Source organism: Diospyros lotus, chromosome 3 (assembly GCF_014633365.1).
Source record: "Diospyros lotus cultivar Yz01 chromosome 3, ASM1463336v1, whole genome shotgun sequence".
Taxonomy (NCBI): domain Eukaryota; kingdom Viridiplantae; phylum Streptophyta; class Magnoliopsida; order Ericales; family Ebenaceae; genus Diospyros; species Diospyros lotus.
The window spans coordinates 22,933,220-23,055,666 of record NC_068340.1 but is presented as its reverse complement, the minus strand read 5'-3'; the positions used below and the strand labels follow the sequence as shown (position 1 = coordinate 23,055,666).

The 122,447-nt window shown below is 37.1% G+C and overlaps 5 protein-coding genes across 13 annotated transcripts; 4 read left to right on the top strand and 1 right to left on the bottom strand.

Moving 5' to 3' along the window:
• The first annotated feature begins 22,323 nt into the window (after positions 1-22,323).
• LOC127796882 (uncharacterized) lies at positions 22,324-22,788 on the top strand. Its single transcript, XM_052329286.1, has one exon. It carries the CDS (start codon positions 22,324-22,326, stop codon positions 22,786-22,788), a length of 465 nt encoding a protein of 154 aa, XP_052185246.1.
• Positions 22,789-34,196: 11,408 nt separating this feature from the next.
• LOC127798092 (uncharacterized protein At1g26090, chloroplastic) lies at positions 34,197-54,072 on the top strand. 5 transcript variants are annotated; one of them, XM_052331404.1, is made up of 8 exons: positions 34,416-34,564; positions 35,182-35,590; positions 38,954-39,097; positions 39,197-39,271; positions 39,381-39,574; positions 39,657-39,828; positions 39,906-40,325; positions 53,693-54,071. In XM_052331404.1, the coding sequence occupies exons 3-8, from the start codon at positions 38,963-38,965 to the stop codon at positions 53,822-53,824; spliced, it is 1,128 nt and encodes a 375-aa protein (XP_052187364.1). In that variant the 5' UTR covers positions 34,416-34,564; positions 35,182-35,590; positions 38,954-38,962; the 3' UTR covers positions 53,825-54,071. The 5 variants fall into 5 exon arrangements, with proteins under 5 accessions (XP_052187360.1, XP_052187361.1, XP_052187362.1 ...); XM_052331400.1 differs by lacking the exon at positions 35,182-35,590 and having other exon boundaries at positions 34,197-34,564; positions 53,693-54,072; XM_052331405.1 differs by lacking the exons at positions 34,416-34,564; positions 35,182-35,590 and adding an exon at positions 37,590-38,041.
• A 2,355-nt stretch (positions 54,073-56,427) lies between these two features.
• On the top strand, positions 56,428-58,024 carry LOC127797971 (clavaminate synthase-like protein At3g21360). Its single transcript, XM_052331219.1, has 3 exons — positions 56,428-56,968; positions 57,057-57,310; positions 57,461-58,024. Exons 1-3 carry the CDS (start codon positions 56,603-56,605, stop codon positions 57,804-57,806), a joined length of 966 nt encoding a protein of 321 aa, XP_052187179.1. The 5' UTR covers positions 56,428-56,602; the 3' UTR covers positions 57,807-58,024.
• Positions 58,025-58,562: 538 nt separating this feature from the next.
• On the bottom strand, positions 58,563-87,034 carry LOC127796680 (protein decapping 5). Of its 4 annotated transcripts, none has more exons than XM_052328951.1 (8): positions 86,680-87,034; positions 65,536-65,636; positions 63,757-63,828; positions 62,673-63,644; positions 62,282-62,344; positions 59,167-59,367; positions 58,938-59,048; positions 58,563-58,843 (listed from the first exon to the last, which is right to left on the bottom strand). In XM_052328951.1, exons 1-8 carry the CDS (start codon positions 86,822-86,824, stop codon positions 58,691-58,693), a joined length of 1,818 nt encoding a protein of 605 aa, XP_052184911.1. In that variant the 5' UTR covers positions 86,825-87,034; the 3' UTR covers positions 58,563-58,690. The 4 variants fall into 4 exon arrangements, with proteins under 4 accessions (XP_052184911.1, XP_052184910.1, XP_052184913.1 ...); XM_052328950.1 differs by lacking the exon at positions 86,680-87,034 and adding an exon at positions 70,372-70,667; XM_052328952.1 differs by lacking the exons at positions 58,563-58,843; positions 58,938-59,048; positions 59,167-59,367; ... (2 more) ...; positions 63,757-63,828; positions 65,536-65,636 and adding exons at positions 75,280-75,577; positions 75,670-75,780; positions 75,898-76,083; ... (2 more) ...; positions 79,493-79,564; positions 84,699-84,799 and having other exon boundaries at positions 86,680-87,033.
• Positions 87,035-89,050: 2,016 nt separating this feature from the next.
• On the top strand, positions 89,051-122,240 carry LOC127797248 (nuclear matrix constituent protein 1). Of its 2 annotated transcripts, XM_052329968.1 has the most exons (9): positions 89,051-89,532; positions 91,365-91,574; positions 104,956-105,209; positions 105,312-105,582; positions 105,664-105,747; positions 106,615-108,743; positions 121,428-121,656; positions 121,738-122,015; positions 122,126-122,240. In XM_052329968.1, exons 1-8 carry the CDS (start codon positions 89,209-89,211, stop codon positions 121,999-122,001), a joined length of 3,765 nt encoding a protein of 1,254 aa, XP_052185928.1. In that variant the 5' UTR covers positions 89,051-89,208; the 3' UTR covers positions 122,002-122,015; positions 122,126-122,240. The 2 variants fall into 2 exon arrangements, with proteins under 2 accessions (XP_052185928.1, XP_052185927.1); XM_052329967.1 differs by having other exon boundaries at positions 121,738-122,240.
• The last annotated feature ends 207 nt before the right edge of the window (positions 122,241-122,447 follow it).

The window sequence follows — 122,447 nt, the reverse complement described above, 5'->3', positions numbered from 1 at the left end:
AGCTCGATCTCTTTCCCAGAAGGCACTTCGGCAGGGGTATTATTGGCTAACAATGATGAGCGACGCTGTGCAGTTGGTCCGGACCTATGAGAGATGCCAAAAAACTTTCAACCTAGTTCATACCCCGGCAGCTGAACTCACCCACCTAGCTTTGCCTTGTCCATTTTCCAGGTGGGGAATAAATATCCTCGGGCCCTTCCCGCTAGCGGTTGGACAGAATAAGTACCTGATAGCAGCCATCGACTACTTTACTAAGTGGGTGGAGGCTGAGCCTTTGGTGACTATTATAGGCCGGAGAGTAAAACAATTCCTCTAGAAATCCATCATCTATCGGTTTGGTATTCCAAGGGTGATAATAACGGATAATGACACCCAATTTGAGGACCAATCAGTGTAAGAATGGTGTCGCGAGTTGGGGATTACCTTAAACATCCTAAAGAAGAGTTGGGCAGTAGACTCAATGTCTTGAGCTCAACAATAGAGAACGAACGTAGCTAGGCACCTCTAGCCATTGGGAGTCAGCTAAGAGGGACATAACCCCACGACAAAGAACACCTCAACTACAAGGGTCGCGAGGGGAAACCTAAGGCTGGCAACGAGGGATTACTCGTATACGGTGATACAACCATGGGGGGCCTGGTGAGCTTTTAGACCTCGGGGTTCACTGTACCAGTACTCATCATGGATGATGTGGTATTTTCTGAGGAGGGGAAACAACTCTCTCTCGGTTATGGTGGAGTGATCCATGGTCAGAGCCTCGGATAAGTTTTCTAGGTCAGGATCACTACTTACATGAGACTCCAATGAGGGATGAGGTAAAACTCTTTCGAGCCTCCTAAGTTTTTCTATGAAAAGGGCCATGGGAAGGACTGGATAACTCGATGTTCGATTCCTCACTACTTGAGCTAGTTTTGGAGGCTTCTGAATCAGAGGAACAAGAGGAAGAAGACATGCTAAAAAACGAATAGAAATAGCCAAGAAGAGATCACTGATCAAGAGAATAAAGACAGAGATCAGGGAAGGAAAACTACAACTGGGCTCGAGCCAAATGGAGCTTAGCAAGCACGGTTTAGCTTGGGAAATCTCAAACTACGCTTGCAACAAAGAAAAGCCAAAGAAACGAGTCAGTCAAGTTAAATCTTATTTTGAAGCCTATTTTGTTATTATTAACAAAAGATATATACATATATATTTATATTAAAAAATAATAAAATAATAATAATAATAATAATAATAATAATAATAATAATAATAATAATAATAATAATAATAATAATAATAAGATGGGGGAAAAGCCCCAAGGGTCGACCATGGCTGACCTAATGCACCCTGTATATATTATATATATATATATAAAAGAGAGAGAGCAAGTAGAACGGGGCCTCCCCAAAAGAGGTCGGCCATGGCCGACCTCGGCCAGGGCTGAGTTCCCCAGCCCTGGCCAACCCCGGGGGCCTCCCCAAATGAGGTCAGCCATGGCCAACCTCGGCCAGGGTTGAGCTCCCCGGCCTTAGCCAAGCGCTCTACCATGGCCGAGGAACTCGACCTCACCAAAGTCTGGCGAGGCCGACCTCGGTCAGGCCAAGCTCTGGCTCGGCCATGGCCAAGGAAGCTCGGCCCCGCCAGATCTTGGCGGGGCCGACCTCGGCCACGGTCGAGATCTGGCCATGGCTAAGGTCTGGCTCGGCCATGGCCAAGCGAGTGGCTGACCTCGGCCATAGCCGAGGTTGCTCGGCTAAGCAGGGAGAAGATGATTTAAAAAAAACAAAAGCAAAAATAAAAGGAAAAAAAAGACAAATAGTAAAAGTAAGGCAAAAATAAAAGCATAGAAGGGAGGGAAAAACTAACCTCGAAAAATTGGGAGCTTGTCTTGAAGTGATGAGTGTGGGGTGGGGCCTTAGAGCTTACCCCTTAAAAATTCAAAATAACAAATGTTTCCCTCCAACCAAAAATCTCTTGTAATTTCAAGGTAATAAATGAGGTTGTTAGGCATTAATTTCATACTTAAAAACACCCTTGTGCGTCTTGGGAAGAATTTACAGTCAAATAACCTCAGAAATTAAGTTACTCCCCGACCCAGCATGATTTTCAGCTCGGCTCAAGGAGTGGGGGGCAAGTGATGTGGCAACACCTAAAATTACCAGAATACCCTTACGCGCTAATAGTCCTACTTGCCACGTGGATCGCTTGTGAGGCTGACACGTGACAAGTCAACAATCCGGAGCAGAGCCCGAAAAATTTGAGCTGGGCCGCAAGACCCGTTCCAACTTGACCGAGATCCTCGGGAGTCGTGCCCGCTCCTCACGGGTTTTATCTCGGGTACCCCATAATGGGTCCGCCTATAAAAGACAAGAGTTCTCACTAGGTATGACCAAACTCTACAGCTCTTACATTTATTACGATTTACATTTATCCTACTGATTTGAGCATCGGAGTCCACCCCGAGAGATCCTAGTCTCGTCACTCCATTGTCTTACAAGTTCTATCACCGAGGTCCGACGTCACTAAGTCCGAGATTCTATTCCCGAGGTCCAGCTGTGGAGGTGGGACGTGGTGGTCGGTCCCAAAAACCATCATCAGTTTTTTTAAAAAATTGTAAATAAATAAAAAATTAAAAAATATGTTTAAACAAAAGTATCTTTATATAAAAATTTAAAAATTACTTCTATGGTTTTTTAAATCTAAAATTATTTTTAGGATAATTTTTACTATTTTTTGTAGACATAGAGAATTTTTCCCTTATTTTTTTTAAATAAAAGACATAAGATTTTAGTATAACCAAAATCAATATTAATTTTATTTATATTAATATCAATAAAATATTTAAAAATTTCTAATAATAATGTTACAATATAAAAATATAAAATATAATTGTTATTTCGCTCTTTAATTTTGTCTTGATGGTGAAAACTCCATTTGATTAATTAAATTTTATGCATCCTTATTTTATTTTCTATAGATGCAATTAAATTATTTTAACCTTTATAATTAACCACCATACTAAAAATTATTTGATGCCAAAATAAGTTTTCAATAGCTTTGATGGCATTTGAAAAACCAAGTTCTTATTGTCAAAAGAAATTTTTGTATTTGATCCATCATATTATTTTGCTCTTTATTTTGATTTTGATGATGAAAAACGATATTCTTTTAATAATGAAGATTTTGTCTAATTGATTTGTTTTTTGGTGTACCCTAATGGTTTTATAAACACCTAAATGAAAATCAATTTTATCATGAAATAAATTTCATCCAATGCCAAAATCTTGTTCTCAAAATTCTTGATGGCATTTGAGAAAATCAACCTTTTACGTTAACTCGTTTAAACTTGTTTTATCAAAATTGGTTTTTGAAGCACTTGAAAATCGAAGCAATTTTTTTAAATACAAAAACCAAGTTGTTAACCACATATGAGGAACGATCGATCACTTGAGACCCTATTGTCTACCAACTGCCTAAGCCAATTGACAGGTCAAATTTTAGCTCTCAGTCAAGTGCAATTGACAACTATTACATAAAAATCAGTTGATCGTTTTGAGCCCAGTTAATCGTTTCCTTAAGGTTTGCCCTAACCAGTCAACCAATTTTAACTCTATTGACTATTTTTCTCGCAGATGTCTTTAATAATTAGTTTTGCTGATCATTTATAGCAACCAACAGCTCAATTAACGATTATTAAATTCAAAGGGTTGGTGAATTATAAATACTAGACTAATGGTGCATTTAATGGGTTAAAGAAACTACTACAAACTTCAAATTTTATAATATCATTCAAGTGCTCAAGTGTTTTCAAATTTTCTCTCAAAATGATTTGTATTAATTGTTTAAATCTCTGTTTTTATTTTTGAGAGACAATTGTAACTAAAAGATTCATCTTTTAGATTTTTTCTTATTGCAAATCCATTAAACATTGCCTAGCAAAATTACTAGGTGGCCGACTTTGATAAGTATGAGGTTATATACCTAGTTGTAACACTAGAGGGTCTACTTAGAATTAAGTAAGGGGTTTTAATAGAATTTTTAAAATACTTAATAAAAACCTAAAGTAGCGGATTAGGCTAATTCGGTTGAACCACTATAAATCAGTTGTGTGATTTTCATATTCATTTTTTATTTCATTGTTATTCTTAAGCATCATTCACAATCACCAACGTTTTTACACTAAAACCTTATCGTTTGTTTAAAATTCTTTAAGTTTAATCAAATTTTTAAAATCACTCACTTTCTCAAGTGCGTGATGCCATTACATACACAAATCTAACACATCAAAATTGGGCATATAGCTTTTGAATCTCAAATACATATTTTCAAATCTGAAGACCAAATTATTGACCATTTTTCTCAAATCGAGCGATCGTTTGCCCTTGAGGTGTCAATTGGTTTTCTAAGCTTGTCGATCGATCTTATGTAGGCTCTCGGTCAATTCTAGTCCACTACTACATAAAAACCTGTCGATCGTTTTTGTCCTAGTCGACCATTTATCTCTCTTACATTGATTGTTTCTTGAGATTTTACACTAACTAGTCGACCATTTCTATGAGCATGTTGATTGTTTTCATTGCAAATTACTTTAACGGCTAGTTTTGCAGGCTCCAACGGTTAATAATGGTTAATTTTTTTTTTCAAACTCTGAAATGCCTATAAATACAACCCAATGAAGTACTAGAGAAGATTAATGAATGAAAATAAAATGTCAAGAGCTTACCATTATATTCATTCTTCACATTAGTGCTTAAGCTTTCATTTTCTCTATCAAAAGGCTACATATATCAACGGTATTATCTTGTTTTAACATTTGTATATTTTGTTTGAGAGATAATGCAATCGAGTGTGTCAACTCTCAAATCCTCTTAATTATTTTTTAGCTTGGTAATTACTAGTCTGTGTGCTAGATGGCTTACTGGATTTGGTTCAGAGATTTGTATTCTTAACATATATTTTATGTCAGAAGGGTCTACTTGGTGAAGTAAGAGGTTTTAGTGGATTTGAAAATCATTAATGGGGAGCCAAGGTAATGGAGTACATTGGGTTTAATTGAATCAGTATAAATCTTTTGTATCATTTATCATTCTTGCTTTATATTTTTCAAACATTGCATTTAACATTTCATATTTTATGTTTTTACTCACTAAAACTTTAATTTAAGCAAATATTTTAAAATTTCAAGAAATTTTTAAAACATCCAATTCACCCGTCATGATTGTGTGGTGCCATACTTTATGCCAACCCAACTTAAATAATACCAATAAATAAAAAAATCAATTAGTGATTATAATACTATGATTTTAAAATTAATTAATAATCCATAATAATAATATTATAATAGTAAAAATATTAATAAACAATAAAATTGACAAGAAATGTTTAAAATACTAATAACAACAATAGCGATATTATAATAAAATTTAAAGAGATAAAAAATGTAATTAATATCAATAATGATTGTCATAAGTTAACATTGCAATATTAATAATATTGATAATATATATCATCAACCATTAAAGTTATAGTTTAGTACGTAGTTCTTGTGACACGTACGAGATCTCAAGTTGAGATCTTATGAATTTTAATTAATTGCATGGATCTCCACTAGCTAGGTCCGAGTATTCATCATTTTTTTAATATAATAAAATTATTATTAAGTGGTCAACTAATTAAAAAAAATAATTTTATAGCAATACCATGAATATTATATTATACGATAGTATTAATTAATTAATTTTAGAGAAATAATAATATAATTATTAAGACAATGATAACAATTAGTAAGAATATATTGCAATACACTTAAAAACAGTTGTAAATAGGCACAGTGATGATGGTGGGGGTGGATCCTAATTAATTAAGGTGGTCATGTCTGGGTGTCGTTAGTGAATTTTAATTTAATTTGTTAAATTGTCGTTTTTGACCACATAGCTAACTAGCTAGCTGGTGGATCAATTTTGGTTTAATTTGTTGGCTGGGTACATGATCAATTTGTTCAAGCTGCCAATTCCTCATCAAGATAGAGATCTCATTTCTGCACTCTCTGCAACACACAGTCGCATACAATATATATATATATATATATAGTTATTAACTTATATTTAATAATAAAGCTTGCTAATTAATTAAGGTCATGTAGGCAAGGTCTACCCCCCCCCCCCCCCTCTCTCTCTCTCTCTCTCATGTATTATGCAATCAAAGCACACTGATATATATATATATATATATATATCCTCAATTTGACTGTTATCTCACAAGTTTCACAGATTGAACCCCACGTCCCTTCAAGTTCAACGCTTCGTTCGATTCAAGCTCTCTCTCTCTCTCTCTCTCTCTCTCTAGTTTGCTGCTTAATTTCTCCATGTTTCATCATCTTCTCTCTCTCTTTCTGTTTCTCCTCCTCCTCCTCCTTATCCACCATGATCAGGCCCAGCTGGAAAACTTCTCGTGAACTTCTGGTCATTCTCTGTTGGCTAATTTCTTTCTTCATACTAATCTTGTTCTACGTTTCCAACTCCAATACAGCAACCCATTCAACATCACTCTCCCACCGGCGCCACCGCCCTCTGTCGACTCTGATTATCGCCAGAAAAGCTCTTCTTGCCACCACCACCACCAGCAGCTTCGACTTCACCCCATTTCTGAACAGCAGCCGCAGCCGCCGCCAGCCGGAGGAGCTTCCTGCTGGAACTGATGAAATTGATCCCCGCTACGGCGTCCAAAAGCGCCTCGTCCCAACCGGTCCAAACCCACTGCACCATTAATTAACGCTATATATCTAGAGAGAGATAGCTACCCTCCGATCCACATAAATATTCATATATTTGTATTTGTATGATTAATTGAATCCATTTCTCTGATCATGGACGGCTTAATTTGTTTACATTGATATATATCATGATCCATACGATCCAATGATTTTCAGTTAATTTGTCGATCGATGTATATTGAGTTCATGTGCAGCGAACACTAAATATTTGTTCACATATTTTTTCTTTCAACTTTCATGAACAATTCTAGCTATATCGAGTTAAAAAAAAGATATTTAAGACTAATATTTTGTAATTTATTTTATTTTATTTTTTATAGATATAATTAACAACATTTTGTTTTTATTTTTTTATTTTTATGTCATCATAATGTGGTTGATGAGATTTCAAAAGAAATAAGAGTAGCTGTGACGACACGGCATTGCTTGCAAAATTATGGTATATATTGAGCCAACACCAAGATCAAAATATGATTCATTATTATTCATTTATCAATTTATAGTAAAAGAGAAATGGGATTTTGTGGAGGATGAAATAGAGCTTTTAGTTTGAGGGTTTTTGGAACTTTAGAGGCTATATATGTGGCTTCTACCTAATAATAAATTTATTTGTTGAAAAAAATTGTATTTTGATTAAAGAATTCTACAAAATATATAGAAATGATTAGAGAATATATATATAGAGTATTTTTTATATAAATATTTTAATACTTAAATTAGATTTTTAGTTGAAATTACAAATTTTTTGAATAAGTCTCGAAATGTCTTATTTTGATCGAATGAGTTTTTCTTTATTTGTAACTGAGATTTTGAGAGAGAAAGAGAATGATAAAGATTTTTAATTTTTTAAAATTAGTAAGAAACTCAATAATTTTAATCTCTTTTATAATTTTAAAAAAAAATCTCACGAGTTGGTTTGCATATCTCTATCATGAGAATGTCCTATGAGAAGTCTTTTGGAGAAATCTTTAGGACTCTAGAGCTTATTGGTTCTCTCCCATGAGTGAGTGTCTTTTAAGGGGATCTCCCAACTCCTGAGAGGGTTTTAAGGCTAATATTATATGATTTTTTATTTTTTTATTTTATATATTTAATTTTTAGTTTTTAAACTTAACTTATACGTGAGTTTTGCAGGTGGGCCTTTGTCCACTAAGAGAGTTTTCAAAATTTCAAGTCTTTATATTTTCTTAATTTTTTTTTTGTTTTAACTTATTATTTACTTGTATTTACATTTATTATTTATGAATTGTAATAAAAGTCATATATATATATATATAAAAAGAGAAGTATACTGCAAGTGATGGGTTGCCACGTGGATATCAGGGTCCCACGAACCACCTGAAAGTTGAACTTTACTCCAGGCTTAATTGATTGGGCTCATGGGCCTGTAGGCCCGCCACTTGTTTCTTTTTATTTTATATATGTGTTTTATTTTTTTTGGAAATAAAAAAATTTAAATATAAATTTAAAATTCAACATTCAGTCAATGAAAATATAATTAACTCAATCCATCGTCCTTCTGTATATATTTAAGTCTATAATTATGCTCTTAGACTTAAATACTATTATAACAAAAAAAATTAATTATTCAAATAAATTTCATTTAGACCCGCTTTTTGTTGTTTTAAGTCATTTTTATTGACATTTCTTTATAGTTTGTTTTTACTATTTTGGATTTCTCTACTCTATTTTTTAAAATATATTTGTCAAAATAAACACCTCTTTATGTACTCCAGGGGTTGTTTTAAAATATATATATATAAATTAATCCAAAAAATTAAAATAAAACATAGAGACAGTATAAAAAAATGACCCAAAATACAAGGGATTAAATGGAATTTTATCCTTAATTATCTCAAGAGTTGAAAGCTAAGCTTGAATTTTCCTTGTTTATTATCTTAATTATCTTTTAATTATAAAAAAGAGCTCCTGCGATAATGATTCACTGGGGACATGGTAATTTGACAACTTTGGTTCCCAAGTTACTATTTAACCAACCCTATCTCTGATCATATGTAAAGCAACCTAACCTCTTTTTCTGTTTATTTTTTCTTTCTTTTATTTTTTGGTATAGAGTTTGACCGAGAACCAACCTGAGTTAACCTTAAGCTTAATGGGTTTTCTGGAAGACACTTAATAAGCAGATAATTTGGTAATTAATCTCGACTGATTTATTATGAGTATAATTGTGTGAAATTTTGTGACCCTTTAATAGAAATAGTACTTTTATAATCTAACTGTGTGGTGGAAAGGTACAAAAAAATATATTTTTTCTTAATGAGATCACTTTTATGAGTTATCTGCCCTACGTATTTAGGTAAAATTTAAAAAGCTTGCATTTTCTGCTAACAACAAAAGCTATTTTTTGTTGTAAAGTGTGAATAAAAGTACAATTTTGAATTTAGTAGCCAAACACCATTTAATAACAATAAAAACATTTTTATTGGCTTCATAAAGAAGCATATTATATAGTTTATTGTTAAAATTCTCTCCATATATATATATATATATTCATATGCTTATAAATAATTAGTAATCGCTTTCTGACGATGTTGAATGGTTGAAGCATGGATGCATGCTGATGCTGCTATGGTTTCTTATTATTGTTGTCATTTCAAAGTGTCAACTTAAAGGATCAACAATTCGCAGTTCACTTGTCTTTAACAACAGAATTGAAGGTCACCTAATAATAGAAACAAAACACATCCACAAATGTCAAACTCATCATGGGGTCTACAGATTAAGCCCTAACAATCTACCACCATGTCAAGTCAGATTGTTCGAGTTTTGTGTGTGGTGTCGATTCAATTTTTGAGGTTTTGAGTGACTGTGGATGATGCAATTATTTCGAATTTAAAAGTGAGAGAGGAGGATTGTTAGGTGCAGTAATTTAATAATACATGCAACCACCTCTTTTATTCTCTACACTTGTATTTTGAGAAAAAAATATTTTTATACTTACTTGCAGTCACCTATCATCACAGGTGGCTGCCCATCATCGCCAGTGGCCCAAGCTCCCGAGCCCCTGGGTTCGGGTGCAATGACGGCTGTTGCAAGGAATGCCGGCAAGAGAAAGAGATAGAAGAGGAAAATGTGTTCAGTGGGAGCGACGCCAACAAGAGAGAAAGAGAGAAAAAAAAAAATAGGTGTGATGATGAGTGGGAGCTGGGAGCTGATGGCGGCTGTTGATGAGAGCTTGGGTCGTCGGCGATGATGGGTGATGATGGTCGGGTGGGATGATTGCCGGCAATGATGGTGATGCAAGTGGAATGGCCGTGTACAATGGTATTTTTAAAAAATAATTATGCAATTGTAAAAGAACTATGGAGAGTAAAAAATGTAGTTATAAATAGAATTTTGCTATGTATTATCATCAAGCTGAAGATGATCTTATTTTTTAGGTACCTCTCAAAAAAATTATGTAACATTCAATGTATAAAAAAATTAATATATATTTTGAGATTATCGTCCTTACGCGGTCTCTCACCGTTCGTGTCCTCGATTTTAACAAAAGAGATAAATCGCAAGTGGAAACTTTGCTTCACTTTGCGCAGTGAATCGAACCCATGACCTACTTGATGCAAATTCCAGTTTATCATGATCTAATCACTTGGCTTGTGCCTGGGAACAATTAATATATATTTTGTATCATACAAACAATGGAGACTATCTTTATTTTTTTATTTATATTATTTGTAAGATAATAAACCAAAGCAATAATAACACATGAATATATGTATACATGTTAGAACACATGTAATTAAAGCATAATCATGTAGTTAAATTAATTATTGTCATTGATTGTCAATAGTGAAATAATTAGTATAATATTGCAAAGAAAATATACTTTGAGAAACTGTATTTAGTTTGTTTGCATTGATTTTAGCTTGTATTCAGTTAGTTCGTAAGAGACAGTTAATCCAGTTGGTTGATTTCGGAGGTTTCTTTTGATATCTGAAGCCTATAAACCTCTATTTTCTTCTTAATTTCGTCATATGATCTGTTCAAATATTAATATGAGTAGCCAATAATAATAATAATAATAATAATAATGTTATAATTAGGTCCACTAACAAATTAAAGCTGCTCATGCATGCCACAAAGAAGCTCTGCAGGTCTGTTTCTCTTTTCATCCTCCCTAGTTGCTTTAGCTTAGCTTGTATTCATGTTCCTTCAGTTACTCGTGGTTAGCAAAATGAAAAATAAAACAAATAAACAGTTCATGCATGCACTTAAAGAATGTCAAGCAATAAGGAAAGGTCTCGTTAACATCCACTACTCAACAAGATGTGATTTACCTTAGGAGGGTTTCTATAGGGTTCCTCACGCCCACGGATTATCTCCACCCCCTCCTTCCTAAGGTCTATATATAGGGTATGATATTTCCTTGCCACAGTGGCTACTTCTCCCTCTTTGCCCCAACCCCATCACTATTGCTCCTGTCCCCGCTTTGCCTTGCTTCTCCTGTCGGATCTCGCTAGAACTCTCCTCTATCACCGCGCGCCCTACTGCAGCCTTGTTTTGCAAAACCTTTGCTCTTTATGAAGCCAAACAGATTTGAACAGAGAGGTCTCATGTCGCCTCGTGCTTCAACTCATCGTCGATCTTGTCATTCTCCAACCGCACGTCCCTGGTTCTCCACTCAAAGCTGAGCAAACCTAAACGAAAGAGATCTTATAGCAGTACTTGCCACTTCCCCTGCCAGAGATCTCCTCTCACTTGGGGCTTCCATTTGTAAGACATTTGAAGTATATATTTTTAAAATCAAACCAAAAATTTAAATAACTTTTTAGTGACTTCTTTATATATATATATGCAAAGCGGTTATATAAGGAATATTTAAACTATAAAGTTTTAAAGCCTAGTTAATTAAGATGCAAAATCATTTCAAATATTCATTTTCAGTTACAATAATCTTCTTAATTATTAAATCTGATTTATAAAGTGATTGAACGTGGTCTATTATATATGTGTCTAGAATCATTTGTCATGTGTTGTAATTTTTGTAACAGTACCTATATATATATATATATATTTCATTGCTTTGTCGTCTAGCATTTGCACCGATCTATATATAACTACTAAGCCTTTGAATTGGAAGAGACACCATTATATATATCCCTTCCTTTGATTCATAATAACATTCTAATTAAGCATCGATCCAGCCCAGCTTGTGCATTGTGGGTCCATATATGCACTTGCACTCTACACTAGAGTAAATTGTCATAAACTTGTTGCATCGAGTTTCATACTCCAAGAGGTCTAATTTACTCTTAGCGGTTGTGATTACACACCTCTACCGATCGATAAGAATTTTTTACTCTTTAATTATTTAATTCTCATATTTTTATTCCATTTTTTAACACCCCCTTGGCATCTCGCAACCCTTGCGAATGTACGTAGAACTAGGTAATATGCCATGGGGTCCCACTATAGATCCACAAGATCCAGGTGCTTGAGTCCAAAATCAGGCATCAACATGTAGGGATGAGCATGGTTAGATTTGGCCGATTTTTGACATTTTTAATATGTTGAACTGTACATGTAATTTTTCTTTAAAATTAAATCGCACGACTTAATTTGATGAGCGAAAACTGTCCGGTTTTCACAGGTTGTTGAATGCTTGTTTTTCGCAACTTGGTGTAGTTTGGTTTTTGCGGTTTGGCACAGTTCGATGCGGTTTGGCGCTGTTTGGATAATAACATCCAAACATTGAATGTCTTACACCCTTTTTTGGCAACTCACATTCACCTTACCTTATGCCTGGCATTTACTGTGACACATTTCAAACTAAAAACTCTACTAATTCTAGCTTCTTTGACAATAAACTGTTCAACAATAACTATTCAACCACCAATTATAACCAATTATTTAAAGTCCAAAACATTAACATGCCATAACTATCCAAACACCAATCATAACTAATTATTTAAAATAACAGAGTTTAAAGTAAAATAAATTACAATCCAAATGAAATACAAACTTAAAAGTTCAAAGTTTACAACACAACCACTTATCCAAAACATAAAAATAGCATTAAAAGTCCACCATATAATTTATGGTCAAGCAAGCATGCTCCAGCTTCAATTTCATCACTAATCAAGGTTTGCAATATCGTTGTCATAATGACCTATCTGCAATATTAGGGAAACAATAAACTTAGAAAATTAAAATATTACAATTAATACAAATAAAATAATAACTATGTTTGATGAGTAAATAAAAAATTATCAGATTCAACTAATTCATAAGTATCATGCTCTTCTAATACTAAGATCATATCTAATGGTAAAGACGTGGCTCTCAACCAATTTTGACAACAAATCAACATTTCTATCATAGATGGACTCAATGAACTTCGAAAGCAATCAAGTACCCTATCTCCAGTGCTAAAAGCTGACTCATAAGCCACTATTGACACTTGGATGGCAAGAACATCTCGAGCAATCTCTGATAAGATATGGTACTTTGATGAAGTTACCTTCCACCATACTAATATATCAAAAGTCTTATCTCATATATCCTCGTTAGGCTCAGCTAGGTACCTTTCAAGCTCATTTTTCATTTCAAAAGCATTATCTTCAAAACATTTTTTTTCTCAAAATCAGATCCAAACATGTTAACATCATCATCATCATAATCCACAATTGGAAACTTTTGTTCAAAAGTTGTCCCACCATGTTTATCTTCTAGCGATTGTCTAGTTGAGTCATTTGCTGCATAAAAGTTCATCAACTTTCCTAGAGTTCTCTTTATAGAATCTATTATGGTTTTAACTTCATCTTCAAAATAGAGTTTGCACAGATAAAATGCCACATATTTCATCTTATACCTATGATCAAGCACAACTGCCACATAAAAAAACATATTATGTTTTTCAATGTTACCCTAATACTTGTCAAATTTTATCTTCATGCTAGAAGCCATATCTTTCGAGATTGATTCGTAAGATGAACTCTATTTTATTAGTCTCTCAAGCACATTACAAATTTCATGAAAATAATTATTTGCAGTAACATTCAAAGAAGCACTAAACTTGATGGTAGTATCATAAAAAGTCTTCAAAAACTTACGGAATGCTGCACAATTTTCACAGTCTTTAGAATTTAATGGCCCAATAAGCCTTTTCCCATTTTTATCATCTTCGCAAAAATATTGTGAATAGAGCAAATCCTCATCTTCTAACAATTTAAAAGCATTAATAAATCTCAGTACATGCTTTAACATTAAATAAGTGAAGTTCCACCTTGTTAGCATATTCAAGCACACAAAAGTCTTTTCTTCTTTACAAGTATTCTTCACACAACTTTTGAATCTTATCAATCTTGAAGGAGAAGCTCTAACATATCTAACTGCATTACGTACAACCATAATAGAGAAGTCCAATTCCTTTAAGCCATCACCCACTACCAAATTTAAAATATGTGCTGAACACCTCACGTGGAAGAATTCTCCATCACAAACAACACTTTTCCAAATCTACAATCTTTTCTTAATGCGTGATAGCCCCATTGTTAGAAGCAGCATTATCAACTATGATTGTGAAAATCTTCTCAATACCCCATTGTTTCAAACATGTCTCAATTGTTTTACCAATTGTCTCTTCCTTATTATTTGAAATTTGACAAAAGTTCAAGATTCTTTTTTGCATTTTCCATCCAAAATCTAAAAAATGAGCTATAAGCACCATATAATTGACATTTTGAATTAAAATCCATGTATCAGTGGTAAGGGAGACTCTTTGTAGATTCTTTAAAAAATATGAGTTTAACTTTTTCTTCTCATCATTGTAAAGACTAATTATATCTCTAGCAATTGTAGTGCGTGAAAGAAGATCAAACTTAGGGCATGCAGTACCACAAAATAATTTAAAACCTTCTTACTCCACAAACTTAAATGACAATTCATCAATGACAATCATTTTGGCGCATGCAATCCTACAAGTTGTCTGACTAAATCCCACAGCTAGAAGATTATTACTTGCAACACTTTCATCTTATTGCCACTATTCTTTTGAAAACGTAAAATCTTCTGCTTCTTATCTTTTAATCTATAAGGATTCTTTTTACATTGATTGTTTACATGGTTCCAAAGAGTACTTGTCCCATTTTTCCTACTATCACTTGCATATTATTTACCATAATAGTTGCACACAGCTCTAGGGTTAGAAGGGTCATCCTTATTTTTTGTAAAATAATCCCACACTTCAGATAGTTGCCTAAGTTTTCTTTTTCACAACTTTAGTCTTAGACTTTGGAGGCAATGGATGTTTAGAACCACTACTTGAATCATGGGTACCATTTCATTGAGATTCCTTACACATGAAGGATTGGTGCTACTATCTTCTTCCATCTAACAATCAAAACATTGAAAACATATTCACATACCACACTAAGACAACAACACTAATACAAAAAAGAGACATTAAAATATTGACAAGATACCAAAACAAAACAAAAAATGATATCAATATACTTGATAGTATAGGAAATTCAGCATACTTAGATAGGAGACAACAACTATCAGAACATTAACTACCCAGATTGGAGAATATTAATAAGATTTTACACCCAAACTCTGCAAACCCCATTTTCGCTGATCCAGAATCTACTTGAGTTTACCCATAAATTGTGAATATAAATCACAATACTTAGCCAGGGATACTATTGAGCAAAAGAATATTAAAAATATTAATAACATCAACAGCAACAAGAAATTAAAAAAGTAAAAGAAAAGTGAAACAGAAAACCAAAAGGCAAGTAAAGCTTATTTTGCAATATTGTCGATACAACTTCTAAGAAAATAATAAAAAAGAAAAAGGAAAGAACATAACAAGCAATGCAAGATGTGGAAGTATATCACTTCCAGCTCAAAGATGCAGCCACATAAATGAAAATTGAACTCGTTTGAGAAAAGAAAATCAAAGGGAAAAAGCACTCAGAATATTAAGATACTCACCCAAGCAAGAGCTCTCTCTCTCTTCTCTCTCTCACACACACTTGGTCACTTTAGTAGTCTCAAGTGAAGCGATGAAACAACCTGCATAAAACAAATGAACAAATAAATAAATAATACATATTAACCATTCATGGCTACACACACATAGCTAAGCCTAAGCATTGAAGAAAGAAATCAATTGCAAAATCCAAACCGAGAGCGATGCCTTTTGTAATACTCCGAGAGCCCAAGGCAGGTCCAAGAAAGGATACTAGAGAAACTAATATATATATCGAGGATAGTACTGAAGGAAAACAACACTAGCTGAATACCTTTTGAGTTGAATATGGATAAAGAACTCCTCGGTTAAGCGTGCTTAAACTATGGTAGCTTAAGGATGGGTGACCCTTGGGAAGTTCGCGTAAGCCCATCAGGGTAAGTTAATCCGGTTCTTCATATCGCTTGATGCGGGATGTTATAGGTGGTATCAAAATCGACCCTTGGAAAAGGCGATCCAATGAGGGTCGGGAGTGGCGTCGGGGCGCGAGGGCCTAAACAAGGAGCGACTCCTGGAAAACTTCTATGATGGAAACCCCAAATTGGGAGAAAATCTTAGACTAGTTGTAAGGTCACATGACGAGGATGGCATGTGCTCAAGGGAGAAGGAGAATGTAATACCCTAAGAGCCAAATGTCAAGTCTAAGAAGGGACACTAGAGAAGCTAATATATATATCGAGGATAGTACAGAAGGAAACAACACTAGCTGAATACTTTTTGGGCTGAATGTGGATAAAAAACTCTCGAGTTAAGCATGCTTGTGTTAAAGTAGGTCAAGGATGGGTGACCCTTGAGAAGTTCACTTAGGCCTATCAGGCTAAGTTGATCCAATCATTCCTATCGCTCGATGCGGGATGTTACACATTTGAGATAGAAAATCATATCATAGCAAATCAAAAGCGGAGATGTTTGCCTGCATTGATCCAAGAAAAGAACCTATCGTACCTAAAATTCTTTCAAATTACATTCCAACTAATCAGACATTCATTGAATGTAGGTCAGTGGGTTGATTTGCTTGAAATATGCATGAGGGATAGGGGAAAAGATACTGCTCGAAGTGGTCGAGTCCACAAAGCGAAGGGAAAAGGTAATGAGAGAGAGAGAGAGCTTGAGAGTGAGAGTAAGAGAGAAAGTAGTTAGGGTTAGAACTTTATAAAGGCGCTAAACAAAGGAGTGCAGATGAAGGAATTACCAGAGTGAGAGAGATAGAGAGATGAATTGTACCTTAGTTCACTAGCATTCTTCCGAAAGCAAGAGTTTTGCTAGGGGGAGAGAGAGACTAAGGGCGAGCAGATAGAAGCAGGAGATTTCGTTGTACGTTAGTTTCTCTGTGGTAAGCACCGGCTACGCTACTAGTAGTGAGAACTCAGAGAAGAAGAATGCTTGAAATAGAATGAAAGATATTAGGGTTACATGCCTTTTATATTTTATATTTTATTTATTTTATTAATACAACATTTCTCGGGCAGTTTGGTTCAAAATCGAATTGCTAAATTTTCAAACCACAAACTATGCAATTTGCAGTTTTCTTAAACCGTGTCGAACTGCTCACCCAAAAAATTGCGTGATGCGGTGCGGTGCGGTGCGGTGCGGTTTAGCTGATTTTCATGGTAAGTCGATTTTTTTAACACCCCTATCAACACAACCATATTTGTAATCACAACACTATCGAGGGTCTTCCATTTAGCAATGAGGCCGATAAAGCATACAATGGTTTCTGGCCTTATCTAGCTTACTTTGTGCAACGTTTAGGGTTGTGTTGTTTTTCTTTTAGTTTGGCTTATCTTGCTTTTGTTAGATTCTTCAATTTGTAGTCCCATGAATCTCGTTCTTATAAACCTTTTACTAGATTGTTTTATTAATGTTTCCCTAGCAACAACAATAATAATAATAATAATAATAATAATAATAATAATAATAATAATGTTACATAGTGAGAGTGACGAGTGGACCTTGTATTCATATATACTAGCCATGTATGTAACTAAATCTCAAATCACTACAAAAAAAACTTACTTTAGAGAACAAAAAATTCATCTCTGCAAAATTTAGTCTCTAAATGGTTAGAGACTGAAAATGGGTCATATCATGAGAAGGGGTCATTGCTAACACGTTAGAGATGAAAATAATTTTATCTTTGACCTATAATAATCCATTTTTAAGTCCCTCTTATAATTGATTTCCAATTCTGTCATAATTTTTAGTTAGAGATGTAATTTTATTTGTCTCTAAATCATTTTTGAATTTAGAGATGAAATATTTTTTTGTCTCTAAAGATTGAAGTGGTCGTTAGAGATGAAAAAAAGAAAAAAAATCCATCTCTAAACCATCTTCACCTTTAAAGATGGTATTTTTCTATCTCTATATGGCAGAAAACTACCATGGCCAAATTTGTTTTGTTTATTTCTCGAACTTCACAAAAATAAGACTTACTTTGAAATGAGAAAAATTTTACTGTAAATATCCTATAATATCTCCAATTTTAATAATAATTACAATAGTAATCCATAATCCCAAAATCAAGAATCAAAGTTTCCAAATGATTATTTAAAACAATCATTCAAAATCCTCCAAACGCAAACAAAAAATTAATTACAAATTTCAAAAAGGTTATGGTATGGTTCCTTATCAATTAAATACGCAAAAATATTATGGTTATCATCATACACATGAGTGTCAGTTGGGTCATGATGAGTATTAGAGTTAGACTCATTGTTTAAGCTAGATCGACTAGAGCAGTTATCTAAGGTGGAGCAGCTAACTAATTAAGGTGAACAAGGTAAGGCTTGTAGAGGCAGAGGCAACGGCAACGATGAAGGCAATTAATGGAAGCATCGACATCAATTGCAAGGGAGACGAATAGTAGCGGTAATAAAGGCAAAGATGACAAAGGGGACAACGATGAAAAAAGGAAGCTTTTATGGACTATTCCTCTTTGTTGAATCCTTGATTTTGAAGCTTGGTTCAAAACATATGCTCTTAACTAAAATTAGGTTGTTAATCGAATACGTGATAATGTTTATTAATCAATTAACATGTCTTTTACTCAAGTAAAACTCATCATTAATCAAGTACATATGCTTGGGAGAGTCAATTGTAATTAACTTTTAATCATTACTCGAGTGATTGCATATTTGTAATCTAGTAAGATATGCTAGGACTTGAAGTTTAATTAACTAACATTTGAGTTAATTGAGTAATATTCTTTTAATCAAGTAAGGAAATATTTTAGTTAAGTAACAATTGTTGTATTCGGCTAATTATCCTTTTAATAAAATAAACCTGAATACTCAAATGGATTAATCGATAATACACTTGTATTACTCAAGTATATGATGGAATAGTATTAATCAAGTAATCATAGAGTTAATCTACTAAGGGGTATATTAGTCGAGTAATTATATTCTTTAATCGAGTAATAAATTTGAAACAAAATAACAAGTCTTTGTACTTATATTCTTAATTGACTAAGAAAAGACTTTAATCGAGTAACATATACTTTAGTCAAGTAACTAAAAAATTTACCCAAGTAATAATTCTTGAATAAGATGTTAAATCTCTGTGCTTAAATATTTAGTCGACTAAGAAGTTGATATGAATCGAGTAACTTTGTACTTAGTCAAGCAATTAAAAGATTTAGTTGAGTAAGAATTGTTGGATAGAGTATGAATCTTTGTACTCAAATTATTAATCAACTAAGAGTAATTTGTAATCGAGTAATATTATACCTTAATCGAGGACCAAAAGTGGTTAATTAAGTAATAATTTCAAATTGACAAGTGGATGAAATATTGATTGACTAAGATATTCTTTTAATCAAATATTATCATTCTATAGTTCACGAGAAACAAATATTTTAGTTGAGTAATTACTAAAGTAGCTAAGCTTAATCAAGTAATATTATTCAACAATCGAGTAACCTCTAAGCTTAATTGAGCAACATCATCTTTACTCGACTAATGTTGTACTAAATTTTAAAAATATAGCCGTTACAAACATGTAAATGCCCACGGTCTTCACTTTTCAGATAATCTCAACTTCATTTAATGCACTTTGATTATTCTTTTCTACATGTGGCATGTAATTTGAGTTCAAATTTATTACTAACCATTACTTTGTGCAAGAAGAAAGAATGTTTGCTACAGAATTTCAAGTGTAGGCTTTTACCTATTGGACAAAAACTCAACTTTAAAGAGGGAAAGCTATATAAAGTAGAAGAGACTCAAGACAAAGTAAAATGCTGAACTAATACTCTTCAACAAAAAGTCTCAAACCAAAAGCTTTCAAAGCCATATATCTTTTATTCACGGTTATTAGAGAGAGTGTTCTTGTAATTGTTATATTATTTCAAATCTCTAATCTTTTGTGAGAAACCTTTTCTTAGTTGAGTGCTAAATTATATTATTTTTTCTAAGTGTTTATGTATATTATTCTTTAGCTTGTTTAAGCTATAAAGGTTAGTGCTTGAACCATTAAAAAACACATTGTAAAGGTTCCAACTATGCTTACGAAAAGCTATGTAAGAGATTTTAACTAAGTCTACTAAAAGCTATATAATAAGTGATTGAAAAATTCTTAATGAAGAGTTAAGGTAATAGATGGAGGTAGTTGGGATCGAACCACTATATATATTGTGTACTGCATTATTTATTTTGATTTTATTTCAACAATTTTTTTTAATTTAAAGGTTAATTCCCCCCTCTCTTAAGCTAACTATTCTTTGACTGGTATCAGAGCAAGTCCCCTAAAGTATAGGTTTAATAGCCAATCTTGCAACAAGCGACCATTTTTTTATGGCAACAACTACGTCTACTAGAAAGACATAATGAAGACATTTATTCTGTCAAGAGAAGTAAAAGCCTAGAGGATCATTATAACCAGCTTTAGCATACCTAAAGTCTCCATCGACAACGAAGTCATGCCAAAGCCAAAAAAAGATTGGAGTGAGCAAGAAATAAGAATTAAAGATCAAGTTGAATGCAACAGCAATGAATATGTTGCAGTGCACACTGAATGTAAAAGAATACAATCGGATTTCAGGGTGTGAAACAACCAAAGAAATTTGGCACAAATTAGAGGTAGCTCATGAAGGAACCTCAAAGGTAAATAGGTCTGAAATTCGTAGGCTTAAACATGACTATGAATTATTTTTAATGCAATTGGGTGAATCAATAAAAGAAATGTACACAGGTTGAACGTTCTCTACATTAGAAAATTTTGGAAGACCTATATCCTACAAGGATATAGTAGAAAAAGTTTTGCAATACCTTTCACCGGAATGGCATCCTATAGTCTCAACTATTCAAGAAGCATAGGATCTTGAAAAGCTATCTTTTGATGAACTGCTCAGATCACTAATGACATACGAACTAAACATGAGAAGACAAGAAGAAATTGCTCACAACAAATCTAAAGGCATTGGTTTGAAAGCATTTAAATGTGAGGAGTCTGAAATTGAGTCTAGTGATATAAAGGATGTAGCATTATTAGCTAAGAAATTTTTAAAAATATTTAAAAATAAATCTTCTAGACATTTTCACAAAGGTAGGTTTGAAAAGACAAAAACCAACGAAAATGAGGACGTGAAGTGTTTTGGCTGTGTCTAGCTTGACCGTATCAAAATTGAATGTCCTGAGCTAAAAGGAGAAGACAAAAGCTAGGACAGGAGAAAGAAGAAAAAGGTAATTTTATGGCAAATATGCATATGCCTTATGGCAAAGGAAGAATCAGAGGTAAGTGACTCATCTTCTAATTTTTCTGTGTAATTTGTCTCTAATTTTATCTCTAAATACCCTCCTTTTTTATATATATATATAGTATAAACGTGGTCTCAATTAACCCAATACTCATGTTTCACTGAACTTGGACGTATAGTGTCTCCCAGATTTTATGTTAAATTAGAAATAAATTAAATTTCTAAAGTATAAAGAGATGTAGGAATGGGAATGTATATCCTTAATTATTATTATATATTCCTTATATAGTTGACCTAGAAAAGCAACCAATTGCATTGAACAGGTCTTAGTAACTAGAGGTTGAGGGGTTGATGGACTACTTTTTAGTTAAGAAATAGATGGGCCCAAGAGAAAGTTGTGAACAATTCATACAAAATGACTTGTTGGCATTTTCCTGATTCAGTATATATATGTTAATTCTCTTTGCCAAAATTAATTAATTAATTAATTAGAATGATCTGGATCGATGATCACAATTGTAGATGATGGTCACTGTCAACCAAATTAATTTGATTCCATCTTAATTACGAATGGACCCTCACATTCCTAATTTTAAGCTATGTATGGCTCCTAACCCACCACCAAAGTCATCAATTTAATTAGTTGACACGCCACTAAATAATAAACGGCTAAAGTCATCTCCTTCACACGTACCATCCAACTGCTACCAGCAAAGCCTAAACCGATTGAAGTGACAACACAACTGTATATATATATATATATATATATATTAAGTACTATATCAGGCCTTAAATCTATTCATAAGAATCATAACCCTTCTATGATCTGATCAACCAGGAGCCATAGTTCAACTTCAACATATGGTGCGGCTAACCCCAATGCGCGATGGTATTGATGATCATCTGGGATCCATTCCTTTGGCAGTTGTTGGCCTGTTTGTCTCAGCATCAGCTCTCGTTTCCTTATGTGCAAAAACAGCAAGAAGAGTTTCGAGAAAGTACGAGAATGATCGCTTGAACAACGATTCGAAACTTGAGCCGCCGCCTGGTTCCCCTTTACGGTTGCCCGGGCAGCTCATTAAGGAGACAATCAGTAACAAGGACATTAATTCTTTCATCCACCGTGGAAAAGCAGCCGATGAAGGTGGTGGTGATGATGATCAGAGTGGTGGGCTGTGGCAGAAGAGCATTTTAATGGGCGAGAAATGCCAGCCGCCGGAGTTTTCAGGGGTGATATTTTACGATCGTTGTGGGAATCGGATTTCGGAGTTGCCATCGAGGTCGCCGAGGGCTAGCCCCATGCCGGCGCCTTTTTCTTTTCCGGTTACCAAAGATGTTCACTAGCTGCCTGCTTTTTCAGCCTTACATACATACATATATATATATATGGAATAGTAATGGTTTCATAATATATGAAGGTTGTACATGTAAAATAAAGGCAGAAAAATAAAATTTACTCACCGGTTTTTCAGTGAAAGCGAATAGAATTTGAAATTATTGATCACAAACGAAATCACATGATGATAAATGTATAAATTCCACAGCCTCTCATAACTTAGAGAAAAATGAGTAATAACTGCCTACCAATTACTTTGAACCATGAGCCCTTTATAGGCGAATACGATTCGAATCTATGATCTGGATTTAGATGTATATTTCTTAATTACATCTTCAGCTCGCACATATAATGAGCTTATTATAGTGCCCGTATACCCATTATTATATACTCTTGTAGGTTTCATACAATACTATAAAAAAACTCATATTTAGAGATGAATTTTCTGTCTCTAATGTTTTAGAGATAGAATTAGAGACGAATTTTGATCCGTCTCTAATCAATTCATCACTAAACAATTAGTAATGTATATTTACTCTTACAGATAGAAAAAATTCCGTCTCTAACTTTAGAGACGGATTCTTTTTTGTCTCAAATTTTTTTTTTGTCTCTAATTTAGTTGTATGATCGATTTATATTTAGAGATGAATTTTTTAACTCTCTAACATTAGAGACGGACTTTAAAAAAAATACCAATCGCCAGCCATCGTTTATGGAAAATTCTGACAACCAAAACCGATCATTGTAATCACCTTGGTTTGGTGACTTACCAAAAAATCAAAACGATCCAACGATTGGATCTCAATAGATTTGAATATTAATTTTTTGAAAAAAAAAATATACTCATTTTTGGAAGGGCAACACTAGTCACCATCTATGGCAAGTTCTGATGATTGGAACTGATCATCGAAATCTCTATGGTCTAGTGACCAACATATCTGAAAATCAAATTGATCCAACGGTCAAAGCTCAATAGATTTGAAATTATTATTTTTTTTTTAAAAGCTTACCCTTTTCAGGGATCTGAAAATTATTATTTTCTTTAAAAAAAAAAAAAAAGCCTACCCATTTCAGGAAGGGCATCACTAGCCATTGTCCATGGTAGATTCTAACGATCAAAACCTATCATCAGAATTTTCTTAGTCTGATTACCAACATACCCAAAAATCAAAATGATTCAATAGTCGAATCTCAATAGATTTAAAAATTAATTTTTTGAAAAATGTTACTTGTTTCTAGAAAGGCATCATCGGGCACCATCCATGGTAATGATCGGAACCAATCATTGAAATCACCTTGGTCTGATGACTAATATACCCAAAAATAAAAACGATCCAACGGTTGGATCTTAATAGTTAAAAATTAATATTTTGAAAAAATATTACCCATTTCTAGAAAGGCATTACCAGCCACCATCTATAGTAGATTTTGACAATCAGAATTGATCATTGAAATGGCATCGATATGGAGACCAACATACTCAAAAATCAAAATGATGCAACGATTGGATCTCACTAGGTTTGAAAACTAAAATTGAAGTTGAAGAACATTAAGATGGATCTTACCTTAAATCAGAGAAACTCTGGTTGTCAGTGTCTAAGACGACAATCAGTGGCCAAAGAAGGAGCCAATGGTGAGCGGTTGTTGGCCAAGGAGACACAACCACACAGGCGAGAAGGAGAGGAATAGGCAAAGGCGAAGGAGAAGAGAAAGAGAAAGTAATGAAGGGGATAGATTTATATAGAGATTTAGAAACGAAAATTAATTATAAACAAAATTTTCATCTCTGTTTAAATTAGAGATGAAATTTTTCATCTCTGATTTAAAAAAAAAAAAAATCAGAGACATAAATTTTTGTCACTAATATCAGGCAAAATTTAGAGATGAATTTTTTCTTGTCCCTAATTCTAAAAACCTATCAGAGATCAAAATTTTTTCATCTTTAATATTAGGCAAAATTTAGAAATGAAAATTTTTCGTCTCTAATTTCGAAAAAACTTCAGACACAAATTTTTTTCCGTCTCTGATATCAAGCAAAATTCATAAGCGAAGAAATTTCCATCTCTGATTCTAGAAAAACTTGAGAGATGAAATTTTTTTGTTTCTATCTGAAAAAATATTAGGGACATAATTTTTTTGTCTTTGATTCCGTCTCCAAAACCATCTCTGAAAAATCTGTCTCAAAATCTATCTCTATTAGAGATGGAAATAAATTCAAACTCTAAAATTTGTTATTAATTTTGTTTTATTTTATTTTTTTTGTAGTGCAAGCAAATAAGTCGTGCGACCAGTGTACTTATTTTTTTCAAGAGCTCATTACTATATAACTGTTAGGTATTTATAGCAACTCCAACATTTAAGTAAACCCTATATGCTATACCCTTGATCCATATTAAATCATATTTAACTACAATAACATCTCTATTTATTTAATTATTTGTTTAATATACTTTATGTTCACAATTATAATTTAATACATAAAATATAATTGGCCAATCTTGAATATACAATCAAATGTGACACTCAATTGATCTTCCCTTTCTTCTAGAATCTTTCCGTCATATAATTCAATTGATTTTCTAGATATATCCCATTTATTCAAATCATACATGATTTTAGGTAGCATTTTAAGATAGTACCATTGAATTATAACTTTAAGAAATAGTTAAAGGTTTAAAGATATTATTACGAGATTTTTGTGACCTCAGGGGTCTTATACAGCTGAAACAAGAGATCCATATGATCTTTTGTTACCCTATTTTTGTAGAATATTGCACACATATGGTATGAAACATGTGCTATAGTATTTTGCTCATTTTCCCATGGAGCATACGTATGTCTTCTATAAAACAAATACCATTCATGTGATAGGTCAGATACATTTAGGATAACTTGAGTGCTCAACTCTACTTTTCACATAAATTCATAAATAGGACTTCCATTTAGCACTATAAGATAGATAAGGAGAGAAGTGAAATCTACATATTTCAACTATTTAGATATTATTATTGTAATACTCAAAAAAAAATTGTACTTAGGTGTAATTTTTATTGGGACAAAAGTGTAATTTTTTTAAAGTTATTGGGGGTAAAAGTATAATTTTTCAAAGTTATGGGGACTAAGTATATTTTTTTTAAAATTAAGAATTTGAGGGCAAGGGGCCAAAGTAAAAGAAGGCAAAATCTGAGAGACCAAATAACAATATGTAGTGTGAACACTACAAGCAAGTCGATGACCGCATTATGGTCGTCGACAAACTTTTAATCGACGTTCGAGGATGGAATTTAGGGTCATTATGGCCTAAGGTAAGGTCACTGGTGCAAGGGGTAACCTAATTGGCCGATGGGTCGGCCGAAATCGGCTATAAATAAGGGGTTCTTGGCCAAGGTTTTTATCAAGTTTTCAACCAAAAATCTGAGCATTCGAGGAAAAATTAGGGAAAATGGATAAAGGGCTTTTGTTCTCTATTTGAGGGAGAAGATTTATAGAGAATTTAAAGGGTTTTGGTGATGATTTGAAGTGGTTTTGAAGTCTCGCCGAAAAATTATATATTACCAAGAGCGAAGGCTAATCGACCAAAATGAGGGTGTTTTGGTCGATTTTTTGAGTCACAAGTGATTCTATTGTATTCAGAAGAAAGAATACAGCAAGACTAAAGAAGAAAACAAGAGTTTTGAAGCAAAAACTAGTGCCTGGCGACAAAAGGGCAATTGGAAAAGACGACCGGAGAAGGCGCATGAGGTAAGAGAAAAATAGAAAAAAAAAAGGGAAAATGGAAAAATTATGAAAAAAATTAGGGAATTTAATTTTATTACTTTTATAAAATTTGGCAAGGAAAATTTTAAAGAACATGTTTCGAGATAGGATACTAGTTTCGAGAAAGCTTAAACAATTAGATCAAGATGAGTGGTTTATCTAAAAAGTTTATATGTGAAATAATTTACCTAAATTGAAGACGAATTTCACAAAGGTTGCCAAAATATATGTGATTTATGTGCATCTTGTCATATATGTGCAAGTTATATTGCCTCAGTAATTGTAATATTGCATTTAACATGAAATTATTGGCATATCGATAAATTGTGTTATCAATATTGACTATGGTGGGATGGGGTGTTGCCCTAAGTAGTGTGACTTGCATTTTCCCAAGTGAGTTTTGACGGAATGGCCTTAGAAGTATCTCGTGTTGTGAGTGATTGTCAAGATGACTATCGAGAATTTCATGTTGGGGCTAGAATTCTACCTTAGGGCATCGGTTGATTCGTGTTCATGTATCATACATTCATAAAAAATTATTTAAACCCTCATTTAAAATATTTATCTTCTAATTTGGACTGTCTCTAGAATATTCAACTTTTCAAGTGAGACGAGCAGTGGGAAAAGAAAAAAGATTGTCGAGATGCGATTGTATTGATAGTCATGTAATGGTCTTACACTCGTGCTAGAACAAGTTGAGAGAATCTTGATAGTAGGTGGCATATTATAGCTATTTATATGTTATTTTTTTTGCCGGATATTATAATTTTTATGGTTACTAAAAACAATATTGTACGGTTGATTTCATTTACAATTACAATATCTCATCAGGTTTCGATTCTGCTTCTGCAAGTATTTAGTTTACCATTTCTTATCTTATCATTTGGAATGCTAAATATTTATGTTTAAGAATTTTTTTATATGGTATTTTGGGATTTCGAAATAGTATTATAAGAAAATATATATATTAAAAAATTCTTGAAAGAGGGATATGCCTTGGGAAGGCAGATTGTTACAATTGTAGTCTCAAATTGATATTTTATATTTCATTTTAAGCTTGAGCTCTTTTTAGGTTTCTTTTACAGTATATTTAAAACTATCTTTTGTCTATGTATCACTCATCAACATAAATGTAATTGTCAATGTGAGAAGGTCAATTAATAATAGAACATACTTTTAATTCTTACACTCAACATTTTTGTATTGATTTGATTTTGAGATGATTTTAATGATGAGTTCTCTTACACAAAACTTTAATAAGTATTTTTTAAATATTTTGGTCTTCAAGATGTTAAACTTAAACACTACTTTGAATATGTCTTGAAAATGTTCTAAACTTGTATTTTAAGTTTTGATCCAAAATGAAAGTTGCAAAATGAAAGTGTTATCATCAAGCTTCTTTAAGCTAGCTATATCATTTGTAATCATTAAGTCTTTAAGAAATTGTTTTTTGCATGTTTCAGTTTTTAATTTTGTGTTTTGACTGTTTATATTAAGATTACTGAAAATACATTTTTTTTGTCTGTAGCATTTTTCTCGTTTTAAAAATTTTGATCGTGTTTGTGATGAAAACAACAAAAACGACTTTTTGTTATTTTGAGTGTTTTTTATAATTTTTTATTTTTAAAAATACGTTTTTAAAAATATAAAAATAAACACGCTTTCACTGTTTTGAAAAATTAAAAATTAAAAATAACTTAAAAACAATAAAGAGAATAAAGCCTAAGGTTTTGGGCATAACAAACAAAGTGTTTAGGTCCGTATTTTTATTTTTCTAAAGTTAAATTAAAGGAAAAAAATAACATATTATGAATTTAATTGAAAAATTCCTTAAAACAACACTGTTTAATAAAGAAGTCATATTTATTAAATAATAATAATGATGATGATAGTTCACATAATTGTTTTTATCAAATTTGAAATTTTTTTATGGAAATATTTAGTAAATAACAACTTATATTGGGAATTCATGTATATTACGAGTTCAAACACATGTGATTAACTAATAATGTCAAAATTCTATTGCAATGTGTATTTTAGTCACATAGACTTTCTCTTATTTTGTTAATTATGTTAATCAAAAATAATTCAGACTAAATATTTTTTTTGTATCTAAAAAATTAATTTTAAATATTCAAAAATATTAGACTGCGTTCTCTTTACTTTTCAATTTTCAGTTTTGAGTTTTGAATTCATTTTCAATTTTCTGTTTTAGTAGTCTATTTTTAAAAAATTAAAAACGCGTTCTCTTTATTATTTTGAAAAATTATTTCTCAAAACAGAAAATTAGAAAATGCGTTCTCTTTGAAATTTTAAAAATATTTTTTTAATGATATTTTATCCAATAAATTTGATTATTCAGTAAATTAGAAATATTTAATGTTAATATATTATTAAAAATATATACATATTTTAAAGTTAATGACTTTTGTAATATTTTTTTCATTATAATAATAAAATACGAATAAATAAATATGTTTTAAGTTTAGAGTTTGTTTTGGATGAAAACACTCAAAATAACTTTTTGTTATTTTGAGTTTTCTTTACAATTTTTTTTTTGTTTTAAAAATATATTTTTAAAAACAGTAAAGAGAACGTGTTTTTATTATTTTAGAAAATCGAAAACTAAAAATGACTTAAAAACAGCAAAGAGAACGCAATCTTAATTTTTTTAGACTATCTTGATGGTAGTGTCAACAGCTAAAAAATGATGGTTGGAAAGTTTTGCACACGTCACACATGCGTTATGTTGGTGGTTGCTGAAATTTTTGCTAGCCAAACAAGCCTTCAGTGACTGTTGGCCAAACGCCTTCAGTGACTGTTGGCCAAACAAACCTTTTGGTCCTTTAACGATCCACTCACTACCCTAGGTTACTTTTGAAGCACAGAAACAGTTCAAAGATGTCGTTTCATTGTTTTCGAATCATTTCCCATTTTGGAAAACAAAAAATGATTTGAAAAGTTTTTCGAGCCATTTCTGTAATTTGCAAAACGTTTTAAGATTGTTTCACAAATTATATAAAATGGAAAAAAATGCATTTCCGATGACTGAGAAGAAGGATACAACAACAAAGAGAAAGGTGTGCAGTGGTAGCGAGAGGCGGCAAAGATGGAGGATGTAGCAGCATTCATCAACAATAGAAAAGACGATAAGAGAAGGGGCAGTGAAAGGCGAGGTGGTGGCAATAGAGGAAATGGTGTGCAACGACGGCGAGTAGCCACAAAGATAGAGGATGTAGGAGCGGTCAGCAATAAGAGACGAGGGTTGGCGCAACAACGAGAAATGAGGCGATTGCTGAAGAAGAAAAGGAACAGATAGGTGACAATAAGGAAAGAGGAAGGGGAGAGAGAGAGAAAATGGTTTGTTGAAAAAACAAATCAGATAAATGATATAATATGTATATATATGTATAGATTGTTGAAAAATAAAAGGAATACGATGTATGTATATATATATTATCTAATTATAAAATAATATATTTATAAAATTATATTTACAAAAAAAATCATATATTTTTTTTATTTTACACTTTAGCTTAGGTTTTTATTTTTTATTAAAAATATTATTTTTTTCATTTTCGTTTCATATCAAAAATATTTTCCATATTCATTTTCGTGTAACCTAGTAGATTACTCCTAAGCACATTGGTGGCTTTAAGAGCTAGAAATAAGCTTTATTGCTAGGCGCCCTATGCAGGTGGAGAAGGGGCAAAGACCAAGATTGTCTTCTTCAACCTCTATCTTAAGAAAAAAATTTCAGATTCAACTTGGATCCTTCACAACTCCTAACTTATTTCTTAACCATTTTATATATATACTTTCTAAAAACAAAAAAAAAGCACTAAAAATGGGACAATTGTACGGAGAGATAATTGCTCAAAGTAAGCCCAAAAATCATCTTTTATGTAACAGCCCGCCTTCTCGGGCGTGTTATGCCTTAAGAAATTTGGTTCATTTATTTATTTTTTTTAAATTATTTCTGAAATTTTCTAAGACCTTATCTAGTGTTAGACGAGATGTTTACACTAGAAATTAAATACAAAGCGGAAGTTGAATCGAACCTGCTCATGACAAAACATACATGTATAACTGGACATAGCATTTATTACAAAATTATTACATAAGTTACTAAAATACAACAAATGTACATAATGCTTAAACTATTTAATATCATGGCACATTTCCTTGTTTCCTAACGTCTCGTGTCACTACACATCTCCAACCTCGGTATCATCACTGCAAGTCCCGACTGGGACGTTGAATGTTCCAGGGGCAAACCTAGGTTAAATGATGAACCATCTAAATAAGGGTACCAAATGCAATGCCATGAGTGTATGCAATGTCTTTCATCGTAAGTGTCAACTGCACCCCTCCTGTTGCCTATCATTTTAGCGACCACCTCTTTCGAAGCCGGGGTGTATGGGTGCACCCTTGATAAGGCAGCGGTGCTAGTTCGTACTCCCTACGACCTCATATGCGTGTGATCAACAGTATCAACGTGTAATTATGTATTTCATAATCATGTCATTGATGCACTCTACGTGATGATTTCGTATCATTACATGCCAATATGATAAAGCATTCACAAAATTTATGACTGTACTAAGTTAAGTAGTAAACTTATAGCTAAATTGTCTTGAAAGGCGTGGCGGTCTCGAAAATCGTGTCGGCGGCTATTTCTTAATCTTCTCGTCCTTGAGAATTCCTAAAAATATTAAACTTATTTTTAGAATATCATTCATAATTTCTTCCATTTTTTTCTTTTATTTCTAAATCCTATTTTCTCAAAAATTGCATAAAAATTATCTAAACTTTCAAAAATATAATTTCTCTTTACTAATATTCCTCAACCCATATTTCTAGTATTCTGAAATTTTCATGGAATTTTCCAACTTAAATTCCTATTTTTCCCTTATTTCCTAATAGCTAAATATATAATTATTACATAATAATTATCTAATCTTTCATTTTATTCAATTTCTTTTCACTAATATTTCTTAAATAATACTTCTAACACTCTAAAATTTTCTTGAAATTTTTTTGAATTAAAATCCTATTTTTTCTTTATTTCCATAATAGAAAAATCTACTTAATTAATTAATAAATTTAGCATTTCAAGAAAATTCTACACTAAATAAATCATAACAACATTTCGGATTTACTAAAATTTTTTCAAAATTTTAATTCTTTTATTTACATTTTTCTTTTTATTTCTTTTCTTTTCTTTTCTTTTTTCTTTTCTATTTACTAACGGGCGCGTGGGCTGCACGCTCCGTCTTCCTACTCGCGGGCGCGTGCAACCCACGCGCTCGTGCTGGTTTCTTCTCCGGTGACCCTTTGGCCGCCGACGACCTCTCCGGGCTTCAAAGCTTCAAACGAAGCTTCCCTTTCCCTTCATTTTGACCTCCCGAACCCAAATATAACATCAAATTTTTGAAAAAAATGACCGGACATACCTCGATTTGTCAGTCAAAGCCTCGGCTCCGGCGAGCTGTGTGTTTTCCGGCGAAGCTTGATTCGCCTCTTCCTCTACTCTGTTGGCCACCAAAATGACCAGAAATGATGCCCAGGACTCAAAGACCAAGAACCCACTCACAAATCCCTCAAACCCTTCCCCAAACACTTGATCTAAGATTCAAGTTTTCGGATGCATTGGCTTGTTCGAACTTGGCTATTTATAGCCAAAAACCTCGTCGAAAACATCAAATCAAAACCCCCACGTGGCTGGGAAAGCCATACCACCGGTCACTCGGCCATTAATGCCCCCCTCCCCATCTGAAATCCGATCGCAAGCACGGCCATGCTCTAGCCATGCACTGCTCTGCAAAATCCAGATTTTCCAGATTTTTTTTTTATATATATATGGATATACCTACATGATTACCATCATACATACATACGTACATACCATACATACATATATATACAACAAGTTATATGTATCTATTTTCATATATACCTATGTTTGCATATTTTATTTGCTTAATTCTATACTTATATTTACTTATACACACTTATATAAATTAATTATATATTACAGATATATATATATATATGCATATTATATAGCTATATTCATACATACATACCTACCGAGTTATACAGCAGCTATATACATTTTTTATATGCTTATATACTTATGTATTTAACTAACCGTCTATACATACTAATTTTTATACATACATATGTACATACATATATACTTAAATATACACACTTGTTATACCAAATTATGTACATACATATATACTTAATGTACCAAATCCCATTATTTACCTTAACACTCCATAATTTCTTTAGGGTCGTATACTTATTTTTATTTAATAATTTAACCAATTATTTATAAAGACTTAAGACATTACATTTTCGGACAACAAATCTCATCAATATCTTTCTAATCCTTCATCTAATTTTCACCAAATTGCAAACACAACTTCTATCATAAGCAACATATGGTGAAAGTTCGTGGTCTAATTCCAACGAAAGATGCAAGTGGAAACAAACATAAGTAGTCATAAAAAAACATGTTCTTCCTATATAAATGTCATCATACATCAAAATAATTCCGTCAAATACATATTTTAGTCTCTGTACTTGTAGATTTTTTTCCATTTAAACACTTAAGGCTGCGTTCTCTTTGCTTTTCAATTTTCAGTTTTGAGTTTTGAATTCATTTTCAGTTTTCTATTTTGGTAGTCTGTTTTTAGAAAATTAAAAACGCGTTCTCTTTGTTATTTTGAAAAATTATTTCTCAAAACAGAAAATCAGAAAACGGGTTCTCTTTAAAATTTTGAAAATAATTTTTTAATGATATTTTATTCAATAAATTTGATTATTCAGTAAATTAAAAACATTTAATGTTTATAAATTATTAAAAAAATATCTACATTTTAAAGTTAATGAATTTTGTAATATTTTTTTATTATAATAATAAAATATGAATAAATAAATAAATAAATGTATTTTGAGTTTTGAGTTTGTTTTAAATGAAAACACTCAAAACAACTTTTTGTTGTTTTGAGTTTTCTTTACAATCTTTTTTTTTTTTTGTTTTCAAAAATGTATTTTTAAAAACAGTGAAGAAAACGCGTTTTCATTATTTTAGAAAATTGAAAACTAAAAATGATTTGAAAACGGGAAAGAGAACGCAACCTAAATTTTTTGTTATTTCAAAGATACATTTAAACTATACAATTTTGAGTCAATAATATTCCTGAATCTTTTATTGTTTTTAGATTCATTGTTCTCAATAAACTTATCAAGGTATGCAATTGACTCAAAATTATACAAGTTAGGAATGTAATTAAAATAATAAAAATATAATTGACTTGAAATTACAAGTTGAGCGGTAAAATGTGTGTTTTACACGTTATGGTATGGTAGTAGGTAGGAGCAATTGCAATGATTTAATTCTTTTTCCCTCTCCATGGTTTCAGTTTTTCATAAAATAGTAAAACTTATATCATATGCTTTGGTTGCGTTCCCTGTTTTCACTTTATTATTTGTATATAGAATTTGTTGGACTTCCATGAGATGTTAGTTGTTGTTAGTGGATCTTTGGGAGTAAAGTGGACAAAATTGATCCTGTAGTCAATCTCAAGCATACTCACTTATTTAAATTACAACAATGATCAGGTTTTCCCTAATATTTTACCCTAATTTTTTGGGGGAGGAATTATTGAATTTATATATGTGAATAAAGCAAGGGATAGCCTGTGTCGAAACACCAAAATTCAGGGCGCATTTAACCAATATTCACTCTCCACTCGCCGCTGAGGAAGTTTGAAGATCCACAGTGCAAAAATGGCTTACACAACTCCACTCCTCTTCCCTTCATCTCCATCTTATTCTTCACTGTCCATTGCCAGCAACAACTCTCTGAAGCTTGCCAGGAGAGCCGCTCGAGTTTTGATCATGGCGGCCGCTTCTTCGGACGCTGATGTCCCTCCCAATAAAACTACCAAATTGGTCACTTTTCTGGGTAAAGGGGGCTCCGGCAAGACCACCTCCGCCGTCTTCGCAGCTCAGGTACTTCCAATTATATTATTTCTACCCCATCCTTTGTTGTTTTTCTTTTTTTTGGTTTGATTTATTGAATGAATTGGGCTTGGCTTGTAAGATTGTTTGCTTGGCACCTGAGAAATTTCTCTTTGTAATTTTCTGGAATTTTTTCTGCTCTCCATGAACTTGCCGATCCTAACGGAAAAACATGCCTTCATTTCGTGAAACAATTTGATCACTGATAGGTTATAAGAAAATGGCAAAATTGTTCGATTGATTGGGAAGGGTAAAAGGGTAGGGGAAATAAGAAACGATGAGTTGTTTTGCAGAGGGTAATCGTGACCGAATTGAGTGTTTATGAAGCATGTTTTACTTCCATGATAATTGTGTTGTGTATTATAGTGTGTGAGTGTAAGTGTGAGTGTGGCTGTTTGTCCCACATTGGTTGTGTAAAGAGATGGGATTGGGTATTTATACTCCTCGCTCTCACTTGAGTTTGGGCCCTAAGGGACACCTAGATTTTGTGAGCAGGCGAACCCCTTGGCCCTTGCGTGCGCTGCCGTCTGTCGGGTCGATATACATATATATTTTATATAAAGGTAATTTAAATTATTCTCTTTATTTTTTGTTTCCTTTCCCTCCAGCGACAATCTGCTTGCCGAGCGACCACCATTAATCATGCTGCTGGTTTGACTGCTTCAAGCATCAGAATTGAAAGCCAACGTTCAATGCAATCTTCATTGTTGTGTCTACTCGGTGCCCTCAACTCAGCTATAAAAGGCTGGTCGAGCTGTCCTTTTCGATCATCGCCCACATCCGAGCTCCTCTGTTTCTGATTCTTTGTTCGTTGTTAGAGAGCAAGTTCCTTCCTCGAGTTCTGCTAGATCCGGCCGATTGTGGTTGTTGTTCGCCGGAGTAGACCATTGTATCCCATTGATAGACGCCGGAGCCTACGAGTGACCAGAGCAGGGTGTTACTGTCTTCAAGTCAGCACCTTTCGCGTGCCTCGGTCTTCCAACTTTTTCGATTGCCGTTTCCATCATCGAAATCTAGGTTTGTGTCTTTGTCTTTGCTTGCTTGCTATTGTTACATCGCAATTTATATTGCTGAAGGGTTTGTCGTAAAGGGACATGAAAAGAAAGTGTGCAAGCTTATAAAGTCTCTTTATGGACTGAAACAAGCATCAAAGCAATGGCACGAGAAATTTGATCACACTATGCTAGCAAATTGGTTCAAAATAAATGAGTGTGATAAATGTGTCTATGTTAAAACCATAGATCACGAGTGTGTCATTGTGTATTTGTATATGGATGATATGTTGATTATGGGCACTGATAGAAGTGTCATAGAATCCACAAAGAAGGTGTTGAATTTCAACTTTGATATGAAAGACTTGCTGGTGTCATTCTTGAAATTCGGATAACAAAGAATGCCAAAGGGTATATACTTTCTCAATCACACTATATCGAGAAAGTGTTACACAGGTTTGGTCATTTTGAGAGTAAGCCTTGCAATTACTTCATTTGATCCAAATTCTAAATTAAAGAAGAATAATGGTGAAAGTGTATCTCCTTTGGTACTTGCTCGGGTCATCAGAAGTTTAATGTACATCATGGATTGCACAAGACCCGATATTGCCTACTCAATAGGTAGGTTAGCGAGATACACGAGCAATCTTGGACGTGACCATTGGGATGCCCTTGTCAAGGTACTCAGGTATTTGAGGCACACGTTTGAGTATGGGTTGCACTACACGAGGTATCCATATCCACTAGTACTGGAAGGATTTAGTGATGCTAATTGGATCACTGATAGCATGGAGACTAAGTCAATCAGTGGGTACGTGTTTACCTTAGGTGGAGCTATTGTATCGTGAAAGTCTTCAAAACAGACGTGCATAGCACGATCTACTATGGAATCAGAGTTCATCGCTTTGGACAAAGCAGGTGAAGAAGCTAAATGACTTTGAAATTTCCTTGAAGACGTTTCACTGTGGCCAAAGCCTGCGAACGCCATATGTATCTATTGTGACAATTTAGCTGCTTTAATGCGAGCTAAAAATAGTGTTTACAATGGGAAGTCAAGACATATTAGGCGCAGGCATAATACCATAAGACAGCTGTTTACCAATGGAATAATTTCCATCGACTAAGTAAAGTCTAAGGAAAATTTGGCAGATCCTTTGATAAAAGGAGTGGCAAGGAAGTAAGTCACCTATACATTGAAGGGAATGGAGGTAAAGCCTACGAAATGAATTTTCTGGTAGCAACCTAACCCAGATGATTGGAGATCCCAAGATCTGGGTTAAATAGGCAAACTAGCTGGAATAATTCATAGTCTACATACTGAGGAACTTATAGTTCTTTCCCTAGTACCTGGTAGCGAAGAGAGTGTGTATTATGTCAATGATAAATGTAATATTGGTATCTTGTTATAAGAGGAGTAGTGACAGAGTACTCTTAATCAATGATTACCTATGTGAGAGTGGAAGTGGGTCGTTTCTATGAGAACTGTTCTAAGGGCTTGGGTTCTCTAGAGCTCTCATGAATTCAAGATACTGTCCAGGACTAAAATGAACACAATCGTATAGAACTCGAAGGTATAAGATGAGTTTTGTGTGATATTTGTTGTCTTGATTTATCACCAGAAGGATAGTTCAAAAGCTGGGCTCACTATTTCTTCGGTAAGTTCGATAGATACTCACTAAGGAAGGTTCAAGTCCAAAAGATACCTTGCCTGATGCATAACTTGTTTGTTTGCTCTTTGTGGCGTCGTGTCGATTTATTTGGTTTAGCACACTTACACACGTGGGGGATTGTTGTGTATTATAGTGTGTGAGTGTAAGTGCGAGTGTGGGTGTTTGTCCTACATTGGTTGTGTAAAGAGATGGGAGTGAGTATTTATATTTCTCCCTCTCACTTGGGTTTGGGCCTTAAGGGGCACCCCTTGGCCCTCGCACGCTCCCTTGTCGTCGCCGTCCGTCCAGTCGATCGGACAGGTGGGTCGGGTTGGTATACATTGGTATACATATATATATTTTATGTAAAGGAAATTTAAATTATTTTCTTTATTTTTTATTTCCATTCCCTCCAACGATGGTCTGTTTGCCAAGTGGCCTCCATTAATCGTGCTGCTGGTTCGACTGCTTCAAGTGTCGGAATTGAAAGCCGACGTTCAATGCAGTCTTCATTGTTGTGTCTGCTAGGTGCCCTCGATTCAGCCATAAAAGGCTGGTCCAGCTGTGCTTTTGGATCATCGCCCACATCCGAGCTCTTCCCTGTTTCCGATTCTCTATTCGCTGTCAGAGAGCAAGTTCCTTCCTCAAGTTCTGCCAGATCCGGCCGATCGTGGTCGTCGTTCGTTAGAGTAGACCGTTGTATCCCGTTGACAGACGCCGGAGCCTGCGAGTGACTAGAGTAGGGCATTACTATCTTCAAGTCAGCACCTTTCGCGTGCCTCGGTCTTCCAGCTTTTCCGATTGCCGTTTCCGTCACCGGAATCTAGGTTTGCGTCTCTGTCTCTGCTAGCTTGCTGCTGTTATATCGCAATTTATATTGCTGTGGTTTACCCCTATTCTCTGTTAGCTATAGTTGGTGAGTATCATATATACGCTGTGACTGTTGAGCTTTTGGGTTGTTGGTATTACTAGTGGAATTTCTGTATACACATTTGTGCTACTGTTTCAACAAAGTTGCATATCTGACCAAGAATGAAAGAAAACTAAGAGGTATTGACGTTCTGAATTGAGAAGGATTTAACTCATACCGCTTGTTCTTCAATCATGGATATATCTGGTTTATTTTGGGTACCCTGTGCAAATGCATTTTACGATTGATTTTGCCTTCTTCCTTTAGAAGTCTTTTATGGTATGGTTGTCTTGGGCATTGAAATATAAATCTTTGGCTATACCCCTTTATGCTTGATGCTGTCTGTATGAAATTCAGTTCTTTTCTTGAGGAATTTGTATGTCCATGAAGATGTATAGAGGCAGGTCTATGGTTCATTGGTATAAGACTAGCGTTCTTCTTTTCTGGGACTTATATCTTCTATAAAATTAACTTTACTTGGGGAGAAAAGGAAAAATGAATTTAATGGTTATGCTAGTAATTGACACTCTTCTTTTACTTTGTGCAAGGTTCCATGAGCTATAACTGTCTTGAGATTTTAACTAATCAGTTAATTTTTCCGATCAGGTCTATGGTTCATTGGTATAAGACCTGTATAGAAGTATAAAAGACTAGCGTTCTTCTTTTCTGGGACTTATATCTTCTATAAAATTAACTTTACTTAGGGAGAAAAGGAAAAATGCATTTAATGGTTATGCTAGTAATTGACACTCTTCTTTTACTTTGTGCAAGGTTCCATGAGCTATAACTGTCTTGAGATTTTAACTAATCTGTTAATTTTTCCGATCAGCATTATGCTATGGCTGGGCTTAAAACATGCCTGGTGATACATTCCCAAGATCCTACTGCTGACTATCTTCTAAATTGTAAGATTGGAACTTCTCCCACAACATTAAACATCAATCTTTCAGCTGTTAGGCTAGAAACTACTAGAGTATGTTTTTCTTTCTTCTTATGTGTTTTTTACTCTCTCTGATATTGGATTTTAACTTTCTTGGTCTGACTTTGTATAAATTATTTCCCAAAACTGTAGATGCTGCTTGAACCTCTCAAGCGGCTTAAGGAAGCAGATGCTCGTCTTAATATGACCCAGGGAGTACTTGAAGGGGTGGGTATGTGACAATCATTTTGATTGTTTGGTACTGAAAATATTGTTTTCATCAATTATGTTTTTATTTTCCGAGAATTCTCATCCACCTATCTTCGTATTAATATAGGTGGTTGGGGAAGAGCTTGGGGTGCTGCCTGGCATGGACACCATATTTTCAGCCTTAGCACTTGAAAATCTTGTAGGATTCTTAAGGAATATGTCTCAGATGAACCGGGATAGAGACAAATTTGATATTATTGTATACGATGGTGTGAGTACTGAAGAAACAATACGAATGATTGGTGCAACCAGCAAAGCAAGGTCTCTCCTCTCTCCCCATCCCTTCCTGTCTTCTCTCTTTCTCATATTATTATAATTTGTGTGATTACATGTTTCTGTACAGGTTGTACTTAAAATATTTGCGGCACTTGTCTGAAAGGACTGATCTTGGGAGGTTAGCTGGGCCCTCTCTATTGAGACTTGCAGATGAAGCTATTAGTTTGAGCAGCAGAGGGTCCAATCTAAATGGAAAACTGAGTACTGAGATTTGGGATGATCTAGAACTAACTCTGGAGGTATGATGATTGCCATTTCATTCTGTTTTGTGCTGATGTAACTCTATTAAGAATTCCATTGGTTGTATGCCTTTTAGAGAGGATCTTCTGTCTTTGTGGAACAAAGTAGATTTGGCTGCTACCTCGTGATGGATCCAGAAAATCCAGTTTCTGTTAATGCTGCATTACGTTATTGGGGGTGTGCAATCCAAGCTGGTGCACAGGTTTCTGGTGCACTTGGAATCGTGTCTCCAAATTCTAGTGTAGAATCAACAGAGACTGTCAAGAACAACTTTTCACCACTGCCTTATTGTCCAATTCCACCTCCTTTATTGGGTTCTCCTCCAGATTGGAATGAGATAATGCTGTACAAGATCAGTGAAGATGCAAGGGAGCTTCTTTCTCTGAAAAGAACCAACAGCAACCTGATTGTGCCTTCAGTCCAGTTCAATGTCGCCAAGAAAACAGTCAATCTCTTTATGCCAGGTTTTGACAAGTCAGAAATCAAGCTATACCAAGTATGCTTCCAACATCTTTTACTTTGCTCACAAACTAATGTCTTATTATGGTTTAAGTCTTCTGATGGAGGCCTAAAAAACTAGGATTTGAGATTTTTAGTATTAAGGCAAAAATTAGGACACTAGCTTGTATTTCCTAATTAATCTCTGATTTCTTTAATTTGATTCTTTTTCAAAATAAGGTTTATTGTTGCTCTGTATAACTATTTTTGCTATATATTGGAAGGCGTCCTTGAATTGAGTATAAATCGATAAATAAAATTGAGATTTGTTCTTAGTATCATTGTGAGTTCTTGTGTGATCATCTTCTACATCATCCTTCTAGTAGCGATCCTTCTAGAGATCCCAATTTATATTGCTGGTTCCTTGGGAATCTGAAATCATTGGGTTAGACTTAGCAATGATAACTGAAATGCATGTCACTCTAAGACGGCTCCTTTGTGACGGGTTCAAATTGCAGAAACAACCTCTCCGCAAAGCAAGGGTAAGGCTAGGTACAAGAATGACTCTTCCTTGACTCCTGCAAAGTGAGAAGCCTCATACATTAGGGATGCCTTTTTGGACTTCTCACAGAGTAAAGAAGAAAAGAGGCTTAGTAAGGTTTAGGCTATATATTTACAGAAAAAAAAGGTTTAGGCTATATATGTTAGAATAGATTTCTAAATCAAATATATGTAATCTCTGTGTGATAAATGATGCTTGGAAACTTGGTCACAAATATGGATATATGGATGTCAACACAAAATTTGAAAAAGTTGAGGATATATTTATCTCTTTAAAATTAATATCCATAACCCACCAATTACTGAAAAAAATAATTCAATATTGAAGATACAAATCAATTCATAAATTTAAATCATTGTCATTATGAAGCAACACTATTTCTTCAATTACACATCACTATACAACAATTTTAAAAAATTACTAATCGATAAATCATCTAGCAAAATAAATAAACTTAACACTTTGAAATATATATGTATATATTATCTTTGTTCATTGCAATGGTAAACACATAAAAATTAAGATCTAGAATAATTTAGCAACATGGATGGAGTTGAATTACACAAAAAAGCTTGGCTCCTAATGCACTGAATCATAAAAAGGCAATAATAGCCTCACACACAAAAAAAAAAATTAGGAGTGGTGTTTTTGTCAAGATTATCATGATAATGATGAAGTTGAAACCCATAGCTTTTGTTGAACAAGATATAGAGAGAAAACCCTTTTTAGGAGAAGAGAACTATGTAAGGTCTAGCCTCCTTCTATTGAAATTTATAGTAAGGTTATACAATAATTAAGGCTAACATAAGGCCTAATTACAAGTAAATTGACAGCTGATTACATGTTAATTACATTTATTCCAACACTCCCCTTCAAGCTGGAGCTTATAGGTCATATGCACCAAGTTTGTTACAAATGAAACCAATACGAGGACCTTGAAGAGACTTAGTAAAGACGTCTGCTAGTTGATCGAATGAATTGACAAAGCTAGTGGCAATACATCTGGATAAAATCTTTTCTCTGATGAAATTATAGTCAATTTCTATGTGTTTGGTCCTCTTATGAAAAACATGATTTGAGGTTATATGCAAGGCGGCTTGATTATCGCAGATTAACTTCATTTGCGTCACCTCACCATATTTTAATTCTTGAAGCAATTGTTTCAGTCATATAAGTTCACATGTTACGAAGGCCATAGCACGGTATTCTGCTTCGACACTAAACCTAGCAACCATATCCTGCTTCTTACTCTTCCAAGATATCAAGTTGCCACAAATTAGAACACAATACTCGGAAGTAAAGCATCTATCTAAGGGAGATCCTGCCCAATCAGCATCAAAATACCCAATCACCTGGGTATGATCCTTATCTTCATGTAACAATCCCTAACTTGGTGCGCCTTTGATATATCTAAGAATGCAAACAACAACATCCCAATGACTATCACATGGAGGCTGCAAAAATTGATAACCCCACTAACAACAAAAGAGATGTTTGGTCGAGTGATAGTGAGGTAGTTTAGCTTTTCGACAAGTCTACGATATTCTAAACAAAATTGAGAAAATATATTTCTCTATTTCTTACAATAATACAATGATTTCCCTATTCTCTTTATAGAGGAAGAGAATAATACAAAAGGAAAATAACAAAAAAGGAAATAGGAATATACATAGAATATACATAGAATCTAAGATATACAAAGAATATTCTATATTCAAGAAATACTTCTATTTCTACACTCCCCCTCAAGCTGGCTTGAAGATATCTTCCATGGCAAGCTTGCTCACAAATTTCTCAAACTGAGTTCTATGTACTCATTTTGTAAGAATGTCAGCCACTTGGTCAACTGTTGGAATATAGGGCATACAAATTACTCCATTATCAATTTTTTCCTTAATAAAGTATTTATCCACCTCTACATGTTTTGTCTTGTCATGGATAACTAGATTATAAGCAATAGAGATTGCAGCTTTATTATCACAGTAAACTTTAGCTGGAAGGGAAGTGGAGACCCTCAAGTCTGATAGAAGCCTCTTTATCCACATGACCTCACAAATACCATGGGTGGGCAACTGCACGAAATTCATCTTCAGCACTGCTTCTGGCCACCACATTTTGTTTCTTACTCCTCTAAGTAACAGGATTGCCTCCCACAAAAGTGCAATAACTTGATGTAGATCTTCGGTCAGTTATACTGCATGCCCAATCCGCATCTGTATAAGCCTCTACATGAAGATGTCCACGTTTTCTAAAAAGTAGACCTTTCCCAAGGGTTCCCTTTAGGTACCGCAGAATTCTGTAGGTAGCTTCAAAATGTTGTGAATCAGGTGAGTGCATAAATTGACTTACAACACTTACAACAAAGGCTATGTCTAGTCGAGTATGGGATAAATAGATAAGTCTACTCACAAGTCTTTGATATTTCTTCCTTTCTACCACATTCTTGGCCTCGGCAGGTTGAAGTTTTAAGTTGGGTTCAATAGGAGTTTCAGCAACCTTACACCCAAGCATTCTTGTTTCATTGAGTAAATCCAAAATATACTTACGTTGGTTGACAATGATCCCCTCCTTAGATTTTGCAAATTCCATCCTAAGAAAGTACTTTAGAGGACCCAAGTCCTTGATCTCAAACTCGTGAGCTAATCTCATTTTAAGCTCTTCAATCTCTCCCTTGTCATCACCAGTCATTATTATATCATCCACATAGACAATTAAGATTGCTTTCTTACCGTCGTTGGCGTGCTTGAAGAATAGTGTGTGGTCTGCTTGGCTATGAATGTAACCATAGCTTTTTACCGCATTTCCAAATCTTTCAAACCACGCTCTCGGAGACTATTTTAGACCATACAATGATTTTTTTAAACGACATACCTTGTTTGTACCGAGGCTCTTTTCAAACCCTAGTGAAAGATCCATAAACACTTCTTCTTCTAAATCACCATTTAGGAAGGCATTCTTAACATCAAATTGGTGGAATGGCCAATCAAGATTCACTGCAAGGGAGAGGAGAACTCGAATGGAGTTTATTTTAGCTACTGAAGCAAATGTTTCTTGATAGTCGATGTTGTATGTTTGGGTGAAACCCTTAGCAACCAACCTTGCTTTGTATCTTTCAATGCTCCCATCTGCCTTACATTTTATAGTAAATACCCACTTACAACCTACTGTTGTCTTGCCTTCTGATTTGTTCACAATCTCCCAAGTTTCATTCTTTCTAAGAACACTCATTTCCTCCTGGACTGCTAACTTCCAATCTGGGTCACCAAGGGCATCCTGAATTGTTCTTGGGACATGCAGGTTAGAAATATTTGAAAGAAAGGCCTTGTGATGATTGGACAATTTTTGGTATAACAGGTATTTAGCAATTAGGTGTTTGGTACAAGATCTCACTTATTTCCTAGTAGCAAAGGGACATCAAGATCAAACAAATCAAATGAAGAATAATCTGGAGGAGTGAGTTTAGAGTTACCATGAGAAGAAGAAGAACTATCGGAAACCCCATCACTCGAAGACGTTGATTGTTCAATTGTTAGAGGAATATTCGAATTGATAGTATTCTTCAGGGTTTGTCTTCTAGTATAAAACTAATGCTCCAGTTTTGGAATATTTTGATCTGTTTGTGGTAATTCTCCCCCTGGTTCCGATCCCATCATGCTAGGCACCTGTGAACCAGACACATCCTGTTCCACAATATTTGAAACATTTATATCCTTGAGTTGTTTATCAGAGTGGGGGAGAGCACCAATCATGGTAGGACGAGGATCATAGAGTTTTAAGTAATTATCCTCCTCAACATTAGAATTCAAAAAATTATCTTCTTTCTCAATATGCTCCCCCTGAAGATGATTTTTGGGAAAGTAGGGTTGAGTTTCGAGGAAAGATACATCCATACTAATATAAGTTTTTTTGGTAACAGGATTAAAGCATTTGTACCCTTTTTTATTTGGTGCATAGCCCAGAATGACACATTTTTCAGCTGTGGGATCCAATTTGAAACGAAATATTTGAGGAACATAAACAAAGCAAGTGCATCCAAAAACTTTTAAGGGTAACTCAGAATATATACAACAGAGAGGGAAGAGTTGTGTCAAAGAGTGTAAGGGGGTTTGAAACTGTAGAACACGAGTGGGCATACGATTGATGAGATAGGAAGCTGTTAAAATTGCATCACCCCAGAGGTATTTAGGGACATTCATAGAAAACATAATGGCCCTGGCAACCTCAAGTAGATGTCGATTTTTCCATTCAGCAATACCATTTTGTTGGGGAGTTTCACGGCAAGTGGATTGATGTAAAATTCCTTTTTCTTTTAAAAAAAACCCCCAAAGATTCATTAAAATATTCAATGCCATTATCAGATTGAAGAATACAAATTTTTGTGTTAAATTGAGCTTCAATCAGATGAAAAAAATCCTTAAAAGTTCTAAGCACATCGGATTTCTTTGCAAGTAAGTAAACCCAACAAACTCGAGTATGATCATCAATAAAAGTAACAAATCACTTTTTGCTAGACAAAGTGGAGACCTTAGAAGGGCCCCAAACATCACTATGTATTAAATATAATGGTTTTGAAGGACAATAGGGTTTTGAAAGAAATTTAACACGATGATCTTTGGATAAATGACAACTCTCGCAATGAAACATAGAAGGATCCACTCCTTTAAACAATGTAGGAAATAAATTTTTCAAGTAAGGAAAACTATGATGGCCTAGCCTAAGATGCCACTGCATTATTTGATTAGAAACAGAAGTAGAACTAATACCACTCAGCCCGTGAGCTTTTTTATTACGCAAGACATCCCCATCTAAATAGTAGAGCCCGTTTATTTCTCTAGCACTGCCAATCGTTTTCCTCGAGTTCTAGGCCTGAAAAATGCAATAGGAATCAAAAAAGATAACACGACAGTTAGAATCTTTGGAGAGTTTACTAATAGAAAGAAGATTGCAGGTAAGTTTAGGAACATGGAGTACTAATTGAAGATCAATATTGTCAGAAAGTTTAATGAGACCTTTACCTGCAATAGGTGAAAGACTACCATCGACTATTCTTATTTTTTCACTACCAGAACAAGGAATATACGAGTTGAACAGATGCAATAAACCAATCATATGATCAGATGCTCCTGAATCAATGATCCATGGAACAGACTGAAAAGAGCTAGATAGGGCAAAAGAGTTTCTACCTGAATAGGCCAAAGAACAATTGGGTGTACCGGGGGACAGATTAAGCTTTAGCAGTCGCAGAAGTTGATCAAGTTGCTCTTTGTTGAATGGTCCTGCATCAACTTCATGAGCAGTAGGTTGGGATCGCTTCGATCTAGACTTCCAATTGGCTGGCTTGCCATGAAGCACCCAACAGGTCTCCCGAGTATGGCGTGGTTTATTGCAATGATCACACCAAACACGAGGTTTTTCTTCCGCCTTTCGTTGACTCGCAATATGCCGCCCACCAGCATTAGCATCAGCAATCACGAGCGCCATATTTTCAGATAGCCCACTTTCTCCACTCTTTTTCTTGCCCAACATAGCCAGTCTTCGGCTTTCTTCACGCCGAACTTCAAAGAAGGCTTTACTAAGAGACAGGAGTGGGTTTCTACCGACGATCCTCCCTCGGACTTCATCATACTCAACATTGAGGCCAACGAGAAACTTAAATACCCAGTTAGCATTGACCATTTTCTGATAATATTTGCAATCTTCTGTGTTTTTCCACTCATATGTATTGAAGAGATCCAAGTCCTATCAAATGCGCTTTAAATAATTAAAATATATGGTGAAAGTATCACTACCTTGTCGAATCTCACTAAGTTTCAAGTTGAGCTCATAGATTTGGTATTGATTTCCCAAATCGGAATACATGACAGTGACTTCATCCTATGGTTCTTTTGGTGTAGAGAAGCACATATAGTTCGAACTTATCTCTTCCTCCATGGAGTTAACAAGCCACATCATCACCATTGAATTCTTGACATCCCAAATGTCATACAATGGGTCTTTATTGTCTGGGGCTAATGTGGCGCCAGTCAAATAGCCAATTTTTCCTCGACCTCGAATGTACATACGAACAAATTGCGACCAACGCAGGAAATTTGTACCATTGAGACGAATGATCGTAATCTGTACCAGATGTGAGCCGGAGGAGTTTCGGGGAACGCGAAACTGGTCTTGAGAAGATTGCGATTGCTAGGTCGGAGTGACTGAAGATGCAGAGTCAGTCATGATGGTTGAATAAATGGATCAGGGCAGCAGAGGCAAGGACCCACTAGCAGCTGGATCTAGATCTGTACAAATCTGGACACCCTAGCAAAGACCCACAAATCTGGATACTTGGATCTGGGTACTCAGTTGCCCAATCTGAACAATAAAGGTCCAGCACAAACAGTAGCACAAACGACACGAGCGAAGCACGAACGAAACAGCAAGAACGAAGGAGGCGGCTCTGGTGTGCAATGCAGAGCCGACCTTCGCAACAGCAACAGGTGCGAACGTCCGATGCGTGATGGAGAAGCAGCACGATCGATGGGTAGGGGCGGCTCTGGAGAGCGATGCAATGCCGACCTTCGCAACCAAGGACCGCGACAGGTGCGACTGATGAAAGCCGACCTTCGCGAGAGGCTAAGGGATCGCGATCGTTCCAGAGGTGGGAACCCTACTGGAGAACAACGACGCCTGAAGATGCAGCAGCGGTCGGGATGGCCGGATCTCAGAGGCGGCGGCCGATGTACGGGCGGCGGCAGCCGAAGGATGGCCAGTGAAGGACGGCGACACTTTTAGGGTATAGCAGAGGAAAGGAGAAAATTAGGGTTTCACAGTTGAATGGCTGTGATTTAATCCTAATTTTAGCTCCGATACCATCTAAACAAGATTGAGAAAATATATTTCTCTATTTCTTACAATAATACAATGATTTCCTATTCTCTTTATAGAGGAAGAGAATAATACAAAAGGAAAATAACAAAAAATGAAATAAGAATATACATAGAATCTAAGATATATAAAGAATATTCTATATTCAAGAAATACTTCTATTTCTACAAATATCTACCAGGGTCAGATAATAGCTCCCTCTGTCTTGATAAAAGCTTGATATTCGGGTCTATGGGAGTATCAACCGATTTATAATCGAGCATGCTAGCCTCCTCAATAATGTCTAAGGCATATTTCCTTTATAAAATAACTATGCCATTTTCGGACTGGGTTACTTCAATGCCAAGAAAATATTTCAACTTACCCAAATCTTTAGTCTAAAAATGCTTGAAGAGATGTGTCTTCAGTTAAAGAATATCATCCTGATCATTTCCAGTGATGACAATGTCATCCACATAAACCACTAGATAAATGCATTAACCATCTAATGAGTGGCGATAAAAACAAAGTTGTCTGCCTCAATGCAAATTATACCAAATTCCTGTAAAACTGTACTAAATCGTCCAAACCAAGCTTGCGAAGATTGTTTCAACCCATAAAAAGAGCGGCAAAGTTTGCATACTAATCCAAACTCCCCCTGAGCAATAAAGCCAGGCGGTTGCTCCATATAGACTTCCTCCTGAAGATCACCATGAAGAAAATCATTCTTTATATCCAACTGATAGAGAGGCTAATGATTTATTGTGGCAATGGATAAAAGCAAGTGCATGGAGGCAATCTTAGCCACTGGAGAAAAGGTGTCACTGTAATCCAACCCGAAAATCTGAATGTAACCTTTGGCAGCCAGGCGTGCCTTAAAGCGATCAACCTTCCCATCAAGACCAACATTCGCAGTATAGGCCCAGCGGCAGCCAACAATAGATTTACTAGGAGGAAGAGAAACCAATTCTCAAGTGTCACTAGAATGTAGAGCATCCATTTCATCAACCATGGCTTGGCACCACCTTGGATCTGAAAATGCCTCACTGGTAGTTTTAGGGATAGCAATAGAAGATAAATTGGACACAAAAGCATAATAGGGTGAAGCCAAGCCATGATAGCTAAGGAAGGTGTATATGGGGTGAGGGTTGCGAGTAGAGCATATACCTTTTCGAGTGGCAATGGGCTCAGGAGAAGGATTAACAACTGGCTCAGAAGCAACTGCCTAGTTCGAGGTAGGTGAGGATGTTGGAGCATGAGGTGAGTCAGCAGGTTCTTTGTCAACAGCCGCAAGAGGATGTGGACAACGATGATAAATCTGAAAGGGATGCTCAGGCAGTAGGAGCAGTATCTAAGGAGGAAGAACAAAGGTAAGGGATAGGAAGAACCTCAGAAACTGTGCAACTCTCGACAAGAGATGAGAGAAAGAAAAGAGATGTCTTAAAAATGGTAACATCAGTAAAATGAAATAACGCTTCTTATCAAGAGAGCAACACCGATAACATTTCTGAAGTTGAGAGTAACCAAGGAAAATGCACTTGATAGCCTTTGCAGAAAGTTTGGGACGGCCAATGGTCATGTTATGAACAAAACAAGTGCAACCAAAGACACAAAGTGGAAGTAGATAAAGACTCTGAGCAGGGAAAACGATGGAGTGGGAGACCTCATGCTATAAGACAGAGGAAGGCATCCGGTTAATGAGGTAACATGTAGTGAGAACAGTATTAGCCCAAAAATGGAAAGGAACATGACTATGAAGTAAAAGAGTGCGAGCAGTTTCAATCAAATGACGATTTTTGTGCTCTATAACTCCATTCTGCTGGGTTGTATAGGCACAGGAGGATTGATGTAAAATACCTTGAGAAGCCATGAAAGTAATGAAAGGAGCTGAAAAATATTCTCTAGCATTGTTACTGCGAAAGGCACAGATATAAACGTTAAATTGAGTTTGAATTTCAGCACATAAGTCCTTAAAAATAGTAAATAACTCTGAATGGTTTTCCAGTAAGAACACCCAAGTACATCGAGAGTAATTATCAATGAAAGTGACAAAGTACTGAAAACCTAAAACAAAGGGAACATGACAAGGACCCAAACATCACTATGGAAAAGTTCAAAAGGGGATGTAGCCCGATTATTAACACGCTTTGGAAACAAAGTATGAGACTGTTTTTCAAACTGACATGACTCACAATTTAAAGTGGAAACACTAGAAAGATGCGGGATCATCTTTTGTAGTTTGGATAGACTCAGATATCCCAAACTATTATGAAGAAGAGTAGGAGACTCAGTAGAAATGCAGGTTGTTGGTGAAGAGGGCCTGTCAAGATGATACAGTTCTTGCGGCTCACGCTCGACACTAATCATCTGTCCCGTACCTCGGTCCTGCACAACAGCAAAATTAGCAAAAAAGGTTATGGAACAATTAAGAGCATGTGTCAATTTACTAACAAAAGCAAGATTAAAGAGGTTTCCAGGAACATATAAAACAGAATCTAAGGGTAATGAAGGGAGCGGTCGGGCTTGACCGATGCCTCTAGCAGATGTTTTGGAACCATGGGCAAGAGTAACAGTTGGCAGACAGGAAAAAAGACTTTGATTACCAGAGAGATGATCGGTTACACTAGAATCAATAACCCATGGTCCAGGAGTGGTAGATCGAGTAACGCAAGCAATAGAATTACTAGTGTGCACCACAGAAGCAGTGGATGACGATGCAACCTGTTTAGAAGCCTGATACTGAAGATAACCCTCATAATCACTTCTAGTCAAAACAAAAGATGGAGAAGAATGATTCTCAGAAGATTTTGTTGGGGAATTGGCAGCAACAAACTAAGCCACATTAGTAGTGCATGGCGGTCGACCATGCAATTTGTGACACCTTTCTCAAAGATGGCCCCACTTATGACAATAATTGCATTTAGAGCGGTTATCTTGTTGGGGAATTGGCAGCAACAAACTAAGCCACATTAGTAGCGCATGGCGGTCGACCATGCAATTTGTGACACCGTTCTCAAAGATGGCCCCACTTATGACAATAATTGCATTTAGAGCGGTTATCTCATTGTGAGTTACTGCCTTGGTTGTTCCCTTACTCTCTTCTACCAAAAGTTTGTGACGCCAAGATAGAGGAATCAACTTGAGAACCATCAATGACTGAAGACGAGGAAGAAACCCGAAGAAGTCTAGCAAAGGAATCTTCTAGCATCGGAACAGTGGGACTGGATAATATTTGATCCCGAACTAGAGTAAGGTCAGATCGAATGACAGTCAATCCCAGAACCATATAGAACTTATCTCGTTGCTGCAATTGTTTTTCTGTAGTATTACTAACTAGTAACTAAGAGTTGAACTCTTCCTTCAAAGATTCTAAGAGGCCAAGAAATTCAAACATATCCATATCCTGTTGCTTCAAATGAACAATAGTGGAAACAATAGAATAGAGACGTTGGATATCATTAGTATAAAGAGATTTGGCCTTTTTCCATACCTGAACACAAGTCTTGTATGCCTTGTAAATGACATATAGTTTTGGATCAATGGTCTGCCATAACATATTACAGAGAAGAGCATTGGTCTTTTTCCACGTTGCTCTCTTAGCATCGGAAGTTTCATCGGCTTTCTTATTCAAGTGATCTTCCATTCCTTGACCCATGAACCATAACTCAACAAAGGCAACTCAAGACATGTAATTGGTACTTCCAACCAGTTTTTTAGAAGTAATGACAGGTGAGGAAGAAAAAAGGCGAAGAGAACCATGCAGATTTAGATCCGGAAGTGACTGAAGATGCTGGACTCTCCATATTTTGGATGGAAGGCAACTCTGAAAAATAGATCTGAGGCAAAACAGGGCTAAATGAGATGCCAGAGGGGGGTTACTGGAGTGCCAAAAAAGGCATAGTGACGAAACGATAGAGGCTCATCAAAGTTCTTGCGACGAAGGATGGGAACGAAACCATTGGGATCGAGACAGATTGAGTGAGATGAGTCCAATGGCGGTGATGGTGTTGCGATCGAAGCACCAAAGAGAGAGATTAGAGCAAAAAATCGCTTGGCAAACAATTTTGACGAGGGGCGCGTGATGGCGGCTCTGACAACAGGGCTCTAGGGTTGGGTCAATCTAAGGCTAGCAAACACAACGGTGACGATGGCTCGAGCAACCGGTGGCTAGAAAGGCCGATGGCAGAAGGCCAACGATTTCAGATCTAGCAGGATACCCTTCGACTTCTCAGGCGCTCGACAGCAACGAGAAGTGGACGACGCAATAGGCGGCGGTGGTCAGCGGCAGCAGCGGCTGGAACTAGGGTTTGGTTAGGGTTGGCGTTGATAAAATGTTGAACAAGAGATAGAGAGAAAACCCTTTTTAGGAGAAGAGAACTATGGAAATTTATAATAAGGCTATACAATAATTAAGGCTAAAATTAAGGCCTAATTACAAGCTAATTGACAGCTAATTACATTTATTCCAACAGCTTCTTTATAGTCACCCATCCATTTTGGACCAAATTCAATTGTTTAGGTAGTTTGAAAAAAAAAAAAAATTGCCATTTTATGTAAGATTTTGATTTTCTTTACTTCATTGCCCAAGTCAAGATTTGCTTCTTATAGTTTGTCTCATTTCTTTTAAGTCCTAAATAGCCATAAGTATCTAGGATTTTTTCGTTTTTGGTAAAAATTGTCATAATTTCTATAATTATGGCATTAACAAGGACAATTAGTGTTATAAGTTGAATTAGAAATGCATATGTTGGGTCCTTGACTATAGACAGACTTGATTTGGATAACCATGAGGGTTTCTCTTTACATTTGTATGTTTCAAATAACATCGAGAGGTGTTGATGAGCAGTTTGGTTCCCAGAGATGGAGTGAGAGAATAGAGTACTAGCAGTCACTATTTTTTTATCGGCAAGTAGTGTTAGAAGCTGCTGATAAGGTGCCACTGAAGGTTATGGGGGCTGGGAAATATTGAAGCATCTGAAGGAGGTTAGTGAGAAATTTTGAGCAGAGCAATTCCCAGTGCCTATTTATAGGTGAGTGACAGGGTAGTCATAATAACCTCTGCAAGAAATCTGGGCCTGATTTGGTACGTAATCTCACAAAATCCAACACAAAGTGAGGGGCATTCTATGGAGTTTGGAATGCAGTTAAAGGGTTGTTCCAGAATCCCGTATGGCCGAAGTGGCCATGCACTGGTAACTGACTCTCTCTCTCTCTCTCTCACAGTGGTCACAAGCAAATACCTCAAGGGGGAGTCACACCTGCTGCAAGGCACCAGCTTATTGCCACTAAAACACAAGACCCTAATAGCTCCAAAGGGAAGGAAGCACTGTCTTATCCCTCCTTAGGATTCTAAAGGTTGGAAGTTACTTGAGTCTCTCAATCATTTGGCTGGGCGAGCTAGTGATTTCTTCAGCCAAGAGGAGTCCTTCAACTTCTAGAGTTCAGTGCGCTTAAGGTTAATTGACCTTGGACCTAAGCAAGTGGATATGTACATAAAAGAGTTTTTCTCATACTAATCCAACTGTCTCTCCTTAATAGTATGCCTATAGTTGATGCCTTATCATGGGTTTCTAGGAAACGACACAATCAAGAAGAGCCAATTCCCACGTTCATGCATGAATCCACAAATTTGAGTTGTTTTTCGTTCTACTTACACACTTCACCACAACAGAATGCTCCCGCACGCACGCACACACACATAAATAAAGAGAGAGTTTGTACTTGAATAAATTTGACCCAATTTCAGCGAAGTTATTCCATTGAATAAGCCAATAAACCACCTGTTGTGTCCAGACACATCTTATATTGTGTAGGAGTTTCTGTATCCAGTGTGTCTAGACATGGATGCAATCCCTTAAGTGTCCATAATTCGTTGTATAACGTGTAGGAGTTTCTGAAAATGGTTGCCTGCATTATAGTTTCTGTATTTGATTTGATTGTCTACTTCAATATTTGCCATCCTTCAACAAATTAACAGAATCAAAATGACGTTTACTTTTAAACTATGACTATTACAGTTCAGGGGAGGATCAGAGTTGCTGGTTGAAGCAGGGGACCAGAGGCGCATTATTCGTCTGCCATCTCAGATTCAAGGAAAAGTGGCAGGTGCCAAGTTTTCCGACAGAAGTCTTGTAATCACATTGCGGTAGTTTTGATCTTCATTTCTTGCTTCACATAGAGATAGTTCTGTCAAGATCGTCTATTAAATAGCATGCATAGAGGTTCCTCCAGTTCTTTTCTCTGTCTGTGTTTTGTCAACTAAAAGCCCCTCTTCTTTAAACTGACTTGTATCCGAAGATAATGTGATTCAAATTTGCATTCAATTTAAATTAACTCTAGTGAATGAATACCATATAAGATTCATTGTTTTCTTTATTCAACAGCTGAACCCTTGGTTGCATGATTTTACAACTTATGTCATCTCTTATCTAATCTGATGTGGGTTTTATAGCCACTGCCACAGTGTTATATATCCGTTTCTCCTTATCCTCATCTCTTAGTTCTTAAAATGATTTGAATAAGTCGACGTTATATAGATATTTTAGTTATTTTGCTATTATCTGCTTGAGATTTTGTAGGATAGTGAGTGACTAAATTATAGAAGTTGTTAATATTTTTCTATATATTAGTCACTGACAATGAATAAAGTCATGAACTATAGTGGAGGTTTGGATTTCCTCGAATTAAACCTGTCAAACATTTTCCATCCATTGAATTCTCTCACAATAGGGATGGGTAAAAACTACCAGTCCAAGACAGATTCCCCCTCTTCACATCGACCTGTTACCATAAGCCAAACTCTCCCATGTGACACAGTTTCTTTTCCCCCTTTTTTTTCATACTTTTAAGTTCTTTGGAAATTTTGGTGTATTATGCTGATCGAGAAGCAAGTTTCTTTATTGACAGAGCAAAGGAGTAAGCCTGGCACCTCCTCAGAAGTAGTTCCCAAGTTTTTTTGTTGCATTTCCTACTTCAACAAGTTGTAGAGTATCCATGGTAAATCTATAGAACTGTAATTGATGTCATTGCTAAAACTGTTTATATTGAGACTTGAGATCTTATGTTCGAGTGTGGTGTTTGGCGATAATTTAGGTGATCTATAAATTTAAGAGTGGGCAGTTGATAATGTTGTCTCGATAACTCTTCATTTGTTGAGCCTCAAAGAATTAAAAAACAATATACCATGTCTTTAAATCACTTGAATTTTTTAATTTAAAAAACTGATGTCACCATTCAACACACTTATCTTGGAACTACAGTCGAAGTCAAATTTAGTATTCAATATTAGCCAGTAGCATTACCCCTCTTCATTGTTTTCATACCCCTTTTGGGGTGAATAGAACCAATTCTTTTTGTCAATGTGATCCCTTGTAGTTGCCAATGTGCTGTGGTGTGCAAGCTATGGGCCCATGGCATAATTAACAGCTTTCTCAAGAGACCTAAATGCCTTAAAAAATTACAAAAGTCTGAGTTACCTAAGTTAGCCCCTTGCCTACAACGATATCACACTGCTTAATGCCTCTTAACTAAGATTAAGGGTAGTTTGATGATGATATCAATTTTCATGTTTTTATTTTTTATGCATACTTTATTTTTATAATAAGAAAACAAAAACTACATATTACATTTGATTAAGCATTACCCAAAACAAATATTTGATGACGGAATTTTTATAATAGTGTCATTTTTGAACAACCAATTTTATACTAATAAAATTATTAAGATTGTGGGGAAAAAAATTAAAATTTTCCATGAATAAAAAAAAGTGTTACTTGATCAATTTTAGCCATATAGTAATTATTGGCTAAACAATAACGGCTAGAGAAGACACATTTTTAAAGAAATTAACGTCATGGTTTCAAACAAACAAAAGATTGCTAATTGTATTGATGGGGATAACAGATTTAATGACCTAGTCGGATTTCATCTGACGATGAAGTCCGATCGTACTTGATCATCGATTATCAAATCGTTGCAGACGGGAGAAATTCGGGACTTCATCCAGAGATAACACCTGGGACTTCATCCAGAGACGACAACAATAAGGCGACGAGATGATACAGCGACAATCGGCACGAGACGTCGTGATAAGGCAATAAGAAGATGTAACGGCGATCGTGCGAGACACTGTAGCGGGGTGACAAAAAGATACATCAACAATAAACGAGGCAAAATGGGGTGGCAATGAGGCGAGGCAGAGCTTGTTGAGAAAAAAGAAGGCGGCCAAGGATAAAAGCATTTTTATTATTTAGTGAATTTACAAATTAAATAAAAGTATTTTTATTATTTATCACATTCAATCATCCTCGGTTAAAATAATATTTTCCACAAACAAATGCATCAACACGGACCAAATCTGTAATAATTTTAGATAGGGGTGGACTTTTAGGATTTGCAGGCGGAGCAACTCAAAATATTGTATTTTTTTATTAGCTATATATATATATATATATAATTTTACCTGCTCCACCTGCTATAATACGTACTTTTGGGACTAAATTTTTGTTAGAACTAAGCTCCACCACACCTTAACTTAGGTCAAGAATTTTCCAACAAAAACTACAAAATATTAAAAATGAACAAAACATATTTGCAGTGGCTAAAGTGTGACCAATTCTGTCACAGCAAGTATATTATGGATTTGGGCCGGCCGCTTCAATCTGATTCTCAATTTAACAAACAAAAAATTACGACAAATCCATCAACTTCCCAGACAACACCTTCCTTAGCAGCTAAAGATTCGAATTTGGAAGTTTTCTGATGATCAAGAAGTCGCTCTCTTGTGATTCCCACGAAGCAAGAAGCGATCAAAACAATCCCTCCCCCACCCACCATCATCCACTATATAGAAACTAAGCCAACATATACCAATCAAGTCGAGCAGCCATTGGAGGCAGAAATCAACCAAGAGAGAGTGAGAAGTGAGAATGGAGTTCTCTTGCAAGGATTTCAAGGTGGGAAAATGCGAGGGGGAAAAGGTGGTGGACGGGGAAACCATGCCGCTGGTTCTCCAGCCGCTGGAACCCAGCAAGAATGGCTTGGACTCGCTGCTATCGGCTTTGGAGAAGAATAAGGACTGGTTTGAGCAGATGATCATCAAGAACAGCGCCGTCCTCCTCCGGGGATTCGACGTGAAGAACGCCGTCGACTTCAACGACATTGTTGAGACCTGCGGCTGGGACGACATCCGGTACGTCGGCCCGGCGCCCAGGACTCACGTTTACAAACGGATTTGGACTGCCAATGAAGGTCCCCTATCCGAGTTCATATACTACCACCACGAGATGGTTTTGGTGAGTACCCTAAGCTGTATATATAACAATATTCATCATTAATCATAATGCATGAATTGGGTTTTCATGGCTTTGGCTTCCCAAGCAGATTACGGAATCCCCGAAGAAGGTGATACTATTCTGTGAGATTCCACCACCAGAAGGTGGAGAGACACCTTTTGTTCCGAGTTTTCGGGTGACGGAGAGAATGCTGGAGGAGTTTCCAGAAGAGGTGGAGGAATTGGATCGAAAAGGGCTCCAATACAGCTTCACTGCTCTCGGGAAGAATAGCACTACCTCCATGAGGGGCAGAGGTTGGGAGGATGCTTTCGGGACGTCTGATCGCGAAGAAGCTGAGAGAAGGTTTGTAGGATAATTGGTGATGATTCATCGTCCTCTTTACTTACCCTTCTTTCTTTTCTTTTTTTTGTTTTGTGGGTGTACATAATTGCAAGTTTTCTTTCAAAGCAAACTGCTGCAACTTGGTATTCTGAGAAAACTTCGCCTGCGCAGGGCCAAGGCACTGGGGATGGAAATGGAGTGGCTACCGAACGGAGGGGTGAAGACAATCTTGGGGCCACGGTCCCTTACGAGGGTGTTCGAGGGGAGAAAGGGGAGGAGGATGTGGTTCAACACGATGGTCGGAATGTACGGGAAGGAGTTGAGCTCAGCCACCATGGCCGATGGAACAGAGATACCGGAGAAGTTGGCGAAAAGGGGCGAAGAGATCATTGAAGAAGAAAGCATTCAGTTCAAGTGGGAGAAGGGCGACGTGCTCTTCCTTGACAACATGGCTTTGCTCCATGGCAGAAGGCCCTCTCTTCCACCGAGGAAAGTCCTGGTTGCAACTTGCAAGTAGCTTCTCTACTTCACAAGCTTTCAAGCTTCACTCAACAATATCACATCTTGTTTGTAAGATCAATCAAAATACTTCCATGAGCCATTGCCTCGATGAAATAAGGGTTGGATACTTTGCCGTGGCAAATAACATAATAATCGTTGTTCATGTTATATTATGTAACTGAATTGCTAAATTACATCAAATGCTATCCTCTTCTAAACATGCATGCTAGCTTATCTTCCTCAAAAAGTTTTGCGCAGATTATTTAACCAGATTTGATTCATTTCAACTTCTCCCACCTCCTAGTCCTAGCTTATGCTTCGCACATAATATATAATAATAATCACCAAAACAGCTACTAAATCTGAAAATAGAATATATTTATCGCTTTGCAACATTACCCAACTAAATAACAACCAGCCCCAGGACCACAATAAAGCCCGGGCATTCAATTAGCTTCAAATATTAGAGTTCCAACAAGAAGCCACGAAAACATATATCAACCTCCATAATTCAATTTTCAATTCAACAAATCGTTGAAGGATACCCATTTTGATTAAACAAAAGTTGACTTCAAACCGTACTGCTGAATTCCCAATCCAAGATAGTATCCATGAAAAGTCTGAACATTTCTGCCAATATGAACCTTCTTCCTTCTAGGATGCTAAAAGTACGACTAAATCAATTATTATTTGTCTAGGCTCATAACTGGGAGGAAGGAAAAATTTGGGGGAAAAAAAACTACTGTTCATAAAGAAAACAGTTCAAGACATGTAAAAGAAGAACATAAATTCTAATTTTTATTTTTCGGCCAACCAAAGGTTTAATAGGCACAAACAGTACAAGCGGTCATGGAAGCCAATTAAGCTTTAGCTTCTACTAAACATTTGGATGCTACCACACTAGGATGCCCAACTTGGCATGCCCCGGCCACGGCCCCAGCCCCGGCCAACATGGCCAGAACCCCTTGCATAATAAGTTCCACGAAAACGACCACCACGGCCAGGCCCACGACCACCTCTGCCACCCCGATACCTTGAGAATTCACCAAATGTCTGTACCCAAGAAACAGGTAACCATGTTAGAAAGAGAGAATAAGATATGGGAATCATCTAAATAGTAAAACTGAATTCCAGCTGGCAATTGCACCTCTGTGTCTATTTTCCTTTGCTCGGAGAACCTGATCCTTCCTTTGTTTGATTCATAATCAAGAGCATTGCTAGAGAGAGAATCAAAAAAGTCGTCCTTATTGTAAACGGGCTACAAAACACAAAAGCAGAACCAAACATGAAGGTAAGACATAAAAAAGGGAAATGCAAGATATATCTGTTCACTGAGTTCGAGTACTAGTAAGTAGAAGATGAGATGGTTCTCTCACCTTGGCATCATTTTTTTCTAATTCAGCATTGTTTTCATCCTGAAAATCATCATCTTCACTGCCTCTCTCATCCCCTTCTATCTCCTTCAGATGAGATTTGTTACTTTTGCCAAGGTGACCCCAGACTTCATCCTTGTTGAATTTCTCATTCATCGCCATAAAATCAAAATCCTCCGTGAATTTTGTCACTGGACGTGAACTCTGCAAAGCACCATTTAATATTCCATGTTAGCAGACCCCATTCAAGTTAAGAGTAAACCATTTCTATTTGTGTCAGCAAATCTGAAAGAATACGCCAAGGAAAAATTTTGAACTGCTACATAAATCTGTTTTAAGTCTCATATTTGTCATTTTAATAATTATATAGCTCAACAAATGCATAAAGTAGGAAAAAGTTGAGCTATACAACTCAATTCTCAATTTCTCATCCTAATTGTTCAAAAGCCACAGAAATTAGCTTCCCAATACAGCAGACATCCACATTTGGTTTTCAATTTAATTCTGGTGATTCTGAAAGTGCTTAGGGGTGACTCTTGGGAGTACCACCACTTTTGTGCCATTTTTATTTATTATAGAAATTAGTTTTCCAGACATGCAAAAGTTATCACTTCTGTGGCTCTTAAAAATGAAGTGTTAGCAGAGAATTTTCCTAAAAATAGTTTTTAGGAATTTTCCTAAGAATTTTCCAAATATATTCAACACCTTGCTAACCAAATTAGAATGAAATTGTTTTCCAACCACTTGTCTCAAAAGCAAGTGTAGCAGGCATGCAAAAGATAAACATTACACACAGCAAAGACTAGTTACCATGTTTAGATGGAATCAGTTAGTAAGAATGGGTTTCAATTTGGCCCATAATGAATGCATATCTACAGATTTAGTCTAGTAATTCAAGCCTGGCTAATATCAACAAGTAAAGAGGAAAATCTCCAAATCTGAGACAGGAAGAATAAGATGTAGTTGGGAAGTAAAGGGGCAGGCAATCTCAACCTGGGTCCTTCAACCCCACCCCCAGCAGTTTCATGAGTTGATGTCTGCTTAATTATTCTGCAGGCTACTTATCGCTTTTGGCAGTAGAGGTTTTATGATATATGGAATACAAATCAAAACTCAATATATCAAATGGAAAGAATATGGAAGTCAGTATTAAGGGGCCAACAGTACCAAGAAGAGAGAAATTCAGGTAACTAGAGTCTGTTTTATATAAGGATCAAGAGATTGATCTTAATGTGAATCGTAGACATAAAGCAACACAAATTAAGTGGTGGAAAACTTTCAAGTGTTTTCTGTCATCAATGCTAACCTCCAAGATTAAAAATAACATCAGCCATAATTTATGGTACAGGGTTTGAGTAATTAAGAAACAACAGATAGTAAAAACTGTAAAATGATTGTGGTTGAGACAGTGATGCCAAGTTGTATCTGTGAAAATATCAATGAGATAGTTTAAAAACTGAAACCATGAGATGATGTAGGTAGCATCCACTAGAGATAAAAAGAGAAAAAATTCAACTGAGGGTAATGTCCACACACAAGAGGAAAGAAAATAACTCGTGTTGAGAATAGAATTAAAGGTATGACATTAGGATAATTGAAGTTATAACACTTGATAAAGAAGGTAAATAGCCAACCCCTAATTTGGAGAACACATAATTGAGTTTGAATATCTTCTTGAAGAACTCCATATACAATTATGCATATGCATATTCTCATACACATCTAGATGTACTGGCAGAGACATTAAGGCATTATTAAACCAAAATATATAAATTGATGGTACAAAGTAAGAAGATAAATTAACAATCCTCTTTCTTGTTCTCATTATTTCAAAAGCAACTTTGCACTGGTAGTAAGACTGTACAGGTTACAGATCTAAAACATGTTGACAAAGCCATGTAGATTATATTAAAATAATAGCAAAATAATAGAAGGAAGGAACATGGTTGGGGACAAAATGGATTCAATTCAAGGCTGGGGAGGCTGTGGCTGGGATCCCCTGGCTGGGACAGATATCCAACCATGAAACTGATAAATTCGAAGATAAATTATATTCAGTTTGGTCCAAAGGACTGGCCTTAACAAGGAAATAAGGTAGGTTTGAACAAGTTTATTGAAACTACACAGATTGACCTGACCCAGACCTGCTCTTTGCTGCCCAAGTGATCAGAACTGATCAAGCAAAGCAAATAAATCTAACCCATGGCAATGGTTTGATTGCCCCCAAGAAACTGAAAAAGTTTGATTTCTGTTCCCCCTAGCTTTCTTATTGGTTAGATAAACATAAAGACTGAAAAAAATACCACATCCTATCTATTGTTTGGATGCTATTAGAAGCCCACTTTAACAGGCCACACCTCATGATGGTTGTCTAGTGCCCTTGCATATGATACAAGAACCTAAAACTTCTCTCAAGCGTTCAGGAGCACATAGTGGCACCTCTTGGTGCTTTTTGTAAGTTTTCTCATAAAAATGCATGCCAAACAGATATATGGGCACACCCAATCATCAGTTCGAAGGTCCCCACTCACTACATTGATGGTGAGCCCAAAAATTTGTTGTTTGCCCATCTAATAGCTTACCTTAATCTCTTATTGGCAGATACAGCGTTGAAACATCTACCTACCCTTTCCTGCATCTGGTTGCAACCCCACCACCACCCAAAAAAAATAAGCCTTTCTGTTCCTCTCTTACAAAAGATACAAGCACAATCCCAGAATTCATAATTTCAGAAACACACAGACAAGTAATCATTTCTTCATTTAATAAACATCTGACATAGCCATAATTACTAAGAAAAACAACGTATACTTGGGAGTGAGCAACCTCTAGGAGAACCACTAAAATTTAACCATGCACACAGTCAAGTGTAATATAATGAGAAAAATTAAAAAAATTATAAGAAACAAAGTCTGATAATAATATTGGTGGTGTGACACAGATATAATGTAAATTTACTTCAAAGAATCGTCCACCTTAAAGTTAATTTATTATATCTACATTTTTTTTAGAACAAAAGACATTCTAAGTTAAGAAAGTCATGAAAGGAAATTCAACTTGTCTAAAAGGAGAGGGGGGGGGGGGAGTCCTTCAATTTGAAGTAAAAACAACACATTACCCCAGCTCCTCTTCCCCTTTCACGCCCTCTGTAGTTGTGATGACTTTGAAAAGCTCCATTCAGCTAAAGAAAAAAGAGAAAGAGAAATGTCATGTAAGAGCCATCATCTTCATTAGTTACGCTAAGTATCAAATTGACAGGTATGTGATCATTAATAAAAGCAAGAAATTAAAAAACGGTTCGACTACAACAATGTTTTGGCAGATATATATTCAGGCATAAACACAGCAAACACAAGAACTTGATCCCACATAATAGGATTATGGCTTGAAATTTTATTGTTGTAATTGAAAAGTCTAACCACTTGGAAGTAAGAGAGTAGAAAAAAAAAATGAGAGAGAAAGGAGGGGAGGGTGGCGGGGGAGTGTAATGAATATCCCCATAGGATCACCTTTCGGCCAGCATGCAATGGTTGTGGACCTTCTGGTAGTGGCAATATTGGTGGTTGGGCTTCAGTTGCAGCAACTGCTACAGATGCTTCCGACCATGATGATGATACTTGAACAACCTCCACATCTTTATGAGCTGTTTGTGAAGACTGAGATGTAGAAACAGCAGCTGTTCCAGTCTGCACCAACTGACCTGGGGTTACAAGCACAGGTGGTGGAATGTCTGCCTGGCTTGAACTGGATGGCCCAACAATAGAAGAAAAGGACTGAGGAGTGCTCTGATATAGCAGACTTGGACCTGAAAATGCACTAGGTCTGTTATATGCTGGAGGTACAACAGCATTTGCATCTGGACTTGAGATAGCCAAGGGAGAAAGAGTAGGAAAATTGGCACTTGGCATTGATGCAGGCAATGTAGCATTAGAAGCTTTGTTTGGGATCAGACTAGGCAATGATTCAGGTGCTAGTGTAGCAGATGGTGCCAGAGGTGGTGTAACTAGTGTTGATGGCAAAGTTGAAGCCGGCAAAGAGGTAGATCCCAAATTAAGGGGACTGGCAGTAGCAGGGGCTAGAGAAGAAGGATAATCCGGCAAGTTTGAACCAGGTAAGTTAGATGCTCCAGATGGAAGAGGGGTATTAAACCCAGGATACTGCATTGGCTGCTGCATGGAAGGAGGCATTGATAGCCCAGGTGGCGGACGAAGCAGAGATTGCTGATGCAATGGAGGAAGCCCATTTGGGGGGCCATAAAATCCTTGCCAATACATTGGCATAGCTAATCCACCGCCATTAGCACTTGGAGGAGGGTGAGAAGGACCCCATGACCCTAAACTCCCTCCAGGTAACAAAGGCAAGCCACCTTGGTAACTTGACCCTGGATGTCCCAGCTGTGCAGTATGGGCACTTAGATCAGGAGACCCAGTAATAGTAGAAGGCAAGGTTGAAGATGTAGAAGCAGGTCGAGGATAGTGAGACTGCATACAAATTCAGAAGATTCAGAGCCAAAGTTACTGTTTAAGACATTAATCACCGTTTTTATTCAGGATTTTAACATATCACATGTAAAACACATTTCCTGCTTATCACCTGAATAATGGCAGGATCACTGTTTATGGGTGTTGAAGTTTGAACAGGTGGAGAAGATTTAACCTGCAAATCCTGCAAAAATTGCAAAGAAAGTTTCAGGGTGTGGATAATACGAGCAGCAGCTAGGAGATGTGCGTGTACAAAGAGAAAGACTCTGAACTCCCTAGTCCACAAGATTTTAACCCAAAGATCCCATGAACTTCAGTGGACCCAACAATAGAAACTCAGGTTAGAGATAAGCAAGAAATGAAATCATTAAGAGTATCATCAACAATAAAGCCCCTTAGTTTTCTCTTAGGTACTGTAAGTATTTTAAAGTTAGTTATCAAATACCTGCAAAAAGAACAAAAACTGTATATTATGGCAAGCTCCTCTCTTGCCCATTTTGGTAAACATGCTAGCAGTATTAGACCAGAACACACTGAGAATAAATATGAGCTCCACGATTAACAGGAAGAAAACATGAGTAGGTGCAAGTAGCAGATGGATCATTTGGGGAACACACATAGAATCATAGAGATCCAACAAACAAACCCAACTCTGAGGGCAAAAGAAGAAGATGGGGATGGGGAAAGACGGCAAAATGAAGGAAACAAAGCAATCCAGAAAATTTTCTTTGAAAATGAGAATAGGTTAACAGCATACCATTTTTTATTTCATTTACAAATATTTTGAAAATAAAAAAAGAAAACTGAAAATGGAAGTTCTACCAAACAAGCCCTAAATCCCCTGAATAGCCTCGGTGGGACTCGTACAAATATTACAATTCACCAATCTGCCAGAATAGCATCTGTAAGAAGAAGGCCAACATAATGATGCAATATGAAACTGTGGTGATGCAACTAGTGTTTCAGAGTCTTGATTGGTTTGACATATAAAGGGGTCCCTAGTGCATGATGCTCCCTACTTTGTGAAGGTTGGGGAAGGGTCGTCACAATATGCAGCATTACCCTTGCTTTGTAAAGTGGCCATTTTCGTAACTTGAATAAAATAAAATAATCAGAGGTTTTTGCTTCAAATTGTTAGGTGTAAATAGAATCAACCCACATTCAGCCCAAGCCTTTCATTCATGAACGTAAGCTATACATTCATATAGCTCATCCAATATGTTTTTCTTTATTACCTTGCAATTTTCAAATGGAAAAAACCATATAGGGACATGTATCATGATAAAAAATTTCAAACCTCTTCATCATGAAAGGTTGACTTTCAAGGGATATTTGACATCCCAACAGTGCTCTTGATGGTTTGTGATTAGTAGAATAAGCATAATATCACTGGGAGATGGCCACGGAATAGTAACCATACTGTTCATAAATATGCATAAGGATGTAGCAATCACACACAAGTATGATAATAGCTGGTGCTGCAGTTAGCATGAGGGGCCATAGTTTTCAAGATTAGCAAAACGGGATAATTATATACCATTTACAACATAAGAAATTTTATAATCCTATTCTATTATTTTGTAATAGGATAATTGAACTGATGTACAACTTCAAAAATTTTATCATAATTCCTATTACTTTGGACGGAATATTCATAACTGCATATTTACAATACAGACATGGTGATCAGTTGGACCTTTGATTAATTAACCTCTTTTTGATTAACCTTCTCCTTTCTTTAATCAGCAGGAGGTCAAATTTATATTGCTGTTCAAGTTAATGAAGCTTTTTCAGTCTAATTCAATTTATATTTGAACCTACGACATCGGGTTGCAATAAAAATACAGAATGCAAGATAAATTGAAAAGGCACAAGGCTAATGTCAACCTACCTTAATATCACTTCCGCGGAACAGAATATACTCGTACACTTTGTCGCTGGAGGGAACTTGTGGACCATCCTTTTTCCTTCCTTCCGTTCCAAATGATCTCACTGTCATGACACATATCAGCATAAAAAATTAATATAAAAACTAACGCAGATGGCACTAGAGCAATCAACACCAAAGATTCCTTTAACAAGTTCATAAACCAAGCTAAAACATCTTTTTAAATTTAACCAACATGCACTATTTTTCACAACCTATTATTTATCACTATATATAAAAATGGGAGGAGCAAATGAGTTTTCCCCCCTTTTTAATCCCACCACACAAAAATCAGAAAATCACTTGCAATGATGGCTATAATCAGGGGCCATTAATACTAAAATCTAGTAATGACAGCTATAATTAATGACAGCAATTAGAAAACGTCTCAAACATACTACTTCTAAAGCTCAGGGGCACAAAAAATATATTAAGTTTTTGAAAACCTTTTGGGCATCCTACTTCAAAATCAAAAGAACCCAAATGAAATATTAATTTTTCTTTACACAAAACAGTATGTCTTGTCAAATCTCTGCCAAAAGTAAAGGGGAAAAATGCAAGCAATTTCAAGATACAGAAAATGATATTAATACTCATTAGGTCGCATTTTTTAAATTGAAGAAATATAATGTCAGCAAAGTATGTTTTATTATATAAATACAAACCTTCTAATACATTCACTCTCTAAAGAAGATATCCTTCGAATTCCCTATTTTCAGTAAGTCCAAAAATAGAACTCTCATTTTTTCCTTATATGCATATTCATGTCACTCGCTTGTATGAGAATGTGGCCAAAGGGCATCCCCCGTGCATTAGACTCCCTGCTTTGTGAGGATTGTCTTTTTACACAGCCTTACCCTTGCTTTGCAAACAAAATATTGTATACTATGAGTTTATTAAAGGATTAAAGGAAATTCAAATATAAGTAACCTTGTTTAAACATTCTATTTATTTGATATTATATTAAAAAGTTGTTTGCTTTCTTTTAATAGCTGTTGTTTGCTAATAGCAATTCTTCTAATTGTTTCAACAAAACTATTTCCAGCCCTGCAGGTTCTTAACTCAAGTTTCTGATGTTTTATGCTGTGCTCTAATCTCACTCTTAATAAGGTAACATCAGATTTGGTTATCAGAAATTTTTTAACTCCTATGATCTCAACCTAGCAAAGCCAAAACTGATTGCACTTAAATGGTTTTCAGTGCTCAATGTCCTAGGCCGGAATGGAAGACACATAGTGAATATAAAATCTACCTCTACCTTGTCTCTAATAATGACAAAGACAGTAGTACAGAAATGCAGTAGACTTAAACTTGCACTACCTCCCATTACATAAGTTGCCCAAAGTCAATGGCCTGATAATGAGAGGTAAGGTAAATTGTCATTTTCTTGATGTGCTTATGTAGCTCTGTTGAAAAAAAAGAAAAGAAAATTATATTAAAGGTAAAAGTCTGCACATTGATTGGTTGAAAAAAATATAAAAAGGAAGAAAGGAGAGAGAGACAGAACAAGGGAGCAGCTCCTGGCAAGGGCAAAGACAGAGCCAATGCTCCTAGCAGCTGAGAGAGAGAGAGAGAGGCCGAAGGGAGCAACAACTGAGGAGTATGAAAGTGAGTGAGAGGGAAGAGAGAATAGAAGCAATGAATAGAGGAGAAAAAGGAGAATGACCCACACAGGCGAGAAGATGAAGAGCATGTGTGGTGGCTCTCATCCTGATACAAGCCTAAAGCCAGATGGCCACATAAGGTTGACAGATAGCCAAGCTTGCTTGGCCTATGACCCAAGGAAGCTGGGGCTAGAGAAAGGAGGAAGACAAGAACGAATAAGAAGATCATGGGAAGAAGGAGGACGAGAAAGAATAAGAAGATCATGGGGAAAAAATGAAGTAGAGGAGGACAAACAACAAAAAAAGAAGAAAAAGGGAAAAATCCAAGACACTAGCATTGATACTTAATGGGGGAAAAGAGTTTTAAGATGAGGTGCTAAGCATCTAAAATTGACAAGCTAGGGGTTTGACATGTAAGTTTTATTTTAGATTCAATTTTAGCAAATTTTAGCTTTACAATAGATTTTTGTTAATATGTCACTTATTAATGTGGAACAGGTTAGAAATCGCAGGGTTTATATAGTCATATAGATTGTCATTATTTGCATTCTAAGTAACTAGGTTTGCCTTATTAATATGTTCTCTAAAAATGTTATAATGAGTAATTGCTTTTAAAGACATTCGTACCATGTGATACCACAATTCTCAAATTTATTTTGGCATGGCCAAGAGATTTCTTACCTATCAAATATTGTAAAAAAAATATTTTTACCATGATTTGAGAACTCATTTTTGAAAATTGTATTCTTTGCATATTATTGAATATTGCCTAAGAAAAATTATTTTTTAAATGTCTTAGGGCATTAATATTGGCACTATAAAACCATATTGGAAAAATTCTGGAAAAAAAACTAGTCGCTACATGACATGCAACCAAGTAATAGCTCAAACAACTAGAGAAAAAGTCCAACAACTAAAGGTGAGAAAATGGTGACTCTAGTTCTCGAGGGTTTGAGGAAAAGTCCTAGTGCATCCTAGTGACATCAATAGGAATTTTCGAATGTTGCTTGCTACACCATGAACAACATGTCAAGCTGTGATCCCACTATGCAGGGTTGGGTATATGAATTCCAGCTCGCCACTCATTTTTTATCCATGGTCTTATCTTCTGAAAGGACCTTATAACATATCATACCTAAGAGTGACCCACCACATTTTTCTTGGTCTTCACCTACCTCTTTTGCAAAAGACTTGTTACATTATGTCTACTATCATCACAAGGGTCTCTACTAGTCTTCTTCTCATATAACTAAACTATCTAAATTGTGTCTCACATGTTATTTCAACAAGAGCCACTCTAACCTTATCGTGAATAACCTCATTTTTATTTTTTTCTTTTCTTGCATGACCACAAATCCATCATAACACCCTCATCTTCATTAATCGTTTATATTGCACATATTGGTGCTTTATTGTCCAACATTCTATTTCTTACAACAAAGCCAGTCTTACACTTGTCATATAAAAATTTTTAACGGAATGTTACTATCACATAAAACAACGGACAAATTTTTCCATTTTAATTTTCATGCCTTAATTTTATGGGTAACATCCTCAGTAATCTCATCATCTTGTTAGTTGATTAATCCAAATTATCTAAACTGATATTTTCTTAAGATGATTTAATCTTTAACTTTCACTATAATATCATCCACACTTGTATTTTTATCAAACTCACATTTAGGAGTGTAAATGCGCCAAGTCGAGCCAAGCCTAGCCATGATCAAGCTCAACTTGTTTAAATTGTAAGGCATTCAAGCTCAGCTCTTTTATAAATTGAGCCCCATAAAGGTTGCTCAAGCTTCATTGATTGACATATTATGGTGCATCGGCTTGGCTCGTCTTAATTTAAATGAACTCAGTTCGAGCTTGTTAATGAACTTGTCTATTAAAAAAAAAAAAAAAAACCCGTTAATAAACTTGTTTACAAACAATAAATGAACTTATCCACAAGCAAAAAAGACAATCATGAGCAATAAATGAGCTTATCCATAAGTAAAATTATATATATATACCCCTTTTAAACAAACAAAAAATGAGCTTTAGCTAAATTATGAATGAACTTGCATATAAATGTTAAATAAGCTTGTTCATGAACATAATCAAGATAAACAAACTTATGTTTGAGCTTAATCTTGGTTCATTTATGTTCGCTTATTTGTTACTTAAACCAATTTGAACAAGATTTTAAAGCTTGTTAAGTTGTTATATAAATGAGCCGAGCTCAAACATAAGTTTGTTCAACTTATTATGTTCATGCACAAGCTTGTTTATATGTGAGCTCATTTATGATTTAACTAATTATTGTTCATTTAAAAGCTATATATATAAATCTATTTACTTGTGAACAAGCTCATTTATTGCCCATGATTGTCTTTTTTTTTCTTTTTTTGGCTCACGAATAAGTTTGTTTATTGTTCATAAACAAGTTTATTGACAGATGGATTTTTTTATGACAAGATCATTAACAAGCTCGACCTGTGCTCAAGAAAGTTACACGAGTCGAGTTGGAACACCAAATATGTTAGTTAACAGAGCATGAACAACCTTTATAGGGATTGGTTCATAAAGGAGTTAAGCACACCTTAAAATGTAAATAAGATGAGCCCAAGCATGACCACGCTCAGCTTATTTAAACCTGTCTGTCTGATGAGAACAGTAGAAGTACAATATTTCTCCATCCAAGGCACCATAAGTTACTAATCAACCAAAACAAAACATTAATCATTCAAAAAAAACAGAAAATAAAACCCAATTCCAAACAGGAAGCTAAAAGCATCCACCAGAACACTTCATAAACAAATTGAAACTACCGGAAATAATCCAGTTCAACAAAAATAAAACCCAGAAAAGAAAGGGAAACCTAGACAACTTCCTAGGTCGCTTTATTTGCCTAAATCGAAAACCACAAATTCATGGTAACAACAAAAGGGCATACATCCAATTTTTCCTTAAGGGAACTGCACCTAACAGAGACAACTACGCGGTAAGTGTGAGTATGTATTTATCCAAATTTCTAGCCCCAAATTTGTAAGTACTACTAAAACTTTTCTCTATCCAAAGAACCAAAAATTCAGTATCTACCAAAATAGGTGACTAATTATCAAAATTATCCAAAAATAAAGCCCAATTTCAAGCAGAAAGTCAGTAGCAAACACCAGAGCTTCTAAAAGGGTTGATGGACACCAGAAATTACCGTTCCGGAGTCCGATACTGGATTCTTCGGTGTTGATGTTGTACAGAACGCCCTCGTATCTCATTTCGCTCTTGGACGTCAGGCTGATCAAGCTGCCGATGTACGAATCAGCCGATGAGCTGGATCTGGAACTGTCCGCCGCCATGGTTGCAGCAGCAGGAGCTGCGAATGTTTAAGAGAGGGTAGTAGTAGTAGAGAGAGGGAATTCAAATTGTTCCGAGTCCTTTCGACTTTCGAGCAGACAGAGAGTAGGGTTTTTGTCTCACCGCCTTTTGGATTTTGTACCAATGGGCTGCCGATTGTGGAGATGTGAACATACATGACTATCTCTCCTATTATTATATACACCAAAAGGGGTTAATTTTTTTTTTTTTTGTAAAATACTATTGGTATACCTATTTTATATATCTTAAGTTATATAAGGAGATATTATGACAAAAAAACTCCTCGTGAGGCGCATGTGAGGCGTAAGATATTTTGATCATAATACCCCCTTATATAGTTCAAGATGTATAAAATGGGTGTTATATCTAGCATTATTCTAATTTTTTTACTTTGAGAATAATTTTATTGTTGTGTTAAAAGTTACTTTCATTTGTATAAAAAAAAAAAAGTTGTGACTAAGAGGTAGATAAGTGGTAAGTTAGCTTTGAAACACACATCATACATGTTTATGTAAACACTCATCATCTCTCTTTACCTTCCATCATTTGTTCTACTTCTCTCTATAATCGTTTTATAAGATTGATGTTAATACCCACAAAAAAATAACAAATCCTTTTTAGCCATTTTATGACTTTTCACAAATATATGACTTTTTTAATTAATAAGTTAAAAACACAACTTATTCAAATACTTTATTTATTTAAAATACTATATAACTTAAGAATTTAAAGAAATTTAACTAAAGATGGATTAAAGCTCTCTTTAAAAAAGCCCTAAGCTAAAAGACCTCCAGGACTTGCAGAATTGAAGAGTTGGATTAATAGTGAAATTGAATAAAAAATTCCAATCACACACAGAAAACAGCGAACGAAGCCGTGCAAGAACGGATCGGATTTGGACTCGTTGCTATTAGCTGTGAAGGAGGAGGAATAGTTCTATATAATAGCAAGTATATTTCAAGAGGGATAATTGGGATTTGGGTATATTTTTTAATAAGTTAAAAAAAATTTGACTTGCAAGATATTATATTTCAAAATTTGAGGAAGTATATTTCGAAACTAACATTTCTGTTAAGTATGTTTCGAAATATAGATGAATATGTTTCAAAATCAAATTTAGTAACAGATATGTTTTAAAACCTACTAAGGTATCTTTCGAAATATTACTCATTAATTTATAAATAATGAAATTCTTTTAGATTTTTAAAAATGATTCTTTTAAAACATGAATAAAGATAACAACAAGTAAGAATAAGAAATCAAGTACACACAAGATTTATAGTGATTCGGCACTTGCCTACTCTATTACCTTCAAGATTATCCACTTGAAGGATTTGTAAACCACAATCACTTTTATTAGCGATCAATGACACCAAGGGTTTTACCACGGTTCACCCTAAAACCTTACACACTGAGTTTTTACGGGTTCAACTCACGGTTCACCCTAAAACCTTACACACTGAGTTTTTACGGGTTCAACTCAAACCTTACAACAAGATAAATAACACTTATCTTTTACAACCCAAAAATTTGAATGTAATTAAAACACCTTGCCAAATAGTTATAACAAACCTATTGGTATGGAGTGAGGAAAGCTTGAAGGAATGAGAGCTTTGGTTTTGGCTTACTTCTCCTGTTTGTACCACAATGCACACCAATGAATAATTGACAAGAACTTCTTTGACAGTTCATTATAAGAGTTTTGTTCACTTGTGCTTGTAACAAAAAATCTCTTGTAAATATGTAAAATTGTGTATGCTTGAGAGATAGTTTTCTTGTCTTCAAATAACTGATATATATATATATATATATATCAAAAGGATAGACTTTTGGTTAATTATAACCGACAGAGACAAGATAAGAAAGTAAGTTTCGAAACAACACATTTTTACATAGAGGTTTCGAAATATACATAACATATTTCGAAACATACAGCATTTACAATTGGATATGCACCAAGAGACAAAATGAGTGGAAGACATCTTTTTTAAAAACAAAATGATTTTATTTTATTCTCCACTTAAAACATATCTGAATTTTGAACATCAGGATATGAGTATAATTTCAAAAATAGACTTTTAAAATAGCTTTTCAAATAAAATGCAAAGTCATAACAGATTTTTGAAATTCTTCTGATAGAGTCAGATGTTTCGAAATATCAAAAGTAGGTTTCGAAACATACTTCAGAAATATATTTTAAAACATGATGAACAAGGATATACTGCTTACAGAGATTTCGAAATATACTAAATAAGTTTCGAAACATAAACTTAGATTTCAAATAGATTTCGAAATACATCATATAAATTAAACAAAATTTGAAACCTTTTCAATGTACATCTCAATACAAGTTTAGAAACATGGCAGATTGATGTTTCGGAACATGAAAACTATGTTTCGAAACATGATGCATGAAATATAATTATTCAAACATATTAAAGAGTATTTCGAATATGCACAGAAACATTACAGATCTATGTTTCGAAACATTGAAACATAGTTTCGAAACATGATATGTTAAAAATTGAATTTTTAAAACATTTTACCTTTAGCGCCAAAACACTAATCATGCATGTTTTGAAATATAAAAAACTTATTTCGAAATATGAGATTTTCATATAAATTTTTATCAAACATATTTTCTCATATATCAAAAAAAATATGATACAACAGATTGGTTAAGAACAACAACGTCGTACACCTTTGCAGTATATTACTCAACTTGTGGTTGAGTTGAGACATCTGGTATGCCAGTTCGAGGCTAAGGACTCTTTTAAGTATACAAACAGATATGGACTCTTGGCTGCTAATCAGCATCATAACTCAATTTTCCATTCAGCAAATCACTTCCGGATACCTATTTTGAACAAACGATAGTTGAATTCAAATTGTACTGCACTCGTTCATATTCGGAGACGTGAAAACTTTTCATAGCCTCTTGTCTTGTATATGGAAATTCTACAATGAACCTACTTCTAGGTTATAAAATTACCTTAGGGGTGTTTGTTAATCAAAATAAGAGGGAGAAAAGATCAGATATGGAAAACATTTCAAATGTTTGATTTTTCCAACGTGTTTGTTAACCTTATCTGACTATTTTCGGAAAAGAGCTCACGTGATCTCTTATCTCCCAATTTCAAAATAAATTTATTCGACCTCTTCCATCGAATAAATTTATCTAGCTCTTTCAAGATAAGGCTCAATTACTTATCTGCCTCATGTAAGATAGTTAATGCCATTTAATGCATTTTAAATATTTAAATTTATTAAAAAAACTTATTTATTTAACTCTTATAATTAATATTATTTAATATATTTTTATAATAAGATTTAAATTTATTAAAAAAACTTATTTATTTAACTCTTATAATTAATATTATTTAATATATTTTTAAATTATTATATGTTTTGATAATTTTTAAAATTTAAATGACATTATTTATTTCATTGATTTATAAAATTTAAATTTCTCTCTCTATATATATATTTTATTAACTAATATAATTATTTTCATCAATTTTTAAATTATTTTATTTAATTTTATATTTTATTATCTATTATGAAAATATGTTTTGACCATTTTTAATTATCTAGGTGGAATTATTGTAATTCTAACAATTATTATATATACTTTTCAACTCTTTTTAAATTTATTTTTGAACATGAATTTAGAAAATAAAATATTAATTTAATTTTAATCTTAATTTTTTGACCATTCATATTAATCATAAAATACTATTTTAATCATAAATTTGGTAATAGGGATATTTTGGTAAAAAAACTCTTATTTTGATGTTTATTATATGAATTAACAAACACATGGAAATAAAAAATACAATTACTAGTAGATTCTAAAAAATTTAACAAACAGTCTGATAGAAATTTTGGAATACTTCCCAACCTTATCTTGACGATTCCATATTTTGGTCCGAAAAATATCTCAATATTATCTTGATATCACCTTATCTTGCTCATTTTAACAAACGCTCCCTAAATCGATTATTATTATCATATATTTGAAAAACAAGAAAATTAAGTTACATTCTCTTTGTCGGTTTAATATAATTTTTAATTTTTTAAAATAATAAAAATACATTTACTTTGTCATTTTCGAAAACAATAGATTTTTTTATAAAGAAAACCCAAAACAACAAAATATTATTTTTGTTATTTTTAGTCAAAACAATCTCTAAATCAAAAACATGAAAAACATAATTTATTTTTATATTTTGGTTCTAAAAGAGAAAAGAAAAAAAGAAGAAAATAAAGAAAAAAGAAAAAAAATATTCTTAAATTTTTAAAATAAAATTATATATTTATTTATTTTTTTAAAAATAATATATATTATAATTAAAAATATAGAATAACGTATATTATTAACTATATTACCTATAATATATATAATAATATTTAATATAAATTATCACTTAGATGTTAATAATTTATTAATTAAATTTATTATTTTATTTTAATAATAAAATTTTATTAAAAAGAATTAATTTTATCATTTAATAATCAAATTCATTTAATAAAATATAATAAAATAATTTTCCTAAAAATTCTAAAATAAACCCGTTTTTTAATTTTTTATTTTAAGAAATGATTTTTTAAAATAATAAAAAAATATTTTTAATTTTCTAAAAAGAGACTATAAAAATAAAAAATAAATTTAAAACTCAAAATTAAAAATAAAAAACGCAAAAGAACGCAATCTAATATTCATAAAGACCACAAGATTAAGACATGTCAAAGAAAGACCAAAAGTTCTAATTTTTATTTTTTTGGCCATCGAATACGATAGAGGCACAAAGAGGCACAAACATTACAAGGGGTCATGGAAGGCAAGCAAATTTCACTTTCTACTAACATTTAGAAGGCACCACCACACTCTAGGAAGCCCAACCTGAAATGCCCCGACCACGGCCCCTGCCCCTGCCCCTGCCCCTGCCAACATGGCCATAACCCCTTGCATGATAAGTTCCACCAAAACGACCACCACGGCCACCTCTGCCACCCCGATACCTTGAGAATTCACCAAATGTCTGTACCCAAGAAACAGGTAACCATGTTAGAAAGAGAATAAGATATGGGAGCCATGTAAATAGTAAAACTGAGTTCCAACTGGCAATTGCACCTCTGTGTCTATTTTTCTTTGCTCAGAGAACCTAGTCCTTCCATTGTTTGATTCACGATCAAGGGCGTTGCAAGAGAGAGAATCAAAAAAGTCGTCCTTATTGTAAAGGGGCTATAAAACACAAAAGCAGAATCAAACATGACGTAAGAAAGAGAAACGGGCAAAGCAATGCATCTCTCTATTCACGAAATTCAAATATTAGTAAGTTGAAGATGAGATGGCTCTCACCTTGGCATCAGTTTTTTCTAATTCAGCCTTGTTTTCATCCTGACTGCCTCTCTCATCCCCTTCTATCTCCTTCAGATGAGATTTGCTACTTTTGCCAAGGTGGCCCCAGACTTCATCCTTGTTGAATTTCTCATTCATCGCCATAAAATCAAAATCCTCAGTGAATTTTGTCACTGGACGTGAAATCTGCAAAGCAACATTTAATATTCCATTTTAGCAGACCCCCATTCAAGTAAAGAGTCACCCAAACTATGCATGTCAGCAAATCAGAAAGAATATGCCAATGAAAAGTTATAAACTGCTCCATAAATCTGTTAGGTCTCATATTTGTCCTATTAATAATTGCATAGCTCAACAAATGCATAGATTAGGAAAAACTTAAGCTATGAAACTCAATTCTCTATATATCATCCTAACGGCTCAAAAGCCACCGAAATTGCCGTCCTAACACTCAGCAGACATCTACAATCAGTTTTCAATTTTATTCTGGTCTTTCTGGAAGAGGAAAAGAGAAAGGTACTCTCCCAGAACACCATAATTTCATATCATGTTTAAATGAAAAGAATGTCAACACAGGAAAGAAAATAATTCGTGTGAAGATTATAAATAAAGGTATGGCATGGTAGTTTAAATGAAGTTACAATCCTTGATAAAGAAGGAGGTCATATAGCCAACCCCTAATTGGGAGAAGACGTAATTGAGTTTGAATGTGTTCTTAAAGCACTCTACATACACAAGCATATATACTAATACAAATCTAGATGTACTAACAGAGAAATTAATGCACTTCTAAACCAAAATATACAATTTGAAGGTACAAGGTAAGGAAATAACTTAGTGATTTTTTTATACTTCATATACAAATTTGACTGGGGGATATACCTTCACAGGGGTTACAGGTCAATAACATGTTGACAAAAACAATGTAACTTACATTAAAATAATAGCAAAAGAGTAAAAGGAGTAGGGGGACAAGCATCCTACATGGTTTGTCTGTGCATGTTGCAAGCTTATTTACTATATTCCTCCCTCCTGCTCATACAGAGGGGCAGATAAGCATTCTGTCATCCTAGTAGGACTCAGGGATACACATATTTTATAAGAAAGAATATAGTATTAACTAAAGCCACAGTAAAAGGGGATAAAGCTGTACCAAGAACCCATGGGCGCCAAGAATCTACAATGAAACTCTTTGAATAATATAGTAACAGAGCAGGGACAAGAAGAAAGGTCCTCTTTCATCACAAAAGCTCTCCCGTTTTCTTTTCTCCAGATACTCCAAAATACACAAAGGAGAGTGATGTTCCAGATCCTTTTGACGTTTTCTTGGAAATTGCAAGCCCAATAAAGTAATAGATCAGACACGGTGGGCCAGCCTGACCAATTGACTCCAAATAACAAAAATAAGGTTACCCCTTTGACAAACCACTCAGTGATGCAGGAGAATGTGATTCACTGATTCCCTGTCCTAGAACAAAAGGCACCAGCCTGCTAGGTATTGTAATCTCCTCCCCAAGTTGTCGACAGTATGGAGCCAAGTGAAGCCGACTAAGTAAAGAAGGTTAACCTAGGTGGTGCTCTTGACTTTACACAGCCTTCCAAGGATGCCTATCTTGCCTTCGTCACAAAGCATAATATAAAAAGACTAAACATTAAAGATCCTCCCTATGATGGCAGCCACACTAAACATACCCCTTCCAATCCTAAAGCAAGCCAAAAAAGGCAATAACAGATTCTATTTCCCAATCCTGGAGGTTATGTTTTCCAAATTCTGACTGGAAACATCCTTGAAAGAAATACCTTTACTCCATACCAAATAAAAACAGGTGTCCCTATGATTAAATAAGTTTAATAATTTTATAACAAATCATTAATAAAAAGTACAATAACATGTTTTATGTATAGGGTTCACCCCCTCATTGACGTCATTAAGATTTCCTTTTTAAAAAAAGAAGCACAAATTTATATTGGTGGCGTGAGACAGATTATGTAAATTTACTGCAAAGAATGGTCCAAGTTTTAAGGATAAATCACATTCCAAGTTAAAAAAGTAACAAAGGAAATTCAACTTGTCTAAAAGGAAGAGAAAGAAACTCCTCCAATTTCAAGTAGAAACACCACATTACCCCAGCTCCTCTTCCCCTTTCACGCCCTCTGTAGCTGTGACGACTTTGAAAAGCTCCATTGACCTGGGGGGTGTATACAGAGAGAGTCAACATAAACTCAGTTGGACTACAACAAAGATTTTGAAGATATACATTCAGGCATAAACCAAACAAAGCAAACACACTACAAAAAGTACATACTGACTTGTCTAATTGCTTCAAAAGAAAAGCAGATTTTAACAAAATCATGCCAATTCAAGCTATACAGACAAAGGCAATCCCTTTGCGTACAACAGCCAACAGAAGCATTTACAACAAGAATTTAATCACACACAGTGGAATTAAAACTCTAACCACCTGGAACTAAAAGAGTACAAAGAAAAAAGAAGGGAAGAGGGGTGGGGGGATAACAAATATTCCTGTAGGATCACCTTTTGGCCAGTATGCAATGGTGGTGGACCTTCTGGTAGTGGCAATATTGGTGGTTGGGCTTCAGTTGCAGCAACTGGTGTTGATGCTTCTGCTGCTGATGATGATACTTGAACAACCTCCACATCTTTATGAGTTGTTTGTGAAGACTGAGATGAAGAAACAGCAGCTGTTCCAGACTGCAACAACTGACCTGGGGTTACCAGCACAGGCGGTGGAATTTCTGCCTGGCTCGAATTGGATGGCCCAACAATAGAAGAAAAGGACTGAGGAATACTCTGATATAGCAAACTTGGACCTGAAATTGCACTAGGCCTGTTAGATGTTGGGGGTACAACAACATTTGCATCTCGACTTGAGATAGCCAATGGAGCAAGAGTGGGCAAATTGGCACTTGGAATTGATGCAGACAAAGTAGGATTAGAAGCCTTATCTGTGATCAGATTAGGCAGTGATTCAGGTGCCAGTGTAGCAGCAGGTGCTAGAGGTAGTGTTGATGGCAAAGAGGTAGATCCAAAATTAAGGGAACTGGTAGTAGCAGGGGCAATAGAAGAAGGATAATCCGGCAAGTTTGAACCAGGTAAGTTAGAGGCTCCAGAAGGCAGAGCGATATTAAACCCAGGATACTGCATTGGTTGCTGCATGGAAGGAGGCATTGGTAGCCCAGGAGGTGGACGAAGCAGAGATTGCTGGTGCAACTGAGGAAGCCCATTTGGGGGGCCATAAAATCCTTGCCAATACATTGGCATGGCTAATCCACTGACATTAGCACTCGGAGGAGGGTGAGAAGGACCCCATGACCCTAAACTCCCTCCAGGTTGATACAAAGGCAAGCCACCTTGGAAACTTGACCCTGGATGTCCCAGCTGTGCAGTATGGGCACTTAGATCAGCAGGAGACCCAGTAACAGTAGAAGGCAAAGATGAAGATACAGAAGCAGGCCGAGGATAGTGAGACTGCATAGGAATTCAGAGCCAAAGTTACTATTTAAGACATCAATCACTCTTATTTATTCAGGAATTTTAACAAATCACATGTAAAACGGATTTCCTTATTATAACCTGAATAATGGCAGGATCACTGTTTATGGGTGTTGACGTTTGAACAGGTGGAGAAGATTTAACCTGCAAATCCTGCAAAAATGCAAAGAAAGTTTCAGGGTATGGGTAACACCATCAGCAGGTAGGAAATGTGTGTGAACAAAGAGAAAGGCGTGTGAACTCCAAGTGCACAAGGTTTTAACACAATTCCCATGCACTTCACCCAGCAATAGGAACTCCAATCAGAGACGGAATAAAACCATTAAGAACTTCATCAACAATGAAGCAGTTTTCTCTTAGGTTTGAAGTTACTCATCAAAGAAAAAATGTACATATGTCACAGCAACCTCCTCACTTGCCAAATTCAGTAAACATGTTAATGACCATAACACACTGAGAATAAATTTCAGCTCCACAATTAACAGGAAGAAAACATACTAGTAGCAGATGGATAGGTCAGGGAATGCAGATATGCAGTCACAATTCCAATTACTTCTATCAATGCAACACAGAAAATGCCAATTTCAAATAGTTATAGATTGGACAAACAAATGCCAGCTCTGGGTTCACAACCCAGATTCAAGGTGACAGAGCAAAAAAGACATGCACGCACATCCCCCACACACACAAAATGAAAGAAGAAAAAAGGAAAAGGAGGAGAAGGGTCAAACTCCATCATGAGGGAGAGGAGGAGGAGGTGCTTGGGTTTCACTGGAGAAGAAGATAGATGGACAAGGAAATGGGAATGAGGAGAGAGAGCTAAATGAAGGAAACAAAGAGATCAGGAAAAAATGGGAAGAACCCTCTCAGGTGTGTCAGTGTTTTTCTTGTTTTCTTTTCATATTTCTTTTTTTTTTTTCCCTGAAAACAAGAATAGGTAGCTGGACACCATTTTCTTATTTCATTTCCAAATATTTTGAAAAAAAAAAGAAAACTAAAAATTAAATTTCTACAAACAAACTTTAATATATGATAAACCTCAAAAGAACATTACAATTCACAACCTGCACTGAATAGCATCTCTAAGAAGGCCTACAATAATGGTGCGATGTAAAACAATGGTGATGCAACTAGTGTTTGGGTATCTGGATTGGTTTGTTATATAAAGGGTGTCCTTAATGCATGAGACTCCCCACTTTGTGGGGATCGGGGAAGGGTCATCTTTGTACAGTCTTATCCTTGCTTTACAAAGAGGCTATTTCCAAAACGCAAATAAAATAAAATAATCAGAGGTGTGTCATGACCCTAGGGTTTAGCTAGGGTCTTAGAAGAATTGGAAGGAATTTGGGGAAGAACAGAGAAGAAATGAAGGGGGAGATTGAATAGAATTAGGGAGAAAGTTAAGAGAAATGAGAGGGAGAATGGAGAGAAATTTAGAGAGGAAAATGAGAGTTTCACTAATCAATTCAAGCATCCTCATCTCCTCTTACAATGGGCCTTTTTATAGGCATAGGTAGCTCCTTAACTAATTTCTAATAGCAACCATGTGCTCCTAACAAACAACCAAATATCTCCTACCAAACTAATATAAGCCTATTACAATATTACCCCTTTATTATATCCCTAATATTACCCTTCTAATCCTCCTAGGGACATGACAATTTCCCCCCCTTGAAATGTTTCTTATCCCCAAGAAACTTATTACCATCTAGCCGTTGCTTTTTTATCCAATGCCCATCTTCACCCAGTGATTTCTTCTTCGCTTTTCCTTCTTCTTATCTTGTTTTTCCCTTTTCTTTTGTCTTCTCTTTTCTTTCTCCTTAGCAGCAACAACATTATGTCTTGCTGCCACAACAATTTCAGCCATCCGCCTCTTCCTTAGGGCCATTAAAAATGGTTCCAAATGTGCCGTTAGCCCTACAACCCCATCCTTTTCAATTATGGATAGAATTTCAATCCTCCCTGCAGGTAAAAATCTGTACATTACTTCCAACTCTTCTTGTTGCAATGTTACCTTTTTGCTTTGTCTTGTGTGCCCGTGCCAATGACATACATGTGAGATGTTCCAAGCAAGGTGCCCAATGCAATCCCTTGTTCCTTCTCCTCAAGTACTTGGTGAAGAGGCTTTTCTAGCTCCTTCTTTTGTTGCTTCCAGAAATCAATAGAATCAAGTGTCTCATCACTAGTAAGAGTGCTTGAGAGATTGCCATTCTCCAATTCCTCTTCCTCACCCTCTTCTTCCATATACTCCTCAGCCCTCTCCACCTTCTCGCTACCCATTTTACCCCAAGCTAAAGAATCCTTAACTTTTGGTAGGTCCAAAATAGGAGGAAGGATTCCAGCCCCAATATCTATGTAGATTGAGGGTCCTTCAGTCAAATTTTCTTGATCCAATGCTATTCCATTTCCCACAAACTTTTGATCTGAAATACCCCCAAATCCTTCAACCCATGCACTAGCCAACGAGGGTAATGAGTTGGCATCTTCCTTGTCAATTTCACCCAAACCGATATACTTCTTCTGCTCAACATTGGAGATGAGCAATGAATCTGCTTCCCACCTCCTCAATTTCTCCTTCAGCGACTCAATTGTAAGGAATTCGTCTTTGTTAAAACTCCTGCGATAATCATCGAAATATTCAACGAGAAAGTTGTAATGATACTTCTTGATTAGTATCATCGCAAACTCCTGCAGCTTCTCGTGGAACATACGACCAAATTCCTCGCACTCTTTATCAATCCCACTTCTTTTTTCCTTGTCCCCTTGGTTGATCTCCTTCTCAAAATCTTTTCCCCATGTTTGATGCTTCTAGTCAACTGAAAATGCAACATTTTTCTACTGCCATTGAGGATCTGATTGTCTGATTTGGGCACTGCTTCCCAAAACCTTCTGACTCGGACATCCCACTAAAAATGCAGCATTGTTCCGCTGCAATTGAGGTTGCTCTCTTGCTTGAAAATTAACCACTGAAAATGCAACATTATTCGCCTGCAATTGAGACCCCTTTTGTTTCATGTGTGCCCTGCTTCCCGTAGCCGATTTTTCACAATAAGCATACTTTGAAGACCAATGAGCTATATACATACTGCTCTTCTTTGCCTCTCCAATTCAAACAAAGTTAACCAAAATTCAAAGTTGAAATTACCCTTTGTTTACCTTACTAGCAGCCTAGAATTCGATTGGAATCACCTCCTATTACGCTTGTAGAAATTCGAACACTAATTGCCGGCTTCAACACTGGAATCGACTGGACTCGAATCTACTTTTCCTTCCGTGTTTAGCCTCAGCTATCAGTCCAAGGTCAATCTCCAAAACCTTAGGAAAGTGATCAATGAGTAGTTGTCGGAACTTCCAGTTCCATTAACTCACTGGACTCTAGAATTCACTGCTCAATCAATTCACCAGAGTTGCTGAAAACACCGTCGGACCTGCCAGGCCAAGTTGCCTTCAAGCCTTCTCAACCTGGACCTTAACTATGGAAACTGATTTCCCTGCCTTCAACTCAAATCAAAATCACAGCCAAAGAACAGCTACTGCCCAATCACCGTCCAAGGCTCCCAACACAATTTGCAATCGCTTCTGATTCCAAAATCACTAGAATTCATTGCCAGTTCAATCGCTACACCCACTCCTGAGTCCAAATCACAACACCCACTATATCGGGACACTCCAGAGTGCAACCCACTGCATTGCAGTCAGCATCGACACCTACCGTGGATTAGTGTCCGTCGCGGCTACCAACGAGTTCTTTGAATTCTCAGAAATCACTTTGAATCTTTGCTTGATTGATCCAATAGAGAGTCATCAAAATCAATTCCGAGATTCAACCAAAAATCTCCTGATTGTTTCTCTGTCTCGAACGTCAAATGCACCAGAATATTGGAATTGCGCCAGATCTCTAGGAATCGCCTCTGGAATCGTCTGGGTTGCTCACCTTCCTTGAGCGACTGTGATGCAACCAACGAAATTTTGCGGAATTGAGAATTCGATGGTTGCAGTAGCTTACGACTTGGCTTCCAAATCTGTTGAAGCTACATTCCCTTCCACTTCGAGCAATACTCACTGAAATTCGTGGTCGAGCGTCAATGGTCGACTTCGTCTTCAAGACTCGAACACACTCTCGAAATTCTCAAGCCGAGAGCCACTCTTCTGTCGAACTCCCAGGAAGCTGAATTTGCCTAGCTTTGCTTCAGCGTACGGACAAGTCGGATCAGAATGACTGAAATTATCTCCTCGTTTGATCGATGCTAATCTAGCTTGCTGAAAATCACTCGAGGCTTTGCATCGATCATGCCTATCACACTGAAACCAAGGAAACTCGTCGGAGTCCTTGTATTCGTTGGAATTTACTTAACAGAGAGAACTGCCAAGGAACGGTGGCTCTGATACCATTTGTCATGATCCTAGGGTTTAGCTAGGGGGAAGGAATTTGGGGAAGAACAGAGAATAAATGAAGGGAGAGACTTGAACATAATTAGGGAGAAAGTTAAGAGAAATGAGAGGGAGAATGGAGAGAAATTTAGAGAGGAAAATGAGAGTTTCACTAATCAATTCAAGCATCCTCATCTCCTCTTACAATGGGCCTTTCTATAGGCATAGGTAGCTCCTTAACTAATTTCTAACAGCACCCATGTGCTCCTAACAAACAACCAAATATCTCCTAACAAACTAATATAAAGCTATTACAATATTACCCCTTTATTATATCCCTGTCACAATATTACCCTTATAATCCTCCTAGGAACATGACAAGGTGTTATTTCCAAATGGCAAAAACCATATAGAGACAATATCATGATAAAAAATTCCAGCCTTCACATCATGAAATGAAAAGGATTAATTTCAAGGACTATTTGGCATCCCAGTGGTGCTCTTGATGGCTTGTGATTACTAGAATCAGCATATCATCTGGAAGATGACTAGAGAGAATAGTAACCACAGTTTTCATATATATGCACGAGGATATAGTAGTCATGCACAAGTATGCTAATAGCTGATGCTACAGTTAGAATGCGGGCTCATAGTTTCCGATACTAGGAAAATGGGATTAGTTCTATGCCATTTACAACATAAGAAATGTTCTAATCTCTATTGTATTATTTTTCATTTATGTTTTGTTTTCTTTCCTACTTTTTTTTTTTTTTGGGGGGGGGGGGGGGGGTTGATCGTTTCCATAATAGGACAATTGAACTAATGTACAAGAACAAAGCTTATCAACTAGGGTAATTGCCCCAAAAATAAAAAATGCAAGATAAATTGGAAAAGTATATGCCTAATGTCAAACTACCTTGATATCACTTCCACGAAACAGAATGTACTCGTAAACTTTGTCACTGGAGGGAACTTGTGGACCATCCTTTTTCCTTCCTTCCGTTCCAAATGATCTCACTGTGATGACAAATATCAGCACCAAAAATTAATATTAAAAAAAAGCACAGATGGCACTAGAGCAATCAACACCAAAATTTCCTTTAGAAAGTTCATAAAGCAAGCTAAAAATTACATATATTTATCATCTCTTTCAGACTTGACCAACATGCACTATTTTCCATAACCTATTATGTACACTAGATAGAAAAATTTATCCTACCACATGAAAATCTCTAGAGATGATGGCTATAATCGGTGCCTATCAATGCTACGGTTTTATAATGGCAACTATGGTTAGGGCACACTATTCACAGATATTTCAGAGATACCATCTTTTTTCTTTCCACAAATGGGCCCAACAAAACCTGCATATGCCAATCTCTGCCAGAAAAAAGAAAGGCAACTTCTAGGTTACAGAAAAAGATATTAATACTAGTTAAGTTGATCATTTTTTAAAGTAAGGAAATATAACATCATAAAGTGTGTTTTAATATACAAATACAACGACTTTAATACATACATTCTCTGAAGAATATATCATTCAGTTTCCCTATTTTCAGTAAATCCAAAAATAGAATTCTCCTTTTTTTCTTATATGCATATTCATGTCACTCGTATGGTATAAGAGTGTCCTCAATGCATGAGCCTCCTTGCTTTGTAAGGGCTAGGGGAGGATTGTCGTTGTACAATGTCTTCCCCTTGTTTTGCAAGGAAAACACAGTATGAGTTTATAAAATGATTTAAGGAAATTAAAATATAACAGGTTGTTTGAATATACTGTGGGAAAATTCAATTCCATTTCAGGTTTTTCATTCCATTTGTGTTGTTTCCACTTGAGTTAGAAAAAAAATGGAAACTAAGCATGTTTGATTTTGCTGTCAGTTGTCAAGAAAATGGATGGGAAATATGACACACACACACACACATATATATAGAGAGAGAGATACCCAGATTTCTGGGTCAGCAACCCCAGATCTGGGGTAGCTGAACCTAGATCTGGGTCTGGCTACCCCATTCCAGTGTGTGTGTGTGTGTGTGTGTGTGTGTGTATATAGAGAGAGAGAGAGAGAAGGGGACAAAATGAGAAATGTGAAAGTGGAAAGGGTTTAAACCCTTTCCACTTTTTACATTTTTTTAATGAAATACGTTTCAAGTTCTCACACGGAAATTGTGGAGGCAAACACCATTTCATAACTTTGCATTCCATTTCACCCAAAATGGCATGAAAATTCTTGAAATGGTGTTTGGTTCCACCATTTCTGTTTCAAAGCCATAATGATCCTCCATTTCACCCAAGATGGCATTTATGCATGCACGTATTGTCTGTATCCAAACTTCTAGCCACGGTTAATGAGAACAGTAGAAGTACGGTATTTCTCAATCCAAGGCTCAAGCAACTAATCAATCAAAACAGAATATTAATCATTCAAAAAAAAACAACATAAATCACAATTTCAAAGAGAAGCTAAAAGCCTCCAGCAGAAAACTCCATAAACAATTGATTCCCACGAAATAATTCAGTTAAAAAAAAAAAAACCCACCCTTTCGAACAGAGAGTGAACCGCGCTTTATTTGCATGAAACGAAATTTTTAGACACAGATACATGGTAACAACAACAAAGGTATACATCCAATTTTTCTGAAACAAATAACTGCACCTAACAGAAACAATTACCAGGTGCGAGTGCGTATGTAAGGATCCAATTTTCTAAAGCCAAATTTGTAAGAGCAACTCCAAAAACTTTTCCTCAATCTAAAGCATCAATAATTCCTTAATCTAACAAAACCGCGGGACTAGCTTAGGGTTTAAATTATCAAAAGGTAAGCTCCAATTCCAAGCAGAAAGTCAGTAGCAAACACCAGAACTTCCAAAACGGTTAGTGGACACCAGAAATTACCGTTTCGGAGTCCGATACTGGATTCTTCGGTATTGATGTTGTACAGAATGCCTTCGTATCTCATCTCGCTCTTGGACGTCAGGCTGATCAGGCTGCCGATGTACGAATCGGCCGACGTGCTAGATCTGGCACTATCTGCCGCCATGGTTGCAGCGGCAGGAGAGGCGAATTCTGAAGAAAGAGAGAGAGGGAGGGAGAGCGAGAGAGAAAGATATAGAGATAGAGATAGTGAAACGGATTTTGATTTGTTTTGACTCCTTTCCAGTAGAGAGAGAGAGAGAGAGAGAGAGAGTAGGGTTTTCAGTTTCTCACACTGCCCATTGGTTTGATCGTTTGGATTTGTGGGCTGCTCATTGTGAAGACGGAAGCATGCCAATTTTTCATTTATAAGGGGCATAGTTGTATTTTCATACAAAAAATTGTTTTTTCTTTAATTTTTTAATTCATCTCTTCTCTTTTTTATTAAAAAAATATTCATCACTATTATACAATTTTTTTTTTTTTTTAGAGAAACTGGATGGATGCTTAAAATGGTTATGTGAAATACATGTTCTCAATTGTTATATAATATATTTTCTTCATACTAATAACAATGATAATAATTTATAATAATATATATGGAGATTTATGAATAACTTAATTTTATATTATAATATTATAATTACTTGTACTATTGTAATCAGAAAACTACGACAAAAGAATTTGTTCAAGATGGGAGAAACCACTCTTTCAATACCCAAAGAATTGGCCAATAAAGTGGTCATTCTAGAGAGAGAAACAATTTTTCGAAGAGAATAACCCTCTTGAGGAAAAGTAAATTGCTCTAAAAAAAGAATTATGGAAATAATCTCCCTCGGAGGGATCGTCAATCTTATGGAGTGAAGCAATTATTTCCCATTGGGGGCTTTTACTATAACGTCGTCAAAGAGACTCTGATCGGCTTTCGGAGAGACAATTGGGGTTCTCTCATGAGAGATCAAAGAGGATTGCAAAAGAATTACAAACATGAACGAGAGTTATAAGACTTGCGGGAAAGAATTCTCGCAAATACCCCTTGACGAGCAAGTTAGCATAGGACTAGGAAAATAATCACAGAAAAGAATCAAAGTGCTTCGGAAAAGATAAATTCTAGAAAGAATATAAATGGGTTACCTGATCTTCCGATCCTTAACATTGTGTGGGGTCTTGCCTTTTATAGAGGTCTGGTGGGGGTTGTGGAGAGAACTCATCTTCCATAAAGCCTTTCAAATATTATAGATCATTTCGGAGATAGTTTTATTCGAGAGACCTCTCCCTATCGCATTTTAGAGAGATATCTTTCGGGGGTCTTTCGGAGAGATGGTACAATATGTATAATATTATATTGTTGATATTATGATATTAATGATAATCATTAATGATACTACTTATAAATTTTAATTATTTTTTATAAACTTACAAATATTTATTAAAATATATAAATTAAAAATTATAATCAACTTAAATACATGTTTCTTTAATTCGGAAACTTTTTATATTTTTTAAATATAAATTTTAATATAGTTTTAAAACTTTAACATTTAACTAATAACTTCTAAGTTTGTATTTTTTATTTTAAAAATATATTAATATCTTATTTATTAAATAAATATTATTTACTAAATTAATTTAAAATTATGATCTTTTAATTTACCTTTGTTAAACTTGGTTCGTCCAAATTCATGAACTTGAACCCAACTTATATTATTCACGTGATAAATTAGACTTTATTTTGTATAAAAAAATAAAACCAATATTTAGTCTAAATTGTTTTTTTAGGATTCATTAGTGATATAATAATATAAATTATTAGGATTTATGTTCTTGCGTTGTCTCTCATCATTTGTGTCTTTAATTTAAATAGAGGAAATAAATTGTAAGTAAAGACTTTGTTTTACTGCGTAGGGCAAAGAATCGAACCCATAAACTACTGTTACGAATTTTAGTTTATCGTGACCCAATCACTTGACTTGTATTTTGAGGATCGCGGAAAGACGGTAATTTTAATATAATTAATTAATATATAATAAATAATTTTATTTACAAAAATTATACACACAACAACAAGAGTGGGATGAATTAAAAATTTTAAGGCTTTTTTATTGTCAGTAAGCTAATGTTTTGACAAATTTGGCCTAATCTTAAAGGGTGCGGCGCTTGTATTTTTTTTTAATTATTTTATGAGGTTTCTTTTTAGGTACAACAAGAATGGCAGGATCCTTTCCGAAGAGAACCCACGAAGTACCACAGATACCCTCTGATGACTCCGGCACATTCCCGCAACAATTAAGGGTAAAACAGTAAAATCACTAACTCGCTCCGCCATTTTAACAGTTACAACACCGAGGAAACCAAATTAGTTAATTCCGATACAATATTCTATCTGCACACAATAGTCAATGTCGCCGGAAATTCCAATTTTCCGAACAGAATCGGTGGAAGTTTTCGTCCGCTGTCTAGGGGTTATTGAGGCCTTGAAGTGAGTTTCCATTCGTGTTAGGGTTTCGTGTGATGTTTACGCCGTATAATAAGCCGGCTCGGCCGGCGCTGACAATAACTCCGCGGAGCGAGGGCCAGAGGAGCGGCGGAGAATTGGGGGCAGGGACCAACCGCACGAACGCAGGGAAGCGCAAGTCGGTGGCGTTTGTGGACGGCCCGCCGGTGCCACCTCCGCCGTTGGGTTCACTCAGTGAAAGTGGGATGAAGGCGGCGGAGGGCACCGGGAACATGGATGACTGGAGGCGGTTCAGGGAGGCCGGGCTGCTGGACGAGGAGGCCATGGAGAGGAAGGATCTGGCCGCCCTCGCTGGGAAGGTTTCCAAGCTGGAGAGAGAGGTTGGATTTATTCATATGACGTTTTTGCGTATTTTTGACGATGATTGATGCTATTATGGTATGATATATATAATATATTCCTACTTGTTTCGCACTGACGAATATGGAATTAGTAGATTGTATCGACTTATTTGGACGAACTTCCCTTGGTGATGTAGCTAGGTTCATGTTTTTGGGATTTTTCTTGTCCGATTAACATGTGGAAAGGGCATATTTCTTGCCAATCAAGTTGCAGATGTGGCTTATGTTGGAATAGAAATTGACCACCAATAGGCAGGCTTTCTATTGGATTTGAATCTTTGGTGGCCTAGCATTATAAAAGAGAGGAAAATGTAGTAAGTTGTGTTCTCAATTTTGAGATAGAGGATAATTATTGGTACTCCATGTAGTTGGGATTTTGATGATTGTGTGCTTTTCTTTTAGTACATAGGTTTCATTTAAGTAGACACAGTCTCTTTGCAATAAAAAGCAAGTGGAAAGCTATGTATAAATATCACCCTTCTCTGGCAAGGGAGCCTCATACATTGGGGAAGCTCATTTTAATTAATTAGGTTTGCTTCGTGAAAGGAAAATAGGACTGGGGTTATTGCTTTCTTTGGCATGTCATATTGAGCTTAAGATTTGACTCACACCTATTGTTCATCAATTGTTCCATAAAAAATGGGTGGTGTGGATTATCCATCACAATGCTGGTGTCATAATATGCTACTCACTTTAAGTTGGAGGTTGAGTTAAGCTGGTTAGAATCAGCTTCCCCAGTTCAGGATAAACTGTACTGTCTTATATTTTCTACCTTTTTTTTTTTTTTAATTTCTTATTTCTCAGTGTGGTATTTAGTCATTCACAAATATATTTTATGTAGCATGAGGGCGGCTTCAGATGGTTTCTAAAGATAAAAAATAAATAATACTTACGAAGACATAGTTAAATGTGGGATTTAAAAAATAAATCCTACTTACAAAGATAGAGTTATATGTAGAAATTACTGCATGCAAATCATATATTACCATTACATGTATTGCATAAGATTATGTCTGACCTCTATACCAACCTCAATTAGACATTTGGCTCCTCACATTAACTATATTCAAAGAATAAGATTGGTTTTAAAGAAATTTTTCTAGCCATTTACATGATGGGGGATAGAAATATTTATTTCTTGCTATGTTTTCTTTAATTTCAATTTTAACCTTAAACATGATATTATGCTATATTCTTATACCATGCGCTTAATGTTTTGTAGTTCATGATGGTTCCACCTATCAATATCAAATTTTTGAATATGCATGCTAATACCATAAGTTTAAGGGTCTAAGAGGTCTGTATTTGTGCTCTTGATGTTCATGTCCTTGTCCATGCACCATAGATTAGACCAAAAGAACTTGCTTCTGAAATAATTTGTATGAAGATATGAATTCCATCACGTCTTTTTTCATGATTGGCCTTTCCTTGGGTCAGCTTCCCTATCTATAACTTTTTGAATACATGTAGGGATTGTGTTTGCAGGATTTTCTCTTTGGTGGTTATTATTCTCACTGTACGCAATTTCTTCATAGCTTTCATGCCCTTTTTTCAGTTTAATGTTTTTTTTTTTTAAATTGTAATTCCTTTAAAGTGATGTTCTCTTTATTTAAAAATTGTTTGTTTTTTATTTGTCCTTTTTCTTCAGATACTTCGAACTTTTAACTTTTATGGTACATACCCAAAAGGGACATACATAAATTGGTTTGATTTTGAAAATCATCTGAGTTGAAGTTTCAGATTAGTGAGCAATGTCAGTTTTTTTTTTCTGATTGATTCCCCCCTTCCCCCCACCCCACTCTTTTCAACAGCTTTTTGACTACCAGTACAATATGGGGCTTCTGCTTATTGAGAAGGAGGGGTGGCTTTCAAAGAATGAAGAACTTGGAGAAGCACTGGATGAGACTCAAGAGGTCATCAAACGGGAGCAAGCGACACATTTAATTGCAATTTCTGAAGTGGAGAAGAGGGAGGGAAATTTGAGGACAGCCTTAGGTGTTGAAAAGCAACGAGTAGCTGGTGTAAGATACTTCTGCTAACATGCTCTATGTGTAAATAAATTTCTTATGCATATTTATGGTTTAAAGTATCATGGGCATTATATTATTAGCTTGTCTAACTTGTCATGGGTGTTTACAACATACGTTTGGTTAAATTAACAATAAATAACCCTTTCAAATTGTCAAAGATAGCCAAAAAATCCAATATCTTACTCATTGTAGTGTTACAAGAATATATACAAATTGATCTTCTAGGAGTATCTTAAGCCAAAGTAATTCACAAATTCCTTGTGCCATGGACCTAAACTCTGCTTCAGCACTTGACCGGGTTACAACACTTTGTTTCTTATTTCTCCAAGTCACAATATTACCTCCTAGAAATGTGCAATACCCTGATGTAGACCTTCTATTACTATTAACAATTGACCCTGTATAATCAGCATCTGTATAAGCTTCAAGAAACAACTCACTCCCTTTTTTGAACAATATACCCTTACCCAATGTCTCTTTCAAATAATGCAAGATCATGTACACCGCTCTTAGGTGAGTTTCCTTTGGATTATGCATGAACTAGCTAGCCATGCTCACTACATACGTAATGTCTAGCCATGTATGTGATAGGTAAATGAGTCTTCCAACTAGCCTCTAATAAGACCCTTTATCCACTGCACTATCTTCTCGAACTTCTCCTAGCCGGTGATTAGGTTCAATAGGTGTGTCAACATCCCTACTTCCTAGCATACCAGTCTTGATCAACAAATCAAGTGTGTATTTTTATTGAGATGTAAATATTCCTTGCTTAGAATGAGCCACCTCAATACCCAAAAACTACTTTAATCTGCCAAACTCCTTAATTTCAAATTCTTTGACTAAACATCCTCTTAAAAATTTCATGCCTTCCATATCATTACCGGTTACTATTATATCATCCACATACACAAGTAATGCAGTCATTCCCCCTGTAGCTGAGTGATGTATAAACAAGGTATGATCACCTTGACTTTGTTTATATCCATATCTAGCTTAACTTTGGTGAATTTTCCTAACCATGCTCTTGGTGATTGTTTTAATCCATATAAAGCCTTTTTCAACTTGCAGACCACTTTTTCATTTGTCTTTGATCAAAACTCAAGTGGTACTTACATATAGATCTCATCCTCTAAGTACCCATGTAAGAAAGTATCTTTGACATCAAACTGTTACAAATTCTAGCCTAGGTTACTATCCAAGGACAATAGAAACCTCACTGTATTCATTTTTACTACCGGGGCAAAAGTCTCAAGATAATTTATCCCATATGTCTTAGTATATCTCTTAGCAACCAACCTTGCTTTTTATCTTTCTAAGGACCCATATGATCTATATTTCACAGTGAACACCCACTTAATCTTATCGATTCTTTCCTTTGGTAGTTTGGCTAACTCCTAGGTTTGATTTTTCTCTAGGGTTGCCATCTCTACCTCAATAGCACTCTTCCAATTCTCATTGCCTATCGCTTCAGAAAATGTCTTTGGTATAGGAATTATGTGTAGGCTAGTTGGAAAAGCTTTGTGATTTGGAGACAAATTTGAATAGGACATGAACAAATGTAGTAGGCGTTTGGTACATGTCCTTGTTCCTTTCCTAATGACAATGGGAAGATCAAGGTCATTGGGATCAGGCTGTTCACAATCACCCAAGTCAGGATCAATTGTAGGTTTAATGGTTGATTTAGGTTCGGTAGTAGAAATACCAGGTTCAAGATTTGGTTCAGATGGTGTAGCCTGCATAGGTGGAGGAACCAATGCTTTTCTTCTTGAATACACTCGTAGTGGACAGGAGGAAGGTAGAAGTTTCTCCCCTTGTATCATGTCTTGTGAGTCCTTTGAGATAGAGACCACAGGAGGGGAAGAGAAAGAAGAAGAAGAAGAAGAAGGAAGGTCCAAAAGAAACACATCTTTGTCCAAAAGAAACTGTTATAGTTTTGCATCGAGTATAGCCTAGAAGAACTATAAGAAATCAGGGGAGTCTTAATATATTCAAGCGACATAATTAGTTAAATTAGATTGTGTCTAACAGTAGTGTATGTAGGAGGGGTATAATAGGTATTGTGTTATCTTTTATATTGCGTTGTATTGTCCACCCAAAATGTCTATAAATAGAAGGCATAGGGCAATCGCTTGGCGTATCATTCATTCTATTGTGCGAGTGTTGTAAAGTGAGAGATAAGTCTAGATCAAGATAGGCTTTGTAATCTCGTGATTGATGTACTCATGTGAGGGGGATTCTTGTACTAATTTCATTCAAGATTCTAGTGGATTGGCTCTCGGGATAAGAGGTTGGATGTAGGATCATCATTGATGATCTGAACCAGGATACATATTTGTGTACTTGTGTGGTTTGCATGTTTCTTCTCTTATTTTTAATTCTGTTCTTGTTGTGTTTTATGTTTTAGGATAAATCAGTGTGTGTGTGTGACTGTAAATTGGCAAGAACGAGTGATTCCAGTACTCTCAATTTCACAAATTGGTATCAGAGCACGGGTAACTCATCAAGAAAGCCAAGAATCATTAGAAAACGATAGATAGACTTGTGGGAATGGCTTCTACACCCTTTGCCACTTGATATGATATTGAGAAATTTGATGGGCATAATGATTTTGGCCTTTGGAAGATGAAGATGAGGGCCCTGTTAGGAAATCTTGGACTAGAAGATGCGCTCGAAGGCGAGTCCAAAATGCTAGTCACCTATACCATAGAAAAGAAAAAGGAAATAGGAAAGAAGGCCTTCAATACTTTAATATTAAGCCTAGGAGACAAAGTGTTGCGAGAGGTCTCACGGATGAAAACCGCAACCAAACTTTGGTTGAAATTGGAAAGTCTATACATGACAAAATCCCTTCTAGTAGGCTGTATTTAAAGGCAAAGTTTTTTACGTTTAAGATGCAAGAAGGGCAGGAACTTCAGGATCTCATAGACAATTTTAACAAACTATGTCTTGACTTAGAGAACATAGAAGTTAAGTATGATGATGAAGACAAAGCCCTAGTTTTACCGCATCCATTACCTAAGTCCTATGAAACCTTTGTAGATATCCTCAGACATGGTAGACACACATTGACACTAGATGATATAATTGGAGTATTGAACTCCAAAAAATTGCAATAGAAAGTTGAGGGTAAGAACACAATTGGTGATGTTCTTGAAATCAAGATTAGAGCAGATAAAAGAGACCCTAGAGGAAGGGGTAGGTCACGATCTAAAAGAAGGAATGGCAGAAAAGTCATTAAATGCTATCACTGCCATGAAGAAGGGCATGTCAAGAAGCATTGCCCTAAAAGAAAGAAGGAATTTGATAGGCCGCCAGTGCACCAAACCTATCAAAGACGCAACAAGCAGCCAAAGGCATGAAGATGGGTGTAAGGGGGGGGGGGGGGGGGGGTCCGCACATGCAGGTGTAACCACCAGCATGTGCGCATGAGAGGGGTAGAAATGTAATCCACATTGCTGAGGGAATAGTCAGCATGTGAATGGGGAATTCAGTTAGAGTGGTGGCGGGGAGGGGTATAAGTAGGAGGGGAGGAGGGAGAGTGTGGTAGCTGAATTTTGATAGTGAATTGGGAGAGTTAGGGCCTCTTGAATGCCCCGTTTCATTCTTGTTTTTCTGCTATAAGGAATTGGAAACCATTGATAGTGGATCGTTATTGGAATTCAATCGGGGTTCCTATCAGAATTCCAAGATAAATCTAATTCTGAAATTTCATCCTCCATTTGTGAATTTGACTATGATAGTGTTGATGCTTTGGTTGTATCTAGCAAGGTAGATAGGGAGGTTTGGGTGCTTGACTCGAGTTGTTCTTTCCATATGACACCTGTTAGGACTCCCATTCGTCTCACCTATCAAAGGTGTAAAAGGAGAGGAAGGATAGGGGCAACCAAGGGAATTGATTCAGGGGCAAGAGAGTCAGAAGTTGGTTAGGCGGGAATATTCATTCACGTGGCTAAAACAGAATAAGAGATAGGTATAAAAGGGGAGGGAGGAGGAGAGAGAAGATGACAATTGCAACTGAAATCGTGAGGAACCAAACCGAAACCAAACCGGTTAACGCGGTTAAAAACCGTTTGACTGGGTAATGGTTTGGTTTATGGAAAAATCGAACACTGTTTCAATGGGTATGGTTTGGTTATGGTTTTCACTAAATCCAAATCAAAACCCGAACCAAAACCGAACCGAATGTGTGGATAACCGAACCGAATATGCATATATATAATATATTTATTTATTTAATATATTATATATACACATAATATATATATTGACTAATACATTTTTTTACAAGTATTTTAACTAATGCATTACAAATATATAAAATATTTAACATTTATAAAGTAATTAACAAATAAAAATAAAACCTAATCTTAAATTATTTTATTTTTATCAATCAAATAATTATATCCAAGAAATTTGAAGTTAATTTGTAACTTTATGCAAGAAGAAGGTAACTTTATTAGAGTTTGTCTTTGTTTGTTACGGAGTTATCAAAAATTTTTATGAATGTTATTTGTAAGAGTTTGTCTTTGTTTGTTGGTATGGATTAAACTAAAAAAACCATGGTTAAAATCGAAACCGAATGGTTTGGTTATGGTTTTTCATTTTTAAAACCAATGGGTAATGGTTTGGTTTTGGTTTTAGTAGTTTAAGTTTTGTTTGGTTATGGTTTTGGCAAAAACTGAAACCAAACCGAACCATTGCCAACCCTAGAGAAGGATCTGGAGAATTTTTTGAAGAAGTCGTTGGAGAGTGAGGCCCTCTCGAATAGGCATGTTTTTGTGTTCTTTCATTGTATTTGCTCATATTGATTGCTGTAAGTTACTGTAATTGAGGAATTCCTATTATTTTAGAGTTAAAATTCAATCAAGGTGTAAGGGTTCTATCATTTTGGTATTAGAGCGATGATCCATAGGGGTGACGATCTCTGAGAAAGAGGGGGATTTGGAGGGACGAATGGAGAATTATCAACAACAGATTGAGGGGAAGATGGAGGGATTACAGATGGGATTGGAATCAATGAAAAAAGAGTTTTAGAGGGTGAAGAACATTGAGAAAAACATGGCGACGATGATGGAACAATTTGGCTTGCTGATGGAGAGATGGGAGGACTAGGAGAAAGGCAGGAAGGGGAAACAGTCGGGAGAGCAGTTACTGGTGGGTTTGTCCCTTACTGGGGAGGCCACATCGGAACTGGGAAATCGACATATGGAAGCTGGTAGTGAGTACAATACCTATGGGAGGTCGGACGGAAGGGTCCGGCGCCTGAAGATGCCAGTGTTTGAAGGAGACGACCCGGATGGTTGGGTGTTTCGGGTCAAGTGGTACTTATCCGTGAACTAGTTGTCGAATGTAGAGAAGTTAGACTCTGCTGCTCTCTGCTATGAAGGAGCTGCTCTTGCTTGGTTCCAATGGGAGCAATGAAGGCGACGGTTGAGGAGTTGGGAGGAGCTTAAGGCGATGATCGGGAATAGATTCAGGCCTACATAGGAAGGCATGGTGGAAGAGCGGTTCTTGGCGCTTCGGCAGTGGGGGTTCGTCAAAGACTACCGCCTCTGCTTCGAGACATTGGCCGCACCTCTTGAGGACATGCCAGAGGCCCTGTTGGAAGGGCATTTTATAAATGGGTTGAGGCCTGACATAAGGGCGGAGATGAGGGTACTGAGACCAATTGGGCTAGAGCAGATGATGGACCTAGCCCAATGAATTGAGGAGAGGAATCTGGTGGTTCGAGGGAGCCATTCCAATCCCAGCACAACCAGATCAGAGACCCCTGCAACCTCGGTCGCCAACCACTAGTGAGTAGTGGTCTCGCCTCCCTCGGTGGCATCACCCCGATCGACGACCACCAACCTTGGCTCTTCTCACCGGCCTCCAAATGTCGGTAAATGGAACAATCCCCCGTTTAAACGACTAAGTAAGAGTGAACTTTAAGCTAAACGAGCTAAGGGGTTGTGTTTTCGTTGTGATGAAAAATATACGATTGGGCACAGATGCAAAAACAAGGAGCTGCAAGTGATGGTAATTCATGAGGAGGAAAGGGAAGAGGAAGAGGAAGCTATAGAAGGAGCTGAAACAGGGGAAAATTCAGGGGAGGAAGGTGTTACGGTCAAAACGGGAGAAGTAGTGGAGCTGTCTGTAAACTCGGTAGTTGGTTTAACCCCTCCACAGACCATGAAGATCAAGGGAGAAATAGAAGGCCAGGAGGTGGCGGTCCTAATTGACAGCAAGGCTTCCCATAACTTTATAGCATCGGAATTGGTGCAGAAATTGGGATTGGTATGATCACAAACAAGAGGTTATGGCGTGATCATGGGGTCGAGCATGGTTGTTTAAGGGGGTTAGAGTGTGTAAAGGGGTAACCTTAATGTTGCAAAATGTGGTAGTAGTGGAGGATTTCCTACCATTGGAGTTGGGAAGCTCGAACATAATCCTTGAAATGAAGTGGTTGGCCACACCACACTTGGGGAAACACAAGTGGATTGGGGCTCATTAGTCATGAAGTTTAGAGCAGGGGGAGCTACCATAACACTGCATGGGGATCCCAGCCTCAATAAAACTTTGGTGACGTTGAAGTCGATGATGAGGGTGTTTAGGGAGAATGGAGAAGGGGAGTTGTTGGAGTTGGGGAGTTTAACTACCTAAGAAAAAGATGTGGGTTGGGCAGTCCTTGGCAACTTGTAGGAGCTGCTAGTAGAGTTCAGGCATGTGTTTGAGGAGTCGTGTGGGCTTCCCCTACACCGGAGGCGGGATCTGGGAGTGTCGCTAGTGCATGGACGTCCCTACCGGTACCCCCATCTTCAGAAAAATGAGATTGAGAGGCTGGTTCGAGAAATGCTGGTAGCAGGACTTATCAGGTCGAGTGTGAGTCCGTTCTCCAGCCCGGTGTTGCTAGTCAAAAAGAAGGATGGAGATTTTGTGATGACTATAGAGTTTTAAACAAGGTAATAGTTCTCAATAGATTTCCAATTCTAGTTATTGGAGAATTATTGGATGAATTGAATGGGGCTATTTTTTCCAAGTTAGATTTGAAATCGGGGTATCCTCATATTCGAATAGCATCTAGTGACATTCCTAAGATTGCTTTTCGCACACATGAGGGACATTATGAATTTTTGGTTATGCTGTTGGGTTAACAAATGCCCCCGCCACGTTCCAATATTTGATGAATGGGCTTTAAGGAGCATTTGAGGAACTTTGTTTTGGTGTTTTTTGACAACATTCTGGTTTACAGTAAGGATATGGCTGAACATAGGGAACATTTGATGTGTGTGTTGGGGCTCCTAGCAGTCCACCTACTGTATGCCAATGCGAAGAAGTGTCAGTTTGGGCAACGGGAGATTGAGTATTTGGGGCACGTCATTTCTCAAGACAGGGTGGCTGGGGATAGCTCTAAAGTTAAGGCGATGGTGGAATGGCCCAGCCCTAGATCCTTGCATGAACTTCGAGGATTCTTAGGTCTTACGAGGTGTTCTGGGAGAGCAGGCCCTCTCGAATTGGCCCTTGTTTTCTTTTTTTTTTTTTTGTTCTTCTTTCTTTCCTTTGTTAATTTTCTGGAATTGAGCATTGTAATTCGATTGATATCTACTGATTGGGATAGAAAATTGGAGTTTTGAGTGGAGATTCTATCATTTTGGTATTAGAGCAATCGATCCATGGGGATGATTGTTTTTGAAAGAGTGGGTGACATGGAGGGGCGTATGGCTAGTTTATAAGATAGTATAGAATCGGTGAAGGCAGAAGTCATGAGGGTGCAAAATATTGAAAAGAGCATGGCGGGGATGATGGACCGATTCAACCTATTAATGGCGCTATGGGATGAGCAGGAGAGGGAGAGGAAGGGGAAGCGAGATGAGGAAGACCAACTTGCGGGATTGTCCTTGTCGAGGGAGGGGATGCCAGCGGTTGGAGGGAGAAGTGGCGAATGGGGCGACTGGGTTGATGGAGTCGGAAGGCAGGAGTACCATGGGAGGTGCCTGGAGATGCCCATCTTCGAGGGAGATGATCCAGATGGCTGGGTCTTCAAGGCTGAGCACTACTTCACAATAAACCAGCTGACCGATGCAGAGAAGTTGGAGTCGGTAGCCTTATGCTTTGAAGGAGGGGCTCTATCTTGGTTTTAATGGGAGCAAAGGAGGCGGCGAATAAGAAATTGGGAGGAGCTTAAAGGGATGCTAAGGAACCAATTCAGGTCCACCCGAGAAGGGATCGTGGAGGAGAGGTTCATGGCCCTTCGACAGTGGGGAACGGTTCGAGACTATTGAATTTACTGTGAGACTCTAGCATCACCCATTGAAGAGATGCCTGAAGCGGTTTTGGAGGGACACTTTGTTAATGGGCTCAAACCGGAGATCAGGGCGGAAATCAGGGTGTTGAGGCCCCTGGGCCTCGAGAATATCAAGGAAATGGCTCAGCGGATTGAGGACCGGAATCAGGTGCTACAAGGGAATCGTTTTGGTTACGGCCCAAGTAAGGTAACCCCACACCTAGCTTCGATTCCTATGGGGCAATGAAATTCGGGGTTCCAGGTCGCTAATCCTTCTAGGATAGTCGCAGCTAGCTCTTCTAATTCTCTAAGATCGTTGGTCAGCAGGAAGCTGTCCACACCACCCTTCAAGCGATTGAGTGAGAATGAGCTACAAGCCAAGCGAGCAAAGGGATTATGTTTTCGTTGTGACGAGAAGTATTCAATTGGGCATAGGTGTAAGAACAAAGAGCTGCAAGTGATGGTTATTTATGAGGAAGAGAGGGAAGAAGAAGGGACTAAACAAGATGAGGCAGTGGAGGCTTCTGGGGAGTGGGAAGACACTGTCAAGGAAGGGGAGATGGTGGAGTTATCACTAAACTCCGTGGTGGGGCTAATTCCTCCTCAAACGATGAAGATTAAAGGAACAATAGAAGGCCAAGAAGTGATTGTCTTGATCGATAGCGGGGCTTCCCACAATTTCATAGCAGTTGACTTGGTGCAAAAATTGGGACTTGTAAGGATGCCTACTCGAGGATATGGGGTGATAATGGGCTCAGGAATGGTAGTGCAGGTGGAAAGAGTATGCAGGAGGGTTTCCTTGTTACAGAATGTGAAGATTGTGGAAGACTTCCTTCCCTTGGAGCTGGGCAGCTCTGATGTCATTCTTGGGATGAAATGGTTGGCCACATTGGGAGAGACACAAGTGGATTGGGGTTCCCTGATCATGAGGTTCAAGGTGGGAGACACGACCATTACCTTACATGGGGATCCTAGCCTTAGTAAAACTTTAGTGACCACGAAGTCCATGATGAAGGCATTTCGGAAGGGTGGGGAAGGAGTATTATTGGAGTTGGGCTGTTTAACGGATGAAGCAGTGGAAGTTGACATCCCTAACAGCTTGCAGGAGGTGCTGTCCGACTTCGAGGCAGTCTTTGAAGAGCCGTGTGGGCTGCCCCCGCATTGGAGACGGGATCATACCATCATGCTGTAGCCTGGGGTACCCCCAGTTAGTGTGAGACCTTACCAATACCCGCATTTCTTAAAGATTGAGATTGAAAAACTTGTTAGAGAGATGCTGGCTACAGGTATCATCAGGCCAAGCATCAGCCTTTTTTCCAGTCCAGTATTGCTGGTCAAGAAGAAGGACGGGGGGTGGAGGTTTTGCGTGGACTACCGGGCTCTAAACAAGGTAACTATTCCCGATAAATTTTCAATTCTGGTTATTGAAGAACTCTTAGATGAGCTGAATGGAGCGGCAGTTTTTTCTAAATTAGATTTAAAATCGGGTTACCATCAAATACGTATCGCACCTAAGGACATTTCGAAAACTGCTTTTCGGACTCATGAGGGCCATTATGAGTTTATGGTGATGTTGTTTGGATTAACAAATGCAGCCGCTACATTTCAGTTTTTGATGAACAAGATTTTTAGGGAGCAATTGAGATAGTTTGTTCTCGTGTTTTTTGACGACATTTTGGTGTACAGCAGAACGATGCAGGAGCATCGGGATCATTTGCGTTGTGTATTGGGAATATTAGCGGAAAACAAGTTGTATGCCAATGCAAAAAAATGCAGGTTTGGACAGTTGGAGATTGACTACTTAGGCCACATTATTTCGCAGCAGGGGGTTGCTGTGGACAATTCAAAAATTCAGGCGATTATGGATTGGCCTAGCCCACGTTCGCAGCGAGAACTCCGTGATTTCTTGGGACTCACGGGGTATTATCACCGGTTTGTACGAAATTATGGAAAATTAGCTTGACCGTTAACGGAACGACTTCGAAAAGATAACTTCTATTGGGATGAGAGTTCGGAGCAAGCTTTTCAGTCCCTAAAGACAGCTATGACAGCTTTACTGGTGCTCGCCTTACCAGATTTTTTGAAGGAATTTATAGTGGAGACTGATGCGTTAGGGTATGGACTCGGGGCTGAATTGATGCAGGAACATAGGCCACTTGCTTTTTTTAGTCATGCTTTAAACCCCAACGGTCGGAATAAGTCGGTCTATGAGAGGGAGTTGATGGCTATTGTATTTGTGGTACGAAAATGGTGACATTATTTATTGGGGAGGAAGTTCACAATCCGAACAGATTAGAAAAGTTTAAGGTTCTTGATGGAGCAATGATTGGTGAGTCCGGAATGTCAAAAATGGGTGATGAAGTTAATGGGCTACAACTTTGAGATACAATACCGGCCTGGCTTGGAGAACCGCACTGCTGATGCGCTCTCCCAGTTTTCATTTCCAGTTACACTCATGGCTCTTACTACTCCTCGGGTGCTGCAATTAGATCAACTCAAAGAAGTAGCCGAAAACAGCCACTTCCAACTCGTCAGGGAGCTGCAAGCTGAACCTTCAAGTAGGCCAGGGTATTCCTTGGTGGATGGGCAATTATTATTCAAGGGCAGATTGCTACTTCCCCTGGTTCGGCTTTGATTCCTTTAGTGATGAAGGAGGGTCACGATGGATAGCTTGGAGGCCACTCGGGTTTCTTGCGAACTTACAAAAGGCTGGCTGCTAATGTGTATTGGATAGGAATGAAAAAGGATATCCATTGGTATCTCCGCCAATGTCCCATATGCCGGCAGCACAAGTACATGGCTCTCTCACCCGGGGGCCTACTTCAACCGCTCCCTATTCCCCATCAAATTTGGGAGGATTTGTCAATGGACTTAATAGAGGGGCTGCCAAAATCTGGGAGAATGGACACCATTCTAGTGGTGGTGGATCGGCTTAGCAAGTATGGGCATTTTATCGGATTGAAACACCCATTTACAGCAGCCAGTGTAGCAGGAATTTTTGTCAAAGAAATTGTATGGCTGCACGGGATTCCTAATTCTATAGTCTCGGATGGAAACAAGGTCTTCATCAGCCATTTTTGGAAAGAGCTATTTCGACTACAGGGCACACAGCTGAATAGGAGTACAGTTTACCATCCCCAATCTAATGGCCAAACGGAAGTCCTCAACAAGACATTGGAGACTTATCTCCAATGTTTTGCCTCTTCTACACCTAAGGCGTGGTACACTTGGCTTCCTTGGGTCGAGTATTGGTATAATACTTCCTATCAAGCTTCTTCTAAACTAACCCCTTTTCAGATAGTTTATGGGCACGAGCCACCTCCACTTCTACGATTTGTAAAGGGTACCACCGTCATATCCGGGTTGGAGCAGCAGCTAGTAGAGAGGGATGTAGTGCTGGACGAGCTTAAAGGCCAACTGCTGCGAGCACAAGCAAAGATGAAATCCATAGCGGATAAGAAGCGGAGGGACATTCAATTCGAAGTGGGAGACTTGGTCTACCTGAAAATTAGACCATATAGGCAAAAGACCTTGGCTGCCAAGCTAAATGAAAAGCTGTCACCAAGTTATTATGGACCCTTTGCTGTGGAAAAGAGGATAGGGAAGGTGGCATACAAGCTGGAACTTCCACCCACATGTGCCATCCAATGTCTTTCATGTATCTCAACTTCGTAAAGCCGAAGGCACATCACCAGCAGCTGCCTCCATTCCAACTCAATTGACAGCCAAGCTAGAGATGATGGTAAAACCAGAATTCCTATTGGGAATACGGTCGGGCAGAGGTAAAAACTTGAGGGGCCTTGATGTGCTAATTCAATGGAAAGGGCTGCCACCCTTAGAAGCTACATGGGAACCATACAATCAGATTTTGCAACAGTTTCCCGAGTTTCACCTTGAGGACAAGGTGAATCTTATGGACGGGAGTTATGATAGAGCACTGATACATCACACATATCAGCGTAGGGGTAAGAAAGGAAGCAAGAGGGCAATTGAGGAAAAAGATACAGGGGGTAAAATTGTCATAGATGGTTAGGAATAACAATCTCACGTGGCTGTAACCGTCGGGGGAATCTCTGTAAGAGAGAGTGGAAAGAAGAGAGAGGGAGGAAAAACTTGAAGAAGATTTTGGGAGAGCAGGCCCTCTCGAATTGGCCATCGTTTTCTTTTTTTCTGTTCTTCTTTCCTTCCTTTGTTAATTTTCTGGAATTGAGCATTGTAATTCGATTCATATCTACTGATTGGGATAGAAAATTGGAGTTTTGAGTGGGGATTCTATCATTCATGTAAGACAAGATTACCAAAGTAAAAATGCATTCCTATTTCCCCAAATTTTTATGCAATTTATTTGACATAATTTCTACAGGTATCATGAATAAAGAGAATAATGGTAACATATTTATCAATGAGATATGCATGCCAAAAGCACCATAATACCAAATATCCAATGGTGTGGAAGTTGATCTAATCACAAAGAGAAATGAGCAGATAAAGATTAGAGAAAGAAAGCTTGTGATCAAGAGGGAGCCAAGAGAGCTATGATGGCAATCTGGAAACATAATCACAATCCTAAGAGTGATCAAACTCATCTTGATGGTGAGATTTGCACCCAATTGCAATAAGCAACAGTAATGAAGAGGGAGAGGGGTAATTTCTAACGTTGACGCTAATGGGTTGATTGAATGGGCCAGCCACATTGGGCAGCTCTTTGCTTTTTTTTTTTTTTTCTAATAATATTTTTTTTTCTAATAATGTTTATAGAGGATTCATCCAATGGGTTTTAAGAGACAATGGACCCATTACCCTCCTGTTGTTAACCAAAAAAAAAAAAAAAAACTAACGCCCATGGCCCAAATCAAATGGCCTTCCATTTAATCTTCTGATATTATCACCTTCCTGCCCAAATTCTTTCTTCTGTATATTTCATCAGCAGGAGTGAAATTACTTCTGTTTTTGGCTGTTGGATTGTGTAACTTCATTTCATTAATATAGGCATGTGATGGGCACTGTATACCTATTATTTTTGTGTGTGGGTTTGATCTGCATTCCTAGTTAGGTTTGTTGATACCTATGGGCCTGTCTTCACATTTAGCTAATTCTTTCTGCTTGCAGCTTGAGAAGGCAATTTGGGAGATGCGTGAAGAGCATGAACAAATCAAGCTCACATCTGAGATGAAGTTATCTGATGCAAATGCTTTGGTTGCTGGACTTGAGTGTAAATCATTGGAGGCAGAGAAAAAGATGCATGGTGCTGATGCAAAGCTTTCTGAGGCTAGTAGAAAGTGTTCAGAGTTGGAGAGGAAATTGCAGGAGCTTGAGATTCGTGAAAATATTCTTCGGAGGGAGCGCCTCTCCCTTAACACAGAGTATGATCTTGCTTAACCTTAATGTTAATCTGACAGTCATTGTTTTTGCACCGTAGTTCTAGGCTTTTGACGAATTCTGATGTTTTTTCCTCTCGTTGTTAGGCGTGAGGCACATGAGGCAACTTTACACAAACAAAAAGAGGACATACTGGAGTGGGAGAGGAAGCTGCAGGAAGCTGAAGAGAAACTATGTGAGGGTCGGAGAATCATCAATCAGAGAGAGGAAAATGCAAATGAAATGGACATAATCCTCAAGCAAAAAGAGAAAACAATTGAAGAAATGGAGAAGAAGATTGAGTCGTCCAGCAGAACTTTGAAGAAGAAAGAGGAAGATATAGACAACAGACTATTGGATTTAGTTACAAAAGAGAAGGTGAGCTTCTAATATAAAGCAATTGTTTTATGTGAAATGGATGAAAACATCAATTGTTATCTTCTGTCTACTTTGATTCAGAAAGCTGAATCTCTTACAAGTGGCCTAGAGATGAAGGAGAAGGAATTGCATGCTTTGTCAGAAAAGCTTGGTGCCAGAGAAAGAGTGAGTTGCAATGCCCAATCTTTTTTTGCTGCTGAAAGTTTGTAGGCTAAGGTTTTATATAGACCAGAGGTTTGCCATATGCTACATGCATGTTCTTGATCTTTATGGAATTCTTTTCTCATGCATTTGATATATTCTAGTTCTCACATTACTTTTGTTATTTTTTTGTAAGAATCACATCATTTAGAGACACAATGCATGAGAGGATACACAAAATGTGTTCACATAGAGGAAATAAGGCATGGAATACAGGGTCAAATTTTGATATATTCCTTTTTATATGTTCCTCAATTGGCCTATCCATGGAATCTGGGGGCAGTTTTTTTGTCAAGAAGTCTGTTAAAAAGAAAAAAAAAAAAAGTGGGCGAAGTCTTGTTCTTCATCCTAGGCGCGGGGGGGGGGGGGGGGGGGGGGGGAGAGAGCCATGGTTTTCTTGGTGGTGCTTTCCCCTCTGTATATTCTATTGGTGATCCCTATCCCCCACCCCAAAAAAATCTTTTATTTCTGGAATCAATTTATTCCTCTCTGACTGTAACAAGAAAATATTCTGGTTAAAGGACAAGATACAATTTAATACTCTATCTGGTACTTGATTGCATCACGTTGTCTCTTTCTTGTGTTCATGTAAATTCTCAATGGCCTTATGTAGAAGGTTATTTTCTTCTTTTTATGTGTGCGCACACCTGCATGGTCATGTGCATGTGACTAACTGCTAGAGGTGCATATTGCATGCAAAGTCAGAATTGGTAGCATTGGCATTTAAAGATCTTCATCTACTTAAATGGGTTGAAGTGTTGGATTAAGTTCTTGGATTCCAACTCTTTGATTATTGTAATTACATTTTAAACTGGCTTGGGTCTGTTATAGGTGGAGATCCAGAAGGTCCTTGATGAACATAGAGCCCTCCTGGACACAAAATTGCAGGATATTGATTTGGAAATGGAAGAAAGGAGGAAATCATTTGAGGCTGAAATGAGAAGCCAAGTAGAAGCAGTGGACCAAAAGGAAGCAGAAATGAACCACAGGAAGGAAAAGCTGGGAAAGCGAGAGCATGCATTGGAAAAGAAGTCAGAGAGGCTCAAGGAAAAAGAGAAGGATCTTGATGCAAAGTTGAAAAGTCTGAAGGAGAAGGAGAAAGCTGTGAAAGCTGAGGAGAAAAGATTGGATATTGAAAAGAACCAAATGCTTTGTGATAAAGAAAGTCTGAGTGCTGTCAAAGATGAACTTGAGAGGCTACGGGCCAACATTAGTCAAAGAGAATTGCAGATAGATGAAGAGAGGGACAAACTCAGAGTTAGTGAAGAAGAGAAGGCTGAACTTCTCCATTTGAAATTGGAGTTGAAAGAGGAGATAGAGAAGTGCAGACTTCAGAAGAGGTTAATTCTGAAGGACATTGAGGATCTGAAGCAGGATAGAACGAAATTTGAGGAGGAATGGGAAGAGTTGGATGAAAAACGAGTTTCAATTACTAAAGAGTTAAGAGAGCTTGATGAAGCAAAAGAGAAGCTGGAAATATTGCAGCACTCTGAAGAAGAAAAGTTGCAAAAGGAGAGACTTGCAACACAGGAATATATAGAGAGAGAGTTAGAACGTGTCAAACAAGAAAAAGAATCATTTTCAGCCATGATAAAGCACGAACAGTTAGTTTTATCTGAAAAGGCAGAAAATGAACAGAGTCAGTTGCTCCGTGAGTTTGAATTGCAGAGAAAAGATCTTAAGGCTGATCTGTGGAATAGGCAAGAGGAAATGGAGAAATGCATGCGGGAAAGGGAGAGAGTTTTTGAGGAAGAGAGAGAGAAAGAACTTGCTAATATAAGCCATATAAAGGGTGTTATTGAGAAGGAATTGGAAGAAGTAAGATATGAAAGCCATAGAGTGGAAAAGGAAAGGGAGGGAAGTGTTTTAAGCAGGAGGCAACTGGAAATGCATCAACTCGAAATGCGTAGAGATATTGATGAGCTTGCTTTCCTTAGCAAGAAGCTGAAGGATCAGCGTCAACTATTTGTGAAGGAAAGAGGCAGATTTCTTGCATTTGTTGAGAAGGTTAAGAGTTGCAAGAATTGTGGAGATATTACACAGGAATATTTGCTCTCCGATCTCCAGATGCTTGACGCGGAAGATGAGGAGGCCCCTCCTTTTCCACGATTGGTAGATGAAGGTTTACTGGGCTCTCAAGGTATGGGAGCTCCTGCTGATGGAACAAGTATCAAGAGATCTCCTGGTGAAGTTGATTTGAAATCAGATTATGGTGGACGCACATCTTGGCTTTGGAAGTGCACCTCAAGACTTTTCAAGCTGTCACCTAATAGAGTGGTTCAGTCTGACGCTGTTCAAAATCTGGAGTTGCCTTTAGCAGCTGAGGAGGTCAATAGAACTGAAAAAACTGGTGCACCAGGTATGCAGATTGATATTGAAGAAACAAGGGGGCAAAGGATAATAGGAGGAGGACCAGAACCATCATTTGGGATTGAAAATGACTCTGTTGATGTTCAGCAGCTTACATCCACTAATATCGTTGGAGAGGTGGATACTGGGTGGTCTCCATCCATCGACAGCCAGAGCAACATGGACAGTAAGGTTCCAGAAGGTTCCCAGCAATCAGAGTTGAGGAATAATTGGCGCAAACCAAGCAGAAAGCCTAAGGGTGGCATTCATAGAACGCGTTCTGTGAAGGCAGTGGTTGAGGATGCTAAGATCATTCTAGAGAAGACATCAGATGGCCCAACACTGCAGGAGTCGCAGCCTAACGATTCTGCGCATGTTGGGGAGGAAAGTAGAGGCTATTCCAGCCGTGCTGAGAAAGCTGATGGTACCTCTAAAAGGAAGCGACATCATGCACAAACCTCAAGAATCACAGTGAGTGAGCAGGATGCTGATGAAAGTGAAGGGCATTCAGTTAGTGCCACTGCAGATGGGCGCAAGAAGAGGCGGCAGACAATTCCTTCAGTGGTGCAAACTCCAGGAGAGAAACGTTACAATCTCAGGCGACACAGGACGTAAGTGCCTTGCTTTTCCCTTTGAATATAAGTTAAGGTGTGCAGATGATTTGTATTAGGTCTTAGTTGGGAGTGCATAGCAATAACACTTGTTGCACTATGATTGACTTATGCTGCTCTCCTGTGCATATCATCTTTGCTTCTTGAAAATCACTGCATATGTATTAAGGTCTAAGTTAAGGTGATGAATGATGATATGTACAGATGACTCTATGATTTTTGAAGCTAGATATTTGTGCTTGAACTGAGGGTGGTGAATGGATGTCCCCATATTGTTTGGGCATGAAAAATTTTTCTTTGCTTGTTTTCTTTAATTGGTGTCGTGTTCCTAGGGTTTACCTAGGGTTTGGATTGGAAATTGGAAGAATTGAGGGAGAAATTTAGAAGAAGAATAGGGAGAATTAGAAGAACAGAAAGTGAGGGAGAGAAACATCGAGGGAGAGAGAATTTGGAGGAGGGAAATCAGAAATATTTCAATTGTATTCATTCATACCCATGGATTATGCTTGATCAGTCTTATATACTGATTTAGATAGCAATGATTTGGCATCAATAGGGTTGTCAAATATTCAAACCGATTATAGCTAAAGGCTGTTGCCTTCTAGGTACAACTGTTAGCTACTTTTAAGTACAACTGGTTCAATGCAAGCTAATAGCAAATACAACAAAGGAATACATCTATTATCTATTACTACTATACCCTTAGGTCCTAACATTCCTCCCGCCTTAAAACATTTCTAGTCCCCAGGAAATGCCACCCCTCCACAGCTTCCAATATGCTTTTTCCTTATCTTCCACAGTTTGAATGGTGCAATCTTGAAAAACTTCTGTAAGCCTAACACATTGTCCATAGCCCTCTTGTACTCATCGGGTGAAACAAAACGCGAAGCAATCACTCACTAGTTGTCGTAGCGAGCAATTGAAACCTGCTGACTATTGTCCACACCAATTCTCCTCGTCACCGCTCCTACAATGTTGGCTGTTTTGAACCTAGAGGATGGTCTAACTGATTCTTTAGCCACAGTAGAAAAATGCTGAATAGGTAAACTGTCTTCCTCTAGTCTTAGGACTTCATCATCCGTATGAAGAGTTTCCCTATAGCCATTATAAGACTGTTTCGATCTGGATTGCCTGATCAAAACTTCCTTGACTGCATGTGGAGTGTCAAAGACTTGATCCGACCTAGAATCGTTGTTATAGGCATCACCACTCACAGCTTTGACCTGTTTTATAACCAACTTATCTAACAAATCAGTGTTTCGTTCCAAATTTGATTGTTCCTCATATTTTAGCAAATCAAGTTTGGGTACTAGAAAACGGGAATGAGGAGGAAGAGTTGGAATCTCCGGCCTCTTTTCCAACACATTCTTTCCCACTGTAGCTAGAGCTACTTCGAACTTCGTCGATCCAACATTCTGGTTGTTGGTTCCAATTGATCCTTAGGAGGGAAGTCAGGTGAAATTCTTACTTGATGTTGACTAGAGAACATAAGCATAAATTGTTGCAGTTGATCACGCAGCAAATTTCCTTGCTCTCGCATCTCCTCCCTGATCTGATTGTGCATTTCCCCTCGGAGCTTCTCTACAACCACCTCAAAACTTCTAATACACCATTGATCCAATATTCTCCTCCATCGTCTCCACATGATTTTGAATTTCCCCCATGGATGTTGTCACTTACTGCAACTGCGATTCCATTTGTTTCATTCGGGTGCTGTTGGCCATGGTGGATTGATTGCTTGGAAGAGTCTTCGGTGAGAAACTTGCTCTGAATTTATTATTATTATTATTGTTATTATTATTTTCACTACAGTTGTTCGCCATTTATTGCGGACATGGTAGCTCAACAATCCTCCAGTTTTGAGACCTCACTTCGCTAAATCTGTCTAGCCTTCTTGAGCGACTACAACAAACTTAGAAAATAGCAGCGAATCACCTTGTTGTTCTGCCTTCAACTGTCAAACCTTCCGCTTCTCTTCCATAATTCGAACGGGAAGCTCAGAGTACTTCTTGTGAGTTCAATTAGTTCTCTTGCAACTTCCAAAAAATCAATTGGCCCTGAAACAACTGCTATTATCCATTGAAATTGAGAATTGATCTCTGCTTAATTCAACAACCTTGGATCCATTCCATTGAATCGCTGCCATGAATCGCCTATCAAGTTAATCAACTTTGCTGCTCTAAATCACTAGAAATCTCAGCTGAGAATCAACCTGTAGGTTTTGCCTAAGTCACCTTACAGTAGCCGATAACCATTGGCTTTGAACTGCCTTCAATTTTGATATATCGTTCACTGAATTCCGCCCTAGGGAAGTCGGACTTACACAAGCAGAAGAAATTGAAGGCTAAGGAACTGATCTAGAATTCACCACTGTTCACCTTCGTGATTCACCTTCGTAAATCACCATTGCTCCAAAAGTCGAACAACCTTCTAGATCGCCAAAATTCTGCCAGATCGCTGGAATCCACCACTGGAATAGTATGGGTTGCTCGCCTCCCTTGAGCGATTGTGATGCAACCAACTGAATTTTCAATTCCATAGAATTCTCTGGAATTGAGAATCAATGGCTGTAGTAGTTTATGACTTGGCTTTCCAAATCCGCCTAAGTTGTTCGCCTTTGAGCGAACTTACTTCAATTCACAATTGAGCGTCAACCTCTTACTCACCTCTAAGAAAATCGAACAACTCTTCCAAATCACAAGCCGTGATAGCCTATAGCTCCACTTACCTAATCGCTCCCTGCAACTCGATCGGCTCCGAGAACCACTCACTCCGTGTTGCCCGCAAGTTGAACGAGATGTGATCTTCAAGCCCCGCGCCGCCTTTGATCGACTCCGTTACTGTCCTTCAAAGTTGCCTTAATCAGTTCCGAAGAGCACCTCACTTGGTGATGATTTGTCCTGATTCCTTAGGAATTAGATCGGAATTGTTGGCCGATCAGTTCTGTTGAAGCTCCTCAATAGTTTGCTCATATTGTTGGAATTTCACAACTGAGGATTGATCAGTTTTGTTCACCAAATTGCTGGAATTTGCCTAGCTTTGCTTTAGTGTACGAACAAGTTGGATTGGAATGACTGAATCACAACCAAGAATCGTTGGCCTATTCCACCTTTCAAGAATCGAATCTAGAGGTGCTCAGCCCGCTCTGCCTTCAATTTTCAAGTTCAATTCTGATTAACTAGATCAGTGACAAAAATTATCTCCTCGTTCGATCGACGCTAATCTAGCTTGTCGAAAATCACTCGAGGCTCTACTTTGATTGTGCCTTCCTTCTCGCTATCTACACACAATCAAAGTGAATTCAAGATTGCCAGTGGAGTCCCCACCCTATCACCGACCATTGGTTGGAATTCACCTGAATTCTTGAATTGATCTGGATTCCTTTTGGATGCTGTACTCACCTATCACATTGTAACCAATGGAACTCGTTGGAGTCCTTGTATTCGTTGGAATCACCCAACGTCTTTGCTCTATCGATTTCGCTAAGAGTCATTAGAATCAACTGCCACCAATTACAGGAATTATAGCCAAGGAACGTTGGCTCTGATATCAATTTGTCGTGTACCTAGGGTTTACCTAGGGTTTGGATTAGAAATTGGAAGAATTGAGGGGGAAATTTAGAAGAAGAATAGGGAGAATTAGAAGAACAGAAAGTGAGGGAGAGAAAGATCAAGAGAGAAAAGAGAATTTGGAGGGGGGAAATCAGAAATATTTCAATTGTATTCATTCATACCCATAGATTATGCTAGATTAGTCTTATATACTGATCCAGATAGTAGTGATTTGGTGCCCAATAGGGTTGCCAAATATTCAAACCGATTATAGGTAAAGGCTGTTGCCTTCTAGGTACAACTGTTAGCTACTTCTAAGTATAACTGGTTCAATGCAAATTAATAGAAAATACAACAAAGGAATACATCTATTATCTATTACTACTATACCTTTGGGTCCGGTCCTGATAATTGGTAACAATGGTTTCTTGTTAAAAAAGTGCATCAGGTTGATGCTAACATTTATGCATAGGTAATAGAGTTATAACTAAAAGTTCAACCTAGAAAGCTATGCACTCCAAAAATTTGAGCAATTTAATCTTCCACGGGAGTCAAACACCCCAATTCAAGTAGCACCCTTCCCATTTTCTCTGAATGCCCTCATCATCGATTTCAATGTTACCAAGGTCTTACTAAGGCTGAGATCCCCGTGCAGTGTCACGGTAGCCCCCTTGCCTTAAATCTCATCACCAATGAGCCCCAATCAACTTGTGTCTCCTTCGGGAGGCCAACCACCTCGTTCCGAGGATCACGTCTGAACTCCCCAGCTCCAATGGCAGAAAATCCTCCACTATTTCCATATTTTGCAGCGTTACGATTACCCCCTTACACACTCCATCCCCCTAAACAGCCATACCCGACCCCATCCTCATGATCACACCATAACCTCTTGTTTGTGTTCGGGCCAGCCCTAATTTTTGCACCAATTCAGCTGCTATAAAATTATGGGAAGCCTCACTATCAATTAAGACCACCACCTCTTGTCCCCTTACTTCCCCTTTTACTTTCATGGTTTGTAGTGGAGTTAACCCCACCACCGAGTTGAGGGATAGCTCCACCACCTCCCCTAATTTGATCGTGTCTCCCCCCTCCCTTGAATTATCCCTTGTTTCAACTTTCAACCTCCTTTATCTCTTCTTCTTCCTCATCCCTTTCCTCCTCATAAATCACCATCACTTGCAACTCCCTATTCTTGCATTTATGGCCCACCGAATACTTCTCGTCACAATGGAAGCATAACCCCTTCGCCCGTTTGGATTGCAACTCACTCTCGCTCAACCTCTTGAAAGGGGGAGTGCTTCACTTACCTGCAGCCAACGACTGGTATGAGGCAGTCACATTGGCCCTCAATGATCTTGGTGATGCCGGTGGGGGAGGCATAAGCACCATCCGTTGGTGATTCGGAGATGGGCTGGAATGGCTGGAATGAATCGGTCCCATGTTTTGGCCGGTTCCGGAAGGGCTTCCTCGGACCACCTGATTCCTCTCTTCGATTCATTGGGTCACATCCATCATTTGCTCCAGCCCATTTGGCCATAACACACTCATTTCAGCCCGAATATCCGACTTCAATCCATTGAGAAATTGGCCCTCCAACAAAGCCTCCGACATGCCTTCAAGTGGCAAGGCTAGCGTCTAAAAGCTAAGACGATAGTTCTTGACCGACCCCCATTGCCTGAGAGTAAGGAACCTCTCCTCCATCGTGCCCTCCTGCGTGGACCAAAAACGGCTTCTCAGCATCACCTTGAGTTCCTCCCAGCTCCTAACTCTACGCTGCCTTTACTGCCATTGAAACCAGGCGAGTGCAAGCCCATTAAAACAGAGAGCTGCTGAATCTAATTTCTCTGCTTCCGTCAATTGGTTGAGGATGAAGTATTTCTTAGCCCTGAAAACCCACCTATCAGGGTCGCCCCTTTCGAATATCGGCATCTCTAGCCTTCGACTTCTACCATCTTGCCTCCAGGGAGCTTTGTCCTCCGTTTTGACCTCGTGGCTACATTGCCCCTGTGTTGGTGAGCCTCCCATGGTAAGGGACGAGTCCACAGGTATGTCCTTCTCGCCTCGTTTCCCCTTTCGTCCCCTCTCCTGCTCTCCCCACTTCTCCACCAGCAAGTTAAACTGCTCCAGCACCATCGCCAAACTCTTCTCGATTCCATGCACCCTCTGAAACTCGGTCTCAAGTGAGTCCATTCCCGCCTGCAGACCACCCATCCTCCCTTCTATTTGCTGCTAGTAGGTCTCCAACCTCCCCTCTAGCTCACCCACCCTCTCCGATACAGACACCCCCATGGATCACGCTCTAATACCAAATGATAGAGCTCGTCCTCTTTGATTGAATTTAGCTAAATCCGTAGGAAACAAAATTCCCAATTATAGTTGGGTTTACAACCTCTATAAAAGAAAACAATTACAAATTCAAAGAAGAAAACAATAGATGTCGACTGATTCAAGAGGGCTGTCTTCTCTCCCAAGAATCATTTCAATTTCTCCACATGCTTCTCGCTCTTTTTCTACTCCCTTTTATACCTACTGCTCTGCTCGTTCCAACCACATGCCCGATTATTCTCTTCTAACTAACTTATGATTTTTTTTCCCTCGAGTCATTTTACTTGGTTGCCCCTATGGTCCCCCCCACTTTTCCCTTCATTCTTTCTTCTCTGATAAGTTTGCTTAATGGGGGTCCTAACACCTTCTTGCATTAACACAACCCCCACACCATTATTATACGCATCAATTTCAACCACGAAAGTCTTGTTGAAGTTTAGTAACCCCAGAACCGGGGCCTTACTCATGGCCTGTTTCAACTGTTCAAAGGCTACCTCAGCCTTCGGTCCCCATCTGAAACCTTCCTTCTTTAGCAATTGTGTCAGTGGTTTACTTATCACTCCATAACTCCTCACAAACCTCTTGTAGTACCCTATCAAGCCTAAGAACGCCCTTAAGGCTTTGAGGGTGATAGGCCTTGGCCACAACTACATGACTGCCACCTTGTTTGGGTCAGTGCTGACCCCTTCGTCAGAGATGATATACCCCAGGTACTCCACTTGTCTTTGAGCAAATGAACACTTTGGACCTCTTAATATATAATTGGTTGACTATAAGGATCTCAAAGGTAGCCTTTAGGTGTACTAGGTGTTGGTCAAAAGTGTGGCTATATACCAATATATCGTCAAAGAAAACAAGGATAAAATTTCTTAGATGGGTTCAAATATTTGGTTCATTAGGGACTGGAAAGTAGCTAGGGCGTTGGTAAGGCCAAAAGGCATTACTAAGAATTTGTAATGGCCTTGGTGGGTTCGAAATGCAGTCTTAGGTATGTCTTGTGGGCTCATTCTAATCTGGTGATAGCTTACTCTGAGATCAAGTTTGGAAAAAATAGTAGCATCCCTCAGTTCATCTAAGAGATCCTCAATGAGGGAAATGGGAAATTTATCTTTGACAGTTATGGCATTCAACTATCGGTAATCCACATAGAAGCACCATGATCTGTCCTTCTTTTTAACTAATAGCACAAGGGATGAAAAAGGGCTATGGCTCAGTTGAATTAGAGAGTGTTGCAATATTTCTTTGACCATCCTTTCTATTTTTGTTTTGTGTGCTAGGGGATATCGATAGGCTCAGGCATTGAAAGGCTCAGAATTAGGTTTTAGGCTAATAGAGTGATTATGGTTTTTGGGAGGAGGTAAAACTTTAGGCTCTCTAAACATATCCTCATATTCAACTAAAAGTATATTGAGTAGGTCGAGTTGGTTTACCTCCCATGTCTTCTGAGGTGAAATGCTAACAACCAACATCAACTCACTCCTTGCCTTTTGCTCCTCTTCTTCTTCTTCTAGTGCTTGGATAGAAAAGAGCTGGGCCACTCAAGTCATCTTTTGTTTGATGATCTTTTGCAATCGTTTCCCTGTAATCATCTTACACATTCTCACTTCCTTACTGCCCACCAGTGTCATCATTCTCCCTTCTTTCTCAAATGTCACCTTCATCTTATTAAAATTGAATCATATAGGACTCACATGTTTCATCCAATCTACTCCCAAAACTACATCACAACCTCGAATTTCAGCAACCTGAGATCTGCCTCAAAGGTTTCCCCTTGCATCTCCCAATAGAAGCCTGCACAGGCTGATCTACTCACCACTTTGTTCCCATTTGCCACGGTTACAGTAAGGGGTTGAGTGTTGATTAGGGAACACTTCAACCTCTTGGTAGTTTCGTCTAAAAAACTGTGGGTGCTCGCACTATCTATATGGATCATCAACTTACTCTTTTCCACCTTCCCTTCCACCTTAATGATTTTATTATTGGTCAACCCTCCCAAGGCATGCAACGAGATTTCTCCATTGTCTTCCTCTCCTCCTTTAGGCACATCAAACATTTCCTCTTCTTTTACGTTTTCCTCCTCTTCTTCCAGTAGAAGCAATTGCTTCTTGCACTGGTGCCCGGGGAAATACCTATCCCCACATTTGAAACAGAGATTAGCCTACCTCCTCTACTCCATTAGTCTGTCCCCTTGTGTTTTGGGAGTTGGTAGAGGTAAGCTCCTCACTCCTTGCACCCCTTTGATAGTCTCCTTCCTTGATTCTTCCCCACGAGAGTCAACACATTGTGTGCCCCTCCCTTGTTTATCAGTCTTTGTTTCCTCATTAGTGCTTCCATTGTCAGCTCATGTAACCTAGCACTCTCGGCTACATGCTTGAGTCTTGGGTTGCAATACTTTCTCCATGGGTCTTAACTCCTCATTCAATCCACTTATGAAACTAGAGACAAAGTATGTCTCAGTGAGATAGGGGTTATGGTTGAGCATCAGTGCTTTTAACTCTTCAAACCTCTGCTGGTAATCCGACACTAATCCCCCTTGCCGGATCTTGTTAAACTCCTCCACCACATCGGTCATTCCCTTATCCTCGAATCCCTCACATAATTCTTCTGCAAATTCAGCCCACTGACATCCCTCCTACACCTTAAACCATCCCTGGTACCAATCATCTCCCACATGGTTAAGGTAAGTTGCAACTAGAGCCACCTGCTGCTGCTCAAGAACCCCATACCACTCAAATGCTCTTTCACACCTCCTAATCCACCTTCTAGGTGTGTTCCCATCAAACATGGGGATATCCAATTTCAGCATAGGAATCCCCAGCTGGCCATGCCCCCCAATTACATCCTGCCTTCTTCCTACTGCATTTTCTCCCGTTTTCTCTAGCTCCTCTCCAATTTTGTAGGTTCCCAGCCTCCTCTGACTCATCCCTTGTCTAGGAAGAATTGATCAACCCTTTCTTTAGGAGGAAAATCAGGGGATAGTCTTATCGAATGCTTGTGAGCAAACATTGCCATAAATCCTTACAGTTGCTCCCTGATTTGCATTCCCACCTCTTCACGTATGTGAGTAACCTCCTCTCAAATCTAAGTGATTGCTCCATCCAACTTACAATCAATGGAGATGATCGTCTCTTTGATTACAATTGGATCTGAGCTCCAATTGATCCACTCTCGCCTGCAGATCCGTCATTGTGGAGCCAAATTATTGCATTTGCATCTCCATGTTCTTCATCTGTGTATCTTCCACCATTTGTTTGAATTCACCGCAATTGGAATTGGCCAAGATCGGCTTTGATAGCAAATTGTTAGAGCTTAACGATCTTTCAATGGAGAATTAGGGAAGAGAAATGGGAGAGAGAAAGAAATGAGGGGGAACGAGAGAATTGAGAGAGAGAGAGAGAGAGAGAGAGAGAGATGGAAGGAGAGAATTCCAAATTGGAAATGATTTTCATTCATGCCCTTCATCGGGTGAGATCAGTTCTTATTTATATTGATCTCCCCACAACCAAATGGGAGTATTCCTGCCAAAAACATAGCAGAGCAGCCTAACTGATCCATGCCACTTGCGTCAAGCATGTGCACGTTTGGTTACTCCTTTTCCCCCCTAATTTCCTCAAATTACAATTCAATTATTAGGCGGTACATGACAGTGCCCTCTTGTCTCAACTTATTAAATTCCTCCACTACATTAACCAAGATTCGATCGCCAAATCTAGCACAAAATCCGTCCAATTGTGTCTTTTTGTAACCTACTCCATCCTTGAAACCAAGACTCTGCTACATCATTCAAATATGTTGAAGCTAGCACCACCTTTTGTTGCTCCGGTATATGATATAACAAAAACAGCCTTTCACAATGCCTTATCCACCACCGTGGATTTTGGCCCTCGAACATCAGAAGATCGAGCTTAGGCATAGGGAATTGAGGCTAAGTTGACATAGCCTGTATCCCTGGTCTTCTTCCTGTAGCTCGCTCCTCAAAGATCTCTCCACTGGCAGCAGGCTCTATTTCACAATCCAGAGACTCTGCCGCTCTAGGGGTTGGTCCGAAGGTAGGAAGGATTGGGTCAGACCTTTCCCTGGGAGGAAAGTCCAGCAATATCCTGACTTGATTCTGCCCTGCAAACATTACCATGAAGTTCTGTATGTGTTCCTGAATCTGATTCCCGACTTCGTCATGTAAATTGCCTATTTCAGCGCATAAATCCCCTGCCTCTGCGCAAAATTGGTTGTCGAACCCAGTGTGTAGTACCCCAATTTACGCGCAAATTTGATCACTGATGTCTGCGCGCATCTGTCCGATCACGCCATCGAACTTCGTCTCCATCGCTTTTTCCATCAACCCAACCTCCGTGTGAATTTGGCTGCTGATGTCCGCGCACATCTGACCAATTGCACCATCCATTGACCTGACTCGATTCTGCAGATCAGACTCAGAGGCAGTCACCTGCAATAGCTGGACTCTATTTGCTTCATCTGTATACAATTGCCATGGTTATATCTCACAAGGAACAGCTTGAATCAGTCACTTAGGTTCAGCCCAAACGTCTGTCTATGATTGCGATTGCTGGAGACCAGAATCGCATCAATCCCAGTACAACCCAAAACCAAGTTTGCCAACCTGCTTCTCTGACAAGACTGAGTTCACCAAAATTCCAAGCCGAGGAACGTTTGGCTTTGATACCAAATTGTCAGGCCCTCTGGGCTTGACAGGTAACTTTGAGTAGATTTCAGGAATTTTGGAAGAAAGGATGCAAAGAGGGAGAGAAGAACAGAGGGATGCAGGAGAAAGAGAAGGATCGAGAGAGAGAATTTGAGAGACAGAGAGAGAATTCTGTTTCAGAGAATATGCTTTTTGTACCATTCTCATTCTGTTAGGATAGCTTTTATAAGCTATTCCTTGGCACAAAATAACCACCAAGGTACAACTTGAGTAGCAGTCTGGGTACAATAGCATAACAACCTTACATTGTATAATCAAAAGACAGAATTACCCCTATCATAACCCTAGGGTCCTGACATGCTGATTCCCTTTTCTGCTTGTGTAGGAAGTATCAATAACAAAAATCAGCTGCCATTTGATCAAATTATGGATTGTCAAAACCTTCTTTGGAATTGCAGATCACGTGAAACAAAAAAAATGGAACTTTGAAGATTGTGCTCCACTTCCCCGTATCTGATTCAAAAGTCAATCACCTTCCACCCTCCCTTAGAAGTTTCATAGTAGTCAATCAAAGAATAAAATCAATGCTATTGACTAAATCTCTTTTGTATAGTGTTAGTGGAAGGTCACCTGTTAAGAGTAAAAAATAAATGAAAAATTTGAAGTTGGCTGGTTTGTCTCTCACTCTTCTATTGATGAACAGCAGCTTGCTAAACATATCTAGGTAGAGGTGCCTTGCGGATGAGACCAAAACAGGCATGAATACTAAACTTGAGGTATGGAGGAATGTCTCAGAATCTAGAGGTTTTAAGCTACGTAGATTGAAAAAACCACATGTGGAATGTAAGCTTAGTAAAAATACAAGTGTGGAAGATGGTTATGGTACAACTTGAAGATCAAGTTATCCCAAGAAAAGATCATTTCAGACATTTTGGATTAATCATCTCAAAAGATAGGGAGATTAACAAGGAAGTCCCCATAAAATGAAGGCAAGATGGTTAAAGTGGATAGTGTTTTATGTGATTAAGATTATGGTAAAACTAAAAAGAAAATTTTATAAGACAATAAACCCAATATGTGCAAAATATAATCGTAATGGAGGATGTTACGATGAATGTGCGGCCATATAAAAAAAGACAAAATTTGATATGAGGTTATTCATAATAAGGGTAGAGTAGTTCCTATTGAATATAAATTGAGTGAGACATGATTAACATGGTTTGGTCATGTAAAAAGAAGACTAATAGAGGTTAAGGCTCCTGTGAAGGGATTGGATGGAATGGAGCAAGTTCTTAACGAGAGAGGTAAGAGGGAAAACAAGTGGGAAACTCTTAGATATAATATGAGTTATAAGGGCTTCAATGAAGATAATAGAAATAATAGGTGAGATAGGATTGGTATAGTTGATGTGCGAGATTAAGGTTTGATATGTTGTTTGGAACGTGCTTCTGAAAATATGATTGTTCTAGAATTATGTGCTTAGAAGTTTTTCTATTTTTTTTTTTTTTTTATCATTGTTGTGTGTGCATGTTTTTCTTTCAAAGTAACCTGTTTAATAACAATGTCATGTCTAGGAGCCCCTTATTTACATTCCCATCTATCCACCTGGTGAGAATTTAGCCGTTGGATTAAATACCTTTGTACTATGTTTTGACAAAAACGAATAAAGAAAATAAAAAGTAATGGTAAAGTTCTGTCCTGTTTTGTCAGATTGAAAATAAATTCTTTCAATTTAATAGATCTTGTTTCCCTTGAAGGATTAGGAAACTAAATGATGAAGGGGTTTTTATGGTTTGGAGCATTTAACTTCAACAGCAAACTGTATTGATGTGGAAAGATTAATAGAGTTTTATTTGATAAGGTGAATTTATTGAATTGGCATAACTTCTTGGACCTTTTCTTCTTTTTTTTTTTTTTACTTCAAATTAATCTTTTTTATTCTTTTTGTTGTTGGAAGCTATTTGGGCCTATCAATACATGGTAGGACAATAGTAGGGGGGAATCACAGATATGGAAATACTTTAACGCATAAAAGGGGTCACAGTGGATATCTTTCATTACATATGCATAAGGTCAAGTTGGACTGTTCACACTTGAGGCTTTACCTTGTAAATGTGATTCTAAAATTATCATCTGAATGTGCTTCAGTGCAGGTATAGCCACTGCAGTCCCAAGTTCAGTTGATTTAAAGAAGAAAAATGGTAAACAAGTCAAAGGTGGAAGTGGTGATACAGTTGAAGCGGTGACAAACCCTGAAGTTTCCTCAGCACCCTTGTTTGAAGGCGGTGCCAAGAATGAGGACGCAACCCCATTAGTCCAGGTCACAACATACAAGAATATTGAAATTCAGAAGTTATCACTTGACAGGGTTGCCATGGTAAATCCTTTAAATTAGCCCCAAAGAAGTAATAGTTTTCTGATTATGCTTAACTGATTCATTGAACTATTTACAATGCAGTCCAGGACAGTAGCCAATGCTGATGATAGTACAGATGCATCAAAGTTGGTTGAGAATATGGGGTTGAGTGAGGAGGTAAATGGTACATCAGGACGTGGAGGTGAAGATGAGATTGCAACTGCTTTCCATGAAACTGACGGAGTCAACAATGACGATGATGATGAGGATGATGATGATGAAGATGATGGTGATGATGGTGATCACATGACGCATCCTGGTGAGGTGTCAATAGGAAAGAAACTGTGGACCTTCTTCACGACATGACAACACTCCATCTGGTCGGACTAGGAGCTCTCTCTCTCTCTCTCTCTAAGTAGAAATTTTTAGGTTCACTTGGACTGAATGCAACATCTGATTTTATTTTGCTTTCCTTACATTTTGATGCCAGGGCAGTATATCTGGTTGATTTTAATGTAGTAGAATGAGGTTTCTGCTTTTTCCGACTGCTCGGTCACGACCGTCCCTGAATTGGTGATGTGAAGAAGTTGTAATTCATTCCGATCTTCCCCTTTTCTCCAGTTCTGGATGCTTGTCTAACCTGAATGTTTCAGATTTATCTTTGCCGTGTGCATGCATCATCGACATATGAAGATGCTGCAATCATACATACACATCTTCCGTCAGATATAAAATTTGTTGCTTTGCCATTAGTAGCTGGGGGATTTATTCACTGGGAGTAGAGGTTTTTAAACTAATAAGTCGCTGATTAA

Excerpts from the sequence above, each read along its gene's own strand:
- LOC127797248 (XM_052329968.1), top strand. The coding sequence starts at position 89,209 with ATGTTTACGCCGTATAATAAGCCGGCTCGGCCGGCGCTGACAATAACT. Across the intron at positions 91,575-104,955 it reads AAAAGCAACGAGTAGCTGGT|CTTGAGAAGGCAATTTGGGA; the intron begins GTAAGATACTTC and ends TTCTGCTTGCAG. Across the intron at positions 105,210-105,311 it reads CGCCTCTCCCTTAACACAGA|GCGTGAGGCACATGAGGCAA; the intron begins GTATGATCTTGC and ends TCTCGTTGTTAG.
- LOC127796882 (XM_052329286.1), top strand. The coding sequence starts at position 22,324 with ATGCGCGATGGTATTGATGATCATCTGGGATCCATTCCTTTGGCAGTT.
- LOC127798092 (XM_052331400.1), top strand. The coding sequence starts at position 34,340 with ATGGCTTACACAACTCCACTCCTCTTCCCTTCATCTCCATCTTATTCT. Across the intron at positions 34,565-38,953 it reads CCGCCGTCTTCGCAGCTCAG|CATTATGCTATGGCTGGGCT; the intron begins GTACTTCCAATT and ends TTTTCCGATCAG. Across the intron at positions 39,272-39,380 it reads CCCAGGGAGTACTTGAAGGG|GTGGTTGGGGAAGAGCTTGG; the intron begins GTGGGTATGTGA and ends GTATTAATATAG.
- LOC127796680 (XM_052328951.1), bottom strand. The coding sequence starts at position 86,824 with ATGGCGGCAGATAGTGCCAGATCTAGCACGTCGGCCGATTCGTACATC. Across the intron at positions 65,637-86,679 it reads CAGTATCGGACTCCGAAACG|TGAGATCATTTGGAACGGAA; the intron begins GTAATTTCTGGT and ends GTGTCATGACAG. Across the intron at positions 59,049-59,166 it reads TAGAAAAAAATGATGCCAAG|CCCGTTTACAATAAGGACGA; the intron begins GTGAGAGAACCA and ends TGTGTTTTGTAG.
- LOC127797971 (XM_052331219.1), top strand. The coding sequence starts at position 56,603 with ATGGAGTTCTCTTGCAAGGATTTCAAGGTGGGAAAATGCGAGGGGGAA. Across the intron at positions 56,969-57,056 it reads ACCACCACGAGATGGTTTTG|ATTACGGAATCCCCGAAGAA; the intron begins GTGAGTACCCTA and ends CTTCCCAAGCAG. Across the intron at positions 57,311-57,460 it reads CGCGAAGAAGCTGAGAGAAG|GGCCAAGGCACTGGGGATGG; the intron begins GTTTGTAGGATA and ends TCGCCTGCGCAG.